At 39.3% G+C, this 117,075-nt stretch overlaps 11 protein-coding genes across 13 annotated transcripts; 8 read left to right on the top strand and 3 right to left on the bottom strand.

Annotated features, from left to right (window-relative positions):
• The first annotated feature begins 766 nt into the window (after window positions 1-766).
• On the top strand, window positions 767-4,851 carry nudt21 (nudix hydrolase 21). 2 transcript variants are annotated; one of them, XM_042408387.1, is made up of 8 exons: window positions 767-1,075; window positions 2,169-2,201; window positions 2,430-2,630; window positions 2,708-2,771; window positions 2,853-2,942; window positions 3,595-3,670; window positions 3,758-3,872; window positions 4,407-4,851. In XM_042408387.1, the coding sequence occupies exons 1-8, from the start codon at window positions 954-956 to the stop codon at window positions 4,426-4,428; spliced, it is 723 nt and encodes a 240-aa protein (XP_042264321.1). In that variant the 5' UTR covers window positions 767-953; the 3' UTR covers window positions 4,429-4,851. The 2 variants fall into 2 exon arrangements, with proteins under 2 accessions (XP_042264321.1, XP_042264327.1); XM_042408393.1 differs by lacking the exon at window positions 2,169-2,201.
• Window positions 4,852-7,047: 2,196 nt separating this feature from the next.
• On the top strand, window positions 7,048-13,370 carry ogfod1 (2-oxoglutarate and iron-dependent oxygenase domain containing 1). The gene is made up of 13 exons (XM_042410942.1): window positions 7,048-7,303; window positions 9,130-9,275; window positions 9,369-9,415; window positions 11,338-11,438; window positions 11,535-11,651; window positions 11,728-11,819; window positions 11,902-12,030; window positions 12,134-12,247; window positions 12,319-12,398; window positions 12,501-12,769; window positions 12,845-12,973; window positions 13,058-13,116; window positions 13,204-13,370. Exons 1-13 carry the CDS (start codon window positions 7,141-7,143, stop codon window positions 13,351-13,353), a joined length of 1,596 nt encoding a protein of 531 aa, XP_042266876.1. The 5' UTR covers window positions 7,048-7,140; the 3' UTR covers window positions 13,354-13,370.
• A 1,607-nt stretch (window positions 13,371-14,977) lies between these two features.
• Window positions 14,978-24,979, top strand: tradd (tnfrsf1a-associated via death domain). Its single transcript, XM_042422064.1, has 5 exons — window positions 14,978-15,079; window positions 20,694-20,847; window positions 20,951-21,231; window positions 21,692-21,839; window positions 24,070-24,979. The coding sequence occupies exons 2-5, from the start codon at window positions 20,697-20,699 to the stop codon at window positions 24,366-24,368; spliced, it is 879 nt and encodes a 292-aa protein (XP_042277998.1). The 5' UTR covers window positions 14,978-15,079; window positions 20,694-20,696; the 3' UTR covers window positions 24,369-24,979.
• A 2,112-nt stretch (window positions 24,980-27,091) lies between these two features.
• On the top strand, window positions 27,092-34,392 carry gnao1b (guanine nucleotide binding protein (G protein), alpha activating activity polypeptide O, b). The gene is made up of 8 exons (XM_042410848.1): window positions 27,092-27,445; window positions 27,612-27,654; window positions 30,222-30,363; window positions 30,628-30,788; window positions 30,880-31,008; window positions 31,147-31,276; window positions 31,945-32,098; window positions 32,216-34,392. Exons 1-8 carry the CDS (start codon window positions 27,328-27,330, stop codon window positions 32,401-32,403), a joined length of 1,065 nt encoding a protein of 354 aa, XP_042266782.1. The 5' UTR covers window positions 27,092-27,327; the 3' UTR covers window positions 32,404-34,392.
• A 91-nt stretch (window positions 34,393-34,483) lies between these two features.
• cog4 (component of oligomeric golgi complex 4) lies at window positions 34,484-43,383 on the bottom strand. Its single transcript, XM_042410838.1, has 19 exons — window positions 43,030-43,383; window positions 41,676-41,758; window positions 41,420-41,534; window positions 40,807-40,981; window positions 40,364-40,557; window positions 39,944-40,049; window positions 39,701-39,858; window positions 39,561-39,619; window positions 39,359-39,483; window positions 39,148-39,266; window positions 38,250-38,416; window positions 37,959-38,124; window positions 36,992-37,054; window positions 36,796-36,909; window positions 36,337-36,429; window positions 36,176-36,259; window positions 35,982-36,083; window positions 35,532-35,660; window positions 34,484-34,979 (listed from the first exon to the last, which is right to left on the bottom strand). The coding sequence occupies exons 1-19, from the start codon at window positions 43,165-43,167 to the stop codon at window positions 34,845-34,847; spliced, it is 2,325 nt and encodes a 774-aa protein (XP_042266772.1). The 5' UTR covers window positions 43,168-43,383; the 3' UTR covers window positions 34,484-34,844.
• A 975-nt stretch (window positions 43,384-44,358) lies between these two features.
• LOC121897660 (stress response protein NST1) lies at window positions 44,359-48,110 on the bottom strand. Its single transcript, XM_042412317.1, has 3 exons — window positions 47,606-48,110; window positions 46,287-46,721; window positions 44,359-45,066 (listed from the first exon to the last, which is right to left on the bottom strand). Exons 1-3 carry the CDS (start codon window positions 47,889-47,891, stop codon window positions 44,726-44,728), a joined length of 1,062 nt encoding a protein of 353 aa, XP_042268251.1. The 5' UTR covers window positions 47,892-48,110; the 3' UTR covers window positions 44,359-44,725.
• Window positions 48,111-50,472: 2,362 nt separating this feature from the next.
• gfod2 (glucose-fructose oxidoreductase domain containing 2) lies at window positions 50,473-57,404 on the bottom strand. Its single transcript, XM_042419424.1, has 3 exons — window positions 57,154-57,404; window positions 55,244-55,624; window positions 50,473-54,210 (listed from the first exon to the last, which is right to left on the bottom strand). Exons 2-3 carry the CDS (start codon window positions 55,494-55,496, stop codon window positions 53,309-53,311), a joined length of 1,155 nt encoding a protein of 384 aa, XP_042275358.1. The 5' UTR covers window positions 55,497-55,624; window positions 57,154-57,404; the 3' UTR covers window positions 50,473-53,308.
• Window positions 57,405-60,258: 2,854 nt separating this feature from the next.
• thap11 (THAP domain containing 11) lies at window positions 60,259-64,041 on the top strand. The gene has a single exon (XM_042419535.1). It carries the CDS (start codon window positions 60,655-60,657, stop codon window positions 61,486-61,488), a length of 834 nt encoding a protein of 277 aa, XP_042275469.1. The 5' UTR covers window positions 60,259-60,654; the 3' UTR covers window positions 61,489-64,041.
• Window positions 64,042-67,500: 3,459 nt separating this feature from the next.
• On the top strand, window positions 67,501-72,128 carry nrn1lb (neuritin 1-like b). Its single transcript, XM_042411949.1, has 3 exons — window positions 67,501-67,565; window positions 69,525-69,672; window positions 71,791-72,128. The coding sequence occupies exons 1-3, from the start codon at window positions 67,508-67,510 to the stop codon at window positions 72,092-72,094; spliced, it is 510 nt and encodes a 169-aa protein (XP_042267883.1). The 5' UTR covers window positions 67,501-67,507; the 3' UTR covers window positions 72,095-72,128.
• Window positions 72,129-76,648: 4,520 nt separating this feature from the next.
• On the top strand, window positions 76,649-87,085 carry slc38a8b (solute carrier family 38 member 8b). 2 transcript variants are annotated; one of them, XM_042411744.1, is made up of 11 exons: window positions 76,649-76,768; window positions 77,805-79,663; window positions 80,952-81,150; window positions 83,043-83,199; window positions 83,285-83,389; window positions 83,491-83,548; window positions 84,758-84,872; window positions 84,958-85,105; window positions 85,214-85,416; window positions 86,119-86,170; window positions 86,673-87,085. In XM_042411744.1, exons 2-11 carry the CDS (start codon window positions 79,475-79,477, stop codon window positions 86,773-86,775), a joined length of 1,329 nt encoding a protein of 442 aa, XP_042267678.1. In that variant the 5' UTR covers window positions 76,649-76,768; window positions 77,805-79,474; the 3' UTR covers window positions 86,776-87,085. The 2 variants fall into 2 exon arrangements, with proteins under 2 accessions (XP_042267678.1, XP_042267754.1); XM_042411820.1 differs by having other exon boundaries at window positions 76,649-78,930; window positions 79,118-79,663.
• A 9,326-nt stretch (window positions 87,086-96,411) lies between these two features.
• Window positions 96,412-103,116, top strand: cmtr2 (cap methyltransferase 2). Its single transcript, XM_042418731.1, has 3 exons — window positions 96,412-96,496; window positions 99,287-100,546; window positions 101,728-103,116. Exons 2-3 carry the CDS (start codon window positions 99,296-99,298, stop codon window positions 102,787-102,789), a joined length of 2,313 nt encoding a protein of 770 aa, XP_042274665.1. The 5' UTR covers window positions 96,412-96,496; window positions 99,287-99,295; the 3' UTR covers window positions 102,790-103,116.
• Window positions 103,117-117,075: the final 13,959 nt, after the last annotated feature.

Genomic DNA, 117,075 nt, shown 5'->3' with positions numbered 1-117,075 from the left:
TAAACGTGTCAGATATCCACTCGATACAAACTCAGACTGCTGAAGCCTCAAATAAGCTTCAAATAAACTTTTAAATGCATTTGTGTACAAAATGATTGTGTGGACACACTGTGGATTTTGGTCCCCATCACTTACATTAAAAGCACATTTGAAGGAGATCTTTTAATAGTCAGTATGAACAGGAGGAATGATTACAGCGAAGAAAACCTCTTTCAGTGTTCATAATGGCACCTGACTGTTGTTTTAAGACACACTATAAAAATTGTGAACCTCTCCTTTAAAACAGGGATTTTCAAAGTCTGAGACAATGTGCCTCCCCTCCAGACAAAGCTTAGAAAAAGGCGCCTCCTCACCCACCATTAGTTTACTTGCTTAGTTTCGCTCAATTCCTGGATGCTTATCGCATCATGATTGTTATTTGATCCCATAGACACTCAACAATTGAGGCAAGATAGCCTAATAGGCCTATTTCTGTTTTACATAACTTCAGACTACATCAAATACAAAAATAAAACGTTTGTCCTACAGCGTTTAACAATTTCTGACTCTGGGAAAGTGGGAAAAGCGGTATGATTCCTCCAAACTACTATATTTCTGATCTCCTGTTGATAACTAATGTAATAAATAATGTAATATTCAATCACTTCTAATCACTGAGCCCTGAAACTGTTTGGAGCCCTCTTAGGGTTGGCCCACCTCCTATAATCTGCTTGTTGTATTTTTTCCATCATCCAGACCAGCAGGTGTCGCTGGCGGGAAAGCAGAGAGAAACACACTTCACCCGGAAGCGGAGGACCGAGGGGGAAACGTCGGTAGACAAATTGTTGTGGAGCATTCACGGTAGTCCTCTGAATTTGCTTTGCTGCTGTCTTGCTAATCCAGCGACTTGCAAACCAGCTGCGATCTGAGGTGCATTTGCAGGAAGGTTTAATTCTCCGTTGCTCACGTTAGAGATGTCAGTGGTGCCTCCCAGTCGCTCGTCCACCGGCTGGCCGCGCGGCGGGGCCGTTCAGTTTGGGAACAAATACATGAGCGGGCCTGCCAAGCCGCTCACACTGGAGAGGACCATCAACCTGTGAGTTCATGTGCACAATAATGTACAAACAGCTGGGAACAGACTTCAAATGCGCCTCAAGATTAGTCAACGCAAACCGACAGTCGGTTTATTAGAATAACTGATCACATCGCAGATAAAACAATGTTTGTGACTCAGTGTTTATGCTGTGAGCATGTTTTGGGGGCTTGAATGTGGTTGCTTTCCAAAAATATGAGTTTGGAGTGAAGTTAGATACGGGAAAGCTTAGAAAAGCATCATTAATGTTAATGTAATGGTCAAGTGTGTTAGTCAGAGGCAAGTGTGGGTCATTTTATTTAACAGTTGCATTAGTTCAGAATCAGAAAACTGTATAATTTGATAATTAACTAATCTGGGCTGCAACAATTAGTAGTCTGCAACTACTTTGATAATTGATTAATTGTTTTTGGTCATTTTTAAAGAGGAAAACAAACAAAATCCTCTGGTTCCAGCCTCTCAGATGAATATAATATATATAAAAGAATATCTTTGGTTTGTTTACTGTTCGCTGGGATGAAATGAGACATTTAAAAACGTCTCATTGGATTTTTCGGGAAACATTTTTCACCATTTGTCTGACATTTTATAAACCATACGACTAATTGCTTAATCAAGAAAATAATTGACACATTAATTGATAATTGCAGCCTTAAAGAGCTCATCGGTTAGCTCTTTAAAATGTCTGAAAGTAATATAAATGCTCATCACAATTTCCTAAAGTCAACCATCCCAAACCCAGAAATTCAACAAACCAAAGTGCAAAGCCCAGTTTTATATAATTGATCACAGAAACTAGCTAATAATAACATTTTAGAAAGTAGAACTAGTAAACTGTTGCCGTATTTCTTAAACAGTTATGTGAATGATTAATCCAGTATCACAATTGTTGCTGATTATTTTTCCTTCGATTGACTAATCAATTACTGGACTAATCATTTGTGCCCTAATTGCAATGCAGCTTTTAAAAGCAGGAGATTTCATTGAAGACATGCTGCTTAATTATGACAGTCAAAAGCCTGGATTAATGAATTATTTGATTGAACTCTTCTCATTTTGATCATCAAAACCTTGTAATTTTTTGTCATTTTTCAAGAAACTCACCCTCTCTGGCTCCAGCCTCTCTAATGTGAGGATTTTCTGCTTTTTTATATGTATATTTTTAGATTGCTGTTTGGAAATTGTGATAGACTTATTTAGACTTAACTGATTTAATAAAAAAAAATGTAAAATGATGAAAATAATTCTCAGTTGTCAATAATATATTATTATACTGCATATCTTATACTGGTGTGTGACCCACACTGAAGTGACATCTCGTCATGCTTAACGATTCTCGTGTGTATCCGTGTTTCAGTTACCCTCTTACCAACTACACATTCGGCACCAAGGAGCCTCTGTATGAGAAGGACAGCTCGGTGGCCGCCAGATTCCAGCGGATGCGGGAGGAGTTTGACAAGATGGGAATGAGGAGGACAGTTGAGGGAGTATTGATCGTCCATGAACACAGGCTGCCTCATGTCTTACTGCTGCAGCTTGGCACCACTTTCTTCAAACTGTGAGTTGTTAATGTTCGGAGGTTTGTTTCAGTTCTTCCTGGACTGTCATCTTGATGGTTTTGCTTCTCTCCTGCAGGCCCGGCGGAGAGTTGAGTCCCGGAGAAGACGAGGTGGAGGGTCTGAAACGCCTGATGACTGAGGTGACTACATCGTCACACAATTTCAGCTACTTGTTGCCGTGGTGATTGTGGAGTTTATATTGATTTTTGTCTGGATGTTAGATCCTCGGACGGCAGGACGGGGTGAAGCAGGACTGGGTGATTGATGACTGTATCGGCAACTGGTGGCGCCCCAACTTTGAGCCTCCACAGGTTAGTTTATCCAGTTGGCTGAGACAGTAAGAAGTTCTGATTAATTGAAATAAAATTATTGATAAACATTTGTATTTATGTTGAAAAACAGTTTAGTTTTCACAGATCAGTATTAAGAGAGATTTCAGCAGCATCTGGTTTACCTTTTAGTGGAGTTTGAAATATGTCCACAAACCCTGTAAAGTCAATAATATATGATAATATATTTATAAAGTCAAAAATACATAGATTTGTATGAATTGCAATGATTTTATAGATTTATGTATTTTTAGACTCGGTCTTGGTCACTCTGACTTTCATTACTTAGTAAATGTAAATATGAGAGGAAGGAGAAAGTATATCAAAATCTGACATCCAGAATGACTCTCTGCTAGTCAAAGTGACAGTTTTTACTAGTAGCATAAACATTAGAAGTCAGTGTAACACGTCAGACCATCATAAATCCAGGCTGAAAAATAAATAAACACAAGTCTCTGAAGCCACATTACCAGTGTGTCAATCATCAGTCATCTCAGTGTCTCTCTGCACTTTGGTTGTTTTGTTCAAGCAGCAGCAGAGTCCACGCTGAAGTCGGTCATTCATGAACATACAGATATATTTTATATTCCTGTACATGCAAATGTGAACTGATCTGAACTGGTATGTCTTGCAGTACCCGTATATTCCAGCTCACATTACCAAACCCAAGGAGCATAAGAAGCTGTTCCTGGTTCAGTTGCAGGAAAAAGGTCAGTATATCACAGAATGACATTGGAAAACATTTGATTAACAAAAAGGCAGACGTAAGTAGAATTAAATGATTCATGTTTCTACAGCGCTGTTTGCTGTCCCCAAGAACTATAAACTGGTGGCGGCACCGTTGTTTGAACTATATGACAACGCCCCTGGATATGGACCCATCATTTCCAGTCTACCACAGCTATTGAGCAGGTATTGTTTATATTGTTTATGACTTCTGCATATGTGTGTTTGGTAATTGTGTGAATAGTCTAAATTTAACTGAAACAGTTTACTGTTCATTGTCACAGCAGCTGAATAGAAAAAGTAATGTAAATCCCTGAAGGACATGAATAAATATTGTTGTTATTGGCTTATCTGAAGGTTAAAGGAATAGTTTGAAAATTTAAAAACGTGCTTATTTTTTGTGATATTCTGTTATTTTAAGTCAAACATTTTTCTTTTTATCGGAACGTTTTCATTAGCGTATGACTGACAACCAAATGATTTACAGTGATTGGATGCATAAATACATAATTTGTACAACATTTATTGTGCACCTGCTTACACTTTTCTATGTAGTTTTTATAAAAGACTGCAAGACTCCTGCAGGAACTCTGAAATTAAACAGCAGAAGGAAGGAAATTTAAAAAAAACCAACAAACTGAAAATGACAAAAATAGATAAAATTGTGAAAATGGTCTCAATGTAAACTTGAGTTTTTAAATCACGATTCCTTTTTTATAGGTTCAACTTCATCTACAACTAACCTGAGAGAGCAGGAGGTACGTCTGGCTGTCTCTGTGAGTGCAGCCGTGTCTGAGTGAGACTGAAAGATGAGACAAGGAGGTGAAAACATGCTTCTCATCTCTGGCTCAACTCTCACATAAGAAAAGCTTGTCATGTCCGTAATATTGACAGTCCACAGGGGTGTTTGTTTATACTGTTGTTAGAACATGAAGATGTCATGTGTCCTTTTCTTTCTTTTTTATCTTAAAAACTGATAGTTTTTGTAGTATGCAAGTACATATTCTAGTGTGTTAAGAATCTGATTTTATGCCCTCAGAAGAGGAAAGTGTTTGATTAAACAAACTACGACATTGAGTTTCCTGTTATTTTAACCTGTAACAATGCTATGTTTTTTTTCTTTTTAATAAAAAAGTCATTTGAAATTGTTTTTACAAAATTTAAATAGCAAGTGAGCAGCTGACTTATTAAGTTTCAAAGTGAAAAGTGATTTTCAGATTCTGACATTTTGCCTATAATTAAGTAAAGATTGTGATACAAAATTGTTCATCAAAGTCACAACAGGAAGTTTTAATGCTCATAAAAACACTTTGCATTTAAATCAAATGGCACAGAAAAGAAATGATACACTGAGTACAGACAGCAGCCCCAAAAATATTGTTTTATGTTTTTATTTCTTGTTGGAGACAGATGTACATTTGCCAAAAGAAAGTCAGGTGACCTGCAGGTACAGATCATGTCATAAATTTCATCTGAACATGGTGAATCACCTCATCCTTTTTCCCCACAGAGGAGGAAATTATCACCAGCAGTTTATTCCCAGATGAAGCCCACAAGATTAAAATGTTAATGTGCTGATAGAGCAGCCAAACTGGTGGAAATGATTATTTGACTCGGCTCTCCAGTTTTAACATGTAAATGTTTAGCACATCTTGGTCAGAAGAGTCCTTGACTTGCTTTCCTCTGAAGTTTATCTCACAGGCAGCTAAATAAATCCCCAATAAGCCTCATCAATCACATGGTCATTGTATGTCAAGGTTAGATTTGTGCTGTGTTGCAATCACAGATTCTAACATTGATGTTAGGATATTTTGTACTTGACAAATGACAGAAATGGACATGATTGTTTGACTTGTCTTCACTTTAAGTGTTTTCAGTACAGTGTGGATGGAGGCCGTTGTCCCTCAGTGCAACACAAAACACATGAAATGCTACTTGAAATAATAAATTGGAAGACTGTCACAGCTGTGATGACATCTTGGGAAAAAGTGATGGATAGTTGGATTTTTTTATTTTTTTTTTGTTAATTTTTGCATTGATGCACTATCCATTTCATTCATGTTAGTAGAAAATCATCATTGTCTAGTAATGTATCAGTTGTATATTAATGACCAAATGAGCCAAATGCCAACATTAGTACATATTTTATACATCGGAACAGAAGTTTAAAGCTGCTGTATGTTGATTTAGAAAATGTCTTACTTTGCTGCCCCTCACTGGTAGCATGAAAACAGACTTAGTAGCAGAATGCATCACACACTGATGTGATTAATGAAAATGTGAGCTCAGAAGTGTGTACGAACAGCGCTTTGTGAAATCCGATGTTACCTGGGGACAGAGGTATTCCTGCCGCCAGTGAAGCACAATACTCATATTTCATATGTAGGTTAATAAAATGGACATTTTGTTGCTCACTGCCTGAATGTCGTCTGCATATCATTATGTAATATCCATCCATCAGTTCTCTAAACTGCTTATCCTGTTCAGAGATCACATCTGTACTGTATGATACTAAATACTATTAGTATTTAGTCAAGTCAGTGAAAACAAATCATCATAACCATGCAGAGAAAGCACATTAAAGTGTGTGAATCTGAGAGAGGTGGACATTTGGACTCATCCCAGATTAGTACAAAGACCCTGAAGTCACATGTTTAATTGGAAAACGTCTTCTAAGGGAGTCAGTGACATGAATATCAAGCATGTTTGATGACAGTCAGCATGTCCCAGGCATGTTTCATGCAGGTCTGGAGTGTATATTGGGCTGAGGTGGTCTAGTTGTCTAGTTGTGGGAGCCAAATGGGAATAATCCCACCCACCAGTGGGTGCTTGGTCCTTAGTTTGGCCTGAGAGGTTTTTTTGCTATAGCTAATTTTCCTTTTCTTGAGGCTACGTATTTCAAGGTATTTCAATGTCGTAGAGACCATCATCTCTACCTCATCAGCATACAGTATGTGATGGACAGACAAGTAGTGTAAAATACAAATGAACCAATAGTTAACAAAAATAGATGAAGTGAGAGCACATAATATTAATCACTCAGAAGTTAAACCACTGAGTAATGTATATCATACATCTCAGAGATTTGACTAAAGTATAGATTACTTTTAATTCTTGAGTGCAAACAAGGCTGCACTCAACATTTGATAATGAACTTGTGAAAAACATAAATAATCAGGGAAATTTAATATCACTGATCTTAAAATGCAATCCAAATGTTCTCATGTAAAAGGTGACAAGAGGTCAATAACAAAATAAATCAAACAGTTAAGTGGGACCAAATATGTTAATAAGTTAATAGTTAATTTCTCAGTTTTCCAACGCTGCCTGACAGTCTGAACTCGGGGCAAAAACAACAACGATCATAACGTCATTTCCCGGCGACGCACGACGCACATTTCACATCCACGTTATTACGGAGAGTGTTGTCAGAGTTGTCTTCATAAACTCTACGATGAGCTCCAAACGACGACAAGACGAGAGTGTAAACACGGACAAGAAGAAGAAGAAGAAGAAGACGAGTGAAGAGACAGCACATCTGTGTTCAGCTGTGGAAGATGAGCAGGTGAAGAGCGCAGTGAAGGAGGCGTGGAGCCGCAGGACTCACTACGACCACGGTGAGAGGACAAGACATCAAAACACTGACATGAAACTTCATTAACTGACAGACAGACAGACAGACAGAGATCACAGACTTGTCAGGCTGTGACAGCTGGATACAGTAACGTTAATTGTAAAACTTTCTGTTCTGGTTTTTAACTTCTACAAAAACAAAACAATGATCAGCTGATCTTCACTTTGACCTGGTTTTAATGTTTCCACAGTGGCGGCTGGTTAAACATGTTCAAAGTGTGGCTGTGCCATAATAATAATGACAACAATAATAGTCTTTATTCATGCAGCACTTTTCAAAAACAAGTTTACAAAGTGTTTCACAGACATAAAAACAGAAAATACTCAATTACAATGCAATCACAAATTAGAATAAGTTCAAAAGAAATAGATACAGATAAGAGACAATGAATACAAATCATAAGAATAAATAAATGCATAAAAGAGCAACAGCTGTTCTGCAGATCTGAGACTATGAACAGGGTTGTAAGAGGTGAGGATGTAGATAATGTAAGATGGGACAAGGCTGCTTATTCAGTCATTTTCAGTAACAATCCCAGTACACAAAGTGTAGGATAGCAGTGCTCTGTGAAATAGTCAGTAATTATTTAATGCCAGCATCAACAAGTTGAGGCATTCTTACACAAAAGCACAAACAGCATATTGCACATACACAAGCTTTTCCATTTGCATTTGAAACTGAACTTACAATCACTTATTTATTTTTACACATAACATCAAATTAACGATGATGAAGTCAGCTTCCGAGTCAGGGTTAAGGGGAAAGTTAAGGGGAAACATAAATGATGATATTTAGCGGCAGATTCTTCGTTTTTGCACCACTTACACTTATGAAACTGTTAGACATCGCAGCAAAAACCTTGACGCTGTTTAAACCCACGTTCAGATCTGTGAAACCTGTATGAAATCTTATGAAAACACAAAAAGGGCGAATTCACTGTTATATCTCCCTCCAGACCACATTAGACCAGGTCCAGATCAAAAACCACTATATTTAGAACTGTCAAATCTGGATTAGATTAACAAGGAGACTTCAGAGAAACCTTTATTCCATTTGACAAGTCTAAATATAATGAAGAACTGAAAAAGTGTCTAAACATTTGACTGGTGCTGTATGTTGACTGATAAGTCAAAGAAACATCAGTACAGAAATGCTAAAGAAATGTTTGAAGTACTTCAGAAGTCTCCATTTAAAAGCTCTGAGCACTGACAAGTTTATATTTAAGTAGTAAAATGTCAAGCTGAGTACAGGTCTGTCACGGTGCTTTAGAGCTGAAACTAACTTTTCATTATCGATCAATCTACCTGTTAATTTCTTGATTAATCAATTAATCATCTTGTTTGTAAAATGTCAAAAAGTAGTGAAAAATATCCATTATAGTTCCTCACACCCGCAGCTGACGTCTTCAGATGTTTCGTCCGACTAACAGTCCAAAATCCAAAGTTAAGAGTCATGTATGACCAAAAAAACATTCAATCTTCACATCTGAGAAGCTGAAACCTGCTAATCTTTGTCATTTTTGTTTTAAAAATGATTAAAATAATTAAAGTTGACCTTTGACTATTTGTAGAATTATTATTATTTTAAATAGATATATTGGTTTATTGTTTTGCTCTGTTTTTTTTTTTTTACTTGTATGGTCTGCTGTGGAGGATTTGTACCAGAAAATATTTCAATACATTTAAACTGGGAAATCAATTGTATCTGATTTTTTAATACTCTCAAAAATCAGTATCAGCCTCAAAAAAGTGAGTATTGGTGGGGCTGTAGTTATTTGTCAGCAGCTAATCCTTTGTTATTGTTGAACAGGGGATGTGGAGCTGGACTGCCATCCTTTCCCTCACTGCATCATCAAGAACTTCATCCGCAGCGAGACCTTCGTAGAGAACCTGCAGAGAGAGCTGCTGGGGCTCAACTTCCACGAGAAGTCCAACGATCTGTACAAATTCAAACAGGTGACCGTCAATCTGATTTATTCCAGTGGGTTTGTGTTGTTGTTGTTGTTGTTGTCGTCGTCCTCTTATCATTTTTACTGTGTTCCTGTGCAGTCAGATGACTTGAGGAAGAGGACGGAGCCACACATCACAGCCTTGAGGTGAGCTTGTATTCTTTGTCTGTGTATGTGAATAATTTAACAGACCTTATGTTTGTTGCTGTGAGGGATTTTTTTTATGAGTAACAGAATAAATACACATAAAGAAAAGGTGAGGATGATGTCTGGAGTTCTGACAATTTGAGCTGCAAGTGTAAATAAAGTGCTTTAAAGTAAGTTTATCATCCTGTCAGGTGGAAAATAAGCTTGATTTGATCCAATTAATTTTGAATCCATAATTTGATTTAAAAAAAAAATCTGATTTGTTTTTAGGAATATTGTTATTAAATTGTTAGGTTGTATGTTCTTATTGACATTACATCACATTCAGTTGATCAATTTTAAACACTCAATCATTGAATCTTTACACACACTTTGCACTTTGGGGTTCAGTGTCCCCCTGATAGAAAGACCTACTTTTATTTAAAGCACACATGTCTGTACAGGTTTCCTCCAACAGTCCCAATTAGTATAGATGATTGACGGGTGGATGGACATTTCAACTACAGTAATGGTCGTCTGTCAAAATCCAAATTTTTTCCTACCTGACAGAATGACCTGCCTTCCTTTAATGCCAGGTGATGTTATTGGTGGGTTGTTTTGATTTTGTGGCTTTTTTCCACCTGACAGAATGAGGTACATTTGATAGTTACTTTTTACAGATACTTTCTACCTGGCAGAATGAGCTTCTTTACTTTGAAGCACTTTTACTGCACTGGTAGCTCATCCGCAGAGAGCAGCTTAAACTGTCAGGAAAACTGTTGTTAGTCGCTGCTGATCTCAGTGCTGCAAATGCTGCACAGATATTATGTCTGACACTTAGTCTATTTCTGTCATTCCTTTACCTCATATAGTCCAAAATTATTCAAGAGGCATTTACCAGAGCTCCTTTTAGGGAGTTACATTTTAAATTTGGCAACAGACAGAGCTTTAAATCTGTATCTTTTTCACCAGTTTCTGATTTGGTTAAAGTTCTAAATGTTAAGAAGGTTAAGCTGTTTTATGTTGGCAGATAGAAATCACAAGACTGAAATGCTGAAGACATTTTGGGATTTATCAGCTCCACCAGGTGGAGCCAGAGATTACGTCTGCTACCTAATTAGTACACATCCTTCATTAAGTGGTGATGATTCTGAAAGTTAGCATTAACATTTGGCAAAGCAGGACTGTGCGGTAAACCTAATGGAAAATGGCAGCAGCTGAATGCAATCTGCACAATAAAGTCAATACAATCCTTGTTGGAGCTGATTCTGTTTCAGCTTCAGTCTGATTATGTGCTGAACTTGGCAGTGAATTCAAGGCCAACACACTGTTAATCATTACAGCCGTGTAAATGGTGGAGAGCTCAAATAAACACCTAGATACAAATTTGTTTTTGTAGAAATATGGAACAGTGAGAGCTGCCAAGCCTGCCCAGAAGTTCAGGGTTGGAGCCAAGTCAGAGAAAAATTAAGATCTCAACGTGTAAATCAAGATGAATACGAGCGAGGTGTCAAGTCTGTATTCACATCAACACCTTTGTGTCACCTACATTACCTAAATAGCAAAATAATGTAAAAACATCTCCTTTATGTAGATGTACAGTTTTTTTAGGATTATGACAAGCTGTGTTTACACTGGAGAAACTGCAACATGTAATTTCTTCTAAATATGTATTTGTGATAATATGGTGCTCAACATACTGAAGAAACACACCCCTGGTGAATAAATACTGTAATTAAATGCACAATAGCGGCTTCCTCTGGGGATCATCTATTATTTATGTCAAAAATGTCATGCTAGGTTTAGACAGCAGAACAATCTGTCTGTGTGGCTTCCAACGTTTATCATTTTATACAGAGTTCAAAGTTCAGCATTATTGTCATTGTATAATCCAAGACGGGATGAAATGCAGTACACAAATATCTCTGTATCACTGATTTCAGGTCAGCACTGTTTGGGCGTTTCCGTTCCTGGCTTGGGGAGGTGTTGGGGGTTGAACTGGAGCCTACGGTGGATATTTCTTGTGCCAGATATGAATACACGGGTGAGGTTTGTCCTAAAACTCCAGAAGGAAGGTCCCTCATGATGCATTTTAATGTCTAATCATTTGTAAATATAAAGAAAATTCTCTCATTTCTAGATGTTCTTTTGTGTCATGATGATGAGTTGGAGGGGAGGCGCGTTGCTTTCATTCTGTATCTCGTGCCTCCGTGGCAGAGCAGTGACGGGGGAACGCTGGATCTTTACACGACAAACAGTGAGCCTCCCATTTTGTATGTGTGTGTGTGTGTTTAGACAACAGACGCTTTGAATAATTTAATTCTTGTCATCAGGTGATTTCCAACCCCAGAGTATAGTGAAGTCGCTCGTACCCTCTTGGAACACACTTGTCCTCTTCGAAGTTTCTCCCGTCTCCTTTCATCAAGTAAGAATAGCCGCCTGCTGCCTTTTAATCTCAAAGAAGAGGCGGCGATTGCAGATCAATGACACGTGTTGTGTTCGTCCAGGTGGCGGAGGTTTTGTCGCAGGACAAGTGTCGTCTGTCTCTGAGTGGCTGGTTTCATGGGCCGTCTTTAGAACGTCCTCCGCGCCACATAGAGCCCCCCGTCCCTCGGAACCCGCACTTACCGAGAGACGTGCGTTTGGTCAAACTTGTTTTAAACAAACAGTTTTATTTCACTATCTTTAGGGCACAGCTTACAATCCTCCTCACGTGTGTTTGTTGTGCGTTAATCACAGGAGACGTTGCTGCTGGAGTGGGTTAATCCAGTATACCTGGATATTTCCTATCAAGAGCAGATTCAGGAGGAGTTTGAGGATAGCTCTGAAATTCAGCTCAAAGATTTTCTCAAGGTAACTTCTCTTTTTTTCTGCCTTGACTGTTTCCACTTTTTCTTGCCGGCTGATCATGTGTCTGTCATCAGGAGGAGAAATTCAGAGAAGTGAGTGAAGCACTACGACTTGCTCAGATTCAGTGGACGAGGAGAAGTCCGGCCAATAAGAGGTGGGGATGGTTCACACGTCATTTAACTTGTTAACATTATCTGCTTTGTGTTGGAGAGAATATTTAAGACTGATTCCACGGTCTGTATTTGTGTGAATTAAGATGCTACGACGTGGCTTCTCTGGACACGTTGCCTCAGTGTGTGAGTGCATGTTTGGAGCTGCTTCGTTCAGAGGCTTTCTTCCTGCTTCTCTCCAACTTTACTGGCCTTCGATTGCACTACCTGTGTCCCGCTGATGATGACGACGACGAGAATAAAGATGAAGAGAAAGAGAAGAAGGAGCAAGGCGATGGAGAAGCCACAGGGTCTTCGACTGAATCATCATCATCAGCAGCAGCAGCAGCATCAGCAAATAAAAGCAGAGACTCAGGTGTGTATGTGTGAATGTGTTTGTTCAGATCTTCAGACATCTGTGTTTGTCTGTTTTTAACTCTGTGTTCTGTAGAGCTCAGCACACCTGAATGTTGCGGTGAACTGCGTCGATGGTCTCATGGTGGCTACACTTTATTACATGATGGAGAAGCAGCACGGGCAGAGTACGCTCTGGACCTCGTTTTGCCTTTCGGTTGTGCAGGTTAGTCACACACACACAGACACACAGTTCAATTGTCAATCAATAATTGCAACTGATAAGACTCTTTAAACTCGACTCTTTCAGACTGGCAGTCAGAGTTTGGGGGCTTCACATGTTATGTTGCTAACGAAGAGGATGAGGAGGTGAATGTAAATCACAGTATAAAGTGCAGACGTACACGTGGAGGCAATATTGTAGTCATAATTACTTTGTTGTTCTCCTCCTCACAGCTGCTGACGGTGTATCCAGAGGATAACTCACTGGCCTTGGTCTACAGAGACAAGGAAACCCTCAAATTTGTCAAACATGTCAACCACAAAAGCTGTTGTGATTCTGCTGACAGAGCGTTTTATGACTTCTCTTTTGTGTATTACGAATAAATATGTTCACATATTCATCTGTCTTGTGGGGTTTTTTTTGACAGCTTTTTGTATCTTAGGTGTTATGTACATTTTAAATTTCAACCTAAGAACAGGACACACACATCCACGGTGTCCTGGCCTTCTCATTTAAGACAGGTGCAGTTTCTTGCTCAAGGACACTTGCAACTTTTTTCTGTTTAATAGAAACTACTGAGCCGTACAATCAAGTCTGCTGAGGTTTTTCAGTCATAGCTCCCTTTCAGAACACGTCCATTCTTTTCTTATTGCAAATACAAGCAGAATATTTTGCTGAAATTGGCACTGCTATTGTTATTGCAGTTCACCCTGTAGCCTTCTGAAAGTCTAGAAGAGGATATGGGTGACAAGACAAGGAGCGGGTGGGACTAGTTGGCTGCATTCAATACTTTCTGCTTACAGATGAGACGGATTGTTCATTTTATTGACTGAAGAGAAGTAAAGCAGTCTTTGTGACTCTAATCTTTAAGTAATCCTGTCCTAACTAACTCATTAAACAGATTCTGGTGAAGATTATCAGTTATCAAAAAAATCAAGTTTTTGAAATACAGGTTAATTTATATTTAAAAAAAAAGCTTTGCTCATGAAAATGTAAACAGTTTGGTTCATGTAAGAACTGTGAATAAAGATCCTTGGGTCCTCTTCATCTGTAAGATCGAGTTTGAGCTGGAAAATAACAGTTTAAATGAAAGAATAATAGTGATATCTTTTCATGACATTTATGTCAGACAGTGGTGAGATTAAAAAAGAGATGCACAAATTTACAAACTTAATGTTTACATGTTTTGGAAAAATGTATATTATTGAAAGTTATCCCTTAGTTCCTTTTTAGTTAGGAAGTGAGTTTCCCCATAACAATCATGTAAAACTGTCCCCATAAAGAGTGAACTGTAGCTACAAAAGGTTTTGACTAACAACCAACTTCTGCCAAGTACCTTGAAAAACTGCAGGTGTCAGAACTGGCGCTGTTTTAAAGTCAAAGCGTGCTCACACTGAATATTGATTTCATTTAGGTTTCTTCTATTTACTGAACTTTGTATGAAGTTAATTGATAAATAAAAATATTTATGGCTTTATTTATTCATTATTTATATATAGTCATTATTTTAGCACCTAAAACCTGTGCACAGTAGGCTACTGTGTATGTTCCTGTGTATGCTCCTGTTCCTGCCAATGGCATATATAGACCTTTACATTACATTTTTAGTTTTCTCAGCAGCTGTTAACATGAATAAAATAATTTAAATCCCTACAGTAAGAGCCTGAATCACAGTAAGGTGTAAAAATCTACAGTATATATCTGTTAAAACTGACAGTATGTTGTTCAGAAATGACAGTATCACTAGTATAACCATTAATGATTTGGCTCTCCACCATTTCCTTGTTGTTCTATTTCATAAAGTGTTTCAACTCTCATCAGTTTTACCCTCTTACATAAGTGATAACGATTTAAGTATTTGAATTTTAAAGCTGTATATCTCTGTATGGATATATAAATGTGTTGCCCTACATATGGACTCCCACTTCAAAGAAAAGAAAAAACATCACTTCCTTCCCGTCATTATTTTCTCCCGGCATGTTGATTTCCACCAATCAGAGCGTTTCTTGGTGTGCGTTCAGCCAATGGAAGGCGAGGAAAATCTTACCGTGTTAGTGGACGTGATCCCCGAGGAGGAAGCGTCTCCGAACAATATCACAAAGTTTTGAGGTAAGTCTATGTCGACTTTAACGAAGTATGACTTTAAAGCGAAAGCAAAATAGGGATTAGTTAGTGTCCACGTCGTCAGCCTGGCCCCGCGCCTTGTAGCTGTACAGTCTGTTTAACTGTGTAACTGTATCTGGACGATTTACGGCAGTTGTGTCCACTGTACGTCAGGTTTACTAACACCAACTTAAAGTTACTCTCACACCAAACCCACGAAGTCCCCGTATCTTCTTAACATTACTCTCCAAATGTTAAAAGCTTTATTAAGTGTACTGGTGCTGTCTCCAGGTAGTCAAATCACAATATAAAACCCTTATAATACTAAAACCTGTTTCAGGTAAACTATTTGTACGTGCGCTAACCATTAATCACCTCCTGCTCTACTGGGTCGCTTAGCAACCACTTCTTTAGTTAGGCCTGTTGTTTAAATTATTAATAATAACATTTCCTCAAATTTATATTTAAATAACGTGAAAAATTGTGTATTTTGGCTATATTTTTTCGTACCTAAGTTACAGTATAAAAGTGCATCTCTAGAAATACTCCAAAGCATATTTTAGCGATATTTAATTGGTTTTTGGAATGTTTTGATACACAAAGTAACACTAGACACTGTAAACAATGTGAAATGTGTAAATAAAACAGTAGTTTTACTGTACAGATGCAGCCAATCTTAAAGGATAGGTGCACAATTTTAATAGTGTGTCTTAAAACAACAGTCAGGTGTCCATATGAACACAGAAAGAGGTTTTCCTCTCTGTAATCAGTCCACACACTGTGTGTCCACACAGTCATTTTGTGCAAAAATGTATTTAAAGGTTTATCTGAAACTTATATGAGTCTTCAGCAGTCTGAGTTAGTCATATCAAGTGGATATCTGCCACATTTACAGTCTTTTTAGCATCAAATTCCCTCTTTGTGTTTCCTCGAACAGTTTTTCCCTGTTGAGCTGCGGTTGAAGTACAGTAACAAAAAGAGGAACTTTGGCACTAAAAAGACTGTAAAGTTGAAAGATGTCTTCTTGATTTGACTCATTTAGATGACTGAAACTTCATATTAGCGTCAGATAAACTTTAAAATACATTTTTGCACAGGAGGAGGACTGTGGATTTTGGCCCACATCACTTACATTGTAAGTGCATTATGAAGGGATCTCAATGTTTCAATGTTCATTTGGGCACCTGACTGTTGTTTTAAGACAGACTTGAAAAATTGTGAACCCGTCCTTTAAAGGCACCAGCGGTCCACCTACACAGGTGTTTTCACTTATTCTGCCAGACTAAACCGCCTCTCAGGACTGTGTGTTTGTACTGTACAGACTGTGCTTGACTGACGTCTCCCTCACTGTCCTGTTAGTTTTGTTGCACCTGTTGTGTAAAACATACACCTTTATCATAGTAGTACATGAGTTTTGTGACATCATATAAATCCCATTATATTCATCCAACTTTATCCTGATTTCCATGTTTATGAGTTGCAGAGTTGGTTTTGTGGGGGCTACTAAGACTGTTACTGTTACTATATAACACTATATTCATTAAATGTGGGGTTTAATTTCCTTGAACATTGTATTCTGGCTGATGTGAAGCGTCCTTGTTTGTTGGGTTTTCAGTCACTAAGAATTATATAATTCAGATATAACAGACACTATTCACAAGTCAGGAAGTTGTAATTACAATAACTCTGATAATACACGAGCAGATATCTAATTACTCAGTAACTGGATACATCTGTGTTTGTGTGCAGGACCTTTAAATTGAGTAAACGTGGACAAAAAGTGTGAAAATTATTTTACTTTTGGAGATGTATACTGCCTCTAAATTACCTGGATTAAAAAAAAATAATTTAAATAGTGTCATACATTTTGTTGTTGCTGAAATGATTAGTTGATTAATGAATTAGCTGAGTGACAGAAAATTAATTGCCAACAATTTTGATAATTTACTTATTGTTTAGGTGATTTATCAAACAAAAAAATACCAAACTTTTACTGATTCCTACCTTTCAAATGTGAGAACGTACTGCTTTTCTCTGTTTTATATCGTTGTAAATGAAATGTCTTTGGGTTTTGGACTGTTGGTTGGACAAAACAACAACTTTGTACATGTACACATTTGAATGTGGGAAAGTGTGATGGGCTCCTCTCACAATATATTTTGATATTTTAGACTAATCATAAATAATCAATACTAAAAATGATCATTAGTGGCAGCACTACAAGTTATTACATTAAATGTTACATGAGTCTCATCCAGTCTGTTTTCCACGGGTCTGTGACGTTAACATCTGGAGTTATAAAAAAACAAAACAGTAAAAAACACAGAAACAAGCATCACTCCATCACAAAGATGTTAAATTACTAATTTCTGGAGGTTTATTCTTGTGTAGAACCATTTTTTTTTCACCCAAATGTCAGCCAACCTGACTGTCCAGGGAATACTAGAGGTTGTCTTTTGGCAGCAAAAGCTAAATGATATATTTTAAGCTCCTGATGATCACTTAATCCTCATACAGCTGGTGAACTAATCTCACAGTATACTTCCAGAGTACCGGTAGATAGGATAGCATATAATTACATACTGGCTAAGTTGTGGAGATTCCTGTAGACCCAGTGGCCAAGCATACTGTGTATTAGTGAAATATGAGGACATGCATATAATCCAGCTCAAAGGATGCTCTTTCCACGCAGAGCCCTGCGCATCCTGTGTATGGAGACAACACCAAGAGTGAGCTCGCAGGCTTCGGTAGTTCATCCAGAGTACAGGAGTTAGGGGCTGGACTGGGGGAGGGGAGGACTGAGATTAAACATGTTTTTATGTAATGAGGGTTTCAAAAAGAGGTTGGGGTAAAAAAGGGTAAGGTGGAGTGAGGCCACAACCAGGACATACATGGTTTCAACGCCAGGAGGAAACATTTTTTTGGTCCAGACAGTCAGATTTATTTGTCTCATCACTTTGTTCTGAAGTGATATGAAACTATATCCTCTGGCTCAGATGAAGGGAAACATGTATTAGTTATTACATCACATGTTAAGTTCAGAGTCTGATGGTTGTGTAACTGAGACAATATCAGCTAGATCTGTCATAATCTGTTTTTTTTTAATATTGTATTGTACTGCCATTAATCTATTGATCTTTTTTCATCATTTAGTCTACAACAGGTCAGAAAATGGTGAAATATACCAACCACAGTTTACCAGAGTAACAGGTGACAGCTTGTTTGGTCCGACGAATGGACCAAAGATATTCAGTTTGCATCGCAGGGCTCGATGTTAACTTTTTGAGACACTTGTCCTTAAGACAAGTAAATTTACTTTTCACTTGTCCAGGTACAAAAGTCACTTGTCTGGGTAAAAATCACTATAATTTACAAACAGTCGAAAGCATCCAAACAGTGTCAACATATAAATGATTGAATTTATTAATTTGATTAAAGTCATTACTTCCCTGTTAATGATCTTTTCATTTGATCCTGAATTGTGAAGCACTTTGTTAAGTCTGTTTCAATATGAGCTCTATAGATTAATCATTGATCATCCTTCTGATGTTTAATAATGATGATTGACAGTGTTTCCACTAGGATTTTTTTCAGGGGGGTTGGTAGGCCGCCTGAAACTACTAATTTTGTCACAGGGCGGGCGTGTTATGGATACATGGTGTTGACTGTCGTCATAGAAGCGGTTGTCCATATCGCTGTATTTCTCTACACTGAGCTGAAATGAAACAAGTGCACATAAATTAGGTAAATAAATATTAACAATATTTATTTACAACACATAAATAAATGTAGCCTTTATGGATGATAGATGGACCAATCAGTCTCTATCTTAAAAACAAATGTGGAATCTCACACTGTCTATAACTTAAAGCCAAATCAAGACAAGTTTGACTTATAGATGAATAAGTCAGATGGATGATGAATCAGGATTTTGTTTCCCTATAACTGAACCTATCTGTCAGTTTTACTGCTGTGTTTACAACAGTTACTGATGTCAACAACCTTTTAACAGCTGAAGAAAACATATTAATATAGTTGTTGTATAGTGTTGGTACCTTTTATTAAAAGATCTGTTAATCCTTTTATAGCAGGTTTTAATCTTGTGCTTTGAGTTTTGTTTGTTAGGATTTCCTTTAGTTTACATTTGGGTAACAAATTGTGCTTTTAAAAATAATAACAGGACAGTAATTCATCTAGAAACAGGTGGAAGTCAGACATTACCAGTTTGTTCTGCCTCCTGCCTTGGATTTGTTCATCTCTCTCCAGGCTGCTTCTATGTGTTTCTCTTTCATCCTTAAATTGTTTCTTCAAATCTCGAATCAGTCGCACCTTCTTCCTTCCTGAATCAGTTCTTTATTTTCTTTACTTTGTTTTTCTTTCAACACCATTAACGTTACATCCTGCGATACTTCCGTACTTCTGTCTGATTCATTCGCTCACCCTGAAAATGTAAAAACTTTCCTTTTAAAAATCAGACAGAGTATGAAGCAAAACTTTAACTTGTATGTTGTTAATCACAGTAATGTGGACAAGCGATATACAGTGGGAATACATCAGTAGTCCAGCTCTCCAAACTATCAGCTACATTAATATTAAAAGGTTGTTGACATCAGTAACTGTTGTAAACAGCACTAAAAGTGACAGAGTTATTAGGAAACACAAAATTCTGATTCATCTATCAGTCAAACTTGTCTTGATTTAGCTTTAAGTTTGAGCAAATTAATTCCCCATAACTCAGTTTTGTTATTTTATTATATTTCAAACATTGATCTATTTTAATGGGTTAGGGTTAGACGGTGTGAGATTCCACATTTGTTTTTAAGATAGAGACTGATTGGTCCATCTATCATCCATAAGGGCTACATTTATTTATGTGTTGTAAGTAAATATTGTTGATATTTATTTAATATTGATTTACCTAATTTATGTGCACTTGTTTCATTTCAGCTCAGTGTAGAGAAATACAGCGACATGGACAACCGCTTCTATGACGACAGTCGACACCACGTATCCATGACACGCCTGCCCCGTGACAAAACTAGTAGTTTCAGGCGGCCTACCAACCCCCCTGAAAAATCCTAGTGGAAACACTGTCAATCATCATTATTAAACGTCAGGACGATGATCAATGATTAATCTATAGAGCTCATATTGAAACAGACTTAACAAAATGCTTCACAATTCAGGATCAAATGAAAAGATCATTAACAGGGAAGTAATGACTTTAATCAAATTCATAAATTGAATTATTTATATGTTGACACTGTTTGGATGCTTCCAACTGTTTGTTTGTAAAGTGTAGTGATTTTTACCCAGACAAGTGAAAAGTAAATTTACTCATCTGAAGGACAAGTGACTCAAAAAGTTAACGTCGAGCCCTGCAATGAAACACGTTCCTTCAGAGGATTTGATTAGTTTCAGTTATAGTTTCAACATCGACTCAGACTACTTAAGTTAAAGGCTCATCTCTCATACAGGGAAGAGCTGCAGACACACGAGATAAGTCAGCATCTTTTCCACCAATCGATGTTATATAGGATGTAATGAAGAGGAATATCCACCTTCTTTGGCTTTAACTCATTAGTCCGTTGGAATCATGTATGTTTCATATTGTGTTCAGAGAATGGCAGACAAGACTGTGGATCGTGGACCATGGACAGGATGTGCAGTTATGTTTCTGCAGTCACTCTGTCCCGGCGTGAACCTGCTCTCACTCTACAAAGACAAACAGGGAAAGTTCATTGTTTTCAAAGTCATCAAACTGACGCTTATAGGTGAGCACCAACTTTCTACTTTGGATCTATTAAACATATTAAGATAGAAGAGACATTCATGTTTTCTGGATGTCACGTTCATTAATCTGTTTTCCGTGGTCAGACTCTGCAGGAGGTCTGGGTGGTTATGAGATACTAAAGGTCCATGATGCTGATCCCTTTCTGGGGGTGGAGGTGAAGTTTGTGGACGTGGCGGCATGTCAGCAGTTCCTCGAGAGCTACAGCACCGGAGCGGTGCGTCAGTCCCTCTCCCAGCACGCCTGCCGGCTTCTTGCTCTGCCCCAAGAGTTCACTGTGGAAACCCAGCTCAAGGCCGGTACACACATCTTGGATTTCTGTCTGGACAAGCTGGAACTTTGCCTACAGCACATCCACCTTTCACAGGTAAACTTATGGCAGCTCCAATATTTAAAAAATAAATTCTAGTAGTTGGTACTGAGCCTGATAATCAGACTGAATTCCCATTTTGTTTCACTTCATTCATTCAGCCTGACGTTGTGTTCTTGTTAGCTGATTTGTTCTCTGATTGGAGAATTGATTCTCCAACTGGTGGGAACATCTGTCAATGGGCACAACTAGTACTAATGCTAAAACCTGCTTGATTGAGTATGCTCGATGTACTTAATTGTCTCACAATGCAATGCACAAATTAAATAGAGGAGCTTCTCACAGCTGAAAACTTAAAACAGATAAAAGTGAAAATCAGTGTAAATGGGAGTCATGTGAAATTATGAATTTACAGGTGAGATTGAGTCTGGAGAACACAGAGAGTCTGATTGAGCTCTCCGCTAAATGTTTTCATTCATTTTATTCCATTTAAGTGATCTTTGTCATTTTCTGTCAGCCGGAGCGCCTGCGTGATGAAGAGATTGATCATCTTGAGCAGCAGCTGACGAGTCAGGCCCTCGGTCCCGGCCCACTGTCGACCCCCCTCACACAGGAAGAGTCTCCTGTTCCCAGCAACTGCTTCAAGTTTCAGAACAGAGTGTTTGGTGAGTCGAGACGACCGTTTTCACTTTTGAGTTTTGTTTAGTGCGTCCTTCACAGAGTCACAATGGAGATTAAACTGCCATGTATAACACATAAAAAGATTTCTCTCTTCAATTTAAGATGCTCGATACCTTCTGTTAGATACACCTGAACCACAAAGCTGTAATGAATCGGTAGGAAACTGTAACGGCTACTTGAAAGGTTTCTGTATGTAAGATATTAACTACAAACTGCCTGTTGGTTTTGGTTCATTTCAAGAGCATGTTACAGTGAAGTTGTAACGATAAGAAACTTGCTAGTAATGATGACAATTACTCTTTTTTACCACAATTTTTCTAAAAAGAATTTAAATCTCTTTTATGTTGGTGCGTTTGTTCCCTGGTTTGAAGCTCCAGCATCTAAGATTTGATAAGCAGCTTTTTTAAATGCAGGTTGCTGTTAAATTCATGTTTTCTTTTTCCTTCAAGACTGAACACAGTTTGTATTGTGTTTGATTTTCTGGTAGCATGTAAATTCATTGCTGTTTGTCAGATGGCTCTCTAATCCAACCTTTTATAAATTGATGGTCAGTCTATGGGGGAGATTAGTGCCAGCAGATAATATATTTGGATTGCATTAATTTGACATTGTCAACCTCATTTTGAATTGTTAAATTAAAAAGAAAACATTACTTGATGAGCCACTACAAACAATACCTTCAAAGGGAAATTGATTGATTATTTTTGCTGGATTTAGCTAACGTAAGATTTGGTTTCAGTTTTTGTAAAGTTGGACACAGTCTGTGCTCTTCATCAGTGGTCTTCTGTTCCCTGAGTCTTCCAAGGCCAGTCGCCCCCAAGTTCAAAGCTGAATGTGAATTATGAAAATGTATTTAATATTTAGTAAACCAAATTCAAATGATAGAAAAACAGAAGAAAAAATGTTTTTCTACAAATTAATTTCTGTGAATTCTCTAATTCAGTATAACTGCATGTGTAAACTGAACAGTCTGATGTATCTTCTGTTGTTTTAGAGGTAATTGTTAATATGAATTACCTCAATATCAACACATGAAACTTTGTATTTTCAGTAAAAGTAGGAATACAGTTCACTTCAGAGGGACGTTGAAACAAACCACAGCTGACCAACATGTGAAATTTAATACTAAAGCTCACAATTAATTTCCTCCTCGGCTTTGTAGGTTAAATCCTAGTGTTTAATCACTGTTACCTTCACCAGGGTAACCAGTTGATGAATGATTTTGAATTTTTACTCTTTTCCTGTGAAAAGGATGTTTGTCCTTTTTACTGGGACGAAGAAAAGTAGGAAAAAAATGTAACGAGTGATGATTACTAAAATGTATAAGTTGATTTTAAGCAGCAAATATTTTGTAAAGTTTGGCCATTTAGAAACACTTAGTCTTAATTAAAAACAACACAAAGACTGATTATCACTATCAACTGACAAAAGTGTACATTAAAACTTCTCTAACTGATATTTTTATATGAACAATAGATCAGATCACATTGTGTGATATAAAAGGGATCACTTGTAGCAATAAACACCCACAGATCTGTCCCCCGACTGCAGTTCCTCACAGCTCTACAGAGTATTTCAGCATGTTCAAGCTCATCATTTTGGTTTTATGGCCTGCAGCTTTATTGTAGCAGCAGCAGGCAGCCGGTTTTAGTAAAACACCTCTGATGAACCCACTGCGTTCCTGTTAACATAGTGCTGCATTTAGGACCTGAAGAGCCAGATAAGTCCCTCAGAAATTGTTGAGGACCAGATCAGAGCTAAAAGGAGACTGAATACTGGACATTTATTTGTCAGGCGAACATGGATCCAAATGAACAGTGTCTGTTGGATGTATAAATAGAAAACTGGTTGCTAACATGTTTGCCACAACAACTTTATAGAGGATCATATGTCAGTACTGTGTTTCAGTTTGTTCCACTGTCCCCAAGTGCCCCCAAAAAATCAATGAACGCTGCTTTTATGCTTCGTAAACATTTTTCTTAAATTTAATGGAGCAACAGCTTCTATTGACAGAATAACGATTTACGTCTAACATATAAAAAAATCTTGTTTATGTCCCTTAAGTTGAAGGTGCACAGCCAGTCTTAAAGTTATTCTGGGAAATGTTTCTGTTTACACTTGCATCCGTCTACAAACCACAGTTTATGTAATCTGAATTAAGTACAGTTTACATTAATGTTTTTTTTTTTTCTCCTTTATCCTTTGGCCCATCAGAGGACCGAATGCTGACAGCAGCAGATGTTCAGAGCTTTTCTAACGGAGTGGGCCGTCAGTGGAAGCATGTAGGGAGGGCCCTGGGGAAGAGCTGCCGGGCTCTGAAGGGTCCGGCCATAGACAACCTGGCCTACGAGTACGAGAGAGAAGGGCTGTATGAGCAAGCCTATCAGCTGCTCAGCCGATTCATCCAGGCGGAGGGGAGAGCGGCCAAGCTGAGCCGGCTGGTCAAAGCACTGGAGGACTGCAAACTCACCAGCCTGGCTGAAAATATTCTGGACATACAGCCACGAGAGTAACTCTGTGCGTACGACAGCAGAGGCAGAGCAGTCTGAAAACTGAAGGGGGTCATGTCTTCAATTTGTTGACTTTGTCCTGCCTGCTTTTTATATGCAGTATGTCTGATCTTTAACAATGTCTGTCCATCCTTGTGTTTAAAATCATTCCTGAGCATGTGTGCGTGTGTGTGTATGTGTGTGTGTGTGTGTATGTGTGTGTGTGTGTGTGTGTGTGTGTGTGTGTATGTTTCAACATCTCTATGAGAACTGAGTGATTTAACGTCTTGATTTGCTTTTCAATTATTAGTATTATTCATTTAGGTGAAATGTCATCACTGTTACTGTGTGCTGTGTGAGTTTTTAAAGCACTGTTTAAATCGATTTCATCATGTACCTCTTTTTATTTCTGCTCTTCATGTTGATTTACGGATGAAACCTGTTGTGTCTTGTTGCTAATGACTGCACAACTGAAGGATATTGATTTTTTTTTTTTCTACAAAATGGGTGCATACAAATTAAATGGTTGTAAAAAAAAAAACAAGTCCTCATGTTTGTGTTGGATGCATTAGTGTAATTAAAACTGAAAACATAATTTTGTCAAAATTCCCTCAGGTGTAATTTAGTGTTAACACCCCCTCATCCCACCCCCCCCCACTACCATCACTGCCTGTCACTCACACACGTGCACATGCTCATATGATTAAACTGTGTTGATTACTGGTGCCGTCGCTGGATGTGTGTATGCGCCTGCATGTGTCACGTTGCGGCAGCTCCAGGGCAGATAGGTGGAGATTGCAGCTGAGGTGTGTATGTGTGGAGGTTTTATCTCAGCCTGGCTGTCAAAGAGGAAATTCACTGATGGATGGAGTCGCTGCAGGTTGAGCTCCTTCTGTTTTCATTCAGGTCCACTGGAAAAAGCCCAACAGCCCCCCCCCCAACCCCTTTTACTCCACTTGACCATCCATCCAGATGTGATGTGTGGATTAGAAGCTTTTATCACACACACACACACACACACACACACACACACACACACACACACACACACACATACACTTATTACTGCTATATGGTATGGACACAACCCCCAACATACACAGTTTATAAGTTATGATAGACACACACATCTCTCTTTGCCTCTGCTGTAACCACGGCGATAGCTGCCACTCAGATCATGTCCTGTAATATTTTTGGGAATTTCAAGGGTTTTAATGACATCAAGAGAAATTTACATTGTACAGTGACACAGATCTTACGTATGTTGGGTTTTTAAAGGCTGATTCTGATATTAAATCTGTTTTCAGGCAGAAACTAAATCAAATAAAAAGCATTTTGTGATTTCCAACAGAATTGCAGACCTGGCAGTGAAGAGAAAGCATTGAAACAACATATAGACCAGAAAATACAGATAAAATATAGTTGAAGTGTTTTATGAATTAATATTTTTTAAATACTGAAACTTTTGTACAGTTAATCCATCATTTTTCAGGTTGGTTGGGTTTTGTTGGATCTCAGTATTTCTAAAATCCTGGCTACAACTCCTTGAAACTAACAGATATTATTCTACCTTTGAGATTTTACATAAAACACACTTAATTATACTTTGACAGGAGTTGATCTGATGCATTGTGGGTTGTTTTTTTTGATAATAAAAAAAATACCGATAATACTTTTGTACTTATTGTATGTATTTTGAATCCTTATATTTTTTAATAAAGGGAAATGTAGGCCTACATTTACTCAATTATTGCACTTGCTTGCGCTTATTTTTCACAGTATTTTCCATTTTATGTGTGGGGGAGTAGAAGTATAAAGATACTAGAAGTATAAAGATACTTCTACTCCCCCACACTTCAGAGAGAAATATTGCAGTACTTAATACTCCACTACATTTATTTAACAGCTGAAGTTACTTCACAGATCAAGTTATTATTTACAAAACCTGTGATGAGCTTATAAAATATAGGTTAATCTTCCTAACAGTACATTTCACTGCTAATACTGATGTACTTTTAATTAAGTAACATTTTGAATGCAGGACTTTTAATTATAATTGAGTATTTTAAATATTTTTCACCACTTTTTTCTACATTTTTGTATAGCTACTCCTCCACAACTGATAATCCGACTATATTTTTGATATAATTCTAAAAAATCTTCTTGCTGTGCTCCTTGTCCACCACCATGCCTGTGTGTTTAACGCCTGTTTACGTTGTTGACATGTTTAAATCGTAGACTGTGTGGTTTAAACTCTGCTGCAACGCTTGAATAATAGAATAATATCAGTGTTGGGCTGACAGCACAATTCCCACTAATACCAAGAGACAAGAGGGCAACATTTGCCATTTAAAGGGCTCTTTCATTTGAATAATCTTTCATGGGACGTGATTAAAGCGCCTGCCTCGGCTGCTCTGACGTCAGCGAGATTGTCTGCGTTAGGTGAGTCTCGCGCAGCCAGCCTCTTGCTTCCCTCCTCTTCCTCTCGCGCCCCTCCTTGTCTTCGCGAAAGACACGATGAAATCGCTCGCGTTCGCTGTCATCATCATCATCATCAGCGCCGCCCCGGAGAGAGAGAGAGAGAGAGAGAGAGAGAGAGAGAGAGAGAGAGAAAGAAAAAGAGAGAGAGAGAGAGAGAGAGAGAGAGAGCTGGAGACCCCCCTGCCCCTCCTCCTCCTCCTCCTCCTCCTCCTCCCCACCTAACAACAACCCCAACCCCGCAGGCTCGAGCACAACGACCCCACCCCCCCAGCCCCCTCAGAGAGAGGGCACGGAGCGAGAGAGACAGCACTCGGGAGTCACGGAGAAAAGACGGTTCCCGGCTCTGTTTTGCCCTCAATCCGGGCCTAATGCTGTAGCGGACAGCGCGGGGAGGAGAGCGCGAGCGAGAGAGAGAGAGAGAGCGAGACAACGCACTGATTGAGAGTCGGCGAGGGACAGGGCGGACCGGAGAGACGACGGGATTGCTCATTCGCCTGGAAACATGGGATGTACACTGAGCGCCGAGGAGCGCGCAGCTCTGGACCGGAGCAAGGCCATCGAGAAAAACCTGAAAGAGGACGGGATGGTCGCCGCCAAGGACGTCAAACTGCTCCTGCTCGGTAAGAGGGAGCCTCTCCGGCCGCGGGGCGAGCTGCCGGCAGGGAAAATCAGTACCACGGAGAGCACCTCCGCCCCATGCAGCCCCACCGGGCTGCATGGGGCGGAGGTGCTCTCCATGGTGCTGATTTCCCTGCCGGCTCTCACTCTGCCCTCCGTTCTTTACAGGCGGCGGGGAGTCCGGCAAAAGCACCATCGTCAAACAGATGAAGTAAGTGGCTCTTGTGTTGCTCATTTTTAACCCACTCCGTCACAACCCAGAGTGAAAGGCCCGAGATTGCACCCTCCTCCCCCCTATCTGTGCTCAGGCAGGTTTGAGCCGCCATGTTTCCGAGAGGCCGTAGCCCCGGAGGAGGAGTGCCGGTGACTCGAGCACCTCCTGCAGACCGACAGTGAGGCTGCGGAGGAGGCCGCACCGGTGCGTCCCATGGTGCTATTCACCGCCTGGGTGCTAAAATGTAGTTAACGAAGGGTTTTTACTTCGCTACGGGGAGTGTGTGACAGGGGATATGTGTGTGGGTGTTGTTCCTCTATATGTGTGTGTGTGTGTATGTGTGTGTGTGTGCGCGCGAGTGTGTGTGTGTGTGTGTGTGAATTACAGTGAGGTCACTACAGCTCCATTAGTGAATACCTCTGCTTTTAATCTTAATGGCTTTAAGTGCCCGATATCGCCGGGAGTACTTTGCCTATAAAGCGGATTTACGCAGAAATATGGCTTCTAAAACCGCATCTAAACCTTCCCCCTGTCTAAGCTAAATCACTCTTTGATGTTTTAAATCACTGTTGTTATTTTCTCTAAACCTCTTAGTTAAGTTTCTAGATGTTTCAGTCACCGTCCATTGTATATTTTGTCCTGTGAAAACATCTCTCTACCAGTGTTTGTGGGTAGCAGTGTGCCTGCCTCCGTCCTGCTCAGCGCATCCCGGCCTGCAATGCACTGACTGCAACCTCCCTCCCTCTTCCTCCCCTCTTCTTCTTCTTCCCCTTCACCTCATCACCCCCCCTTTGGTCTCTGGTGGTCCATAAGTCACTGCTCTGCCCTGAACTCAAGACACAGGGCTAAATAGTGTTTACAAACATTTTTCACGGTTTACTTTAGCCTAAGCAGGCAGCATATGGACGTGGTTTTACTACACATCGTGGGTCATAAAGTTCGGGGGGTATATTTTGTATGCTCTGCTGTTATTTGTCCACAGGTTAGTATGTTGGTGGAGATTCAGTCTTTATATTGTGTGAATGAGGTGAGACTACACCTGTCGTTTCACTCTCATTGCAGCATGTGAGTGAGAGAGAATCTAAAAAAAGGCACACTTTAAAAACCTCAAAATATTCGGATAATGTGTCTCATAATAGTGGAGTATCATAGTTAAAAGGAAATATATGCACGGTGAGGCTCACGGGATATGAATTATATGAATTAAACAACAAGCAGCCTCCCTGATGGGTGATGTACTAACCATGCTAGTCAGTTGCAGCTGCAGAAATGTCAGGGAAGTCTATTTTTACACTTTTCTGTGATTGGTCAGGTAAGTTTTCATCAGTTGCACATACTGTACAGAGCTGAAAGGATTAGTCAAACTATTTTCATAATCCGTTAACAATTTAAGTCATTTTTTAAAGCAAAAGGGCCAAAAATGTTCTGGTTGCAACTGTATTAAAAGTGAATACTTACTGGTTTTATTATGTGATATTGAGCTGAGTTTGGTTGGATGAAACAAGCAATTCGAAGACGTCACCTTGGGCTCTGGGGAACTGTGATTAGCATATTTAACTAATTTCTTATAGACAGAATGATTAATCGAGAAAATAATCAGCAGATTAATCATTAATGAATATAATAATATATAATATAATATATAATTTAAACTCTCTCTTTTTGGCTTGTGAGGCTTTTTCAGACTTCTCATCCATAATTACATACATGTGCCTGCACAAAATATTAAAAAAACGCCTCCTGTTTCAGGGTTTTCCCCCTTAAAACACTGAGCAGAGGTGATAAACCAGTGAGATACTGGTGCATCTAAACAATAGTCACAATTATTTAATGGCCTTTGTTGTGTAAACTAGCACCTCTGCTCCTTTCCCCTGAAGTTTAACGTTGTATTTAATAAAACTATATATGATTTTAGCAGAGGTGGTCTTTGTTTCTGGTAAAAATCATCATCCCTTATTTATCTTCCTTCTTAAACTATCGATCACTGATCATAAAGGGGATGAAGAGGAGCTGCAGAAGTTTAAAATATTAGAGACAGTTTCAATGTGGATTACAGGTGAGTGTCAGGAAAGACATTGTGTAGATTTGGTGTATATGAGGTCAGAGTGAGAGCGATGCTGATGGATAATTTGACGATGACCAGACCAGTGGAGTCCTGTGTTATGTGATTGATCAGTATTCTGACTGATTCCACTCCATTGGCCGTCATAAAATATAAATGGCTTAAATATCACATTAGTGTCCAATTACAGATCACAGACTGACAATGTGATCAATTTCTGTCCCATTATACACTACTGACACACTTAAAGATGCCTTTTAGTTGGAGATGGTTTGAGGAGTGGAGGAGAGATGATAAGATGTAAGTGTTGGATGTCAAAAAGAAGGAATCGCCTTACACACACACATACAGAAAGCTCTGTATCAGCAGGAGCATGTAGACCTTTATCCTCAAAGGCTAAGAGACGATTGTTTAGGATCTGCAGGAACATATGGTTATATTTAGACTTTTTCTGTTTAGTCCACTCTTGTGTCTGTGTGCTAATGTCTGTGTGCGCATGCAGGATTATCCATGAAGATGGCTTTTCTGGGGATGATGTGAAGCAGTATAAGCCTGTGGTCTACAGCAACACCATCCAGAGCTTGGCAGCCATCCTCCGAGCTATGGACTCCCTGGGCATCGAGTTTGGAGACAAGGATAGAAAAGTGAGTCACCTTTACCCCCTCCTGCTGAATTGTTCACACACAAATCCGCAAAGCCTTTATTTACACATCCTTAACATTTAGGGGATGAAATGTCAAAGTGCTAAAGTAGAACTGGCTGTTATGGAGGAAAAATTAAATAAAAATAACACTTTTTCAGCATCTTTTTAGCTGAAACTACACTGCGTATCTTTATTTACAATATTAAATTAAAAAATCCTGTTTTTTTGCCCTTTTCCCCTGATGTTGTGAAACGTATTCTTACAGGCGGATGCTAAGCTGGTATGCGATGTGGTCAGTCGTATGGAGGACACGGAGCCATACTCTGCAGAGCTTCTCACTGCCATGAAGCGTGTATGGACGGACGCTGGGACTCAGGAGTGCTTCAACCGTGCCCGGGAATACCAGCTCAACGACTCTGCCCAATAGTGAGTAGAGTGAAAGGACAGAACGAGAAAAATACTTGTGAAAAATATATAAATGTACACCTATTTGATCTTTTGTCCCTGTTGTCATCAGCTACCTGGACAGTCTAGACCGGATCGGGGCGGCAGACTATCAGCCCACAGAGCAGGACATCCTGAGAACCCGAGTGAAGACCACCGGTATCGTTGAAACCCACTTCACCTTCAAAAACCTCCATTTCAGGTAGCGTGCGCCGAATCGTTGCACCGTCATAGCTCATGACTACAAGACTTGGCCTTTGTTGCTGGCATTTTGTCTAAGATTAGGTTCAGGGATTGTGGCTCTGTATACGAATTGACTTCTTGTATTGTTTTTTTCCAGGCTGTTTGATGTAGGAGGTCAGAGGTCAGAGAGGAAGAAGTGGATCCACTGCTTTGAAGATGTGACAGCCATTATCTTTTGCGTTGCTCTGAGCGGCTACGATCAGGTGCTCCATGAAGATGAAACAACTGTAAGTGTGACTCAGTGAACACAGACTGAATCCTTCATGGTGGAGCTTCAATTGATGTGTTTTTATAAAGGCCGATATTTCTAGAAAGATAGCTAATATTTTGTGTTCTCATTCATTATAAAGACACAATTTTCAGTGTTTGTTTCTCCGCTCAAGTCAAACCAGATCAATGTCGTTAATATAGCCCAGTCAGAATCACAAGTTTGTCCTAGAGGCTTTAACACATTATTTATCCTTAGACCCTCAATTCAAACAAAAACCTTTAACAAGAAAAAAGGCAGAAACCTCATAAAAAGCTGGAGAGGAAGGACACAGTGACACTTAAATAAACCTATTAAATCAGTTATATATTAAGATACGAATCAAACTGTACCGTGTTTTATGACTTTGAATCACACTGACTGTGATATATATGGTGTATTTAATATTTTCAGTCAGTTTGTAGAAATCTGTTTTCACTTTTACATTTAATTTAATCAAAAAAAGCCACAAAATCTACTTTTAAATCAACGTTGTAAGACAGTGTTTTACTGTCTTACTGAATATTTTTTACAGGCGCTGTATTAGTTAAACTTGCATGTTGTAACGCTGCATGTTTTAGTTATTTTAGTCCAATGTTTCTCTTCATTGTAACACTAACCTCATTGTTTTATTTATTCCTCCTGCAGAACCGCATGCATGAGTCGCTCATGCTCTTTGATTCCATCTGTAACAACAAGTTCTTCATCGACACCTCCATCATCCTCTTCCTCAACAAGAAGGATCTGTTCGCTGAGAAGATCAAGAAATCACCGCTGACGATCTGTTTTCCAGAATACACAGGTGAGTGTCTTGCCTTTCATTCTTAAATGGAGCTGCTTTATGAGCAAACAGATTCATATGAAGTCTCTCATATTCTCTGGTCTCTTATTCTCTCTATTCCCACCATTTTGTCTCCAGGTGCTAATACTTACGACGATGCTACGGCATATATTCAGGTTCAGTTTGAGAGTAAGAACCGCTCTCCCAATAAGGAGATCTACTGTCACCTGACCTGTGCCACAGACACAGGAAACATCCAGGTAGTGTTTGATGCCGTCACTGACATCATTATTGCAAACAACCTTAGAGGGTGTGGCTTATACTGAGGCCTGGCCAAGCACAGAGGTTGTCATGGAGAGTATGAGGTGTTAATAATGATAATTTTGATGATACTTAAACACATAAATATGTAATTCTACACGTCCAAATGGACCCAAAGAGCTGCCGTCAGACACCACACTGAATTATTGTCATGATTTGTTCCCTTCCTCTTACTATGATTTCAGTACACAACCCCAGTTTTGTCTTATAAAAAAAATGTGTTTTTTGAGCTGAATGTTTTCATGATTTGTTGATGACTTTGTCAACAACTGGGAAGGTCAGAAGTGGCAGCACGGGGGTTGTATTCAGCCTGCGCCTTGTTTAGCAAAACTCAGCGCAGAAAATGCAACGCGAGGAGTGTGAAATGCCATTTTCACCACAACATGGATTATAGTACCATTCTGTATGTGACATTATTATGTGCAAGTCTCGAGGCATTTATCAGCACTGAATATAGCCTCTGATGCTCCGTTTGAAGAGCTGCTGTGTGTATGAAGGTGGAGATGATGATGTTGGGGAGGTGCTGTGCTCGTGGCTGAGGGTCATGGTTGGGAAGAAGGAGGCTATTTTAACTTTCAGACGGGACAAAGCTCCCCTCTCCTTCAGACCCACACATGACTGAGTAGCCTGCAGGTCTGTTCCACTTGTTTTCTCTTTTACTTTAAAACATAATGAAAGAGAGGATTCTTCTGTTTAGAGTGGTTGCCCATTGCCATTGGCTTCCTGTAGCGTGAGGAAATGCCTATCAGCCAATGATATCTCAAAAAAAAGAAAAAAAAAGGAAGAAAAAAAAAAAAGAAGTCACATCGGTGCCAACCATCTGAGAACGACAGATAGGGGATTAGGATAAAAAAATCATAGCTCATGTTCATATTATCAACTGATATTATTTAAGTAAAAGATATAACACTTTATTATCATCGAATGATTTATTTATTTAAGCCTCATGCCCTACATGCCTCCTCCTACCTCCTGAAATCCCGTGCCACATATTTATTTCCTGTCATGAAAAACTGGGGTATACACCAATACCTGTCTACAGTTCAGAGGGTAGAAAGCAGCCCTCCAATGACATCTTGTTCTCTGTGTGGTGCTTTACCCTTCGATGTGAATCTGTTTAGAAATAGAAGACTGCACGAGGAGAACAATATCATTTGAGGCAGCCTCTGTCTGGGGAGTTGGGGGTTTTTTAAACCCACCTCTCCCCTGATAAGTAAACAGGGAACCATCATCCCCCCCGTCTGTCACGTTTCTCTTTTCACAGAGAAAAAGTAACAGCTCTCCATTTTCACCTGTGCACCCAAAAATTCATCTTCCTACTCCTGTATACTCTTACCTATCACATATCAGTCCCCATATCCTATCTCCATTTTCACCTTAAAAAGCACCGTACTGTATATATATATTATGATTATACCAGACTTTTTTTTACTGTGAATGTTTTTGTGCTGCACCCTCATCCTATTCGGTAGTTTATTGGTTGCTCTCATGTGGAATGTTTGTGCTGAGCCAATCGAATGTTGTGTTTACATTAAAGCCACACTTTTCCTAACTACTCCTGTGTTTCATGGTCTGAGTCTGATTATGCTGAAAGGTAAGAGGGTTGACTGTGTGACCGCAGCAAAAGTTTAAACACACTGACCTGCTTTAATCTGTGCAGAGAATTAAGGTTAAACCAGGAAATTAGGCTGAACATTATGAGAATGGACCACTTTTAATGCTTCATTGCCTGGTGTATTTAGTGTCAGGAATATGTACAGTGTATAAAAAATTGGGAACAGGTCTTGCATGGCAATAGGGCAGCACTTCGTGAAATGTGGCGGATGGCAGGGATCAGAAGCGTTGCGCAGCGGCTCTCAATTTATTAGGTTAAAAGTGTTCCATCATCACAGACAAGGAGCTATTCATATATTGAATGACTAGGCTGGATCAGCTGTCTGACCTGCTTCTGTCAGTTTAATGGGTATGATGTTCATTACTGCTCTGTTTCACTGACAGCCGCAGTCCCAGTGTGTCCTCCCAGTGTGTCCTCATTTCATGGAGACAGTTACAGGTTAAAAGGTTGGAACTCCCAGAGTGACACAATTACAGATTTACACTTTTTAATTACACATTTAAGAATAGTCTCGTATTTTACAGATCATTCATATCAAATAGTTCACCATCCCTGCCACATAGCCTCAAACCCTGCCTTTAAAAAAGCTCAGCTGTAACTCTAATACAGACTGACGGATCGCCGGGTGTGGAGCAGAAGGCAACAGAGTCTGAAAACCCGACTGAAATCTCCTGAAAGAGCAACAACGAGCGGTTTTGTTTCCAACAAAAAAGAAACCCTCAGCCATTTGCCCCGCACCCTGCCCACATCCATTTACAGAAACCTAGATTGTGCAGAGCTCTTTAGTGAAATGCATCACAAGGTGGGTACTGCAGCACAATCGCTGATAAGTTACAGTCGCAGCCTCTTGATATCCTCACTTCTGAAGTCGACACGCAGGGCCAGAACCTGACGCACCTCCGCCGGGGTCAGCCGCCACGTCAGGGGGCCAGAGTTTGGGCCCCAGTAATCCAAGATCTCAGTTACCTGCAGGACAAACAAACAAACAAACAAACAAGTGAGTCTGTGTGAACCAGTGGTGGAAGAAGACCATTTACAAAGGAACAATAACATACTATGAAAATACTCAATTATAAGTATTTTTTAGCAAATTGTACTTAAATTACCATAAATTAAAGTAGTCATAATGCAGAAAATGTGACTGTTACAATATTAAATATTATATTACTGTTGCATTAATGTGTAATAAGCATTTTACTGCTGTAGTTGGTCAAGGTGGCTCTAATTTAACTATTTTTATGCTGTTGGGAAGATTATTTTGTATCATTGCATCATATTTGATAAAATTGTGATCTGTTTTGTATATAAAATGTGAAAAATTACAAGGTTTTTCTCAGTAATGTAGTGGAGTAGAAGTATAAAGTATGAAATAGAAATACTCCGTAAGTACAAGTAGCACTAAATGTACTTTTCCACCACTTGTGTAGACTGCTATTAATGTTAGGAGTAAAAACATAAAATTAGCTTTTATACACATGTGTATTGTGTGTATTGTGTGTGTGTAAGAATCTAAATTACCCGCTCCAGGTTGAGGATTGTGGCCATTTGTGTGAGACGAGCAAACTTATCCCTAATGGTCCAGGTGGTCACAGTGGTGAGGTATGCCACAAGAGACCGAAGCTCTTTATCGAACTGCAGCCCTCCCAGCTACAACAGAATGATCAGCATGATACAAACCATTAAAACCAGTGAATACATTTTGTGAACAGCAATATTTTCTTCTACATGCTGCAGAAAGTGGTGCCATTTATTTAAAGGTTTCCTGTTCTTTCTATCAGTAGACAGGCTGCTCAAAATAGGAGAGATGTTATCATGCCAAGAGGAAGCGTCCTCTCCTACAGGCCTTTCTAGACTCATCAATAAATCATTGCTTGAGGCTTTTTCATCACGTGTGTCAGAGATGTGATGTGATGCAATGTGATGCACAGGGTGCTGGCTGCCACCTTGTGGCCGAGCCCGGCTCCTCACCCTGCTGAACGAGCACTTGAGGACCGTCTTCTCCATCTCAATAGATATCAAGCTGGTCATCAGGCTGGTCAGGGTGTCATAGATGACAGGGGAGAGGGCCGTCTGGTGAGAAGACAGGGAGAAGTTTAAAATATGGAAAGGAAGATTATGTATATTCAGTTAATAAGAAGTTGTAGTTTGAATGGAGGAGATACCTTGAACTCCCCCATGAGCTGCTCCAAGTTAACGATGAGCTGCTGCACCCAGGGGTCATTCGCTTCATAATCATTGAACTCCTCCTGTGAGGAACAACAGCAGTTACAGAGAAATGTTTTATGACCTATAATTGTGCGTGAACGAGTCTGTGACACTATACCTCCTCTATGTTGTGTGAGATGGACAGGAAGCAGCTGATCCAGGGTTTGACTTGAGGCTTTATGGCTGTTGTGTTTAACTCAGTCAGGCCCTCCTGTGAAACAGAGTATGTAACTTTTACCACTCAGTGGACACTTTTACCAATGAGGCTTCTAGCACCACAAGTTGCACACATTAACAACAAACTCTAGCTGACAAACACCTTGGATATATGTTTACTTTACTGTAAAATAAAAATAAAAATTAAATCTTGCAAAGAGGTTTTCTTTCCCCCTAAAAAATAACTGGAAATATCTCCTTTAAAAACAGACTATACAGTGTATTTCCCTGTAAAACAGACAAATAGTTATCCTCCCCTAATTGTCACGCTAACCCTTCCCATTGCATGGCATCTACTGTAAGTAAATATATACACAACTCCCAGCTGAGAAGCTCTGATCAATGTGTTTGTGCCTCCAACCTGTAAAAGATCCTTGAACTTGGTGGATGTGTTGACGAGGTCGGACAGACAGCTTTCAATCTTGGCTTGTTCGCCAGGACCGGCACCCTGACTGAACAACTTGGAACAGTCATTCTGCAGAGGGAGAAAAACAGCGAGGTAAACTATGAATGATATGATGGATAGAAGAGAAGCAGCGTGCAGATATGAAACTTACCTCCAGATTCCTCTTCAGAGTTGTGATATTCTCACTACACACCTCAACATTATTCAGAGTCACCTGAAATAGAAAAAGAGAAAACTGTGAATGAAGGATTCTTATAGTTTGGTTTGGTATGATTCACTTATATTCTGTCCATCTTTCTCTACAAATATAAACTGCAGAAAACTGGCTTCTGTGGTGAAACTGGTATTTATGAACCTCTGAGTCCAAATTAACTTTTGACAAACGGGTTAAAAGGTTTTTGAAGTAGTGCTTCGTTCAGCTGAGAGCCATTTTAAAAATTAAAGCCCTACTTAGCTATTAAATTAGATGAGATTATTCATCCATTTGATTCCTCGCTTAAACTACTGCTGCTCTCGTTGAACAAGCCTTAAACAAAGACCTGAATGCTGAAGCCAGGCTTCTCTCTGGAGAACAGATGATATTACCACAATTTAAGACTTTAAGACTACACATTGAGATCCAACATTTAGAAAATGAGATCCTGAGAGAGAGAAAGAATGTTTCTTCTATTGGTGAACAAAAAAGAAAGGTAAAAAAGCTTTGTCAATGTGAGTAGCCAGGAATCTGTTGATGGTAACCAAACTGCACAAAAGTAATGAAAATTTCATTTTTTTCGCTTTCTCTGCTCATGATTAGAGCCTCAATGACTGAATGATAACGTCCAAGTTACAATATGTTTTTTTTACTGTATCCTGTCAGGAATAATACATACAAAAACATCACCATGTATCATTGTTGCGCATCATCACTGCAACATAAAAAAGCAGGTAACAACCATTCAAACCTTTTTTACCCTCAGTGGTGACTCTTAAATCAGGATATATTCATTAAATTTAGGCTTAGTTTTGTCTGTCTGAATTTCGTCATTGTCTGGCCAACTGCATGCAACAAGGCTTCATAGAACCATTGCCTGAGAGCGAGGCGGGTATATGTGTGTGTGTGTGTGTTTCCATCTCACCAGAAAAGCAGCCTTGGCGTGCTCAGCACTCTCAATGCCCAGTGTGTTGAACTTGCCCTGCTGTAAGCTGCTCTGCATCAGACTGACTGCACTGCTGACGCCACGCTGGATGTCCTGAAGCGTCGTAGCGGGGAAGCCCTGCCGGAGCTTATTATACAACACCTCCCTGAGAGGCGGGGGCAGGAACAAGGGAGACACACACACACACACGAGAGAGATGTGAACAAATGAAGAATGAAGAGCAGCTGAAGAGTATTTCAGATATAAACTGGAAAATAAGAGAGTGAGCACCTGAAGTCGGACTCCAGCACAGAGTTAGCGTGGTTGATCATAGCACACAGACAGTCGATGCTGGAGCTGGATAAAGCTCTACTGATGCACTTCTTTACGATGTAGAAACAGTCGTCCACCATGCTGGAGGTCAGCTGACCCTTTTCGTATGCATCCATAGTAACAGCCTGAAGAGGAATATTAATTAATATGGGAAATAAAACACTATTTTCGCTTTCCTAAAAGTTCAACACAACATTTTCACGTTATCTATTTAATATTAAATTCTGTTCTTAAATTTAATTTTTAGTGTCAGAATTGATATTTATCAAAATCAACTTTGTCAGTTTAGATCAATGTAAAATCTACTTGGACAACATGTACAAATAACATATTTGTATCAAGACATTAATTCTCTTTGACAAAACATAACAGCATAACATTTATTTTTCTCGTCACTTTTCAATACTAAAACGTTCAGTATTGACTATGAATTTTGCTCATTAGGACCAAAATAAGTAGTCTGCCTAAAATCTATTGACATAGCTAAATAAAATGTAAACTGGAACTCATTCTTGTTTCCACATCTGAATCTGATTGATCAATCTTCGACCAGTCAGTACTCAAAAATACTATAAAAATAATTTGGAGCTTTAAAGTTCATTCTTGACCTTTGGAACAGTAGTTTGCAGCTGCTTTTTCTGGAGCTTTCAACCACATCTAACTACTATTACATGATTGAAATTCTCAACTTAGGTCACATGATGACAAATTAACAATTGCCATGGAAACGCCATTCATTGATGAAGATGTGAAATGTGTTTGAAAACTCCAGAAAAGCCAAACAGTGGACCTTGAGTTAAGATTATTTTGTCATATATACAAATGCTTTATAAATATATAAAACTGAGTAATTAACCTTGTTAACAGACTCTCTCATGTAGTACTCTTCCATTGGAATGTAGTAGCCAATCAGCTCCTGCATCGTCGTGCTCAGCAAACAGTGTTTCAGTAGCTTCTCCACATTCTGCTGATGCTCTGGGTGTTAGAAAGAATATATTTTAAATACATATTTTCAACTGACAAATAGATATCTTTGCATGCACAATCATATGTTCATATAAAACTACCCTGTGTGATGCTTTGAGCATCCCCGACTTCAAAGTCGGCCATCATGCGACGACGTAAAAAGCGCAGGTAGAGCTCCGCCCTCGCATTCATCAGGGTGACTTCTGACAGTACAGGGTCCAGTTCCCTGTTCATGTAAGAAAGATATTAAAAAAGACAAAGACGGTGGGGTCTGCATGATGATCCTGAGATAAAAACAAATACCTGGGCTCGATCCTCTCCCCTGGCACGCTCTTCATCATGCTATTCTGGACAATCTGAAACTACAGGAGGAGTTCAGGTCACAGTGTGTACAGGTATGCAGTGAAAACAACCGTGTCGTGCGGTTAAGATGCCATGTGCACCTTGTTGTGGTATCCTCTCTGCTGGATGAACTTATCAACTATTTTCTGCGCCTGTCGGTCACATTCCTGCTGCAGGTGAGTGATGAGCGTGTACAGATGGCCCGGACCGTAATACGTCTCCACAATAGGCTGATGAGTCTCAACAACACGAGCGATGCCTGTCAACACACACCAACATATTATTTGATCCAAGGCAACAAAAAAACACAACATACAAACAGTGTATCAGTGCTGTTATCTCACCTTCTAGTAAAAGTGTCAGAGTGTCAGCAAACACCAGTGGTGCTCTCTTCTCGCCCAGATCTCCTCCTGTAGCTAAGAGCAGGTTCTCTTCAGCTTTGGAGGCAAGCTATGTGAGTGTTTGTAGACAGAAAGAAAGATGACTCATACTGTATGATCAGAATCAATAAGACATAATATATATGTCAATATTTTTGACCAAAAGACAAAGGAAACCAAAGAGCAAATAAGACAAACATTGCCTCCTTTCTAGCAGTAATAGAAGAGAAGAGCACGAGAGAAATATGCATTTTTGCAACTCTTTACCAGTATGGGAATCAATACCGGCAACACTCTGACCATAAATGATCCTTTCCAACCCATAGAGCTAAGACCTGGCCTTCCCCTGACACTTAAGCATGTTTCATGCATTTCACTACTGACCTGAGTGCAGAGATATTGTCCAAAGCGGGCGAGGCCCTGCTGGTGGAGGCCCAACAGAGGGAAGATCTTAAAGAACCTCTCCACCTGCGCTAGATCAACTGCTGCTACAGCTTCATCCAGCTTCTCAGCTACGATGACCTTCAGTTTCTGCTCTGCCTCCTGCAGCATTATCAGACTGGCGTCCACGGCACTGCCTGTGCAGACACGAGGCATCGACAGCGTTACAGTGTCTGTCTAGTCATGATAATACAAATGCAAGCCACGGCACATACTGTATCTACTCAGTACCTGCTGTATGTGAAAAAGCATTAAAACATGACATTTATTGTAATAAGATCTTTTGTTAAGTCACAATCGCATTTTCTATGTACTGCTACAATCCTACAATGATCTGACAATGACACAACAACATGCACTGTGACAGAGAACTTGAGGCCTCGCACTTTCTTCTCCCTGCCTGCTCAGCTCAATAACCGACTGGTCCAGAGAAAGGTATCGATGGATGTGGGCAGCAGCTTGTTCGTAATCTTCATTACGCAGGGCTGTCTGCACGCCGTCTGTGCAGAACTTCAGGTCAAGGATATCATCAGCACGCTGGATGACGTTATACAGCCGTGTCTACAAAAAATAAGATATATGCTAAGAGAACAGGACATGCGATCCAATATAACAACATCTTGTGATTAATACTTTGTGTAATTGTTGACACTGTGTCAGAAATGTGATGATTGCACTCTGGAAACTTGGTCATTTATGAGGCTATAGTTGTGGTTTTGTATGGACTCAAAGGTGTAAAAGAATTGCTAAAAAAAATCACTTAAGAGTTGAATAAAAACATCTGAGACAGTGTTAGCAACAATCAAGTGTTTTGCAGTGATGAGGTGTGTTGTAGAGTTTGACACTGGATTGCATTAGACTGTACAGGTTTTTTGACATTGTGTCAATAAAAAATAAAAAGGTTAAAAAATTGAGTGTATGTGGGTTGACCCCATGACATCCCTGATGGTGCAGAATAGATGTCTAGGGTAGATGGAATGAGTTTGTATGTGTGTGTACCTTTGCCAGGTCCAGCTGTCTGACTTTGCGGCTGACGTTCTCAGCCAGGTTGCAGGTAAATGTGATCATACCTGACAGCTGACTGGCATCTCCTCCAATCAGCTGTAGGTTGGGCCTGCAGAGCACAGACAACATTTGTCACAACAGTACACATTCTTGTTTAAAGATCTTAAATTATGGTGGTTGAAGCTCAAATCAGTGATCATCAGTGGGTGCTTAGGAAACTAGACTGATCGGTACAAGCTACAAACTGTACCCCATCCTCTGTAGTGCCAGCATCTTCGTGTGAATGGTCCCCTCTTGTCCCACCAGTCTGTCCAGCTCAGCCTCCACTTCTTTCTGTAACAAAAAACAAAAACATGTAATGAGCAGCAATGAATAGTGTTATACATTTAATAATTTAATTTCTGAACAATCATCTATTTTCTCATTTTGGTTGTTGTACGTTAAGGATATGTTCACATTTTTTCTAGTCTGTCCTAAAACAGTTACACATCCCAATGACCATTGACACATGTTTTTCTTGCTGTTAACTTTTCTGCTGTTCATACTGGCCATTAAAAGATCCCTTCATAATGCACTTGCAATGTAAATGATGTAGGACAAAATCCAATCCTTCAGTGCAAAAATGTATTTCAATGTTTATCTGAAGGTAATATGAAGCTTTAGCTGCCCAAATTAGTCAAATCAAGTAGATACCTTAAAAGTTACTGTCTTTTTAGTGTCAATTTTCCACTGCAGCTGAACAGGAAAACACTGTCCGTCAAGGCTCAAAGAGGGAACTTACTGTTAAAAAGACTGTAACTGTGGCTGATATCCACTTTATGTGACTATTTGACAGCTGAAGCCTCATATTATCTTAAGATACTTTTAGATACATTTTTGCGCAAAACGAGAGCTGTGGATCACTTACATTGAAAGTGCATTACAAAGGAATCCCTTATTGGTCAGTATGAACAGGAGGAATAATTACAGCAAGCAAAACCTGTTTCAATGATCATATAGACAACTGACTACTGTTTAAGGACTGACTTGAAAAATTGTGAACCTGTCCTTTAATGGCACAAAACATGGCTCACATTTGCACAAACAGTCAGACCCCTTTCGTTGCAAACCACAGCTGGAGCCAGTGTAACATATCCTCCATTTGGGTCAGGTTACTGTGTTCATTGTGTTTATGTGGTCACATATTTATCAATAAAGTTGGCACACCATTTAATTATAAGAAACACTTAATATCTAAACATGAGGAACATCTCTGGAGGCAGCAGTGTAACGTAACATTATATATTTAGGATGGTTTTTACAATGATGGTAACAGCTCTCAGATTCAGTTGGTGGGACCCACTAACTACCGACCAGCTGACATAAATGTATAGCTAGCACCTAGTCACTGATAAAGAAACTTTTTAGTGGAGCACGGTCATGAGATTGGTTGCTTTTATGCTAATTGAGCCATAATTTCATAATTAAGTCCTTTGCCTCAGATGTTGACAGCAGTGTTTTGAGTCAGCAACGTACGTACGGAACAGACGTTTACGTCGATGACGACGGCAAGTGTACACGTCAACCAACTGCCGTTAACAGTGGTTTAATAGTGGTATACGAACCTCCTCCACGCAGAGCTGCTGATAAACTTTCTCCAGGTCCTCCAGCTCCGTTAGGGCCGAGATAGTCTCCATACTCACTGAGGACATGGAGCCAGAATCGCATCTTTTCGTTGCGACGGGCCCACCGTTGTCAGCCATCTTCTTCCGCCACAGAGACAGCACTCAGGAAGCAGCACCGGTGTCGATTTTCCCTGGGATTAGCCTGTCAGGCAGAGCTTCTTCGCAGGATAATGTCGGCTCAAGCACACCGCCTTTTCATGTTAAAATACACTGACCGTAATAACCTTAAGCATGACCGTAACACTACCCTTAAGCATGTACCCACACATAAGCCTTTGTTGCCGTGGCAGTCTACAAACACTGCCTGAGGGGCTAAACTCAGGGTAACACGCGCAAATATTTTACGCATGCGTTGTGCGATTTTGTGCATCATATTTAATAATAATACATTTAATTTGTACCGCACTTTTCATTCATAGTGAAACTCAGAGTGCTACAGTATTAATAGCACAGAACATAAAGAAAATAGTAATAAGAATTAGGATGAAAGTGCTGTTCTGAATGTACTGGAGCTTCTGGAGGCTCCTGCAAGGGATCCCTGTGAAGAGTGAAGAGTTTTGCTGCTGTTTAACTGGAGAAAAAAATAATTATTTAGTAATAGGATGGAAATGGAAGCCATTCATTGGCAAGAGACAGCAGTGAGATTGTTTTAAAAGAGTTGGCGCACCCAAATTACAAAAAACAAAACAAAAAAAACTCCTAATGATGTCTAATTTCAGACTACATGTGGCAGCCTTCTTCTTTCAAATACTACCCTCTCCATGTTTCCTGTGTCACTTCATTTGTGTTAATTTGATTAAATACAGGTTATTTAGGAATTTGCACCATGTAAGCGCAATACAAACTAAAATAATAAAGGTATAATTACTAGATTTTGACCACTCTACAAGACATGGCTTCAAGATGAGGTAAATATACCGGAGCTGCCTTGACACCGTTATAATTTCAGTTTATACTGTACTGAAATGCCCCATATGACCAAAAACACGTCCATAAATCCATGTCAGATAATCACAACCTGTCACACAATGATCCTGGAGGCCTTTGGGGAACCTGAGGGTCTGTTGGTAATCCATCCTTGGTGTTGGTTTTGAAATATCTGCCACCACCCTGATACAACTGCGAATGGCACTACTGTGGAATTTCAATTTTGTTGCTCAAGAAGTAACAAAATTACATTTTAAACACTCAACAGTATTTGCAATTTTCCCCCCACACGAAATAATATCCTGGTTACTCAGGATAAAAGGAAACCTCCTGCCAGTTGTGGAGTTTCAAGAATTTTCGAGGTGATGTATTAATTTAATGAAGGCATTTGTTGCAAGAACAGTGTCCAGTAATCTCCTTTTCTTCAACATCTTCTTTTGTACATAAAGATCTTAATCAAAAGTGTCTTTATAAATATGCATTGTTTTACACTTTTAAATGATTCCTTCCAACATTACAACTTTTCAAATGTTCAGACACCATAAGGCAGTAAAACACAACTGTATAGAAGGATCCAAAAATCTTACTATAATAGGAGTTTACATTTTCATGCTGTCATGTGTTGAGTTAGTCCTAAATTGTTAAAGAAATGAGGATGATGACAGTCAAAACCCGTCAGTCCTGTTGGGTCCTGAGTCTCATCACAGAATCAGGAGGCTGGCTGTCCTCTGGAAACCAGGAGTTCTTCCTTTTCCTGCTGAAGCTCTTCCCGTTTCTTCTGTAGCTCTGCCTTTTCTGTCTGCAGCTCTTCTCTCTGTCTATTTAAGTCTTTGGCTTCCTCCTGCTGTGCTTTCCTCAGTGACTCGATTTGCTCCCTCTCCACAGCTGCCTCTCTGGCATTCGCTGCACGCAGCTTCTCAAGAAGCTCCCTCTGATGCTCCAGAGCGCGCGCCTCCTCCCGCTGCGCTCTCCTCAGAGCTTCTATCAGCTCCTGCTCCCTCCTGAAAACACGCCTTTCTCCTCCAGAGGCTCGTGAATCTTTGATCACATCTGCAAGAAGGAGGAAAGAGAAGGCTGCGAGTTGAATACAGTAGAAACACAAAATGGAGCAGAATTGTTCACTCAACTTATATTAAGTAATTATGGTTGCTAAGATACTAATTACTTTCTTAAAGTTACATTGACAACACATGTAGTTGAATATGGAATATTTAAATATTTTACTGCACTTTTAAGGCTGAAAATTAGTGTTTTGCTGCCATCTCTGGTTGAAAGTTTCACACCTTGTTTCACTACAGAAATGTGCTCTGATGCACCTGTAACCAAACCCAACAGTGACAATGTTAACATGCACACTAATATTCTGCTATTATTCTGTCAATGACAATATTTTGAATATAATACGGGTCATATAAATGGCATATTCTGTTTGGATATTCCGAAATAGGCCTTATTCTGAATGTAGCATTTTTTAAGACACGTGGGATATGCTGATATTATTCTGGTTTTAGGAGCATTTCGAATATGTGTCTCAATAGGTCTCATAGCCCTCTTGCTTGTTTACCCAGAGCAGGCAAAATGACATATACTGGAGCAGGAAGGCAGACAGAGGAGAGGAATGAGAGGAGAGTGGAGAGCTGTTCTGAGAAACAGAGCGTGCCTTCTCCACGACAGGGATGGAGGAGATTGTTTATTATCCTGACATGCAGCTGTAGACTGACGGTCACAACTTGGTGTGATGCACCAAAAACACTCAGCAGGGTAGTAAACATCATGGGACAACCGAGGTACTGGACGTGCCTGTAACTCAATATAATAAATGTCAGGCAGCAGCTCACTAATGTTTTTCACCTTGCTGGTTTACTTCACTGCCTGCGGAGATCTTGTGATTCCTGTTCACACTGGAGCAGAGGAAAACCCTGAAAACCCATGTAACCATGTAAACAGCTTAGTGGGAATATTGCCTTTTTTGGAATAAGGGCAAAAAATAAGTATTTTGTGCATGTAAATGTAGTTGATGAAGTTGTGGGGTCCTGAAGTACACCTGCACATCACTGCAGCAAGCTGAGAAGTTAAACCACTAGAGGTCAGCAAAGATAACATTAGTTACTCTTTAAATTGTTTTGTTTTTAGGTTTGTGTTTAAACAACATTTAATAATTGTCGTCTTCTGTTAAATGAAGAAGTGTTTGTTATACATTTCACTTACTAATTAAGATGTATTTGAAAAAGTCTGAATTTATTACATAAACAAACATCACTGAAGGTTACCTGAAAACTGTCTCTGCTCTGTCACCTCGACAGTCACCGGCGACGTAGATGTGTCACCATTAGCGTTTGAGCCACGTGATGACTTGGATATTGGTGGGTTCTGCACATCACCCGCTACCTGAGACGCCTCCGGGTGCCTTTTTGACATGTGTCGATGCAGGTTGCTGGTGCTGCTGTCAAAGCACTGTATCTTTTTCTTGCAAATCCGGCAACGAGCAGCAGCCAAACTCTCCAAGCGCTCAAAGTGTCTCCAGATCAAGCTCCGTGTATTCCGTCTGCGTTTTAAACAGCGGTGACCACTTGCCTTTTCATCTGTTCTTTGTTCTACTGGAGCTCCTTGTGCAGCTTCCAGGAGGCCATTAAGAGCCGAATTAATGTCAGCTTCATTCACTGTGGTGATGGTGTCAGAGTCTCCATCCTCCAGCGCCACTTCCACTTAAGAAGAGGTAAACAAAGCTATAGTGAGTAAAGATTCTCAGGCATGACTTTGGAAAAAAGGCGGCACATGTTCACTCTTAGTTCTGATAACTCTGTTTATAATACACAGAGGAGAAGCAGGTGAGTGTAGTGAGACCCAGGAGCAATGTTTACCTTCCTCTGCGCTGACTGAAGTGAGTTTAAAAGCTTAAGTCAATGTGAAATAATCCAATGTTGTCACAAAAGCTTGTGAAACATTAGAAATTGTCTTCATAATCAGTGGTGGGAAATAACTAAGTACATTTACTCAAGTGCTGTACTTAAGCACAATTTTGAAGAATTTCTACTTGTTACTACTCCATTTGATGTTACTTTATACTTCCACTCCACTACATTTCAGAGGGAAATATTGTACTTTCTACTCCACTACATTTATTTGACAGCTTTACTTACTTTTCAGATGCAGATTTGACACAATAGATGATATAACAAGCTTTTAAAATACAACACATTGTTAAAGATGAACAGTGGTTTCCAACCTTTCTGATTTTTGACATCTTCCATAAAGCAGCGTGTAGTCAGGGTCACATTTCAGGTGTCTGTTTCAGACAAATCTGAAACTATGTTAATGAGTCTCCTTGTTAATCTAGTCCAGATTTGACAGGTCTAAGTATAGTGGTTTTTGATCTGGATCTCGTCTAATGTGGTCTGGATGGACAAATATCAGTGAAATCGCCCTTTTTCTGTTTTCATAAGCAAAATAAAGGTTTCACAAATCTGAAAGTGGGTTTAAACAGCGTTAAGGTTTTTCCTACGATGTCTAAGTTTACACATTTATGTTTCCCCTTAACCCCGACTGGGAGGCTGACTGGAGCATCAGTAGGTGATGTAGAGGTCCATACCGGAGCAGAACTGTCCGCTGTCAGTCTCCAGGTCTCGGTGTCCGTTGCTGGCAACAGTTTCAGGTCCTTGTCCCACACTTTTCTCGGCGATGGCGACCTCGGTGGGATGTTTGACACGCAGATGTCTCAGCATCGCTGTTGTGGTGCCCTGCTCCCGTTTCCCCAGATAATTTCTGCAGAGAAGACACTGGACCGAGTCTGAGTCGACTGCTTTAAAAAAGCCCCACACTACACTTCTCCTACGGGCCATGTTTATCGGTATCTCCGGTTTATCAACACACAACATTAAATCACATCTGCTCACACTCTGTTGTGTTGTCAGGGATCTACAGCGACAGTTTCCACCGCTCGGTGTTTTCTACGGTATCCAGAGATAGCTTTGACTTGACTAGTAACGATTTGTATCGGTAACAGTCTCGTTATCTGTTGAGCTTCTTGTTTTAAATGGAGGGTGTTGCTACAACGCAACGTCATATCCGGGCCAGCTGTTAACCGTCAGTTGCTAAAACAAGATTATTGTAGTGTCTGCATGGTAACCCTAGATTTACGCAGGATCTCGCGAGAGTGATCATTTTAACCCAAACCATGATCTGTCCCTAACTCTAACCAAGTGGGTTTTTTGTGTCTAAACCAGACTTCAACTACAACGTTGTCACATCATAAAACACAATTATTTAGTACAATGACAAACAACACGTGGACAATGAATGAAGGCGTACAAATGCCGCGAGGGTTTCGTAAATCTAGACATCATCCAAAATTTTCTATAAAACTCTCCTAATTTCATATTTCTTGCTACATTGGAAACCTTTTTATGAACACAATGTAAATTCCCATAATATTTGGAAATTTAGAATAACACATTATTTCTAATAATTAATATTTATTTATATTTCTTTTGAGATGCTGAAATTTATTTGTATATGGACCCTGAAACTGACAAAATGTAGAACCTCACCCCCTCCCAGAATTTAACCTCCAATCAGTTGGTTTAAAAAAAAGAAGCAAAATAGCAGAAAATAGAGAAAAATTTCTTTTTATTTCTTAGATTTTGGATGCTGAAGCGCATTTACGTATGCTGCCCTGAAACTGACAAAATGTAGAAAAAACCCCATAGAATTTAATGTCCAGTTAGTTGTTGAAAAATGATGACTTTGTTTGTTTTTGTCTTTGTAAAGGCAGTTATGTCTCTTTTGCTTTGTTTGATCAAAAGGTCTCATTTTGCTCTCTGGTTCTTGTACTAAAAAATGTGTACATGTGTAATTTAATCCTTAATGACAATGTCATAACAAGGATAAAATATGTAACAAAAGGTATACATGTAATGAATTCCTACACCACAAATTTAATATTGAATTTAATATTTGCCCATTTTATAAAGCAGACATTGAATCATTAGGACACATTTATTTATAAATGAATATAATATAAATGTATGCAGGTTTGATTTTTTCAGCTGATAGTTGTGCTTGAAAAACAAAATTTCAACTTTCCAGTATAATGACATTGTTTATGGATTTTTTTTCTGCATGACAAAAAGATTAAACATGTCAACAAAATTATTGTGATAGCAAAATATTATTTACATAAATGTAGATTTTATTAATCTCTTTATTAAATTCAGATATGTATTTTAGGTAGTCCCCTTTCCCACACTTTTACAAGACACTGTTTTTATGTTCACATAAATCTAATAATCCTTCTTTTTTTTTTTTAAGGTTTTAACAGGTTTTGCTCAGCTGGAAGATTCTCTTCATCATCCTCACATTTTCAGTTTTTCCAGGGTTCCCTTGGTGGTCCACATGACTGTTTGGTTTTGGTCTGAACAATATGGTCAATAATATCCGACGGAGCATTTGTGATGGCAGGGTGGGTAACGTACACTTTGATAATTCATTAATAAACATATTAGTTGTATTTGCATTGATGCAACACTGTTTGATGACACAGGTCAAACTGAAGAAAATGCAAAACATCTAGTACATCTGCAGTTGTGTCAAGGCCTCTGGAGAAAACAAGAACAAGAGGGAGCCTTTAGTTATGAGTGGAAACAGTAACATGCTGCTTCCACTCAAATTACTCAAACAGACTCACTAAGTGTATTATGCCTGAGTTAAGTGCCATCAACATGGATAACTTTAATCAAGTGTGGTAGGAGATGCACACTTTACAATCAAAGACACATTAAAACTCATGTAGACACTAAAAGAAACAGTTTTGCGTCTTGTGATTGTATATAGCTGCGGTCGGGTGGGAATGGCAGCTTTCCATCAGCTGAAAAAAGGCGATCCTCAGTTCTGACCTTCAACACCAAGATCAGGATCCTCAACACCACTGTGAAGCTTGTTTTGCTGTGTGGAGCAGAGACCTGGAGAACAACTGTCGGAGCCATGAAGAGAATCCAGACATTAACCAACACCTGCCTCAGAGGAATCCTACAAATCATCTGGCCAGATATTATCAGTAACCAGGAACTGAGACAGCAAACAAAACAGCAGCCTGCAGATGAAGAAATCCTCCGAAGACGCTGGAGATGGATTGGTCACACTTGTGCCCTGGCCATACATGAGGACAGCTGGAGAAATTGGCCCAGGACCGGGATTCCTGGAGGGCCTTTGTTGGCGGCTTGCGCCCAAAGTGGGGTCACAGGCTTTAACTAACTGACTAATAAATAGCTGCAACCCTGTTAACCAGACTGCAATGTGCAAAACTGTTGTTGATGTTTCAATGAGCTCTTCATTACCAGTTTGATTAACCTACAGTAGGTTTTATAACTAAGATCTCTGCTCTATTTATTGATTTATCTATACTTAAACAAACAATTCTAAAATTACTTGACAGGAGCGGAATTAATTGAAATCACAGACGATGAATGAATACAACCGTATTTATTAAAGGAAATATCTGTCAGTCAGATGAACAGTACAGTTTCCCAAATTAAATGCAACACATTGTGCAAAAAAAAAAAAAAAAAAAGCCATGTTATCATTTAAAACAACACTAAATCTAAACAAGATAAATATTACAGCTTTAACAGAAATTCACAGGCTGAAAACACAAACACTGAACAGAATAAACATCGGGAAGCATTTCTCCACACCGAAACATAAATAAATACAAAACGTCTTCCTTACATAGACAAATGTTAAATTCATTTTTGCAGTGAGCTAGCTGGAACAAGAATTGCACTGCGGTTTAAATAATGTGGCATATTATCAGTTTATCAGTGCAAAAACCCCACAAACCAAAACGACTGTAAATAAGAACTTGATAACTCGGCTGGAATGTATTTTAATAGTGGTGGGTCAGGAACTTTATGCAGGCAAATGTGATGTGTTATTATGAAGACACTTAATGTAAACTTGATTTTTTTGTAAAGCACTGTTGGGATAGCGTGAGGTAAGCGTGCAACGTGTATGTATCTGCAGATCCTGAGTGAGTCTATAAGATCTACACTAAAATAATCTGCTACTGTCTTCAACACCTGCAGGGCCGATAATGTTCAGGATATTCAGCAAAACTGAGATGCAGTGAGCGACTACAACCTTAAATTGTTAAAGAAACCTTTTCCTATCTCTTGGTCTGAGCCACACATTTATACACTCACGCACATCAAATCCAGTGGTTTTACTCAATGAAAAGATCAGTAAGGTTTCAGGGTGAATAGTGTAAAAGGGGCTGATAGCTGCCCCAACTCTCTGGATTTAAACATGATAACAGCTTTTAATGCACAGATTGCCAGAAAAGAATCTTGTAAAACATCTAAAATTATTTCAAAAGGTTAACAAATGTAAACAAACCTTTTTACACACATTTTAAACTCATTTAGTTTTCAAATACCCTCAGATTCTGCGTCTAAAACTTTAACAGTTTCACAAATCACTAATCTATCATTTTTTAGGACAAGCCTGTTTCTGCTAGTCTAAGATTTGGTTTAAAACTCCACTTAAAATCTATCTTTTGAGTATCAAATGCTCACTCTTTGTAAGCTTGAAAGGTTTCTGTTGAGAGCTGGTAGTTTCCTTCTTTGATTTGTTAGCATCAATGGATAACAGATTGCAATGTCGAGAAGTTTTCATAGTAGAAAAAAGGATCAAATAGTCCCAAGAAATATTTTCTAAAACGTCAAAGTTACTCTAAAATATCACTGAATCTACTAAAATCCTCCTGTGTTTTTATCTGTTCTGGATAATTACAAATACGTGGGTGAATAGATGAAGGTTTTAATTTTCCCACCATGATGAAACTTTTAAAATCCACAGTTCAAGCTCACTGCTGCTTTTGTCTGTGAAGGAGGAAACTACAAACTGTTCACAGCCTCTTTTCAAGACTACAGTGACAGATTTAAGATGAAGAATCACTTCATGAATCGGGCATTTCGAAGGGCAATGCTACAAATTTGACTTTTTCTCATTTGATTTTCTACATAGCTTATTTTACACAATCCCTGGTATCTCACATATTTTACTTCCTGTAATTATCCTCTTCCAGTCTCCAGTGCTGCGGCATAAAAACCTACGAGCCCCTCTCGCCATTTTTCAAATATGTTTACGCTTATTACACATTCCAAAAATTAAAAAAAAAAATCTAAAGTCTGCACAGCTCCATTATTCTTATTCTAAAATTTACACAAGCTCCATCAATGAAGCGCCAGCTGAATTGTGTCAGTGTCACTACACTGCAAACACAGAGTATTTTGTTAGTCAAATCATCCGCATGCTGTATTATTAACATTCATGGCGGAGGTAAACACTCCCGTTTGGAATCAGATGCTGTTGAAGTTGGAAGTAAATTAACATCATTACGTTTGATTCATACATCAACATCCACAATACAGATTCAATTATCTTCTCAGTTGGCTTGAACATTCACACTTAAGCTTTTAATCTGAGCCAAATTACTGAATTCACAGCTTAGACAACCCCAATATTTGCCAGTGATGATTTATTAATTGATACAGAATAAAAATCCAAATGAGCATGAGGCTGTTAGAAGAAAGCTTTGTGTATAAGCTTGTGCCGAAACTTGATTTTATAGCTTTAAGGCCTTGTCAGCTATTTCTCAGGGTAGCTAACCTCCAACTCCTGCAAACAATTCAGCCACTGATGTTCTGATGTCTTGACTTTTAGCAAAACTTAAAGAAGAGCAGTGCTCTTGTCTAATTGCGAGGATGAGGTATAAGATTATTTGGTCTATCTTAAAATATCAGTAAAGACATGCTGTACATTTTTAAAATACAGAAATATGATCAAACAAACTGCAAGTAAAGAGAAAGGTGACAGTTGGACTGAAAGGTTGTTTTTGACTCGTCGGCCAGTGTTTGACAGGAACTTATTTAAACCATTTTATGTATTTAAACATATTTAAACCATATTTAGCAGGAAATTCGGAGTCATGACTCCATGACTTCAAGCTTCAATGAAAACAGGAACTGTGTCCATTTTTTTTGACACACTCAAACTAAATATTCACCTGTTTTATGAATCAGAATAATGGAGCTGTGAATCACCGATTTAGTGTACGTCACGACTGTGAGGGTACAACACAGTTCACAATTCTGCTCAAAATGTGACAAAGAGCGAAAATGCAGAAAGTAGTCATGGGTAATGTAAATCGCTTAAGCAACTGAACTGAAGGAAAAACATTCGGAGCCCAGTTTTGTCAGAGACACGTAGTAGTTGCACTGGGTGTATAAATATATGTTTAGTTCTTATTTCTCTGCAGAGCCTCACACAGGTTGTGGTTCGGATCTGGCTCTTGGCTCATGATCTCAACGCACTCCCACTCTCCGCTGCAGCTGGACCGTTTCACAGCCTCCACCACCGTCTGCACATACAAGCCATCCTCAAACGTTGGTGCCATGGCAACCGGTCCGCGCGCCCATGACCTGCGCTCCTCGTGAGCCTGAAACGACTGTCTCAGCGCCTTTACCATGGAGCTCAGCCCCCGCAGATGAGGCAGAGGCATCTCTTTCACCTCTGGTCCGGCCCACCCACTGTCCCCAAGCAACAGCTCCTCACCTTTACTGCCGTTGCGTTGACCATACAGTTCCGTCCCTCTGGCGACCAATCTCCCAGTGGATCCGACTACCATAACCTCGTGCACAAACGACCCCGGCATGTTGAAGTTCAGGGTCACGGTGCAGCACACCCCGCCAGAGCAAGACCCAGGTCCGCCCATCAACATTTGGAAGAAACAGAAATCGTCGCTGGTGACTCGTCGAATGCCTCGGATCAAACCGTTTTGTTGCACAAAGGTCCGCAGTAAGCCATGAACTCGATTGGCTCGTGCCCCGGTCAGGTAACTTAAAAGGTCAATGATGGCAGAGCCGACAGTGTGCAGACCGCCTCCTCCCATCAGCTCCTCACATGTCCAGCCGTACGACTGGTCCAGGAGGCTAGGGCCATAGACACGGACATCGCACACCTGCACGTCACCAACGTATCCTTCCACCAGCAGCTGGCGCATTGCGACAAAAGCTGGCAGGAAGCGCAGGGTATTACCCATAATGCTGAGCAGCTGTGGATAATACCTGGCTGCAGTCACCATCTTGAATGAATCCACGGCAGTTGCAGCTTTCTCACACACAACATTCTTACCAATACCTGCAGAGAGATGGGGGGAAGGTTTAGATCATTATTATTCAGGTAATATTAAACTCACTGATCTCTCATCTGCCAGTCCACCTTCTGAGAAATCCTTTTATCTTTTTGCCAATCTTATGTTACAACAAATAAAAATTCAGCAATTGATTTCTTTGTGTGAATTAATCTTTTGTGTGGTAGTGACCATCATGATCATTCAATACAGTTCTATAGTTATTATAAAGTGTTGCATACATTTTATGTTAAAAGTGATTTTTAATAAATTCAGAAAGTTTAGTTTTCCTTGTTTGTATAAATTAATAAAAAGTCGCCAGCGGGCGTGTATAATTTTTAAATATAGAGATCGGCAGCCTTCAGTGCCACTTGGAGTTAGTGCCGTGGATAAATCCTTTGGCGGGGACACACTCAGGAAGTTGCAACTATAACAGGAAGCTGAGGTCAACACTCAGGAATTCCATTAGATATGTTAACTCGATAGACCTACTCGACTCTGAATGCATTGTATGCATGTATGTTTAATGTTGCCTGCTGATTTGAGAAATATCCTGGAATGACTACTTGTCCTGTGATCACCGCCATTATCAACAAAAATCACATTTAAAAAGGACAAAACTTGAAAGATACTTAACAGTAGAACACAGTCTTTTTTTAGTATGAGCATGCTTTGAAGAGTTCTGTGATTACAATCACAAACACTGGATCTGTTTCACAGAAAACCTGCCCTGTAGCTGCATCAGGTCACATTACGTCAGATGCTAATTCAGTGTCAATGAAAACTATTTAAGACCTGAACCTGGTGTTTTGGGGGAAAAATTAGCTTATTTGAGTGTCCTCCTTCCAATAAACCCCAAAATTTTAAACTGCGTTGACTGAGTATCCACCTATATTCTCTTTTTTTCCAGAGAAATGCTGTATAGTTTATGGCCAAAGGTATTTGGACAGGTCAGCTTGGCAAAAGGAAAAAAGTGCTCTGGTGAGTGTGGCTGACATACTGCAGTCTAGTGATGGTGTACATGTGTTTATGATCTCTTACCCAGTGCTTTGACAGCAATCTGCCGCGTCATTGAGGGTGGAATATAGATGCAAACAAGGTCGACATCTTGGTGCAGCAGGACGTCATCAGATCGGCTGGTGTGAAATGGGATGCCGAGCTCCTTTGCCAAGCAGCCCGCTTCCTCTTCACTTCGCCCCCAGAGCGCATGGACCTCAAAGCCTTCAGCTTTCAGCAGCGGGACCAGCACTCGGGCTGTGCTCCCCGTGCCAAATACACCGACTCCTGGCAACATGGCAGTGCCACTCACTGCAACCTTACGTCTGAACCATGGCCAGCCTCACTAACATCCCAACTGCCAATGATCCACTTGTCTGTAAAGGACTTTACTGTCGTCTGGAAATCAGGGAGAGCTTATTGCACCTGTAAAAATAAATAAACAGACTATTAAAGCTGGGTGACAAATTCAAATATATATTTTTTTTACAATTCAATAAAGCAACAATATTCTGGGAAATAATTACTACTGCTTCCACACAATACTTTAAGTAAAAGGTGAATGATATGATTGATCTCTGAGAAAAGAAATGTGGAAGAAATGCGCGATTTTATTGTAATGTTATGATAATCAAAAACTCATTCAATAACTAGCCTCATAGTACAATATCTATTATACCTATTTATCTCCTAGATATACCAAGAAACAGAACAAACACGTCAGATGAAGGTCTAGACCAGTTCCTCTTATCAGTGGTCTCTGACAACCACTTACATTGTATCCTGCCACATAGTGAACATGCCATTCCTCAGATGTTCCACACCCACAAGTTAACGTCACTTCTACCTCTCTAGGAAGTGCAATTTATCTGTGCGTGATCTTATCCAAGTTAAACACTAATTTGGTGGCATTTTTGCACAAATACTTGCCCATTAGATTGCTTAATTTATGTCAACAATTTATCTTAATAGTATTCTTCCTTCAGTCAGACCGGCTGGTTCAGGAGGTTGTTTGTCAAAGTACAGTTCAGCTCAACTCTCCTCTCCACTTACCTTTGATGATTTTTTAATTTAATTGTTATGGACCTGCAACTGTTGGGTGGATTTCATCATGTGTCATTATGTGCAATTGATGTTATCGCCTAGATTTGGCTGTGTGATGAGAGCACCTCCCCACAGTGTTATTAATTTAAGGGTGGGGTGTCAACTGTGCTGAAACCTGCTTCAAGCTCGAGTGTGAGCAGCTCTTTTTTTTGGCTGGACCCTAATGATGTTATACAAAGACGAAAAAGTGGTTTATGTCATTATATTATTATAAACATGAGAGAATATGCTTGTTTCTCTGTAACTTACTGCAGCAGTATCACTGTACAATAACACACAGATAAAGAAGTTTTCATTGCATTTTGAAAGTATAATGTGGCATTGTTTTGTTGCATGGTTTGTTTTATTTTGAGTTGTCGAGTCTAGTGCGGAGGATTTGTATCCTGTATCAGGAAATATTCAATAATATTCAAGAAATAAATACATTTGTCCTCTATTGTGCTCAAACATACAGTCTGTCAGCAATCTCTTATTGGACTCTGAACAGTAAAGTAGCTATCTTGTGTTGCTAACGACCCGGTCAGATAACAGATTCACGGTAATTAAATTCATAGTTGTCATAGTTGTTAGGCTTTCTTCGGGTCAATTTTCTATGCCAAAAACATGCGGAAAGTAGCCAGAACGTTTAAAGCTAGCGCCCATACATAGACAAGATTTTCATAACGTGAGCTAGCACGTTCATCGGCTAACAAGCTAGCCGGCCAGACAGACAGCCGCATAGCGAATTCAAACAGCTCCCGGTAAACGCAACTTGAGACTGAACACACTTTACATCTAAACGTAACTTCTCTACCTTTCTTTACACTGTTTAAGAAAACAATCGATAAGGAAATGCAACGATAACTACCTACCGGATTTACCAGCCCAACATCAGCAGCGGTGGTCGGTGTTCATCCGGGCGCTGCCCAGTTGCTAATGGTAACTTCAGCCCAGCCGGAGACACTAACAGGCGGAAGATGTGTCACCACCGGAGGATTGAGGAAGGGATACATGGACGCCGCTAGCTTAGGACATATCGAAATATGGCTCTTTACACACGTTACACACGCAACTTTGTTCCTGTGAAATATATGTTTGCAGATAAGAAGTAAATAACTAATCATAATAATAATATTATTATGAAGAATCGTATTAATTGATAGAGCAAGTGCATTCTTTGATCGGGTGCCGTGTTTTCCCAAGAATCAGTGCGCGAGCTTATCAGCTACATACATAATAAACTACATATGGACCAATTTACACATTTACACTTTTTACTACACTTTTTTTGTAGTTTTTATTAACTTTTTTCATATATACAAACATAATGACACACAAGATCAGGTGCTACAGTAAATCAATAAAAAATTAAAAATAAGGGAGCACCATGCATGTGGGATAGAACATTTTCCTTAAAAACAACAACAAAATAAAAAAATCGTAGGAATATTTACTTCATATTAGGTTCCTTAGTTTATATACATCAGAAAATTAGACCAAACTTCATAAAACTTTCCTTGGTAATTATTTGTCCTTGTGATTGCAGATTCAAAAGAGGTAATGTCTGTCATCAATTATAACCATTTAGTAAGCTGTGGTTTTGTCTGGCTCTTCCAATGATGGAGAACAATACCTTAAGCGGCAATAAAGCCTGCCAGTGCAAGTCCAAAATTTCGTTTGGATATACTTGGTGGTAGGAGGGACTTTTTACTCCACTTTTAACTTTTTAAATATTATGAGGGACACTTGTTAGAGTTGCACAAATATGTTCTCAGTTAAACAGTATGAAGGAATTCAGCCTTTTCTTTCACATGTACATTTAGAATCAGAATCATCCTTATTATTAGCCAATTATCCTTACACATACAAAGAATTTGACTCCGGTTTAGTGGCTCTCAATGTACTTACACAACAATCTTCAGATATATACACAAGAAATGACTATATACAGGTGAAACTCTTTCTGTGAACTGTAAACAGGACACAAAAAGTGCAAAGAAATGAAGAGTGCTGTGGTTATCTATGGTTGGTGGTTATGTACAGCATATAGTTTGTTCATATAGTTTGTGTATACTTGTATGTGTGTATATGTGTAGGACAGGTTCACAATTTTTCAAGTCTGTCTTAAAACAACAGTCAGGTGTCCATATGAACACTGAAAGAGGTTTTCCTCGCTGTAATCATTCCTCCTGTTCATACTGGCTATTAAAAGATCCCCTTCAAATGCACTTTCAATGTTAATGATGGGGGCCAAAATCCACAGTGTGGCCACACAGTCATTTTGTGCAAAAACGTACAGTAATTAAAAGTTTATCTGAAGCTTATATGAGGCTTCAGTAGTCTGAGTTAGTCGTATCAAGTGGATATCTGCCACATTTACAGTCTTTTTAGAAAAATACCCTCTTTATGTTTCCTCAGACAGTGTTTCCCTGTTGAGCTGTGGTGGAAGTAAAGTAACAAAAAGAGGAAGGTTGGAACTAAAACAACTATAACATTGAAAGATATTTACTTGATTTGACCCATTTGGGTGAGGTAGCTTCATATTAGCTTCAGATAAACTTTTAAATAAATGTTTACAAAGAAGGAGGGCTGTGGATTTTGGCCCCAATCACTTACATTGTAGGTGCATCAGGAAGGGATCTTCTGATGGTCAGTATGAACAGGAGGAATGATTATGGTGAGAAAAACCTGTTTCAATGTTCATCTGGACACCTGACTGTTGTTTTAAGACAGATCTGAAAAATTGTGAACCCATCTTTTAATGTCACATTGCTTTTGACATTTATGGATTGACTTTGGTTTCTATTTTCTGTCTTTTTTCTGACAGATGGAGTAGTGGTGATGAACAGATGTTCAGAACTTTGTCATATACAATACCTGAAATATGATTCATTTTTACTTTAATGTCTTCCTTAATTAGATGTACACACTAAGATTAAAACTGCACTGATTTGTATCTCAAGAAATACACTCCACACAGAAAAGTTTATGTATTGGGACTCTAAATGTAGATTATACCAACAAGTAGTAGGTAGTGTCAAATATGCAGTAACACTACCGGATATTTAATTTATTTTGTATTCATTACTTCACCTAAATAACATATACATACATATCTATTGCTACATCTTCCAGAACCATTACTATTGTAGCGTGTACAATGTTTATAATGTATGTAGATTGATTTCCATTTACTTGACTTTTTAGTTTGTTGTGTTTATTACCCCTAGTTCTTATCGGTTACCTTGTTTCCTGCACTGCTGTAACATATGAATTTCCCGTCTGAGGATAAATAAAGTCTTATCTTATCTTATTGTGGAAAAGGCCCCTAGATAACCTGATGTGGATATTCACTGCCCTCTTACCTGACACTCTTAATAACCACCTATCAGTGATAGTCAATCAGATTGGATCATTTCCAGGACTCTTAGTCCACTGAGGTAGCTCTGCGAGAAAGTTAATTAGCAGATGTTCAACCTGTTAGGAGCTGGGTTTCCACAGCTGAGGAGACAGTTCAATTGATGTTTTAAGTAAGAACATAGTAATCTGTTTAGAGCATGTAATGTTTAATAAGGCTGCATTAATTCCCTTTTAATAGTCCATATTTTTTATAGCTGCTAATTTAGATAATAAAAGTAAGTGATTGAAGCTGTCTTCTATACAAAGTAAGAAGTTTTAAGTCCTTAATTAGGGTTTCTAGTGATAATATTCATTTAGCCACTGCATTGATGTGGAGATTTGCTTATTGTATTTACTTTTGAGCTGAATATGCTCAGTTTAAAACTTGGCTTATTCATGTTGTTTATATAGAGCCATACGCTAACCAACAAGTGGAGTGTTGACTGGTGTGGTGACAACATTTAATAAACATACTAGAAACATACTTCTATTCCCAAAGACTTTATTTCACTTATATCATATATTCTGTTATATCTTATCTTTAAGTGAAGTCAGGTGTGTGTTACCACAGAGCGACCAGCAGGGGCAGCAGTTCACTGACGGACTCGGGCAGGAAGCGCAAGGAATTCTGGGATTTTTAGTTCTAAATGGCGGACGGTTGGTTTGATTAAAACCCGAGAAGAACAAAAACAAGCCATTTACCGCTGAAAATTAAATATCTGCCACGCATTCAACATAAATATAAGCTTCGTGTGCGTTGACTCCGGATAAAAAGGCGTGGATTTAGTCGACGTGCAGCGAACAGCGGCTCACTTTTGCTGAAAAATAAACAGGAAGTTGTTAGCGTTGTGGGACGTGTAGTTCCGCCTGCAGGCCGCTGAGCTTGATAACAACGCACAGAATAAAGAAACAACACAGAAATAAGGTAAACTGAATCCAGCGGCTGTGTTTTCAGGCTCGGTGTTGAGGTAAACATGCCCGGGTTCACCTGCTGTGTCCCTGGCTGCTACAACAACTCGCACCGGGACCGGGACCTGCGCTTCTACACGTTTCCCAAAGATAGCGCGCTGCGGGAGCTGTGGCTGCGGAACATCTCCCGGGCCGGGGTCAGCGGCTGCTTCAGCACCTTCCAGCCCACCACGGGACACAGAGTCTGCAGCGTGCATTTCGCCGGCGGGAGGAAAACCTACAGCATCCGAGTGCCGTCCCTCTTCCCTCTGCGGGGGGTGAACGAGCGGCGGAGCCGGCGCGGCAGAGGGAGGAAAGTGTCCGCGGCAGCTCCCGCTCCCGCCGCTGCAGCGACCTCGGGGATTGTTATCACTAACGTTAATGTCCTGGGCAGCACGGTAGAAGGAGCCGAGGCTAATGCTGGCGGCGAGGCGAGCGACGACAGCATCACCGTGGTGCAGATAGGCCAAAACGGGGAGTACCTGGGCACGGCGCGGCTGCCCGCACAGTCAGAGGGGACGTCCTATACCGCGCCGATCTGCAGCTCCGACGACCTGACCGCAGACGACTCATCGGTGGAAACGGTGAACCAGGCGCCCGTGCAGTACGTCAGTGTGACTAGCAGCCCGCTGGACCACTCGTACTCTCTGACCACTGGCACCACGTCCGCCGAGCTGCTGCGGAAACTGAACGAGCAGCGGGACATCATCGCGCTCATGGAGGTGAAGATGAAGGAGATGAAGGCGACCATCCGCCAGCTCCGGGTGGCAGAGGCCAAGCTGCAGGAGGAGGTGCGGGAGCGGGACCGGCTGCTGTACGGCAAATCTGTGGCATTTGTTAGCGTCCGCAATAAAATGTGATGGGTGAACATCACCAGACACGACCCGTTACAGAGACTCAGACTGACACCGAGGACGTTGAAGACCTATTTTGTATGAAACTACAAGCGATGACAATTTATTTTCAACAAGTAGAGCTGTTTTTTCGTAGGCCTAATGTAAAAAAAGTTGGCTGGCTAGTTATGTAGCTGATAGTAATAATCTCATTGCTAATCACCTAGAAACATGCACAGTCTACTGTTGGTCTGCAGCTCAACCAAGGTCAATAACACCCATTTTATCCATACAGAAGAGTCATAGTTTGCACAGACTTACAAGTGAAGCAGGCATATTTATAACTTGACTGATGAGGAAGATGCTCAAGACTGCCTAGTTGCATAGAAAGTTTTTCTCCGTAAAATTTCTCTTAAAATGTTTTTTATATCCTTACTTTCTCACTGAAATTTGGAGGAGTTTGCAAAGAACATCTCAAAGCAGATTGCGGAAGTTAAGGTAAAGTAAGCCAAGACGAACTATCCATAGGATCTGGTAACAAAACACTATTCTTGGCACACTTAAACGGTGTTAGTCCATGGATTAAAACTCTACCAAGACTATTTCTGAGTTCCCCTTAAAGGTACCTTAAGTTGATTTCCTTTAATTTCCGTTGCTAAAGACGTTTGTGCAACAGAAAACAGACTTTTGAGGAATCCCTTAAAACTTGAAAGGGCACTCTAGGATGAAATCTTAGTTAAGGACGTTTCTTGAAGACAAGCATTAAGTTACTTTTGTGCAACGATTTGCTTTTTTTCGTAGGACTCTTGAGAGAACTACAAAACATTTTGTAGAGATATGCAACTTGGACATGTACGTCTGTCTCCGAGGTTGACGTGAGGGGAAAAAAGCGCCTGCTTGTTTCTGTGTGATTTGTGAATTTTTACGTGCCTGTTTATGGTTCAGATGTTTCTCCACACAGACGTTTAGTGGTTGCATCTCTCTGTCCTGTTCATGAGTGTTTTATGCACAGGATGTTACATACATTTCAGATTTTTGACAGCTATGCCCTTCTCGTTTTTGAAGTAAATTTCCATTTGAAATAGCGCTGATTCACGCTGAGTAATTTCTCAACTCATCTAATGTGTCCTGGTTTTGTCCAGTGTTATATTAACAAAACAGGAACAGGTGGATCCTCAAGTATTTTGAATGTTATTACCTTCAAGTTAAGGGGTTTTAACTCACCCACCACTGTGAATAACTTGCTGGGTTGCTGTCATCTCTAAGGATCTTTTGTTTGGTCTGTTTTTAGAAACAAAGCGGTGCAAATTTGAGTTTTCCAATGACTTTAGCTCTATTGTCAAATTATAGTTTTAGTATTATTTTGTTTTCAGCTGTGTTTAGTTGTATCCAGTTACATCATCAACTATAAAGACTTGTGATGGGAAAGAAACATGAACTGAAACAACATTGCTGCCCTGTTTTGTACACCTGTTGGGTGAAGTTTGACACAAACTGGTGCTGAAAGCATAACTTAACCTGTACTGTGTCAGTGTGAAGAGAGCATCCTGCAAAAGATGTTGCCTTATAAAGACAGATGTGATGAAGTGTACAACCCATCATTTTTGCTTTTTCTTTTGAATGATTATTGAAGATGTGAGTTGTACTTGGGGTTTGACTGGTGAGAAACAACTACAATTTCCCAAAACCTACAAAAATGCACTGATATTCTTGTTTAGGTTTCAGGTTTATTATTGATTTATGCATCCGCTACTATTTCTGATGAATTAATAGGACAAAATTATTTCTTCAGGTTTCTTTTTTGACCAAAAATAAAAACCCAAAATGTAGTTTTTAAAGCAAACAAATTGTCACATTTGAGAAGCTTGGAAACTGAGAAACTGTTGATCATCTTTAATAATTTGAGCACTGTAGTTTCAGTGCGTGTCCCCAGTGAGAGTATAAGGGATAAATAAATGAATACTTGACTTTTTCACAACTTGATTGTAGATCTGATTTAACAGTAGAAACTACAAGAGGTAAAAATGTGTGTTCTTTGATTGGCAGATGTTGCAGCCTGATTTTCCTCCTCTAGATGGCGGTGGGATAAAAGTCTATGGCCTAATTTGCTTTATCTGTCCGTCTGTGTTTGTTGGCAGCTTGGATGGTCATTTGCTTGATTGTACTCATATTAAACCACTGAAATGGTGAATGTCATCATGCGAATGTGAAGCCGTAGTGCAGTTGCTAAGCCCAAACTGTAACTGCGTAATTTTGGACACCTATCGTGATAATGTGTTACATGAAACGGAGAAAGAGGGAGAGACGGATGAATGGATAGATGGAGAGAATTGGAGAGAGCGAGGGTCCAGATCCTAATCTCATCTGGATTTATTTTTTTTTACTCCCAACAGTGTTGCATAATGCCTTAATCCAGAGCTGTCAATCCAACTTACACAACTCTGATCTCTTTCTATGGCCGTTGTTACTACAGCGCTGTTTACATTCATGCCGCACAACAGCTTCTCATGTCAGACTGTCTCATCCTTTGAGAGTAATTATGTAATGTGAATGAAGTAAAACATTGTTTGCAAAACATGAGCCTAAAAGCCAGTGTTTGACATCAGATTAAATGCTGTATAAACAGTATAAAGACTAAAGATAATGTGTGTGATAGCTGCTCTTGGGGAAAAAAAAGGGTTGTAATTATATTTAAATCTTTCATTCATGATGTTTTCTTGTTGAAATATACCTGCCTAAAATGAAACCTTTGGGTTTTTTATGACTAGTTATAAATTGAAAATACATTTTTCTCTAATGAAGATATGTGGCACACTTCACGTCTTTTACAGTTAATATTTGTTAAACTGTCCACCAAAATGTCCACTGTGCACTACTTAAGATAAGTGATGCACATCCGTTGAAGTCTGCAGGATTTCATTCTGTTCAAAGACTCCACCAGGTCATTCTGGTGATTAGTTTGCTGCTGTGGTGTCTGCAGTGAAATCCTCACACACTCAGCCGCTCACGTTGCTTAGATTTTTTTCTGTTATTGAGATCTTTATTGTTTGCAGGAATCTGGACAGATTCAAATCAAGATTGATCTTTTTTTCTAGACAACATTTGCCATTTCTGGATTGAAGTTTTAGCTTTCCGAAGAGTGTTTTATGAATAACTTCTGATTTTTTTTATAATTATAAATTTAGTTCTTCTGAGAATATAACAATGGATTGTCATTTATACCCTGATTAATATATGTTTTACTAAAATTAATGGAGATTTTTATTTTGCAGCATTAGGGCTAGGTATTGAATCTCAGTACTTTTTTGGTACCAACAAAATCTGTCAGAAGGTATTCGAAAGCTCGCATTGAATGTCTCGCCACACTTATAACCTTTTTTAAAATTTCATATAGTGACTCATTTAGGCAAAGTTTTTTTTTTTCAAATGGCTGCCTTTGGTAAGACATTTAACATATGAGAGTGTTTCTACAAACCCTTCTCATGTGTTAAATGTTGTCCTAACACATTTAAATGTTTAAAATAAGTCATTGTAAAAGTGTCAAATCGCCACCCATGTCCAAATTTTCAATTCAGGATTGTGCCTCCAGAAAGTATCCAACTTTTGTTGTTGTTGTTCTTGGTGTTACAGCCTACACTAAAATAAACAACATTATAGTTATTCAAATCTCACAATTTAATAAAGAGGAGGAGAAACAGGCAGGCAAACATGCAGAAACCAGTACAAGTTCGTGTGTGTGATCTGGAAAAAAACACTTTAATAGGATAATAATATTTAGACAAATTTTGGTGAGAAAATTGAAGTTTGCAGCAAACTGAGCATTAGACTGGAGGGCAGAGGAGTGGATTATGCTGCAAGGGGTTTCTTTTACTATCTTTTGTTCACTGTTAAAAATGGTCTCTTGCAATCCATTTTAACCACTGTGAATTTACAATAAGCATCTCTGTTTACCATAAGAGAGTATTTATCATTTTACAGCCACCTTTCAGTAAATAAGGAGTGTTTTCATACTCCACAGAGGGATTTTTGGTGGCGTATCACCTGAAACTGTATCGACATACAGTACATTTGAGTGAACCTGACATATACATTATGTGTCTCTGCAACTTGATTTACATTAATACACTGTATACACTGATTTGAACAAGCTCTCTGGTTGTGGTAGGAGGTGTGGCTGGAAGGAGAACAAAGTTGTTTGCAGGAGGACACTCACTCACCTGACAATAAAAGTTACAAGCTTCAGCTGTATTGAAAATCACTATATAGAAACAGAGACACCAAGATAACACTTAAACAACACTGATAACACACTGGTAGCAGCATCAGGCTGTGGGAGGGTTGGTAAGGATGATTCACCTGCTTCAGAGTGACAAAGACATTATTACACTGGCGTGATATATTACTAGAAGTATATGGACACCTTAACATTCACCCATATGTGATTGTTGAACACCTCTTTTCTAAATCAAGAACATTTATATGCTGCTATAACAGCGTCCTCTGTGCTCGGACGTCTTTCCATGAGATTTTGGAGCCTGGCTGCAGGAATCAAGAGCATCAGCAAGATCGAGAATGGATTTCAGGTGATAAGGCCTGGTTCTCAGTTGGTGTCCCAGTTCATCCTGAAGGTGCTTGATGGGGTTGAGTTCAGGGTTTTGTGCAGACCAGTCAAGTTTTTCCACATCAAACTAGGAAAACCACTTTTTTAATCACCTCACTTTGGGATTTGGGGCGTTGTCATGTTGAATCAGGTCTCACCCCAAATGTTTCCACAAAGTTTAAAACACACTGAGATCTTCCTCAGATATAAGGGGACAAACCCAAACCATGAAAAATAGCCCGTAACAGCACGCTAACATGAAATGTATTGAAATGTCCTGATGGCTCAAATCTCTCTGAAAATGTATGGAATGACTTGAAAACAGTTATTTCATTACCATTCTTCAATATGAAAAAATCTCCACTATAAGTCACATTCGTCAAGCTAATACAGACGTTTTCAGGAAGACTCACTGTTGGAATTGTTGCAAAGTAGCTCCCAGGATGTATTGATTCAGGGCAGCAGCTTCAGACAGACAGATTATTTTGCAGTTAATGGTTATTTTAAGCTGCAGATTAACAATGGGTTACCATTCCTCCTGTGTTAGTATACAGATGTGAACTAGGACTTATACTAATGCACAGAGTGTGAGCCATCTGGGGGGCATAGCAGGGGATTTGGAGGCTAAGAGGAAGAGGGACAGAAGCAAGGAAGGCTGAGTGTATCTCAAGGTAGACGGTTTACAATCAGCCATCTTAAAAGAGTGTACATGTCATATTTGTGCTCTGTTGCTGTCCAGTATTTAGTTAAGACTGTTCAACACATCATGGCACTGTTCAATAACCCTTCATGACCCACATAGCTGCAGCTATAGGTGACTCTCACATGGGCTGCTGCTATTCTCAGAGGGCGCTCTGCTTCCTCATCGGACTCCCAGGTGGGCCGGATTCTCTTATCCTCACTGGGACGTCATCCATCTGTCCAAATAAAAAAAAAAAAAAAAAATCCCCTTCACACCTCTGATCATGTTTCCTGTGACAAACTCAATAGCAATAGTAAAACCAGGGCTTTGCAGCAGGTATGTGCGTGGACAAGCAGAGCACACAATCACCATTACACTATATATAATTTATTTCTATTTCAGATAAATGTTCTAAATACTAAAGACCGGAAATGAGAAAGCTTTAATCCAGTGTGCTGTGTTGTGAGGCTGTCATTGGTTTGCTGCCTCCAAGCCCTCTATGGCACTCGCCTTGTGCCCCTCCCCAGAGCACATACACACACACTCATCCTTTTACACTCAGCGATGCATCGGCCCCTGTCACTGTTAATCCAGCCGGGTTGTGCCCCTGTGCATTGCTGTACTTCTGCAATCTGATGAATTCCCAACGGATGGCAGGACGCATCACATTTTAAAGCAGAGCAACTTTATACTCTTTGGATTTACAGACAGTTGGAGCTTCACATCAGAGCCTCCGGTTCAGAGGTGGGACTCTGCTGAGCTGAATGATGAAGTCCCATCCAGGCACCGCGACTCTGCTGCTGCCTCTCGCTCTCTGCTTCAGTAAGGATGTTTCTGCCATCTACAGTTGTTGTCTGTGTTTGTTGTGTGTGAGTTTTAGTCTTCTGGAAAAAAATTGTAAGTGCTGAGTTTGTTTCTTTTCTGTCCCATTTTGTTCATTGATACCATTTTCCTGTTCTCATGTGTCCAGGATCCAGGTAGAGACTCACCTTGATCCTTCTGTCATGAAAAGCTCCAAGTAGTTAACATGGCTGATATGAGATTATTCCATTCAGCTTGTTCTAAAATTGAGGAGAGAAGGTTTTACAAATGCACTTACTGTACCTTAATGAAATGTCCCCTCATGCTCTGATTGTGTGTGTGTGTGTGTGTGTGTGTGTGTGTGTGTGTGTGTGTGTGTGTGTGTGTGTGTGTGTGTGTGTGTGTACATGTATTTGGCATACAACTTCATGTATTTCATTGTGAATTGCAAATTTCATGTCATTATATTGAGCATTTTGTTCAACTTTGTTTCTGTCCAGTAAGATTACACTCTACAATTCATGAATAAAATCCGTTCAGTTGTGAGATTTATAACTATGAGGATTATCTACATATAGTTATAATTATGATATAATAATAAACAGAATTACTAAATCATTTTAAAGATGACTGGTTGCAGGAACTCACAGGTTGCTGAAACTCTTCAGGCAGATGGTTTCACAGTCTGGGACTTTAGGTTTCTAAGGCCATCAAGTCTCTGTTTTATGCACCAAGTGGCCAAAAGTATCTGGACACACCTTTCTCTTTTTGATCTGGGGCAGTTTTTTATGGTTTAGGCTTGAGTCTTCAAGCTCAAATTATGGAAAATCTTAATGTGAAAGCATACCTGCCTCGTGGCAACAGTTTGGAGTATAAAGTACAAACTGTAAGTAAAACTGTTACAAGTGCTGGATCAAAAAGCAAACTGAAGGCAGAAGTCGGAAAAAAGATCCAAACAACATACATCTTTTGTAAAATAATATAATAGTCAAGCGACACTTGACTCTTGTCAGACTGAAACATTGCTCTGCAACACAACAATGCTCGCATGGACAAACTTTGGTCTACAAAGACATGATATTCCCAGTTTGGATGAACTTGACTGGCCTGCACAGAGCTCTGACCTCAACCCCATTGAACAACTTTGGGATGAACTGGAACAGCAACCACGAGCCAGGCCTTATGGACCAGTATCAGTGCTGGACCTCATTAATGCTCTTGTGGCTGAATGGGAACAAATCCCTGCAGCCAGGTTCTTATGCAAAGCTTTCCCAGAGGAGTGTAGGCCGTTATGGCAGAATATTAAAGCCTGTGGTTTTATATTTTATCGTAAATATTAAACTGTTATTTTGACTTTGGGACAGTTTATCTAAGGCCACCAACAACTAGATCTACAACATAGCAACAGAACAGGAAGAGATCTACTCATCCACAACTCAAACACACCTCCACCCCTTCATGATCTGTTAATAGGTTGAGTTTTGGGTGATTTCTTTCACCAGAAATCCTCTGTTCTATATAAATGTTTCAATATTTCAGTCAAACCTTGAATCACACCTTGTACCTGGAAACACAAAATAAACACAGGGGGACGTTGTTATATATGACCTGATCAATGCACTCGTGGTTTTGTAACCTCACATTGACTTTGAGGATATATAATCCCTCCAGATGAACGGGATACAACACATTTCTGCATCTATTTGATTCATCCAAACAGCAGATGGATCATGTCTTTATAAGCATATGAACATTGTATTTCACTAGATGAAATCCTAAGAGCAATGCATTAATTGATTTTATTTTATTTATTCTTTCACCCTCAACCAAAATTTATTGTTTTGCTTCCTGTTATGCACATATACACATATATACTACATGCACAGTTTCCCCATATACACATTCCTTTATTTATACCAGTAAAATGATCTCAGTGTAGAATTATAATATACTTTTATCTGGTCTTTTCCTCTCCAGCAGGTTTGGTCCCTTTGTGTCTCGGAGCCGCAATTCCTGTTTCATGTGATTCCATCTACAAGAGTTTTGCTCAGTGTTTACTCACACTTGGGGACAGTTTGGTGGAAACACAAAAAGACCAGAGTACGCAGGACATTGATGGAATCTGCAGGTGAGTATCTGCCCGTCACCATGGTAACACACCTTGTCTTGCCTTGATACCACTTATGATTTTTATTAAACCCCATTATTTATGGCCGGATTCACAGGAAACAATGTATGCATGTACTGGACATGATGTGGAAGAGAAAACCTGATGCATGAGCACATTTCATTTAACGCAGAAGACAACATTTGTATAAGAGTTCAGATTTATTGTGTAGGACAATATTGTTGACTGTTTATGGAGCTTTATAGTGAGTTACAGTTCATTGTTCAGCTGTCTGGCTGCAACTTTACAGTTTTGGTTCACAAAAAATCAGTTAATGCAGGTTTAAAATGACTTGAAACTTGTTTCGGCTGTGCTGTAAACGGATGCATGAACTGCTCCTCTGTTGCATTTCTGACAGAGTTGCTACTCAAAGCGTTTTTCCTGCTCCTAGTGGTCGACACTCGTGTCAATTTGAACATAAAGGCGTCAGTATGCTTCAATTGAAGTGCTTGTCGGATGGTTGAACAGCGTCTGAAACCCCTTACCCCACCAAACCTTTCTGATATCGACATTTGAGGCGGCTGCGTCCTGTCCTGTAATTTTCTGAAACGAACAATCTGACAAACATGTCCACTTCATTTGATTTTTCTTCTCTCTCTATAGCTCTTTTTTTATTCTTAGCACAAGTACACCTGTTACTTCTGAGTGAAACCAAGTGCACCATAAATGCCTTTGAGGAGATACTGTCCAAAAGTGTGCATCATTATCCCTGTTTGATCGATTATTGTGTCTAACCCTTCTGATACAACACTATGTACAAAATAGTTTGTTTCAACCTTACAGTACACCGGCTTTGACTCTGGGACCTGTAGTGTAGAAACACACTCACCGTTACCAACATTAACCACACGAGTCACCAAGTCAACCAGGACTGACATCTTCATGACATTTAATTAGTCTCAAAACCTGTGCACATAAAAAACAGGCGCGTGCACATGATATGAGCGCACAGAACAGTATCAGTGAGTGGAGAAGCATCTTTGCAAGGGAGCATTTCTGCTCTGACAGGACACAGGACTGTGACGGGTGGGAGCTCGACCCTCCCTACGTGCTCACAACTGATACACACTCACTGACTTGTCAAGTTAACTTCTGAAACTTTGGAGGCTAGGATGGAATAGTCCGCTTTCTGCTTTCCTTTTATTGGTCACTTTGAGTACCAACCATGACCTTTGATTGGCTGTTTGGATTGATCACTGACACAGTCGAAGACAGGCAGTTGCCTGACAACAGAGGGAAACATAAATATTGATATTTAACACCTGATTCTCCATTTTTTCACTACTTACACTAAGGAAAGAGTGTTAGACATCGTAGCAAAAGCCTCAACGCTGTTTAAACCCACTTTCAGATTTGTGAAACCTTTATTTTGCTTATGAAAACAGAAAAAAAGGCCAATTTCAGTGTTATTTCTCCATTCAGACCACATTAGACCAGGTCCAGATCAAAAACCACTATACTTACACTTGTCAAATCTGGACTAGATTAAAAGGAGACTCCAGAGACTCACTAAAACACAGTTTCAGATTTGTGAAACCTTTACTCTTTTTGTGAAAACGCAAAAAAGGGCGATTTCACTGATCTTTCGGCTGGAAATTCACAGCATGATCCCACGTCTCTCCATTTCATCAGTTATGGCCATGTAGAGCTCCTCTTTCTCACTTAAAAACAAAGTTATTTTTACTTTTTGAAAGCGTGTGTTGAGCAGTTGCAGGCATGTAGGAAGGGTCGAGCTCGCTCTCGTCACAGCCCCGTGCTCGTGGGACCGCATTTGTGCTCGTAGAGCAGAAATGCTCCCTTGTGGGGATGATTTCCCATTCGCAGATACTGTTCTGTGTGCTAGCATCACGTGCATGAGCCTGTTTTTATGTGCACAGGTTTTGAGACTAATTAGACGCCATACATTCTAAGGATCTTAACTTTATAATCTGCTCAGGTGTTTACCGTATGTAATATCATGAAACCATTATTGTAGCTCACTTTCTAAACTTTCTCCTGGCTCATGATGTATTGCAGTCAGTATTTCATTTTGTTGCATTTCTACACTTAACACTGACATTTCTTCCCGGTTCCTTGAAGATCCTGGAACGCTTTCCATGTTTGTGCCAACTCAGCTCTGGCCGGCTGTCCTGGAGAAGCAGCAGCAGTCTGGGAGTCTCTAAGACAAGAATCCAGGAAGACACAGTTCTCTGGAAACCTCTACGATATGTGTGCCAGCCGCACCACCCTTGCACCCAGCACTGTGCCTGCACCTCAGAGCCCCCCCACCTCCGACCAGACCAACCAGGAAACACTGAAAGGGCAAACATACAGGCATAGCCCCGCCCTCGCCACACTGATCTTCCCTGTGTGCAGCACGTTATTGGCTCTGCTCAGGATCTAGTTAGGTCATCCGCCTACTATGTACTACCGACGAACGCAATATGCAGTATGTAGTACATACTGCATACTGCTTTTCATAATAATATGCAGTATGAAACTGTTAAATCGATTTAATTTGCAGTATGCTAGGCCAGGCTTAGCCAGTTTCCAGATTTGGAAAGCGGAAGTAAACAGCAGTGACTGAAAATGTCGGAGCAAATTTCCAAATATGTGTTATTTGGATAAAATGACCACATTTTGGGAATCTAAATGGCCTTTAAAAATATTAGAACTTAATAAAGTGACATATTAACAGTCCTAGAGCGAAAATTACAGCTTTTAGCCTGGCTCAAAATCTCTGCCGTGTTGCTTTCTGCCATTTCAAAAATGACTGGTTGCTGAAACTGTTCCAGTGCTTTGCATTGTGGGACACAGTAGGCGAGGTAGACTGGTTGGACGCATACTGGAGATTTTTTCCAAATCAGTCAACATTTGGGTATAATTGGCATACTGCAGTTTTTGCTTTTGTTTGCTTACTGCATACTTCATGCTACATTCTGGCCAAATCAGTACCTACTGCTAGTATAGTAGGTGGTTTCAAATCAGACTGATGGTCATCAGAGAGTCCTCGTCCCCCAATGATCCAAACACACGGGAACATTTGTCACAGGTCATCATGATTATGTAACAATCCTAAGTTCAGGATTTCAGAAACTCAATCAGAAAGAAACATTATATAAATATTAATATAGAATATTATATACTTTGCTGTTTAACTGCATCACTTAAGATAAACGGACTGCAGAACAGCTGCCAATGTTCGATTGAATTTACATTATATGATATTGCTGGACTGACAAAACAGACCCTCTGACTTTGTGAAATCACTTAGCCGAAAAAAACCCCTCATTTATAAGCTAATATTCTTGGTAAACACCACCGCAGTTCATCAGTAAAACCACATAATTTTTAGGACACAAGGGATTTGAGAGACGTTTTAATGCCAGGTTTTCAGATCTACTCTCGATCCAATCAGGTGTAATCCAGAGGACAATGTTATTATTATTATTACAGGGTGAAAAACTGTGTTTTTTGTGCAGCAAGTTTTGTTTTTATCACCCTGTATAACTGGTTTAACCTCAGAAAAATAGATTTTTGTGTGGAAGCATTCCTTGCAGTGTGTGCATGATGTTGATTACATGATTATTTTCATGTTAGACGACTCATTCCAGTGGTTTTCAAGTCCCTTTTAAGCAGCTATATGTTTCTTTTTTATTCTGTTCTAAAGTTTCAATTAAATCAATTAAATAACTTCAGTCATCCCCAGTTCAGGATACATATAGTATGTAAGTATACGTAAGAGAACACACATAAAGATGTATATTTCAATAAAACACATATAGGACACAATTATGCAAAGATATTTAAAAATATTAAAATGTGTAAAAATATAAAGTGCAAAGTAACAGCTAAAAGTATTAAAGTGTCAAGTTTCATACTTATAACAGTTACTGTGATGATATTTAACATTATATACAATAATTTCTCTTTGATGGGGTGAGCTCTGTTCACTGGTTTTCACTTCATTTACACCAATGTATTTACTGTAATATTTTCTGATTTAGTTTTTGATTATTTGCACTATTGTAATTTTTCATGACATTATAGAGTGGTACCATCCTCTTTGTGTCACTCTGATTTTTAACCCGACAAAAAATTTAATTAAAGGTATCTTCACATACACAGTACTTTAAATTTAGACCATCTTTCCTTGAAGTTGTGTTATTTTTGTGTCTGTTGTGTGTCTGTGTCTGTGTGTGATCTTAATACTCTTAAGCGGTTTCATAACAGCAGAATCATGAGTAGTTTAATCTAATCTGTCTTTATTCATCCACAGTGTAGCAGGTTGCACCTCAAAACCCTTAAAAATAGTCTTAGTGCCCTCGGAGAACCTGTGTGGAGGACAGACAGGCAGACTGACTGGTTGTGCGGCGTGTTGCTATGTTGTCATTGTCATGAACAATGACATGAACATGATGTGAACTGACATGACAGCGAACGGTCAGAGGTGATAACTTCATGACTGCAGCATGATGAATATAAGTTATTGCAGCCGTCACTGAAACCTCAACTTGACATCCTGCTTTATATTCTGCTTCTGCTTAAATATTCATGTGTTACACTGATTAAAGTCAATTTTGTAAATGCAGGTCACCGACGTGTAAGCCAAAGTTCACAGGTTTAGTGACTGATTCGAATATTGCTGTTTCACTACCTTCACAGCTTTAGGTTTACACACTTGACTGCAGGTGCAGTTTGCTGATGACTGGTTTTAGTTTTGAGCTAAAAGTCTTTGGCTTTTGTACTTTCTGCTGAGAGACTGCATGTTTATGAGCCCAATTTGGCCATGATGTCTTATTTTCAGTATTGTGAACAAACATGGCAGGTCACCATGGCCAGAGAGGGAAGGATTGGACTTTGCCTCAGTCAGAGCTTTCATGAGTGTATCAAATATAATTGATTTTCACATAAGAAATCTAACAAATATGAAGGTGTTATTGTAGATTGAAGAGGCAAAGGCAATTTATTTGACTGTAAACATCTGGAAACACCAGTCAATAATGTGTGAGGCCAGTATTTTTCAGACAATTCAGATTTAAAATGTGTGTTTTTTCACCTTTTCACCAAGACTAATTTCAATCATTTTTAGTCTGGTTCCAGACCTCTACATTGCTTGTTTTTTCAGGATGCAAATAATAGAAAATGAAACAATGACAATTTAGTCTAAATATATGGTCTAAATAATTATAAAATGTGAATGAAATTATAAGATTGTTGTTCTTTCTGCACAACATTTAGGAAAACTTGCACGGTGTTGCTCTGGGTTCACTTCCTGTTCAGTCTTGTTGCCTTTTTAGTCCAACATTTCAACATAATTTTCTTACATAATGTAATGATCATCATCATCTTGTTTTCACTCTGTGGTTTGTTCATTGGCACCTTTATTAAACGTGAATAAGGTCTTTTTATGTCATTTTTTAAAAGTTAAATCTTGGGATATTTCTGAAAACAGCGCGTGCCTGGAGGGAAAAAATATTAAGTCTTTGAACTGTCCCCAGAACACCTTGGTGAGTCTGCTACCTATAATCTGTCTTTGTCCTGCATTTCACTTGAGAAAATCTGCAACATCTCCATGAAATCTTTTTACGGTGCCTCAAAGCGCTCGCATTCTGCGCCCAGCTGTTTTAAATGTCCAAAATAAAGCAAGAGGTTTTTTTTCTCCTCCCTGCTGAGAGATGTGGAGCAACATTTTTTTGACCATCGCCCTCTTCTTGATAACAGATGGTATGCAGCATAAATCACTGGGATTATGGATTCCACCTATAGAGGACTATGTTCTTTACGACCAGGACATAACAAATGCTGTGATCCTGTAAGCTGCACCGCCCACCAACTTTCTGCGCATGTGATTGTGTAAATAAATGAAAAACAAATCCACAGTGGCGCAGTCCAATACCTATACAAGCTGCTGGCACATGTTAACATCAACACTGACAGCTGTAGGCGCACTGACCTCCTGTTAAAGGGGATAGAGGGTGTTGTATGTTGTACAGATTGTTAAGCGCTCGGGGGAAAATTTATGGTTTTGGCTGTAGAAATAAACATGTACTTTACTGTCAGATGGCAATGATGTTTAGCTCTTACAGTACTGAATAAAAGCGACAAATATCACAGTGACTTAAAGGAGACATGCTTTTTGTGTTTTTTTGTTGTTTATGTACAGCTATGAAGTTGGATATCTATGCTAAACATGGTCAAAGTTCCACAACTTGAGGTTAAAGTATGTAGAAATGCCGCCTGCATGCCAAAAACCAGGGCTTCAACCTGCTCTGAATGCTTTGTTTGCAAGTGGACAGCTCCCCGTCTGAAAAGTGAAATCAACGCAGAAGTGCCTTAAACCTGCATATTTTCTAATGGCCAGCAGGGGGCGACTCCACTGGTTGCAAAAAGAAGGCAGATTGTATAGAAGTCTATGAGAAAATGACCCTACTTCTCACCTGATTTATTACCTCAGTAAACACTTTCCTGATGAGTTCCTGGTCTCAGTTGCTAGTTTCAAATCTTCTTCAATACAGCGTGATGCTCATCTTGTAAATTATGGTCCCATTTAAAGTAAAATAAACAATGAAGCAGCATATGCTTTAGGGTGTGGCTACCTTGTGATTAACAAGTCGCTGCCCCAGCGTCAATGTTGATTATGTAACATAACCATGGCACAACCCCAGATTCACTGAGTATAGGCGTAGTTGCTGCTATTTCAGTTCATGAACGGTAACTAACATTTTGGTCACCTAAAAAAGTCTTGTTCAGTGTTTAGTTGTACTAAAAGACCCTCTAAGGAGTCGGATGTTCAGTTTTTCCGGTTAGTACATTTTGTTTGAATGGTTTTAGGCCTGTTTTTCGCTAGCGAAAATTAGCATTAGCATTATCACAGTTAACCATAGAATGTAAATGCACCGTGCTAACCAAGCTAGCAGCCTTCACTAGATTCAGCTCCACCCTCTTGTCTAAATATGGTCACTTCTGGCTCCAAAAATCAAAGATAGCAAAGGTGAAATCCAAGATGGCGATGGTCAAATTGCTAAAGTCGAGGCTTCAAAGTGGCAGTCCACACAGTCCAATGGGTGATGTCACGGTGACTATGTCCATATTTTTTTCCAGTCTATTTTTGTTTGTGATGTTTTTTTCTACCCTGACGTTGGCTTGTCGCGCATGATCATAAATGGCCGTCCATTCCATAACCCTGCTTGCTAATGTTGTTGCTAAGGTTTTTCCATGTTTTTTGTGTTGTCCACTCTCATATTTTGGATCACATTTTGGCTCAAACGTGTATGGATGTATTTGAGAAGTTGACATTTCAAGCAAGGAATGAGAAAAACTAGTGAAATCCCGCTACTATAGTTTGTTTCATGGTTTGTTGATGTAGCCTCCAGAGCTGGAGGATGTCTGTCAATGGTCAGCTTCCAAGAGCTCACCAATCAGAACAGAGTGGGCTCGTCAGGAGGGGGTCCTTAAAGAGACAGGAGCTAAAACGGCCTGTTTCAGACAGAGGCTGAACTGAAGGGCTGTGTGAAGGGTTAGTATAAGATGAATAAGGAGTTTTTTGAACTGTAAATCATGCAAAGAAATTCCAATAGAGCCCCAGCTCTGTGTGTGTGTGTGTGTGTGTCTATGAGTGTATGTGAGAGAGAGAGAGAGAGAGAGATAGAGAAAGAAAGAGAGAGAGGTTTATATCCTCACAAGTGAATGTGAACTGTGTGTAGATGCAGCAGTAGGGTCTCTGTGTGTGTAAGCAGCCTGGCCATGCAGGCGGGCGGGCAGGAGCGACATTTATCAGCCCTCTAAGTGGCTGTAGGAAAAGCAATGCTCGCTGGGATGCAGGCCCGTAGCCAGGACAAATTGAACCGGGGGGCATTCAGTTTTCACAGGGGGACCCCTCATATCAAGATAATGTTAAACAACGTGTGCTCTAATCCAAAAACACATTACAAACTTGTTAATTACACACTTTTAACAAAAAAAGGGTTCACTCGATGTCTACGTTAGAGCACATCACAGCGTAGCACGATGATTTTCTAATACAAACTTAATGAACAAAAACAAGAATGATAACAAATAACACTTGTTGACTTCTTGCTTATTCACGGAATATTTTGTGTGTATACCTCCAGGGGTTTCAGAGAATAATGCAATGAACAATGCATTGAGCATAAACGCCGCTGTGCATGATTGTAGCTCATGCACCATCTGTGGAGGCCCGTGCCACGGTGTCTTGCACAAGTATAAACAAAGCTTTAGAGGAGTTGCAGGGGACACATCTTGGCGTGGAATCTCCTGAGGACCCTCTCCTTCCATTCATTCAGACATTTGCTTGTGAGGTCTCTCTGTAAGGCCAGCTGCACCAGCTACACCTTGTGTGCTTGGTGCATGGACCAATGGTGGTCAGTGAAGACATTCCTCAAGACTAAGAATGAAGGTCTCTCACTTCCAAGATCATCTGGAGGCTGAAGCTGTGGTCCACTGACAGTCACACCCGATCCCCTGTGAACCGATGACAGCAGCAGGGCTAAAGTTGATGGTAGCTTGGTCTCCTGATGTGATTTCGTTCCCTCCTCCTCCCACAACAACCTTTCCTTCTTCTGCTTCTAAGCTGGACGTGTCTTTATTGTTTGTCAGTTGAATTTGCTTTAACAAATTTTTTTGGTATACATTGTATACATTTCACCATACATACTATTTGCTAATGCTAACTCCCAAAATTCTTTGAGTGGTGAGCTTAACCTTTAACCTTATGGGTCACCCTTAATCTTGCAGTTATGTGCGAGATTTGATGATTGATGGTCTTCCTCTTAAATTAGGCTGCTGCATCACAATTAAATTATGCACCAAAACAGCTTTTGTCTGCATAATCTCAAATGTAAGCAAAAATGCAAAACACACGCCATGGGGGCCCACTCCAATCTGGCCCCAAAGACCCCTGAAAGTTCCTGGCGTAATGTTTGTCAAGGTGGGCCCCGCTTTATTTTCTAATCTTTTTTGGCATTTTTTTCCTTTATAGAGGAATATTATAGGGTGATACAGAATTCAACAGCCAGTATTCAACATACGACAACACTGTATTTTTTGAGTTTTGAGGCTACATTGCATATTGTAAAATAGATATGCATGTAGTAAATTAACCATGCAGCAAACCTAAGGCAAGATAGTACTCCAGCAGAGGAAATATGTACAACTTGCAAAGAGAGTGAGAAAAATGCAAAGCTAAGCAGCATATTTATGCCCCAGAGCCTCCAGCAGGTAAGCAGCATGATCTCATAGAACACAAAAGGACAACAATTTGTTGCATGTCTGCATTTTTCTTTTTAATGACTTAGATATGACTTTATATCGTTAATTGATATCTTATGTTATGTTATCTTACTATATCTTATCTTATAATATCTTATTGTATTTTATTTGATCTTTTCTCTCTGTATCTTATCAGTTCAGCTGTGGTTCCTCTTCAGTGCAGTAAATATCAGAGACAGACTGAGAGAATGAGAGAGAGAACACAGGCAAACATACTCACTTTAGTGACAAATTTGTCACCTCCAAGTGAAATGTTTAATAGTCAAAATGTCCAATTAGACCACGTGCGTCGTGTGTGCGTGTGGGTGTAGGACTATATATATATGCACAGTTAACCACTCACCAGGTTTACTTGTGAAGCAAAGCAGCAGAATGAACCAAACACCTGGACTACTCTGGAAAAGTTAGTCGAGTGCAGAAGCTTTAAAGATAGGTGGGTGTTAAAAGCTTCTAGTGTTGGTGTTGTGAGTCTCGGAGGAGGTTCAGGAGGATCATGGAGGAACTGGCCAGGGAGAGCATCAGCCTGCTGGCTCGGTCTGCGTCCCATGCAGACCCTCCGCGGCTCGGTTCGTTTGGAGCAGTGTTCATCATGCTCAAGTCTGCGTTGGGAGCCGGACTGCTCAACTTCCCCTGGGCTTTCCAGAAGGCGGGAGGAGTGAAAACTGCCATCACTGTGGAGCTGGTGAGTACAGCATCAAACACCTGCAAGAATAACTTAACTCCTGTAGTGTTTAGAATAAATATTAGGTGCATCTAAACAGGCTTATGAACACTTCTTAATACTTTTCATTGAATAATTAGAAACTTAACTGTAAGTGATTTAACTGTACTGACCTTGCTGACCATGTGTCTTTAAAAATGTGTCTATTCATGAGGTTTTGGGAGTTTTGGCCTGCAACTGAGTAAGTGTGTATGCGCAGTATAGACTCACCACCCTGCTTTGTCTCCTTGGTGTGAAAGAGGCACATTTTTTTCACAGTTGAACTCTAATGAAGCTTCCAGTTAAGGTGAGGAACTTTCACTGCACTGCATCCACTAAAAATGCATGTGTGTCGTGGATGGATTACAGTAAGGACTTTCCGAGTAGACCTTGGGGCCCAAGAGGTTAGGGGGCCCCTAAACGAGAGTGTGCAGTAGGTTTGAAACAAATGAAGTCAGAAGGCTCAGTGTTTCAGTCTCTTTTTTTGTTTATTTTCCCTTCATAACACATCTGCACAGTGTGTACGTAGGTCACAGTAAGTCTACATTAAAATTAATAAGACAGTTTGGATGTTGGAGAGCAGAATAATCTTATAATTTGCATCACAGGTTTCTTTTGATGGTGTCCTGTAATGTTATGTGTCCTGTGTTGTGTATATGTGGCAAGAAGCATTAGAAAGAACCAGAGCTGAAACAATCAGTCCATTAATGATTTAATTGTCAGTCAGAAAATTATTCAGCTTATTCAACTGTTTTGATAATTAATTTACTTACTTTTAAGTAATTCTTAAAGGCAGAAACGCCAAACATTTCCCAGTTCCAGCTTTGCAAATGTTAATTATTCTTCTGTCACATTTAAATGAAATGGACTGTTGGAAATTGTGATCAGCATGTTCTACTATTTTCTGACATTTTATGGACCGAACCACTGAAAGATTAATTAAGATTTGACTTTGAGACTGATTTTGGCAATATTTGTTAGTTGCAACCCTAGAAAGAATTTTCTCTCTTTATCTCCAGTGTGAATGAAATCCTGAAGTTCAGCTTCAGTTTTCAGCCAAGAGCAATTTGCAGTTATGGCTCACCTTCAAAATGTCTCTAACAAAGATTCAATATGACAGCGAGCGACACATTTCTTGTGGCCAGGTCAGGCAGGAGGACGGAGGGGTCTCCTTGTCTCATAACCCACCCATGGTGTGTGTTCGTGTGCCAATGTCAGCCTGGTCTGAGGAAAGATTAGTGTTGAGTTTATCTCTTTTGTGCCCCTGCAGGTATCCCTGGTATTTCTCATCAGCGGTTTGGTCATCCTCGGCTATGCCTCGTCTGTCAGCAGACAGAAGACCTATCAGGACGTAGTGCGAGAGGTGTGTGGACGAGCTGTGGGCCAACTGTGCGAGGTCTGTTTCTGCTTCAACCTCTTCATGATATGTGTGGCCTTCCTGGTGGTGGTGCAGGACCAGCTGGAGAAACGTAAGTGCTGCTGAGTCAAACCAGAACATCCATGAATAACGTTACTTTTTTTAAGTGTGTCCAGTAAGTGTGTTGGACCTAATAACTTCAGAGAACAACCGAATATCAACATCAATGTTAATAACATCATGTGGATCATCTTATAGGCAGATCAGGTGCTGGGCTTCGGGTCTTTCCTTCCTCTGAGGCCCCCCAATCAATCACAAGGATCAGTTTAAAACATTGTGGATCAAAGCTGTATTATCTAAGTACAATCCTCAGGCCACTTGTGCGAGTTATGCCTCAGTTTTAACTTTAAACCAGTATAATTACAAGTCCAGGCAGCAGAAAAGGTTGAACAAGTGTTTATTTGAAGGTGTTTGATCACACTCATATCAACATCTTATACAAATAAAATTTTCACCTCAGACCAGTCCAGAATAATACCAAATATAATCATAATGTTAGCATAATCTGCTAATAATTCAGTACTGAAAATGTACATAAACTGCTGTATGAACTTCTATGTTATGACATCATAACATATAACATATGTAACATCAACATAAATAATTACCAATTAAAAAACCGACTCTAACAGTCCCCAGTGACTTCTAAAGAGAGAATGAACATAAACTGAATATAAACAATATCAGCATTTCATGAACATGAAGACCTTTAAACATGATGGAGAAAGAAAAAACAGTCCAGGGTGAATTATGAATAGATAAATAAAATAACATACATACATAAACAAAACTCGAACGTGTATTGATGATGGATATTTACACAAGTCTGGTCTGAAGAATAACATGTAAATAATCAATTTTGTACAGTTCTCAAAAAATGGATCCTTCTGGGTTCTCAAGTTGTATCAAGTTCTCTTCATTACATAAATATTTTAGTACCATCAAACTACCATCAAAGCCTTCGACAACACAGCGTATTTCTTTCTTCAACCATTTCTTAGTTATGGATTTCTTACAAGCCACCAACAGTATTGTCAACAAATATATTTATCCTTCTTCATCTATTCAGGTTCTTCCAACTTACTCAGGTACATCAGCTCAAAACTAATAGTTCTGGTTTGAGAGACAGTTTTCAGGAAGCTGTGAAACTCCACAATATATGAAACGATCGCCCTCCGTTTCCCATTTTATTTTAGCGTTGAATGTGTTCTCTATGTTAAGTTGCTGGAGGTTTTTCATCATCATCCTCATCGTTGCGTTGGTGATGCTTCATACCATCTGTTAATCATCTCGCAGCATTTGTCTGTTTACAGTCAGTGTTGTTTTTTAGAAGCTCAACGGTGTTTTGAGTCTTTTCATGCTGTTAAAGTACCTGACTGAGTTTGTGAATAATTTATCAGCCACTTCCCATATCAAAAAATTAATCTCTTTCAGGCCACAAATCATCCGCACTTTAATTTTCATTCTAGCCAGTAGTAGGGTAAACATGTGGCTGGAAACAGTAACACAACCCCCTTTTTCATTTTTCCTTTGTCATTTTGTCCATCTGAAACCATTCAAATCCCTTTTAATGTTTTTGCTCTGTTCCAATTTTAAACAGAGCATTTGATTGGATTTACAAACACACCCAAAAAAACCTCCAAAAACCCATTTGATCAGAAATTCGCAGATGGGCTCAGAGCACTTACTGAGATTTCCTGAAGGACAAAATGCCTTATGCACGTACACAGGAATGCTCTGTTTCTCATTATTCTTTATGTTCATCTGCCAGCATGAAAGCATTTTTCTTGCAGCATTAAAAAACACAAACCAGACTGTTAAGCAGGATGTAAATCTAAAATGCCTTATAGATTTTGGTTATGGATATTTATGTGCATATTTTTCATATTTTCTTCATGGTGCAACAGATAAATACTCTATTCAACTCTGCTTTTGTTTGTCCAGTGTGTATTTCTTTATATGAGACGGTGACAGGGTCGAGTGAGGGAGAAATGCCGTATCACTGGTACACCGACCAGCGATTTGCCCTCTTCATCATGTGTCTCATCATCATCCTACCGTTGTCCATCCCCAAAGAAATCGGCATCCAGAAATACACAAGGTACATGACACTTTATCTGCAGTCTGACCGGCATCCTGCTGAGTGTAAATTCATCTGTGCTTTAACTCTCTTCTCCTCTCATCAGTGTGTTGGGGACGCTGGCTGCTACATATCTGTGTGTGGCGGTGATTGTCAAATATTACCTGATGGAGAGCCACACTGCCATAATAACTCCAGAGCACAGCCAAGGGTCAGTGACGGTGATTTTTAATGGATGCATCATAATTTAAGTGCTTTTACAAAATTTATGCAGTTGTTGTTGTTAAAATCTGTGTGTTCTGTGTCTTTCAGTGTAAGTTCGTGGGCATCGATGTTCAGTGTTGTGCCAACCATCTGCTTTGGCTTCCAGGTAGGATCATATCATCTTCAGGCTGGTTTTGGGTTTAAAAGTTCTTAATGTCACACGTTGCCTTCAAGTGGAACTCATGAGGTTGTTTTAGATGTGACAATTTACAGACAATATGCTTGACATTCAAGTAGTTTAAGTCTAGAGAACGCTGTTGCTAAGCGGCTCACAAAAAATATGGACATTGCTTTGTTCCCATTTCAAAAGAAATGAGAAAATTATAAACAATTAAAGTAATTAATATCAAAATAAAAAAAAAATTCCCATGGACATTTTAAAATATGTTCTTGTACTGTTAATCACGACTTTTGTGTCAGATCTATCAGAAAATTTCCACCCCTGAAGTTGTGAATAATATTGTTCAAATGGAGTCATCTTGTGAAGACAACAAAACACCACTTCAAGGCAGCATTTCTGGGGAATTGTTATATTTTTCTCACTTACCAAGAGGCATTGATGCCTTTATTATGTCTTTGCTTATACACTAACAGTAAGTTGCATGTCTATGGAACAAGGTGCCAAAAAGCAGAGAAATACTCATTTTAAACTTCTGCAAGGATGAAATGCTGGCCTAACTTTATGAAAAGGTATAATTTCTGTATTTATAAAGTTGCTAATTTGACTATTAAATAAGCAAAGACCTTAATATACCTCTGGACACTTCATGTTTAAATCAACTCAACACAGTGTATTTTTAACCTTTATTTATTCAGGGAGGTTCCACTGAGAGCGACACTTACTTTTGCAGGAACTTCCTGTTCAAACTCACACAGTTATACACTTTTATACTTGGAAGCTGCTCAGTTCAACTAATCAGCAGCTCCAGTAGAGGGGCAGCAAGCTGCGCTGGTTGACATTCCCCACCCAGATTTATCCTGCCAGTCTGAGGATTGAACCAGCAGTCACATGCAAGCATCTCTAAGCTTCAGTCCACCACTGCCCCACTGGTGGTGTGATCAGCCATGACAGATGAATAAGAATATGAATAGTTTGTGAACAATAGTTACATATGGAGTTAAATCAACTGTTGCTACCTTAGATATATGTATGTTTGTATTGAGGTAAACAAATTTAACGTCATTGTTCAACAGATTCTCAAACTCCAAGCAGAGAAGAAAGAATGACTCTCAGTAGGAAGTGTCCCATTAACTGGTGTGCCTTTGTGTGTGTGTGTGTGTGTGTGTGTGTGTGTGTGTGTGTGTGTGATTGCAGTGCCATGAAGCCTGTATAGCAATCTACAGCAGCATGGAGAACCAGAAGCTCTCCCACTGGGTGGTCATCTCTGTGGTCTCCATGTTTTTCTGTTTGCTCATCTACACTCTCACCGGTGAGTCGACCTCTACAGCATCAACCTCGGTGCTTAATGGGTTCACCTGAAAGCTGATAACCATGTCCGCTCTCTCCATTGCCAGGTGTGTACGGCTTCATGACTTTCGGGCGAGATGTTGCTTCAGATATTTTGATGTCATATCCAGGAAATGATGTGGTCATGATCATTTCCAGACTACTTTTTGGAATATCGATTATTACCATCTATCCTATTATTCTTCTTCTGGGGAGGTAAGTGACACCAGAGTGCACATGTAAGCACAGAACTCATAAGGTTAAGTTGTGTCATATCATTTGTGAGTTTATGTGTGTGTTTTAAACTCTGTGTGTGTCAAACAGATCTGTCATCCTGAACCTGATGCTGCGTGTCCAAAGGCGTCGTTGGGGAATCGTCACTCACTCCTTTGAGAGTCGCTGCAGAGTGGTCCTCACTGTGATCTGGATCACCATCACTCTGCTCATTGCCATGTTTGTCCCCGACATGGGAGAGGTCATCAGTGTCATAGGAGGAATCAGTGCCTTCTTCATCTTTATCTTTCCTGGTATGAAACCAATCATAATTTGAAGAAACGGATATTTTTGGGTTTATTTTGCCCTTATTTGAAAGCGGACGGTAGAAATGCAACAATGGTCCCCAGACAGATTTGAACAAAACATCCTATCTTTAATATGTGTATCTATGTTTGTTACCACATAATCACATATGTATGGACAATAAGTTAGAGCTGCAATGTTTAGTCGATTAATCGATTCGTCAACAATCAACAGAAAATTAATGGCCAAATATTTTGATAATTGAATAATAATTTTGAGTCCAAATCCCCTGATTCCAGCTCTCAAATATGAATATTTTTCTGGTTTCTTTAGTCTTCTGTGACAATAAACTGAATATCTTTGTGTTGTGGACTGTTGGTTGGGACAAAACTAGACATTTGAAGACGTCACTTTGGGGTTTGGGAAACAGTGCAAGACATTTTTCACCATTTGCTGACATTTTATAGACCAAACAACTAATTCATTAATTGAGAAAATAATCAACAGATAAATTGATAATAAAATTAATCAGTAGTTGCAGCACTACCGATTATATATTTGTTCCATCTTATTATTAGCTTGTCAGTCACCAGTAAAGCACTTTAAATTGCACTTATCTGTATGAAAGACTATACAAATAAAGTGATTGAGGCCATGTTCTTGACTCAGTGAAGTAAATCTGGTAATTGTTTGTCTATCTTGTGTTGCAGGTCTTTGCTTAGTGTTCACAATGCAAACTGAAACTGTGACTCCCAGAGTCAGGTGAGTCATACTGTGTGTGCAGGAAATTATGATTTTTAAAAAAATTAAACCATAAATGAGTTAGCAGAGAGGAGAAAAAAACCTGCTGCTGGTCATATAAACACAACAATGAGGACTGCAGAGTAATAAGTACTGAACTAATGTTACAAGTCATCAGTGCACAGCAAGTTGCTCCTCTTAGTCAGGCGAGTCCACAACGTCCTCCTGTGTCAGGATTGCATCGTCTCCCAAGTATGAAAGACAAGAGGCCCATGTTTTGTAGAGCTGAAATGGCTCGTCCTTCAACAAAAAAAGCTTCTATGGGCCAAAATAGATTTGATCCATTGTGTTGTAAAAGGAGGATGTTGGGATATATCATGAATGATCATTAATTAATGTTATGCAGAAGATTCATATTGTTGCCTAATTATTTATTGTCCAAAGTTGTTTTTTTTCCTCCTCACTGTTGTCTGTACTCATCTTTCTATTGGTGTAACTGATCTCCTGCTTCTCTCATTTGCAGGGTGATTTTAACAGTTTGGGGAATCATAACCGTCGTTGTTGGAGCCTTCATCTTCGGACAGAGCACAACCATTGCTATCATGGAGCTTCTACACAAATTCTGAAATTCACCACTGTTATCTGCAGCAGCAGCTTTACTGTGACTTCAGAGCGTTTCCTGACGCTCTTCTGTTTTGCACATCTGAATGTTGCATTTGTAAAAGTGGTTTTTAGTTGTAAATGTGATGCTCATCAAGGTCGTCCACGGCCTGGATATAAAATGTGTTTGTTATGTGAGACTGTTATATTTGATGCATGAATAGTGGATTTAAATTGATTATTAGTCAGTTATTACTGTACCAACATATATTGTTAAGTGTCTTATTAAGTATGTATAGCAAAAAATGTTTGAATGTATGTTTCTGTTTTATTGTTTTATTTTGTATGTCAATAATATATTAAATGAGAAATCACAAAATGTTGGCTGTTTGAGTCTTTATGTGTGCTTGCAAATCACTGCCAGGGGGCAGTATTGCACCATTTAGGAATTATTTATTTATCTGTGTGGTTATTCATTTGTAGTAATACATACACACACATGAGAGGAAGAAGGACCCCTAAACTGACACAAATTAGACCACAGACCCCAATCTGATAAGATTTTTGCTTTTAGATGTTTTATTACAGAAAGTGTATGTAACCATGGACCAAAATAGTCATACATTCAGTCATTGCGTTACTTATAAATTGAATTATAGTGAAAATAAATTATTCCCCCTTTTGCTGGGGACCTCTCGGAACCCCCTCAAGCACCAATGGGGGTCCCTGGACCCCACTTAGAGAACTACTGGTCTAAGGGATTGTTTTGACACCGGAGTGCCACATCTATGTAAACTGCGTAAGAGAGTATACTCTTTTACCAGAAAACAGATGGATTCATTGTCCTTGAAATGCATGTTTACATTTCCCAGATGATAAAATGACTGAATCACTACGTTCATTTTCCTTCAAATGCACGATTCTTATCATTTCTCTGCACCATCTCCTCTGTTTTTCCACTGACCTCCACATGGCCTGAATCACATCAATGATATAAATCTGCCGCTTTCACTGATCACAGAGCGATGGTTGAGGTATGCTGAATATTACTGTTTATTGTTTATTGACTTTAAGCTTAAATGAGTTATGGCACACTGCCTGTGAGTGTGCGTGTGCTCACACGTGTGTTAATGTATGAGTGAATGATGATTTACAGTAAATCCAGAAATTGTATGTGTGCCTGGAGGGGTCTGCTTAAAAGCAACATATCAACCACGTTAACTTCACAGAAATGCAGAAGGCCTACAGACTTATCTGTCTGAACACACACAATGAATATATTCTTCATTCAAAAATAGACCATCTAGAAACACACAGTGGCTCCTTATCAGGCTTCAGTTATGTAATAGGTTTTTTTTTCATCTCGTGCGGTATTAATGTCCTTAAGGGAAAACCTCAAACTGTGATACTCTACTTGTGTTTAGCCCAGGGGATTATATTTCATCCTGCTGGCCGAATGACGAAATCCACTAAATGCAGCAAAAAAAAAAAATCTTTGAAAATCACACAAACATAAACTCCTTCTTGAATCCTACAGCTGCAGTCTCTGTAAACTTGCCCACACATTTGTAAGGGAGAAGTCCAGAGAAAACACAACTACAGAGTTTAGCACTTCAGTTGTCTTTGTTTGACCCCTTTCAGGAGAAATACCCTATCTCAGCTGGAACTCCTCCACAGCCCTTGTGTCGTACCAAAGAAGAAGAAAATAAAAAAGACTAAGAGTCTTTACCTTGCTCACAATTACAGGGTTAAAGGACAGGTTCACAATTTTTCAAATTTGTCTTAAAACAACAGTCAGGTGTCCATATGAACACTGAAAGAGGTTTTCCTCGCTGTAATCATTCCTCCTGTTCATACTGGCTGTTAAAAGATCCCCTTCAAATGCACTTTTAATGTAAGTGATGGGGGCCAAAATCCACAGTGTGTCCACACAGTCATTTTGTGACAAAATGCATTTAAAAGTTTACCTGAAGCTTATATGAGGCTTCAGCAGTCTGAGTTAGTCATATCAAGTAGATATCTGACACATGTATGGCCTTTTTAGCATCAAATTCCCTGTTTGTGTTTCCTCGGACAGTGTTTCCCTGTTGAGCGGTGATGGAAGCATAGTAACAAAAAGAGGGACTTTGGCACTAAAAAGACTGTAAAGTCGAAAGATATCTACTTGATTTTACTCATTTGTACGGTTGAAGCTTCATATTAGCTTCAAATAAACTTTTAAATATTTTTTTGCACAGAAGGAGGCTTGTGGATTTTGGCCCGCATCACTTATCTTACTTTAGTGTGTTAGATAACATTTGCTAATTAGCACTGAACACAAAGTACAACTGAGGTTGATGGGAATGTCATTAGTTTACAAACGGCTGCACGCATGATGTCTACCTTAATAAAATTTAAAAAACAAACATATAGACATATTGTTTGTAAGCTGTTTCATTGTGTTATCTAGTAATAATTGTATTGTCTGTTAATATTTGATATAGAAAAAAGTGAATGGTGGACCCATTTAAAGAATCCCACATTTCCCTGTGGTGAATTGGTTTCTGCCTTCTTTCTAGGTCTAATACTGGATGCTCACTGCTTTTTTGATTAACTTACCAGGTGCAATGCTAATTACCTTGAGGGGAATCACCTGTGTGTGTGCTACTTAAAAGGCAGCTATATGTGAAGGCTAGATGCCCAAAAACGTTTTGTCTTTTGTAAATAAATTGATCTCTTGTCATTCAGTGTGATCTAATGTAATTAGTTTAGGTGTTTAGGTCATAAAACAAAGTACTGGACAAATTTAATTAATTAATTTTGACCTGATGATGGTGCTAGATGAAAAGTTAAGGGATCACTGTGTCTGTGCAAAATGTCATGGTGATCTATACCATAGTTGTTGAGACATTTCACCAAAAACCACAAATGGTGGCGCTACAGGAAAAGTCCAGAGATCAGCGAAGTCAGTAGTATCCATCATCTGGGAGCCCTGAACGTCTGCACAAGATTTGGTGCCAATTCATTAAGTAGATGTTGAGATATTTCACTGAGTAAGTGAAAACTTTGATGTGCTGGTGGTGCTAAATGAACAGTCAGAGGATAATGAATGTAATTGGGATTCATTCTCTGGGAGCTATCAATATCTGTACAAAATGTCACGTCAATTAATTTAATAGTTGTTGAGATATTTCAATCTAGACAAAAATGGTGAACTGACTGACCGATGGACTGGCAGACGTTGCCATGCCTGGAGCCACATTGTTAAAGCGTGACTGAAAACCATCCATTATTCTGTGCATTAGATTATCTTTTCATTTTCCTTTGCCTCTGGAAAATAATATCCAGTCCTCATTATTATGCTGTCCCCTGTAACTACTTTGCTATTGAAAGATTACTTGTAATGTAGGCCTCTCGTACTGCTAATTAATGAAATGGCGATTTGTAGCGACGTCCCTTTTAAACACTTAATTGTTCCTGATAAGAGCATCAGCAAAAGGCTTGAATGAAAACGGATGGCTGCGTGTTATTTCTGTTACTGTGTGTGTGTGTGTGTGTGTGTGTGTGTGTGTGTGTGTGTGTCACACTGATTGAAATCTTCCTGTCAAGTTCTTTTGTTTTCAAAATGGAAAAAAGAACTTTTCTTCTCCTGTTTGATTTGGAGATAACTGGTTTTATAACACTGTCTGTGTATTTATGATTTTTATCTCCACACCAAACAAGAAGAGGATTGTTTCTGTACCGCTGTTCTGGCTGCAAGCGTCCAATGATGTTCTGTATGTATGACAAGAATTTGTGTCTGTACAACCTTGTTTTCTATGCATGAAGGTTATAACCACTAGGCTGAGATCATCATGATGAAGATAACATGCGTCCATCACTTTGCTGCTCTGCCTTTATTGAAGTGGTGACAGCGGATCTTTGACCTCCGGGTCAAACTCTGCGGGATAATTGTTGCAGTGGCAATGAGCTCAGGTGAAGGAGAGGCCTCTGTCACCTTGTGTGTGTGCAGCAGATCAGGATGACATTAAATCCTATATGTGATACTGAGAGTGCACTAATGTTTTTCCTGATGACACCAGTCTTTAAATGTTTTAACAGTGTATCCACAGTAGCACACAATGGATTTGGATTTATTTATAGACAAAATATATAATGCGAACAAGCCATAAACACAAAAAAACTATTTAATTAAATGCTGGCAAATAATTTCATTAATAAATATCTGGTCTTTCTTTCTGGTCTGATGGAATTTCAATTTTGATGTAACAGATGTTTGATTTAGCTGACATTGGAAATTGAAATTTCTGTAAAATGTGTGTGAAAATAACTTTAAATCATGAAGAATCTGAAAAACATAACAGATTGTGGGCCAGCTAATGAGGATCTTTCCTGCTGATACATTTGCGTCTTAAGAAAACAGTCGTTTCTCAAGACAAAGCTGTGAGACTACTGATACCGACTGAAACCAAACATAAGCAGGAGATTTGTCAGATCTACAAAGCTCCAGAAACTTTATAAATTACATTCACCACAGTCGCTGGATAGGGTGTATGCACAGATAGACAAAGAAACATGATGCAGACTTAATGCTATCACTGCATTCACAAGGGATATGAGATTATGAATAACAATGAAGGGTATATAAACAGCAGCAAGACTGCATAATAAATTTGTCCTCCATTTCATGCGCAATTAGGCTTCACTCACCCACTTTCCTTTATCTCTCCATCTAATTCCAGCATCATAGTCATGACTGCAGTATTCAATTGTGTTGCTAGAAAATGCATCCTGACAAAAAACATAATGAAATGTTTAAAAATGGGGACCACAGTAAAAGATTTTTGGCTTTTGTCCTTTTTAATCTAATCGCACACACACAAAAAAACAATTTTCAAATGTCTGCATTGAATAACATGATCTATAATTAACTCAGAGGCTTTCAGTAAATAAAAGAATGTTACAGCTGTCAAGGGGTGAAGTAAATTATGCTAAATCCACTTATGTTAATACATAAGGAGTGAATGCAATGTGCAGTGTAGCCATTGCATCAGCATTGACAGCAGATACTAGTTAAAGCTGAGATCATCTTGTCTGAATTGTCACAGTGACCTCTGGTTCCTCTGGTTCAGGAGACAAATCATCAAAAGACACAAGATGAGTCTTCACTCTGGCCTGATTTAAACATGTTTAATTATGAATTTCACTCTGATAATGACTGTATGTGTCCAGTACCAAATAGCAGACAGATTATAACAATAGGTCTAATAATTATGTGTAATGCGATAGGTTGCGCTCATAGAGACAAACCCACAGCTAGGGATCTGCAGAGGGCCCACTATTTGTATTTGTATCTGTATTTGTTGAGGCAGCAAAATTATTTGTATTTGTATTTGAATAAAAGTGGAGAGAGGCTTAAAAATCCTGTATTTGTTTTTATTATGCTTTTAATTTTAGAAATTTCCCCACACTGGGTCTCAAACTGGAGTCTCCCAGATCATAGATGACCGCGCTGACTACTGAGCTAAAACTTAACTCATCGCCTCATTGCAGACAGACCTCTACTTCTTTATGCACCCATAACACAGAGACAGGACAGCATGCAATGTGTAGGGAAGAACTTCAAAGGTGATTCTTACTTTGCACTTTTCATTTATTGCTTATTTTTTACAACCCAACTTTGTGGAAAGGAGAAGGGGAACAGCAGGTTAAGGAGAGTCCCTTGAGAGCTCTTTGTGTGTGTCAGTAGCTCAGCTTTATCTCTGGGGAACACCCCAAACTGTGGGAGTGATGTCCAAATAAAGAAATGTGCGTCATGTGGCAGGTGGATGTGACTCCCCCCGTTGAGACCTGCTGATAGATGTAACAGCAGAGCAGAGGAGAGAGACTGAGATAGCATTATAACCGACCTGCGCACTGGTATTTGACATGTTTTTTTCCTTCCCAAAAACAAATAATTTAAAAAATATTTGTATGAAACAAATATTCATTAAAAAAAACGCTATTTGTGCCTTGCCAAATAACGCATTTGTATTCGGGCACACCCCTACCCAGCAGCACATTTGACTCTCATTTGACTCTGCAGTTCTCCTCAGCTGTACAGAGTTTTAGCATCTCTCAGCTCATTGTTTTGGTTTTTTGCCAAAACTTTACTGTTTTGGTCCAGTCACACCATGCTCATTAATTTCTTCCTGGAGCAGGTTGCTGTTAAGAGTAAAAAGTTCTAATAAACACTCTGTTTGCTGTCTCCCCAGCATCAAATGGCAGACAGAAGTTATAGTGACTAGCTGGTGAGGAAATTCTGACATCTAGCAGCTAAAGGGTCTCATATTTTACTCAGGATTTGATGGAGACCAAAAGAGAGTAGGATAATAATGTTGGTTTGTCTTCCCAGACAGTTGGTTGCACCTTTATCAGGTGATCATATGTCAACACTCTGTGTCTGTCATCTTGTTTTGGAGTTATTCTGCCCCCAAGTGCAGCTTTAATTTAAGAAATTGTAATGACTTGACGATTCAAACTACACAACTGTTCATTTTTCTTAAATGATTAAAGCAAACTATGTGTCTACGTTTTTCTGAGAAGCAACATTTTGTAGTCATGCAAGGAATGACTGTCCTCTCTTAGGACATGTGAAGCCGTTATATCCTCCTCCATATCCTGTCAAAAACAAAGAAAAGATAGAAGATGTTTCCGGATGTATAAAATACACAATGTCAATGTCAAACCCTTTGAAGTGCAAAGAACATTGCAGTGTTACCTAAACTACAGTCAGTCTGAAGGGCATGTATGAGTTACATTTTAGCGATCACATGTAGTTTTTCAGTGCACAGGATGGTGTCGCTGGCTCTGGGGTTGTTAATGGAGACCTGAGTGAGCTGGAGTGGCTGCCCTTTAGGAATAACATACCACATATGAGTATGGGTGCTGTCTCTCTTCCTATTTGCAGAGCACATTTAATTTTTTTCACAGTCGCACATGACCTTTAAAACCCCAATCTCCTTAATATCAACTGTGATATACAGTGTACATAGTATTTGAATATTGTAAACTCTGTAGAGCTTTCTATGTCACCTAAGGGCCTGTTTGATGTTTTTCTACATGACTACACACATTTAAAATGATTATGTTAGAAATAGCTTTTTTCCTCCTAAATATAGCAGCCGTGTGAATCTTAAGTGACAGAGATGCAGAAACACTTGAGATTTTTCTTTCAATCGTGCAAGCTATTATTATGTTACTTAAGTTGTTTTTTTTTTTTATCAAGAATTGTTTGAATGGTGGATTGTGTCTTTAGGTTGGCAGCACTTTTAGGACAGTAGTCTCCTTTTTCTCCATTACCCAACACCAGCATGGACATAGATGCCCCTCTCCTCTCAAATGACCTTAGATGAATAACAGAAAGATGTAAAGTCAAATAAGTCTGCAGTTTTTTTTGAGTATAACAATACTCATATTTAGGAATCTACTTGCATAACACCACACTCAACTGTAGCAAAAACTGCAGTATACTAAATGTACTGAAAACAGTCATTTTTCTTTACATATATTTAACTTTGGTCATGTAGAAGCCATGAGACTTCCAGTCAGGCTTTACATTGACTTTCAGAGCCAAGATGTGTGTTGAATACAAGTCACAGAGTCGATCACCATTCAGTCAAAGTTTATGGCAAGAATAATGAGACACTAGTATTTAATAATGTATAAACCAGAACAGAGGAATGACAGACACATTTTTTACCCAGACATAGCCGTTAAATTATAAGTCAGGGACAATATAAAAAGAAAGGTCACATAACTGATATAACCAATAAATGAATAAATGAATGTAAATTTAACAAAACAAATCAAATCAAATGTGCTTCACAATATTTTCCAGAGAAGTAGCAGATTTTTGTGCTAACCGATGCATAAAAGTTTTCTACATCGATTGAAAAAAGCCTGAAATTGGGCACAATGTTATATCATCATCAATCGTTCTGTTATTGGTTTTAAACAAAACCAAGTATTTTGACAAATAAATTAATTTACAAAAGCAACTAAATATTGAGCTAAATATTAATTAAACTGAATATTGACAAACACACATCTGACCAATAGCAGCAGTTAAAAAACGTATGTTATGTTGAGTCTATTCCAGATTTACAAAATGAGCATAATGGCGAAATATCTTTATATTTTCTGATAAATTTGTTGAGTTTTTATTTATTGGTTATAAAGAATGTATTCTCACAATAAACCATGGCCCCCTTTTCCACTTTTCCAAACACCTGCTTGAATTCACAGTTTTTTCTCTGACTGTCAAAGTTTGAGACTCTACATTTGAACAGTGCTGAACATTCAGAAACATCAAGAAATAAATAGAAGTACAACTCCACAATGCGCACATTAATATTATAAGAGGTGTCACTGTTTTGGCAGTAAATCATAAGACAAAATGTTTACACCCACTATTTTTGGAAATCCTAATTGCACCTGTATATCCCAAAGGTCCATTATTTATGAATGAGGCTCCCTCTGTCACTGCGAGCGTCCTGTTTTCTTTAGTCACACCTTTCTTACCAAAGCCTACATTACCCAGATGAGCAGCATATGTGTGTCTATGTGAGGTAGCACTGAGGCATGAAAGATACATGCGTAATGCCCATTTAAATGTAGCACTAAGACACAATGTTTTCATGAGCTCACACGCTAAAGGGCTCTAATAATTATGTAACGTGATGACACAGATCAGTTCACTTTGGATAATCTGGCTGGAAAGATGCACACAAGCAGAATAGAGTGAATTCAACAGCCAGAACATTAAATTCTTCTGAATTCACCCATAACAAGAAATTTAAAATACTTAACAATGCACCTACTGTATATATCAAGCCATTTACCCGTTGGACATACTGTATACATTGTAATTTGTTAAAAATACTTGATGCAGCCGTATTATTAGAGTCATTATCATGGAGCATTAAACATGTGCATATTGAATGGGAATGTGATGTTTACAGAGTCATGATCTATGTTAATGAATCTACAAACAGTCAAAACAGTAAAACTCCAAAGACAATTATCTGGAGGCAAAATTGCATTTCCTGTGGATTTTACAAGACAACGATCTAATATGTTGGCTTTCTTGTTCTTTAATTATGTATAAAACAGAGAAACCTAGAAACATGGCATATCAAATATTACAAACCACCAGCAACACAAATTTAAAGACATTTTGTTTCAACATCTTTATTTCCGAAAGATCAACTTCTCACAATTTGCATTAATGATTGTATTGATGATATGTTTCCCACATATGTATTTTTATATAAAAGATGCTGGAAATGTTCCAGATAATTTCATGTCTAATTCTCAAACTAATTCTCAAATTCAGCCTTACTCAGCTGACACATACAGTTGTCTTATCTTCATCTTCCCAAACATCATAATTGCTAGAATATGTTAATTTTCAATAAGATATGTAATAAGATCCTAACTTATGGAATTATTCTTGTCATTTGGTGAAAGTTACAGTTATGTAGGGGTAATCAAAAAGATAATTTCTTTATTGAGCTGATTTTCTCTCCCTGCACATTAATTGCCATTTTTATTTTCATGTCATTTATAATTTTTATTAAGTCAGATGTCATTTATCAGATTTGAACAAAAAAAAAGTGTCCTTTTCCTTTAAAAAAGGCCCCGCCCACTCTTTCACGCACATGCGCAGTGTAGTTCTGAGTCACATGATGACACCGTGGCTTCCGTTCCTGGCTACAGCACAGACCGGTGAGTTACTGCTCAGTGTTTTCAGGCTGTTTCTGTCTCTGTTATCAGCAGACAGCTCCACAGAGTGAGCAGACGAACAGAAACTTTTCTCTGAAAGAGTTTAAACTTCACAATGTGGCAGAAAAATACGAATCTTTGCGAGTTTAAAGAGACAAAACACGGTTTCAAGCTTCATGCTTCAGGATGCGTCCCGTTCAGCTTCAGCTGAGGGTTAACTTCTACGATACAGCAATTTGCTTTGTTTCACAAACAGTTACATAAATAATCAAACAGGAGTCTTGTCGCTGGCCTAAAATAGTTCAAAATATGCAGCTACATTAAACATGTTTACCTTTATACAGCTGAAAAGTCTAATTCACACATTCAGTCAATCGCATCACAGCAGAGTTTCTGATTTTCTAAGCAGGTGTTTTTCATGGTGCAGATGATTCAGGAAATACATGATATTAAAACACTTCAGTCTTAATGTCGCCAGCATTTCTGATGATGTTTTCATATTCAGCATCCCTTTGTTTTCAGTGTATGCAGGTATACAGCTAACCTTTACGTCTGAATATCTGTAAAAAAAAGTTACTCAGCTAGTTCTGGGCAATAATTCAGTTAATTCAGTGGATGATTGTTCAATATGATCATTTATATTCTTATATGACACTACTGCTGTCTCAAATTAATGATCAGTTGAATCTTCATTCACAGTGTGAGATCTCATGATTTTGGACAAATTGTTCTCTACAAATCTTGAACTAATGTTGCAACAAATGATACAAGTATTTTTTATATTAACTGCTGTAAAACATGTTTTAGATGTTTATTAGTAATATAATAATCGTAAATACCTGCAGCTTAAGTTGTAGTCGTCCAATTGCCTATTATGAAAAAACAAAGGGATTCACTTCATAATGAAATGAGAGAAAATCTGCAAATCCTCATATTTGAGAAGCTACAATGCACATATGTTTGCATTTTTATGTGCCAATTTATCGTTATCATATCATTATTATTGAATTATTAAAATTGCTGTTAATTTTCTGTCAATTGACCAGCAAATAAATTAACTAATTTGTTTTGCCACTAATGGCTAGCAAGCATATAACTAATGCTAAGCTAGTGTTTATTTGTGTTCTGGCTTTTACTTTTGGCTTGTATTAACTGATTTACAGCTGAGGTCTTTATGATCCTACAGCACGTCTGCAGTGTTACACGCAGACCTGATTAATTATCACTAAATGGAAAACTGATCTCAGCTCTCTTAATCACCCTCCTGAACCTCTTGTATGGAGCAAACAGTCACATCAGGCTGTTTTTCTTGCTAGTTTAGCAGCTGAGCGGTTTACAAACGCAGCACAGAGCAGATGACTTTCATACGCTGTAGCAGCGCTTTACAGTATGATTTATGAGAAATTATTGATGAATGTGCTGGCATTAGCTACGTATATGCCATATGTATTGCAATTCATCACCGAGTCACTGCAGACTAATCAAGAAATGACCCAGAAATACGTCCCCCTGCCCGGTGTTGTCACCTAAATCATGTGCACATGAGCAGAGGATTAGTTCTGGGTTAATTTAATTTTGACTGTAAATTATCTTTATGTCATGAGTTATGAGTTCTGCCTAAAAATAACATGAATTGTTTGAAAGTCTTTTCACTGCACCTTGAGAATTTTTAATATGACAAAGTAAAAGGTCTCAACACCATGTTGAAGAACATGCTCCTGTATTAGACACACTGTGGTAAACAAACACATGGTCAGTCTCCAGTGTAGAGCTGCAATGATTAATCGATTAGTTACCAACTGTTAAACTAGTTGCTAACTATTTTGATATTTGTTTGGATTCATTCTTTAAGAAAAAAAGTGAAAATTCTCTGGTCCCAGCCTCTTAAATGAGAATATTTTCTGGTTTCTATGATAGTAAACTCAATATCTTTAAGTTATGGACTGTTAGTTGGGCCTTCTTTTTACTGTTTTACATTTTTCACCATTTTCTAGACCAAGCAACTAATCAATTAATTGAGAAAATAACCAACATATTAATTGATAAAGAAAATAATCTTAAATTGCAGCCCTACTCCAGGGAAAACGATGTATCTCTAAATTAGGTGATTTTTTAATTTTTCAGTAAAGCTCAGAATTAAATGTTCCTTTGAGTATATTTTCCTATTTCATAAGAAATATAACCCATTTAAAAACCCATGGGCTTATCTGAAAAATGATGTGTCACTAAGCTAAAACACGTTTTTCTTGCTCATTAAGTCAACAATTTGGACATATTTGGTTTTCTCTGGACAGCAACAAATCATTAAGATAATTTGGAGCCTCAAGTAACCGTCTCAATAGTTTAAACTAATAAGAAAATGTTGATATATCATGGCAGTGTTAAGCAAATTTAGCTGTTTTTAAGTCTTATTAGAGGAGACTGTGTTTGTAGTGATGTAGAAAATCTCTTGTTATTCCAAGTGGGTAAAGCCCCGGCCCGGTGAAGTAATCGCCAGTATTTACAGTCTGCTCTGATGCCCAAGGGCGCCACATCACAATGAGTCGACATTAGTAATTCAACACCGCTCATGCATGCAGAGAGAAATGAAGGATTGCAGAGCCGGGCCTCTCTGTATTTCCATGTGAAACGTACTGACTGCAGATTTTTTGTTCTTAATATTAGAATCAACTCTTTGGCAGGAATGCAGGTCACATAAACAGTCTGGTGGATTACATGAAAACAGAAACTGGGTGGTGTAGGTTTGTCATTTTAATCAAGGTGCTTTTCTAACATCTGGCTCCGCTACAACAGGTGTGGAGGATGAGCTCCGGCAACGCGACCAGGAAGAAAGTCGGCAGACTGCAGCAGCTCAACAATGTGGTGGTGTTTGACCCTGAAATACTAACTGAGATTAAAGATCTTTTTAGTAAAGTTAAAACCTATGTGAAACCATCCAATGGAGAGTGGGGCATCCCTGACCCAAATGTTGCTCTCAGACACCCTGCGAAGGAGCATTGCCGGCTGCAGTCCCTGAAGGTGTCGCTGAACGCCGTGAAGAACCAGCTCAGTGACAAGAATGTCCAGGTCTGGCATCAGCACACCAACTCCACCAACCGGGCCGGGAAGGTCATTGCGGCCGTTCGTTCTGTTGCCAACGCGGAGATCTGCACTCAGGCCTGGTGCAAGTTTTATGAGATCCTGGGAAGCTTTAATCTTCTTCCAGAGGAGGCCCTTCACGATGGGGAGCTGAACACAGTGCACCTGTGTGAAGCTCCAGGAGCCTTTATAACTGCTCTAAACCATTACATTAAAACCAGCGAGTCCACGCGCTACTGTGACTGGAGCTGGGCTGCCAACACTCTCAACCCGTACCACGAGGCTAACGGTGGGAGCACAACCATCGCAGATGATCGGTTAATCGCTAACACGCTGCCCTGGTGGTTCTTTGGCTCAGATAACACAGGCAACATCATGCTCCAGAAGCATTTGTTGGAGCTGCAGGCGTTTGTGGCTAACATGCGTAGAGTCGATATGGTGACGGCAGATGGTAGTTTCGACTGCCAGGAGAACCCTGACGAGCAGGAGGCGCTGGTGGCGTCACTGCATTACTGCGAGGTCACAGCTGCACTGCTGCTCCTCAGCCCCGGCGGCTCCTTTGTACTGAAGATGTTCACCCTTTATGAACACTCCTCCGTCTGCCTCCTCTACCTGCTCAACTGCTGCTTCCGCTCCGTCAACGTCTTCAAACCTGCCACCAGCAAGGCCGGGAACTCCGAGGTTTATGTCGTGTGTCTGAACTACGACGGCAAGGAGGCTGTGAGGCCTCTGCTCTCGAAACTCATTCGTAATTACGGACCGCACCTTGCTGACCGAGAAGCACTTTTCCCAGATTCTCTTATCCCGCAGTCGTTTGTGACACAGCACGAAGAGGTGTGCTCGTACTTCTACACACTTCAGGTGGAGACGATCACAGAAAACCTGCGACTGTTTGAAGGGACGAGCGCAGAGCAGAGGCAGCGACTCGACTACATCAGGGAGTGTACGGCTCAGGAATACCTGCAGCGATTCCAGGTATGATGTCTGCAGACCAGCAACTCGTGACATCATGTTTACTATGTTCTCTAAACTCATTTTAGATTCAGTGAAACACATTCTTAGACTTAAATTCAATTTTATAATTAAAAAATATATATATATACCAATGAGAAATCTGGGTAGAAGACAGACTGCAGTACAGTGTAGAGGTCAATGAGAAAATCCAGAAATAGCACGTAGAGCGTTTGCCTCTTGATACCTTCTTCAGCTCTAAGACAGATGGAAAACTTTGTCTTGGTGCAGGCCCGTGCACTATAGAGAGTAACGACCATGGAAGACTTAGACACGCTGACCCTTGGCTAGCAGGTTGACCCTTTGGCTGAGTGGTTAGAACGGTCGTCCATAGTCAGGGACACCCAGTGTGGGAACTCTCCTTCACAGTGACGTCCATTTATTACTTTCTGTGGCAACGCTGCACATAAAAACCCACAAATAACAATCTAAAAACCTGTAGGCTGAGTGAAATCCACTCAGCAGGCAACATACGGGGAAATCTCAGTGGCCACGATGGCCTCCTCACCCAAAATGCAACATATGAAATGATTAATTTATTGTGTTTTGATTTCCCCTCATCTTGAGACCTGTCTGTAGCACCCCATGTTTGAACTGACCCGTACTGAGGTGGACTAGAAAGTGTGAACCTGAGACCACATTAGCTAAACTACAGATAAAGGCTTGACCAAATTAGATCTTAAAACTTTTTTAAACATATTATTCAGCATTTTTCTTACCAAAATGAGCAGAGCATAGAAGGTTTAACCAGCTGATGTTTGGTTGTTTTTTCCTGCTGAATCACTTTGAATAATCAAGTTTCAAAATTGTTCTTAGTTTATTTTGTTTTTATTGATCAACTAATTGACTGCTCAGCAAAATAAACAAAATCTGTCATTCTCTCTCGGTGGAATCCATTTAAGTTGTAAATAAATGTCATGGGAGTGTCTGTATACTTGTGACTCATTTACAAGTTTATTTGCAAACTTTTTGAGGACTTACTAAGCAGCATTTTGAATTAAAAATTCAAAAAACTCAAAAGGGATTATATCCCTCTGAAGGCATTGAACATTCTGACATGCAGTTTATTTTGCACTCATTTGAAATTCAACGTTTGTCTCTCAACGAGTCTAAAATCAAACTTAATCACGTTTCTCTGTGTTCAGGTGAGCTTCCTTCCACGGAGTCGATGGATCTCTCGTAACACGGTGAGTCCTGCCTGCTGCAGCGTCTCAGCGGGGCGACCTCTGGGACAGAAGAAGCAAACAGGCTCCTTCAACGAGCGGAGGGAATTGCAGACCCTGAGCTGGAGGGAGCGCATCGAGAGGGGTTGCCATGCCACCTGGATACAGAGACACTGCACTGAGACCAGCGGAGCGGGCTGCGTGCTGGAAGGACCCCTGTCTGACTGTCACGTTGACTCCTGGTACATTATCGCCGGCGCTGCGCTGCCTGCAGTCAGAAACTCTCCGTTCTGTGAAGGAGGATTGTTGAACCACTTGAATGAAGCACTGGTGGACACAGCTGAGAGATCAGCAGTAGACTGGACTCGTGTGTCTCCCTGTGACTCTTGCCATGCGGTCTGCACTGCCTCCATCTTGTCAGATGTGGCAGGTCTTTGCACCTTCACAGTTGACAGTGAAGGCAACAAAGAGAAAAGGCGGTGTCTGGTGTTTGGCAGTCGCTCACTGTGGGACGCCTGTGAGAGCCAAATTGGGGATTTAGTCTTGACATTTTCTGGGGAGCCTTCATTCCCTCAGAGAGGCTGCATCACGCTGCACGACGGGGAGCCGCTGTATCAGCACCAGCTCTTGGGCTGCGTTGTGTTTTCCCTGCAGAACCTGAACTCTGGGGACGCCCTCCTGCTGCCTGTGTTTTCTGCCTTCACTCGTGTTACTGCAGCAGTTGTGCTCTGCCTGCACGCGTGTTTTCGCTCGGTCACGTTCAGGAGTCCGCCCCCCTCAGGCGTGGTCGGAGCAGTGCTTGTATGTGTTGGCTTCTACCCTGAAGCTGCTGCCCGAATACTCCCGGTCCTTACTGATGTCCATAACTACATTGGTCAGTTGTTAAGAGGAGAAGAGGGTGAAAATCCATCTTCTGGATGTGACAGACAGGTGTTACAGTTCGTCCCCATGGAGGAACTGCTCACAGGAGGACTGACGGACTTCCTGTGGACCATGAACTCTGAAATCATCCGACAGAAGCTACATTTGCTAATGCAGTCGTAGCGCAGTTTAGTGAACTGTGACTGCGATACATGATATCCCCTCATTATTTTACAGGCTGTTTTATTCATGTTGAATCAACAGAGTGCATGAACTTTATGAAGTTCAAGTTAAAGCTACTGAATAAGTTTTATATGTTGATATTGAGGCTAATGATGATGCTTCTGCGGCAGAGATGAACTGCTACATATTACACTGTGCTTTCAATGCCTTTTAATTATTATGGACTTTTTTCCCCTCCAGCTGATATGATGATGTATTGGATACTGTTTCTAAGGGGTTTTTCTGTTAGTTAATCTAATGATGAAGAAATTAAAATTACTGACTTCAGGAGGATGGTCTCATGGTGGCAAAGTTTTAAAGGACAATTGGACACTCTGCCTTTTAGATTAGGACACTTCTGGATATTGTATTGAGTTTTGACCATAGACTGTATATGAAGTCTATGGTTTTGGCTATAAAGCAAACAGAAAACAATAGAGAGTGTTGTAGAACAGAATCAGAGCCAGATGGATACGTTGACTTGGCCAATATTATAATATTATCAGCCAATTTCAGCTGATCACAGATATATTTATCAGCATATACTGTATGAAATGTCAGAGAAAGTAATGACAAATATATTTTTCACTGGTAAAATACTCAACTCAGTATAAATCTTGGTTACAATTAATAAAAAACACATTTAGGGGATCTTTTTTTAAAATGTTTGTTTATGACATATTTTCGCTGATATGCTTTTATCAATTTTTTCTAATGTTTAAGTTGCACTAATCAATATTTTTATATTAACAGTGGGTCAGATGAAATGTGTGAAATGTGAAAGGAGTCACTCATAGTGACAAACTCATAGAGAATTATCACCAAACTCTGCATTTCCCCTCAACTCTACGGGGCTTTTTGGTGTCTTTCAGCTCATTTTTTTGGTTTTCTGGCCTGTAACTTTACTGTTTTGGTTCAGTCACACCACTCTCATCAACATCGTGTCCAACTGCAGGCAGAGAAAGTTAGCTAATAGCTGGTGAAAATGGAGCATGTAGCAGCTAAACGGCCAAATATTTCCCTCAGGAGTTGGCGGAGAGTAAAACAGAGCTAAAAGGGGAGTGAATATCAGACCTAAATTCATCAGATGGACACAAACACGACTCAAACTGGAAGCTAATGTTGCTACATGTCTACTGCTTGAAACAGGCAACTGTTCGCTAACATATTCATTATAACAACGTAATAAGGTGATAATGTGTCATTTTTTGTTTACAGTTTGTTCTGTTGTTCCAGTGGCCACAAGAAAAAAAATCAACATACTGCTTTAAACATCAATATCAGTATCAGCCTCAAAAATCATGTATTTCAGGCAAAATATATAGGCCTATTTATCTTTCTGAAGATACTTTCTAATTGAGCTACAGTATAGCATCTTTGAAGTTATTAAAGACGATGCAGTGATTAGTCCATTTGTCAGGACGCGTGTACCACATCTAGTTCATCCATCCATTCGTTCATTGTTCCCACTTATTCATCTTCAGGGCGACTGTGTGGCAGCAGTTTACACCATCATGTATTGGCCGAGAGACAAAGCATGTACTGTAAGTTAAGCCAGTTAGGTCTTCATCCATGTTCAAATAATGTCTTTGTTATCATTTCAGTTTCAACGAAATGTTAAGATTGCCACATACAATCACTACTGACAACCTGCAGGCGAGAACAACACTGTCTGATTATACAAACATGCAGTGCATGAAGATGCAAATTACTTCCAACATTTGATCAGCAGAATTCATCCGTAACTAAATTCACAGAGGATTTTAGGGGAGGTTGAATAAACAATAGTCTAACCCTCAGCACCAAACCTCCTGTCAGTCACAGATGGTTTGTGTTGAAACCCACATCAGAGGGAGCCTGAAGTTTACCCTCGAGTGCTTGTTGTCTTTGTTAACACATTATTTTGTCCCAGGACGTTGTGGATCTTTTTGCCTTTTAGCCATCTTGCAGCTTATAGCCGAGTTTCTCTCTTTTGTGGATAGTCTGAGCACATTAAAATGTTTCATACTGCATGAGGGATACAGCTTGGAAAATGGTAAGAAAGGAAACATGCGTCTAGATGCATATGTTTATTTTTAGGTTTTGGTTTTTAATATCAATGCAATGTAACTGAGGTGTTTATTTTCATAAAAAAATTAAAAAGTGCACTGATGACAGACATGAAGCCTGAAGTTTTCTGTTCCCTTAAACAGCTTAAATGTTTAGTTTTTACTAACTAACATTGTGAAAATGTGGAGGTCCTCATGTTACTTAAAGGTGTTGCACAAGTCTGGTGTCTTCCAACAATAAAATATTTTGAAACCTTGCAGAAATGAGTAAATTACCTTCTCTAATAAAAGCACAATTTGCTGGGATCAAATTTAGGATTTATATGAAATGGTTCATTTTAGATTGATGCTGTAATCGGATTATCCAGAATATTAAGAGGAAAAAATATCATCAGACACTGTGAGAACTAACAGTCTGGGAGTTAATGGGAGGCTCATTACACAGAAAACAAAACAGAGAGATGAATTAAAAACCGGAGTGACAACTTTGCTATTCTTAGATCCTCAGTAGATAAGGAAAAACATGCTCATTCAACACTTCTCATGCAGGTGCACCGCAGAGGATGTGTATTGATTTAGTGCCATTTATAAGCTTCCCTTAAATCTGTACCACTAGAGCGGCAAAAATGTAAAGTTTAGGGGGAGAGGTCAGAGCCACTGCAGAGACACACAGGGGAAAAAGAGTGGGATTAAAGTTGAATACAAGTTTCTCACAGCAGACATTTTGATCCATCCACAGTGTAACTAATAAAATTATTGACTGATGTGTTGCATTGTAATAAACAGATCAATGGTAACATTTGTAACATTCACCAGATTAGTGTAAGTCGCTAATATTCAGCACGTTAGCATTCAACTCAAAGTGTAGTTGAAGCAGGATTTGGTCATTAGTTTATTCTGTCTTCCTCTATTAGAGAAGTGGAAATTTTGACCTGCTGGTTAATCTGCTGGCGACCAAAGTACAAAATTTAAAGACAATTTATCAAGATATTTTCTCTGTGTTGAACTGACAACAGATACACAGACTGACACTGAGTCTAATAAGAGCAGCTGTTAGCATCACATTACATGATTACAATCTACTGATTAATTGAAAATGTCTACAAATTAGTAATTCTAATGCACATGTGAATTACAGCTACCAGCTGCAATTTGCAACATGCAGATTAATTAAAATAAATAGCCACTGAATACAAACTATGATTTCTATCAGTATTTTCAGAATGTTGCATGAAGGAGGAGACAGAGTGTCAGGTGATGGTGATAGACACAAAGTTAATGTTTAATTTAGCATAATCAAACTTGAAGATCCAACACCCCATGCAGACATTAGAACAGTGTTAACACACACAAGACTTGCTGATTTGGAACATTTATATGTGCATTTTTATGTATGAGAATTAAAATGCATAATAAGATTAATCCCAACCATTTTTAGGGTTCTAACAGATTTTAACAGATTTTAGTAAGTGTGTGGAGCCTGTTTGATAGCACTGTAGATAAACAGTGTGACATCACAGCCTGATGTTTTCTATTATACTCAAATATATGGTGGTAATAATTCAGTTTGACTCTCAATTTAACCTCTATATTAGTATCTTCAGTAGTATTGTCACATCCTATGTAACTAATATGAGATAACTGTAGTAACTCTTATATTTCATCCCACTGCCAATCAATCACGTTACTCAACTAGACGTCCACAGCAATCATATTTCAGCTGCTTGACTTCGTGTAATATTCAACAGGCAGATGGTGGATTTGTTGATGGATTTTTGGTTGTTACAGTCATGGTGAATTACTGTGCCTGCGGACGGAGTGGAGTAATTTAACTTTGATTAACCAGAATTCCTCAGGATCTGTTTATAATCAGAGGAGGCTGAAGTTTATGGAGGCAGCTCATTGTAGCACTGCAGCATGTCTTCACCTTGTTGATGAAGAACAGACCAGATGCTTGGATCAGGATAAAAATGGAAATGGTCCCTTTAAATGACACAGACAACACTGTGTGTGTGTGTGTGTGTGTGTGTGTGTGTGTGTGTGTGTGTGTATGTGTGTGTGTATGTGTGTGTGTGTAATAATTCTCTAACATAGTGCACATGAGCTATTCTTTAACAGTAGGACATCTTGGTTGTAAAGTAGAACAGCAAATACTGAAACAGATCCAAACAGAAGTAGAACAAAATATAAACATAACACAGTCGTAACATTTTTATTTACCTGCTGATTTCTCAGTAGATCAAACGAGGGATGAAACTCTAATCTGTTGATTGCAGTTTGGTTGTTGTCTCTTGTGTTCAGCTCATTGTTTTACCCCTGATATAAGTTAGTATTTTGGCTCCATCCTCACCACAGGAAACTCACCCAAGATTACTCATAGAGTTTTTTAATTTGTCAGTTTAATATCTGTGGAGTCTCCTGTGGCATTATGGATTACAGTTTAAAACTGGATCACAGTGCAAATCAGCAGGTCATATTCCCCTAATCTCTGTCAGTCTCCAGGGACACCAACACCTACACAAACAATTCACATAAGACAGATTAAGACAAATGAATGTTTCAGGAGGCGGGTTTTTTTTGTGCAGATGAAATGAGAAGAGAAGGCATTAATTAATTATTGTGTACAGTATGTGATCATAGGATAGTGATGTTTGGAAAAAAAGAAAGTGTGGAAGTGTGTGTGTGAGAGAAAGAGAGATTGAGTCATGATTGGGTTGTATTGTGTAACAGAAACGTAATCCTTCCTCCGTGCAATACTGTTCTGTCACCTCTCTGTCCTTTCCAAATATGAACACACACACACACACACACACACACACACACACACACACACACACACACACACACACACACACACACACACACACACACACACACACACACACTTCTCCGCACTTGATACAGTCCAGTCTCATCCTGAACTCATTCAAGATGGAAACAAAACAGTTTTGGAAAATGAATGTGGTTTCTGAATTAATCTAATTAATTATTGACCACCAACACTTAATTATTCCAGTGTGCATCATTTTATGTGTGCTAGCTGGAGGTTTAAATCCCATAATACAGACAATTAAAACTGTAATAAAAACTTGTTTTATCACGACTACAACTATATGAGGTGAAGACATGTTTACAGGCCTGTCTGCTTCTTTTGAAACGGAGGGAAACAAATTAAACAGGCTTTGATGAAGCTGTTCAGACGGTTATTATGGTGAAAAGAAAAGTAATAATGATTCAGGGTGATGACACATTGTTGTATTGTCAGTAAAAACATCTAAATTGCTGTAAAACTTAACAATAGCAGCATCTTGGGATTGAAATGAAGGCTATGTTGACTCCTTGATTCTGTGAGTGCAGCTGTTTCTACATCCAGTCGCCAGTTGCCAGTCGTTCTGCTGTCTGCAAAGAGACGATGTTGACAGATCAGGCAATGCAAGACTTTCATTATGCAACACAAATCAGGCAGCAGGTATAAAGCTGTGAGGAGGAGAGCGGTGTTTCCCACAGAGCAGGACGTGTTCATCAGCAGACTGCAGCTCAGTCTGTCAGGTGTCTCCCTCTGATCTCATTTTTAGTGAAGCTGTCTTGTTAGTTTTGCTTTGTAACTGCAGTCTGTGCGATAAATAAAATGAGTTTCACAGCTACAGAAAAGAAACATTCTTCAAAACATCCTCAACATAAGACAACAATTAAAGTCTCTGTTTTACTCCTTTCATTGTTTTCTTGAAGGTTTATGAGCCTGATAATTAAATTTAAAAGGTGTTTGACTTTTCAAGACCTGACTGCTTCTGTCTATGTCTTTATTGCCGCAGGATTTTACCAGGTCAGTGTAATTCAGTTCAATTCAAAGAACTTTATTTATCGGCGGCAGAGCAATTTAAGTACACGCAGCAGAGCAAACACATCTCAACAAAACACACCAGAGAGAATGACACAATAAATTGTAAAAATCCTAAAAAGTGCATAATAACGGAGTACATTGTAACAACTAGAAACACTACAACTAAAGTGCTTGTTTTAAAGTGCATATTGTATATTAATAGAGGTTTCAAGTAAAATCAAGTTTTCAGGCAGTCAAGTCTCAAGTCCTCATTTTTGGAACTGGAGTCAACTTTTAAAGGAAAAGTTCAATATTTTTCTTTGTGCTCTTGCCAAGCAGCAACAACCATGGCTTGAAGCTAAAGCCAGTGTGGAAGTACATTAAAGTGCAAATGTCACTGACGGCCGCTAGATGCTCCAACTGTCTCCCATTCAAAAAGTGTCAACTTCTCTCTATGAATACTAAATCAATCATTATTTTTGATGAGTCATTCTGGTCTCAATTGCTAAATTTGGGCCTTCTAGCAAGTGTGCTGGAGGTCATTTTGGAAATTATTGATGTTGTTAATGAGATTTGAGGACTTATAGTAGCTTTGATGTCTGCCATGTGGGTGTTTGATTGACAGCTGTGATTGACAGTTTGCTCACCTGCTGGGCATCAAACGGGCTCCAACGCAAACCGATGGGTGATGTCACAACTTGCTACGTCCATCTTTATATACAGTCTGTGGTTGTTGCTGAATACCACTGTGTTGTTGGCACAGTAAACATGAAGCTTAGCTTAGCACATATACTGGAAACAGCAAGCTGGACTTTATCCAAAGGTAACAAAATTTGCCAGTTCTCTCTAATTAACATGTTACATCTTGTTTGTTTAAAATAAAGAAGCATGAGCAGGGAGTCTCGCTGGTTGCCTCACTGTGTTGCCAAGACTTCAGGAAATTACAATGAGGTGCTGGAAGGTGGATTTTTTTTACCTTTGGACAGAGCCAGGCTGGCTGTTTCCATTCTTTATGCTAAGCCAAGCTACCTGAAAGATATTAAGGTGGTATTGATCTTCCCATCGAACAGCAAGAAAGCAAATAAGTGTATATCCCAAAATACCAACGTGTTGTGATGAGTCAAAGTTTTAGGTGAAACACTAAAAACAGTGAATTTATTTCCAGACTGCTACTGGGAAATGTTAATTGAATTGAAACAGATGCCTCCACCAGCTGCTGTGTCATCTTTGCAGTACAATAAAGAAAAGAAGAGAAAGTCAGTGAGTCCTCTTCCTCATGGAGGAGACTTAGGGGTGGATTAGAAATAAATTAAAGAAAATAAAAAATCTCTGGTGAAGCTGTTTATATGATCACATTAATCTAGTCTTAATTCTGCTCTATCCCATGTTGTAAATTGTCACATCACATCGCAAAATGTGACACAGCAGTGTTTACACCCTTGTGTAATGTTTAAAATAAGTTTAGATAACGAATAGCTTACAGTCACAAATCACAGGGATTTCTCTTTATTTTATGTGTATTTTCCCTTCAACAGCCGGGCAAGACTACATGCTGGTCATCGAGACGCAGAAATCCACGTCATTAACAGTTATCATAAAATGAAACTTAAATTGTGGGGTATGTTATTCCTCTTTGTACTACATTGTACTACTTCAGTTGAAAGTGAAAAGATTGTGATATGTAAACTAGCTAGTGAAGCTGAACCATGTTCCTGCACATGCTCAGTGGTGTCCACAGTACAAGGAACTACTCTCCTGAGACTAAAATTCTTATCACTGTTATTAATTTTTGGAGACATTTCTAAACAAACCAACATAACCATTGCCTTTGGTGCAAAGATACATATCACCCAGTGCAGTGATGTGGCTCACTGACAGATTTTTGATAGTTTTGGACAATAACAGAGGTCTATGGCACAGAGGAATAAGACATATCAGATTTGTTGGTCAATGAGTTCATTGTTGGTTTCGCTCTGCACATGAGATTTGTTGACAATAAGAAAAATATAGAAAATCAACAGCCAAATCCTTTAATATAATTGTGCTATTCTGGATACACCCTAATATTAAAAACTTTTGATCCATTTGAATAATTTTAGAAATAATCTTCTCTGCTGTATCTCTTACCTCTTGTGTTCATACATTTGGAACATTAATACTGATTTAATTTTAAAGGATTGACATATGTTCACATTCTGAAGCTTTACAAAGACTGCCATCATCAGGGTCAAATCTAAATTTGATAATTACTTAAAATACTTATTCCAATCAGGAGAGACAATGAATTAAGCAAAGATAATTGTTATTTGTACAGATGATATTGATAATTAGTCTTATAAAATGTCTTTGGTGTTTAGATTCTACAGGAAGATTTTGTAATGGAGGGACATCAGTCCTGAGCAGCATCAAGATAAATCCCCCCCATAGAGTCCAGACACTGGTGTTGGTGGTGGCTGTTGACTTCCACTGAGACTGATAAGGCTGATGAGGTTGATGAAGTGATGAATCTGTGAAGACTGGGCAGTGATGGTGATGATGCAGCATGAAAGCACTAAAGGCAGAGAAGGAGAAAAACGTATTTAAAAAGACAACCACAAGATGGCTGACAATGGAGGTGTGTTGCCCTGCTATTGGATAAATGTGACCAGCTGATAGCTCAACTGATAGCCCCGGATAATGACAGCAAAGGATATTATGGTTGAGCCTGTGTGAGAGATGTGACAAGCATGATGGTATGAGAAATATAACTACAGGCTTATGCATGCAGATTGTCTTCCTGACTGAACTTTCGCTATAGCTCCTGAAAATTAATTCCCACCAGCCTCAGATGGACTTTGTGTTTACTGCTAATTAACAACCAAGATGGTGAACATTATATCTTCTTAACAACTTAGCATTGTCATTGTGAGCATGTTAACATTTAGATCAAAGCACCACTGTGCCAAATCACAGCCTCACAGAGCTGCTAGCACGGCTGTGGACTCTCAGTATTGTTATTACAGACTTGCATAGCAGCAAATAGAATGAACCAGTTTACACCATGAGGGCTATTATAGTATCACAACAGAAAATGACAATGAAATATGAAAGGTAAATACATGTCAAGCTTTTAAAGTTTGGATGACTCTGGAACAATGAAGTGTTAGTCTTCCTGCAGGATGACAGTTATGTCTCAGCTCCAACTCGATGAGGAACAGAGTAGAAATAAACACACCGCCAAGCAATCACAGCGAACACCTGCTCTCTGTCACAGCGACACTGCAGCGATGCAAACGAGCCGCTCCCTCTCCTCCTGCACCTGTTGTCTGACAACAAACCATCGCTGTCGCTTTCACAGACGAAAGATGGATCATCTGAGCAGAGAGAAGGGAGCTCAATCTCTGAATTAGAAAAAGAGATATGAGGCATGTCACATCTGGCGTGGTAGACACAAACAATACTTTTACAGTATAAACAGGGATATAAACAAATATGAAAAGCCAGGTTTTAATTTGCGTTAACAGCACTGGAGAGGGGGCTGGTGAAGCCTCTGACATCCTTTCTGAAAAGGCAGAGGGCTTTTAAAATTTACTGCCTCTGAACTCTGCTGAACAGTCACTGATAGTGCATGAAGCTCAGCTATTTTCTGCTGTATTAGTGGAAATGGAAATCACTAACAAGACCACAGATAAGAAACAATAGTGCTGTGAAGATATAATCCAACGAAACTGTGATGGGTCGACTTTGAATCATCTTCCCGTGAGATATTTCCTGCATATAAGCTATAAGATTGCTGCAGATAATGTTTGAAGTGATGAATATATACTGTACTGTATATTTTTTATTAATCCTCAAGACTTTCCTGAAAGAGAAGATGGAAAATCTGTGGGAGGAAGGAATTAATTGATCCAACTTTCATTTGTGTTAAAGGGATGGTTTTAGTGCTAGAAGCTCAACCACAAGGCTGTAGACACAGCTTAGGCGCCTGTAGGGAAAAATTAAAAACTCACCAGAGGGGAAAAGAGGAATTTGGGGGTCATGAATCTGTGATGGTGGCAGGTGATTTCCATTCATAAACAACAACAGCCAATTAACCTCTGACACCTGGCCAGAATTGGAGTGTCAATCTTTGTCGATTCTTGGAAATATTGCAGTTTAGTTCCTGTTCTAATGGCTGGTTTTATGGATTGAGTATGTAAATCATGTTGGATAGTTGCAGATTTATTGCCATACCACAATGGTCTTTGGGTTTGTCTTCTTAAAATGCTAATCAGTTCAACTCTCTTCACAGGCGTTCCTGCTTCTGAGAGTCATCTGTGGGGAGAGGAACCAGCAGGAAATGCAGGTCATGAACTGGGACACAAAACCTCTGTCATACATGTGCTTTATGTCCAATGCACATTTGAAGTAGAATAAATTTCTGTTTAACATCTGGTTCAGTCATCTGAATGTGTGATTCTAAGGTTTGTTAATTATAACTCTAAACTACATTATAATGTAGTTGTATAATCAAAGCAATGTGATGCAAATACAGGAAGCAGTGTTTATGTGTGTCAGGTTGGACATGTACAGAGACAGAAACTGGATTCACTTGCAGTTTTTTGTTACTGAAAAATCTTCGGTTGGATACTGGAAGCAATATGGGGAATATATTTGAAAGATTAAAAAGAAGAAGGCAAAACTGAATCATTAAAATTGATCTTTTGAAGAATCATTATAGTCTTTAATCACTCCAAAAACATATACTGTCATTTCCACCTCGTGAGACAGATGTTAAGGAGACTAAAATCTATTGAAAACCGAAACATCAGCTTTTTTTTTTTTTTTAGATGCATATATGCATTTATGTATTATTTATATATTTATTTATAATCTGAAAAAAATCTAAAATTTTAATCTGGTAAGGTTAAAACCTGCCTGGCCTGTATTCAGAGCCAACAGCTTGTACTTTGAGCTCATTGTGTCGTTTTTCTGTCCAAAATAAAAACACGATGAAGCCAAAGCTTTAAATGTGCTGCTGCCAAAACTGTTACTGTTTGAAGCTGCTTCGTATCTGCTGGGTCACACATGTTTTACATCCGTTTGCCAGCTAGATTATGTCCCATATGGTCTGCAATGGTTTTAATTTAATTTGATAAATTTGCTTCAACACTCACAATCACAGGGACTGATTTCACAACCTTTACTCTTCTATGTTTGAACAATCACAATCAATAGCTGATAGATTCAATCTTTGCCAGTGTTTACTTTACATTGGTGTTTCTCTGTCTCGCTGTCTGTCTGTCTCTCTGTCGTTCTGCTTGAAGGCACATCAATAAACCTCTGTTCACCCGCTGAATTGAATTGACTCAATAAAAGGAATTGCCTGGACAGAGGTGGGGCGGAGGGCACAAATCAGGCCAGGGGTCCACTTGTTGTTGGCATTCAATACGCACACACACATATATAGTACACACTGAGGCTACGGTTCTGTACGTATCGGGTACTTTATGTGTATGTGGGCGTACTTGTTGTGCTTCAGTGCGTTTGCTTATGGAAGCTTGTCAACCCAGGATGATTCATCACAGCTCTGAGCTCCATTAGACAGCTGCATGTGTGTGATCCATGTTTGTCTGCACAAATTCATATTTCTCCTCCCAAAAAACACAGATGATGAAGAGTGGTGGATGCTGGTTGGGGTGTGACATAAGCCTTTAATTGAACTACAATGTGTGTGTATGTGGAAGTGGCGGGGGGCGGGGGGGACACTTGCTTTATGGTACCCTGGAAACCTCCATGAACACTGTGAGAGCATCAAACAATGTGGATGGAGGTTTCTGGGGTATCACATAGAATATACCACTGCTGTCAGATAGGTGTAATAAACCACAAACATTTCTGTGTGATGCCAAGCTGTAAAGCTGTAAGTGGCTTTGGTATCAGGCAGTAATGAGTAAAAGCAACTGGCACAACTTGGCCACTTGGAGACGTTCTGGGGAGGTTTGGGGACACCAGTGACACCACAAACTAAAAAGCGCCTGTAAGGTTAGACCTAGAGGTCTGAAATTTCATACAGGTGTGGTTGATAAGATGTAGAAGGTATGTGGTGATCTGCATAGTTCTGGCATTAAGCATGTCCTATTTATTGTTATTCAAATATGACTCATTATAGACAAGGACCAAAAACACTTTTTTGAGCCATATTTGAACTGATATTGTTTTTTTATGTTGTGTTTTGGCCACATGCTAAACAATGCAAACAATGCAAACACATTTTCAGAAACTAGAAGATGATACCTTTCAAATGAAACCTAACTCATGCTTTTTGGCCTCACAGTTCTTCTGTTATAAGCTTTTCCCTTTGGGTATGCAAAATAGGTAAAAATTCCAAACAAAGGATGGATGTTAAGAGGCTTCTATCTCTCATGACCTGTCCTGTAACTTTGTTTGTAGAAGAAAACTGAGGAGAAGTTTTAATCCTAGAGGACGACTGTGTTTTTCACCTGTATGTGGGTTGGGAAAGCAAATATCAGTGAGCTAGTATATGAATGTAGATTGGTGAAACTGATCTCTGAGAATGTTCACAAACTGGTGTTGGTGGGTTATGATTAGCAAGTTTACCAAAAAATTAAAAAAAAAAAAACAAAACAGCTACATAGCTGGCAAAATTTTGTTCCATCTCAGCTGTCTCTGGCTGTGTTTTTTTACCCATGAGTGTCAAAACATGTGTAAAACTCTGGAAATATTCAACATTTTGGGAAATACACTTATCCACTTAAGATCAATACCACTCTCATGTCTGTATGATAAATATGAAGCTGCAGCTACCAGCCAGTTAGCTTAGCTTAGCATAAAGACGAGAAACAGCAATCAGCTAGCCTGCTTCTGTCCAAAGATAACAAAATCTGTCTACCAGCAGCTCCAAAGCTCATTAATTATCACATTATACCTCATTTGTTTAATCCGTACAAAACCCTATGTGTGAAACGACACATGGTGGTTTTACTCCTGTAAAACGCTGGTTGCCTGGCAACCTAACAACCCAGTCAGCTGATTCCACCTGTTTCCAGTCTTTGTGCTAAGCTAAGCTAACCAACGGATAGCACTAGCATCTAATTCTGAACAATAAAGCAAATTAATTTAATTTTTAATTTTTTTTTACTAACTATTCCTTTAAGATGCATATATCTATATCTATATCTATATCTATATCTATATCTATATATACATATATGTGTGTGTTTGTGTGTGTGTGTTTGTGTATCAAGTTTCCTTAAACACTCAAACTACTCTTCTCTCACCAGCTCTACAATATGTCTTTTCTGATTAACTTGACACTCATTAGACTTTGCATTCCCAGCACTTTTTCTTGTTGTGTATTCATCAACTTCTTGCCTCACAGCTTCACTGCAGGACTCACTGTTGCATCATGAAAACAAATAATCACTTCTTGTCTCGGGTGACATTATTACCAGCAGTAGGGTTGTTTTTGCAATTCGGAGATGTGCTCTGGGGAGGTCCAGAATCTTAATTGTTCCCTATAGAGAGTGGGAGGGGGGGGGGGGGGATATTGTCCTGTCATCACTCAGGGAAATGTCTTCCTGCTTCTGACTGTTCAGCAAACTAGAAAATACAATTTTATCATGGGAAACTGGCGGTCGAGATTAACACACGCCTCGTCTCTGAATTGCCATATGCTGATGTTTGGGTCACATTGTGTGAGTTTATATCTCAGCTCCTGTCTCAGCAGGAGGGCACAGCGTGACGCTAGTGTTTGGTGAGCTGCTAGTAATGTATGTGATTCTCTATGTATTTGTTGCCTGCACATGTGGCATGCAGTAAATCATGATTCAGTTGTTCTCATTGTAAGGTGCAGCGTTTATCTGTTCCAGTGTTCTGCAGGGAAGAAAATCACAACACAATCTGCCAAATAGACTGAAAATTGGACTCTGCTTTTTATCTGTTTTCAGCATAGGTTTTCTGGCCTTTAGCAACTCCAACAGTTACTATCTGTGATGATCACTCTATAGTTACTCAGTCTGCATTGTGCAGCTGATAAAAATGGCTGATTACTGCGATGAGGCACTCTGTCACTCTAATTTACACAAATTGTACGCTCCCACTCTGACTGCTGCTCAACCGTATTAACGCCGGAGCAAATGTCTCTGGCAGTCAAACGCAGAAAGCCTAATTTAATCTACGTGCACACTTCCACACAAATAATCCCACACTGTGATATTCATTCCTACCAACAATATGCACATTTGGTATTTATTGTTCCTTTGAGCGTGTAATTATGCAGTTTCAGATGTGCGCTGTTGTCTCGGTGGCGTCACATCAGAAAAGAGGATGTCAATGTAAATTTTTTACTTCATTGATGCATTTCAGATGATACTCCTGAGTGGATGCAATGATGAGAAA

The sequence above is a fragment of the Thunnus maccoyii genome, chromosome 1 (assembly GCF_910596095.1).
Source record: "Thunnus maccoyii chromosome 1, fThuMac1.1, whole genome shotgun sequence".
NCBI lineage: Eukaryota > Metazoa > Chordata > Actinopteri > Scombriformes > Scombridae > Thunnus > Thunnus maccoyii.
The sequence above is the reverse complement of the archived record's forward strand: the minus strand, read 5'-3'. Positions and strand labels throughout refer to the sequence as shown.

Excerpts from the sequence above, each read along its gene's own strand:
- cmtr2 (XM_042418731.1), top strand. The coding sequence starts at position 99,296 with ATGAGCTCCGGCAACGCGACCAGGAAGAAAGTCGGCAGACTGCAGCAG. Across the intron at positions 100,547-101,727 it reads AATACCTGCAGCGATTCCAG|GTGAGCTTCCTTCCACGGAG; the intron begins GTATGATGTCTG and ends CTCTGTGTTCAG.
- gnao1b (XM_042410848.1), top strand. The coding sequence starts at position 27,328 with ATGGGATGTACACTGAGCGCCGAGGAGCGCGCAGCTCTGGACCGGAGC. Across the intron at positions 27,655-30,221 it reads ACCATCGTCAAACAGATGAA|GATTATCCATGAAGATGGCT; the intron begins GTAAGTGGCTCT and ends GTGCGCATGCAG. Across the intron at positions 31,009-31,146 it reads TTCAAAAACCTCCATTTCAG|GCTGTTTGATGTAGGAGGTC; the intron begins GTAGCGTGCGCC and ends GTTTTTTTCCAG.
- ogfod1 (XM_042410942.1), top strand. The coding sequence starts at position 7,141 with ATGAGCTCCAAACGACGACAAGACGAGAGTGTAAACACGGACAAGAAG. Across the intron at positions 9,416-11,337 it reads CCACACATCACAGCCTTGAG|GTCAGCACTGTTTGGGCGTT; the intron begins GTGAGCTTGTAT and ends CACTGATTTCAG. Across the intron at positions 11,820-11,901 it reads CTCCCGTCTCCTTTCATCAA|GTGGCGGAGGTTTTGTCGCA; the intron begins GTAAGAATAGCC and ends GTGTTCGTCCAG.
- nrn1lb (XM_042411949.1), top strand. The coding sequence starts at position 67,508 with ATGATGAAGTCCCATCCAGGCACCGCGACTCTGCTGCTGCCTCTCGCT. Across the intron at positions 67,566-69,524 it reads GCCTCTCGCTCTCTGCTTCA|GTTTGGTCCCTTTGTGTCTC; the intron begins GTAAGGATGTTT and ends CCTCTCCAGCAG. Across the intron at positions 69,673-71,790 it reads GACATTGATGGAATCTGCAG|ATCCTGGAACGCTTTCCATG; the intron begins GTGAGTATCTGC and ends GGTTCCTTGAAG.
- LOC121897660 (XM_042412317.1), bottom strand. The coding sequence starts at position 47,891 with ATGTTGTGTGTTGATAAACCGGAGATACCGATAAACATGGCCCGTAGG. Across the intron at positions 46,722-47,605 it reads CAGCGGACAGTTCTGCTCCG|TGGAAGTGGCGCTGGAGGAT; the intron begins GTATGGACCTCT and ends CCTCTTCTTAAG. Across the intron at positions 45,067-46,286 it reads AGAGCAGAGACAGTTTTCAG|ATGTGATCAAAGATTCACGA; the intron begins GTAACCTTCAGT and ends TCCTTCTTGCAG.
- nudt21 (XM_042408387.1), top strand. The coding sequence starts at position 954 with ATGTCAGTGGTGCCTCCCAGTCGCTCGTCCACCGGCTGGCCGCGCGGC. Across the intron at positions 2,631-2,707 it reads GGCACCACTTTCTTCAAACT|GCCCGGCGGAGAGTTGAGTC; the intron begins GTGAGTTGTTAA and ends TCTCTCCTGCAG. Across the intron at positions 2,772-2,852 it reads TGAAACGCCTGATGACTGAG|ATCCTCGGACGGCAGGACGG; the intron begins GTGACTACATCG and ends TCTGGATGTTAG.
- tradd (XM_042422064.1), top strand. The coding sequence starts at position 20,697 with ATGGCAGACAAGACTGTGGATCGTGGACCATGGACAGGATGTGCAGTT. Across the intron at positions 21,232-21,691 it reads AGCACATCCACCTTTCACAG|CCGGAGCGCCTGCGTGATGA; the intron begins GTAAACTTATGG and ends ATTTTCTGTCAG. Across the intron at positions 21,840-24,069 it reads GTTTCAGAACAGAGTGTTTG|AGGACCGAATGCTGACAGCA; the intron begins GTGAGTCGAGAC and ends TTGGCCCATCAG.
- thap11 (XM_042419535.1), top strand. The coding sequence starts at position 60,655 with ATGCCCGGGTTCACCTGCTGTGTCCCTGGCTGCTACAACAACTCGCAC.
- gfod2 (XM_042419424.1), bottom strand. The coding sequence starts at position 55,496 with ATGTTGCCAGGAGTCGGTGTATTTGGCACGGGGAGCACAGCCCGAGTG. Across the intron at positions 54,211-55,243 it reads GATTGCTGTCAAAGCACTGG|GTATTGGTAAGAATGTTGTG; the intron begins GTAAGAGATCAT and ends ATCTCTCTGCAG.
- slc38a8b (XM_042411744.1), top strand. The coding sequence starts at position 79,475 with ATGGAGGAACTGGCCAGGGAGAGCATCAGCCTGCTGGCTCGGTCTGCG. Across the intron at positions 81,151-83,042 it reads GCAGGACCAGCTGGAGAAAC|TGTGTATTTCTTTATATGAG; the intron begins GTAAGTGCTGCT and ends TTGTTTGTCCAG. Across the intron at positions 83,390-83,490 it reads ACTCCAGAGCACAGCCAAGG|TGTAAGTTCGTGGGCATCGA; the intron begins GTCAGTGACGGT and ends TGTGTCTTTCAG.
- cog4 (XM_042410838.1), bottom strand. The coding sequence starts at position 43,167 with ATGGCTGACAACGGTGGGCCCGTCGCAACGAAAAGATGCGATTCTGGC. Across the intron at positions 37,055-37,958 it reads ACGCCAAGGCTGCTTTTCTG|GTGACTCTGAATAATGTTGA; the intron begins GTGAGATGGAAA and ends TTTCTATTTCAG. Across the intron at positions 36,084-36,175 it reads AGCTCATGGGGGAGTTCAAG|ACGGCCCTCTCCCCTGTCAT; the intron begins GTATCTCCTCCA and ends TCTTCTCACCAG.